This window comes from Ammospiza caudacuta, chromosome 4 (assembly GCF_027887145.1).
Source record: "Ammospiza caudacuta isolate bAmmCau1 chromosome 4, bAmmCau1.pri, whole genome shotgun sequence".
NCBI lineage: Eukaryota > Metazoa > Chordata > Aves > Passeriformes > Passerellidae > Ammospiza > Ammospiza caudacuta.
The window spans coordinates 21,167,085-21,311,263 of NC_080596.1; the positions used below are offsets into that span (position 1 = coordinate 21,167,085).

Sequence of the window (144,179 nt, forward strand, 5' to 3'; positions counted from 1 at the left end):
GATTCGGAAACTCCCGAAATTTTGAAAAATTCGTGCCATTTTATTCTGTCTTTCTAAACCCAACCCCTCCCCTCCCCCATACAAATAATAAAGATGATAATGATAATAAAATAATAAACCCCAAATAAACCAGCAGATAAGCGAAGCAGACGCCGCCCGAGCAGCCGCGGGGCCGTGGCGGAGGGCAGGGGCCGGCTGCCGGGGCAGCCCCGGCCCGTTCCGCCCGGCCCGTGCCCTTTCGGCCCGTTCGCCTCAGGAGGGGTCCGGGCCGGGCCCGGCCCTCCCGCCGCCCGCCGGGCCAGGCCGGGCCGTACCACGAGCGCTCAGCCGGGCAGGGGGAGGCGGGCGCGGGGCGGGCGCGGGGCTCACACTGCCACCGGTCCTGCCGCCCCGGGCACCGCGGCGACGCCGAGCGGGGCCGCGGCCCGAGCGAACGGCGGCACCGGGTCTCGCCGGCTGCGGGCCGGAGCGGGGCCGTCCCCCGGGGCCGGGCGGGCCCCCCTCCCTGGTGGCGGCCGGGGGAGGGCCGGGCGCCCGGATGTCGATCAAAATGAGCGAGCCTCAGCCCTGCGCCGGCCGCCCGGGCGGGGGGAGCCGCGGCGCGGCGGCACCGGGCACCGGCGGGGAGGCGGCCGGCACATGGGACGGCGGGCTTGGGCAGCGGGATAGAGCCTGGACAGCTGCGGACGGAGCTCATGGATAGAGGACGTTTGGCAGGATAACCCCGCGATGGCTGCCCAGTCGAGGTACGGCACTAAATAACTTTGGTGGCGCCCTGTGCATCTGGCTTGGAGCTGGGTTTGTGATGCCCTGGCTCCTGCCCAGGCTCAGCTGGCTGTGGGGCTTTACCCCGAGCCCCGGGTGGGTTTTGTCCTTGCGTTTTGTTCACCGCCGTGCCCTCTCCCTCCTCCCGGCGTAAACTTTCTTCCAGCAGGAAAAGCAAAGTCTTAATTGCTCCCCGTCAAATCTCTCCCGGTTAAAACAAGTTAAAAGCTCCTTGAAACCGATTTCCTTCTCCCCGGTGGATTTGTCTGCTTAAAAGCTCTTTGAAATTGATTCTCTTCTCGCGTGTATTTGTTCCTGTTCGCCCCTAACCAGCCCGGCGTGAGCGGGTCTCTGTCACTGCCTCCAGCACTGGCTCAGAAGGTGGGGAATGGTTCTGCTGGGATGGCGAGTGGGCAGGGGGAAGCGGGTTAGGTCTGCTGGGTAGCTGTGAGCGTAGAAAATGCTAGGTTACATTTTCTAGGTATGGTTACAACAGAGAAGGGTACGGGAATGAGTTACTTAGTTGCTGTCAGGGAGCAAAATTCAAGCGAAAACGCCGATCTTGGGTAAATACTTTTCAGCTGGAGTTTTAAAGAAGCAGCATTTTGCCTGCTCTTGGGGGAGTTGGGGAGTGTCCTGCCTGCAGTTAATTTCACACTCAGCATGGGGGAGGCAGCTTTTCTTAAGCAGTAGTACTTGATAGAGCAGTGCTATTTAAGGTACCTGTTAAATGCCTTTTAGCGTTTACGATGCCTTAATGGGGATTTCAGAAATGCCAAAGAGAGAAATTCATTTTTGCTCTTTAGTCCCACACCAATCAGGCACCCTGCTCCCCTTTCCTGCAGGCAGGAAAAAAGAAATTAAAATGGTGGTGTATCTTACACATAAGTTTGGCACTCACGGTGCATTTTCACAGTGGTGCCTTTCTGCAGGTCTGAAGCCAAGAGCTAGCTTTAAATTACAAACTGGAGAAGGACAGAACCCTGCGGTTTGGGGAAGAAGCAGGGGAAGATTGATTGCTTGGTTAACAGCTGAGCTCTTCTCCAGCTTCCATGGCCTGCTCTCCCAATACTGGGACTATTTTGCATAAAGAGTACTTAACAAAAAGGTAAAGATTGAGTTTCTAGCGTCTTTTTTTTTTCCTTTGTATCATCCCTTTGCATGATTTACTGGCCTGCATTATCAGCGTTGCTGTAATAGGACCGCATGCTGGATGCAGCATAAATCCTAGGGATGCTGGCTGGCCCTGGAGCTTGGCTTGGCTCCAAGGCCAGGGACATGCCTGATGTCTCAGAGGTCGCACAGCCATTCTGCTGGGTGGCAGGAGGCCACGGGGGAGCTGGGTCCCAGCAGTACCCCCAGCTTCAGCCAGCTGGCCAGGAAAGGGCAGAGTGGTGCTGGGGCCAGGGAGCCACATCCCTGACCCCTAAGGTGAATGGTGCAGAGAACCAAGTGCTACAGGCTGAGTGGCTCAGGCTGAAGGCAGGAAAATGGTCCAAGGGCTGGGACTGTGGGGCTGGATTCTGCAGGGCAGGTGGAAGGACCGTGCCCCACACCTGCCATTTGAGACAGACATGGGGACGAGACATGCACCTGCATTCTGTACCCTCCTTCCTTCTCCATCCTGTGTGCTGGCTTTTGCTTCTGTCACAATGCTGTGAGGTGCTCAAGCTGTAAAACTGTGTCAGAGAATTTCAGCACAGTGAGTACAGAGGTTACTCTGTATGCCTGAACATCAGTGTTAAGATCTCTGATTATTGTTTGTTTTAAGGCATTTAAAGAGAGCAGGAGTGCATATGAGCAGCAGAAATGAGTCTGTAGGACAGAGATTGCATTTGCCAGAAGGCCTGTGATGTTTCTGTTTCCGTGGCATAGATCTGCAGGGGTATCCATCCCATTAAAAAAAAAAAAAGTGCTTTGTGGGTATGTAGAAGCTTTTATTCAATAGTAAAGGATGAGTTAATATTCACAATAAATAATTAGAACTCTACTGCATGGGACTGAGAAGCCACATGTCTCCAGAATTCATTTTGCCAAAACATGTCATAGGGTTTACTCTGCAAGGCATCTGACAAAAGAAATGGGTGAGCTTTCTGTGTTTATTTGTGCTTTGCAAAAAATACAGGCAATTTTTGCAAGCTCAGTAAATTACTGATGAGGTGGTGTGATACTGAGCTCAGTAGTGGTTTGTGTATCACTCTGTGCGAGGCCTTCAGGCTCTCCTCCATCTGCTCACGTTTTCTATTTCTCACATGATGTTTGCTTTAGCTAGCGAAAGTGATGGGACACAGGGGAGGATGCTTGTTTGGAAACAAGAAAATCCAGCATCCTTTCCTCAGCTTCAGTGCTGTCATCCTCAGCAGCTCACCTGGCATTTGGGCTTCACAGTTTTGAAGGGTGGAAGGGTAGGGAAAACAAGGTGATGAAACCTACCTGTTGCTGCTCCTTAGTATTTTAAAAGTTGTAGTGGTGATAACTGAGGAACTGATGTGCTAATGGATGCCACAACATTCTTTAAAATCGTGAACTTAAGCTTACATCTGGAGCTATTAGCTGGAGAAACCATCCTCCACTTAGCTTTTTTTTGTGTATAATGTGGGGTTGTGGGGGCTTTTTAAGTTGCTCGCTGAGCTGTAGGTTTGCAGCTGCAGCTTTCTGTGTGCTCCCTTCTGGAGGGCACAGATGATCTGATGCCTGTGGTGTCCCCAGGCAACAGGGCTTGTGTCAGGTTTTTGTGGTGTATTCAGAGGCTTGTGAGCAGAAGCAGAGCTGATCTGAATAAGGACAAATTTAGTTTCTTGTCGACTGTGGTGTGATGTTCATCATGTGCCATTCAGCTGCTCTGGGAATATGGCAGGACCCTTGGGAGGAGTGTGGGACAGACTGACAGAGCCCATAATTTCTGCTTCTTTCTTCATTAAAATACCTGCTCTGCTGCAGCAATTGCAAGCTGAGGATCTTTAGATGAATATCTGCCTCTTTTTTTTTTAAGAGGCAGGCTGCTTATCTCAGGCTGCTTGAGGTCATTTAAAATTGTCTGTAGGTGCTGTCGGTTACATTTATTTACAGTAGGAGGATAAACAAAATACTTTGTTGTTTTGGATGCTAAGCATTTTGGATTGTCTTATCTATAACTTGCTTTTCAGTGTGGTCATGGTTAGCATCATTTCTGGTGTGCAGAACCAATGCAATTTTCAAATCTTTGGACATAGGTGAATACAGTACACAGTCAGAACAACATGAAACCTGAGTGTTGTGCTGTCATCCCTGCTGGGCTCATATTGCTCTTTCTCCTGAGCCAGCCCTGCAGGGAAGGGTAATGATGGGCAGCAACCTGGGAAACCCTCTCTTTCCACCCCCTAAAGCCAAGTTGTACCAGCTAAACACACAAGAGTCTTGAGAGGAGACTGTACTGCCCGTTCTGGTAGAAAAAAGGTGGTGCTTTGCGGAAATAAAATGTGGGTTTATCTGTATTTAAAAGACAGTAAATTCTGAAGAGAGTAAAGCTGAGACTTTTCCCTGAGGAGAAGCTACTTTGAATGATGCAGCTTTAGTTCATTCCGTGTCATTTCACAGCTTTTCAGGCCAGATGTAAGGACACTTTCATAACTTGTTTGTTTCATGGGTCCTGTTGATACAAGCAAATGCCAGTATTGCCTGGCGATGCTGGGTTCCAGTCAGCTGATGAAGGTCAAGAAGGGCTGAAACAATATCTTGTTGGAGTTTACTTGTCTATTGAAAGCTAAAACATCCCATGAAACCTTGTTGGTTTTGCTTGCTACCACCCCTGCCTAGAAATACAGACCTGTTTTCTCCAGAACCAGATGTCTGGATGGTCTATGGCATGTTTTGTGGGCTGCTGGGGATTTGCAGTTTGCAGTTCCTTATTGCCTGGACTTTCTGAGCGTGGAGTTGCTCTGAGGCAGACCTGCAGCTGAAACACTCCCACACAAAAGACAGAGATGCTCACAGGGAAGTGAATTTTTCAGGTTGGTTTGGTTTTATTGGCAGTGGATATTCCAATTTGCAATAGGCCATTGAAAATTTTGAAGTACATTTGTCATGGCATACTTGAGCTGGTATACAAGGGAATGTTTCCTTAGGTCATGTAATTTTCCTGTGTCTGAATCTGTGTTACAAAGAGAGGCCTCTTCTCACAGCTTTTTATGAGAAAATCATTTGCTAGTACAACTGCAAGATGCAGCATGAAGAGCAGGAAACAAGCTTTTAATGAGGTGCATAAATTCTCCTCAGCACTTTTCTTCTGAGAGGAGCCATAGTGAATGATACATGAAGCTTTTAAATGCCTTTAAAATAGAATAGAAAAGGTGTCCCCTCGAAGTTATGTGGGAATGCTACAATGGCATTGTTTTCCGTGAGGTGGAGGGCAGTGAAGTGAGGAAGAGTGCAAGGTGTCATCCTAGGGCCTGGCTTTGGTGCTGGGTGGTTGGGGGTGCAGCGTTTGCTTACCTGGCATGACAAAAGAGTTACTGTAGAGATGCACGAGCCTCGAAAAAATAGAGAAAGTATTTTTCTGTTCAGTCTTGAACACAGCCTGGAGCTTTTTCCCCCCTGTGGTATGTTATAGTGGAAAATGTACTGGCTATTTTATGTTTCGCAGTTTTGGCTGCTGCAGTTCATCTGTGTCCATGATAAAAAAGAGAAGAGTGTGGGACTGGCTGGGGCAATTATCACTCCCAAATGAGGTGTTACCATAGTAGATTAAGATAGAGCTGCCTCTCCAGCAGAATGCTTTTGTGGGGAATAGACAAGAGGTGCTGCTGTGCTAGGAGATTTTCCACAGTGGCCTATTCATAGGCAATTCAGGGAAGTGAAGTTGAATTCTCTATCAGTACAGAATCAAGCAGCTGTGGAAAGTGGTGAGAGGTAGAACTCTTGTAGCCCATCTTCCCTCTCAGCTGTGGTGGCTGCTGTGTGCAGAGCCAGCCCCCAGCTCAGCTCTTTTGCTGCTGAGGTGCAGAAGTTGTTTATCACCCTATTGAACTGCATGGCTTTTTAAAGAGTGCATTTCTTTTGCTGCCTTTTTCTTGTATTGGAAGGAGGAGGTGGCAAACGGGGAGAAAGAGCAGGTGTGTGGGCACAAAACTGCATTTGAGAAGTTGCTCTGCTCCTGTTAATGCTTCAGAATTGTCAAGCTGAGGTATCTAGGCACACTTGATTAGGCAACCTTCGTCACAAATGCTTCAGGAAGATGTTTGACTTCTGGATTAGTTTGGGCTTAGATGTTGTTTGTAGAATTGTCATTTTCTTCAGTTGTTCTGAGTGTTTATTGTACTAGCAACCTAAAGTTTTCCTTTACTGTTGTTCTTGCAATGTTACCATCAGGTTAAGAGAAAATAATGTCCCTGCTGTAATTTTTAGAGAAAGTTCAACAAGCAAATTGTTAATGGTTAACCTCAGAGACAACAGCAAAACTCATTTTCAGAACTGCAAGAACTGTGGGTTTCATTTCTGTACTTGCAAAAAAAAAAAAAAAGCAACAAAAACCAACCCCAAAAACTCATCAAAAAATAACAAACCACAAAAACAAACCACAAAAACCTATATCACCAGTTCAACCAAAACCTGAGTAAGAAGTATTTTAAAAAGAAACAAAAGAGGAAACTCTTGAGCATATGGTAGTATTTTTATTCTGTATATCTTTGCTTCTTAGAATAGTGTATAAGCTGTAAAGGGATGTATTCAGCAGTGATGATCAGCTCCTTCATGGTAGGGTGTTTAGCAGGTGGTGTGTGCATGTGAGGTGTGTGAGAAGCTCCAGTGCACGTGCCTCCTCCCTGAGCTGAGCTGTGGGCACTGCATTTTGAAATACAGCTGTCTGCTTGCATCTGAAATGGAAAGGAATTATTAAAATGTGGAGCAGTAAAGGGATATTTACATCTCTGGAGAATTGGAGACGTGATAAGAAATTGCTTTTGGGTTTTTTGTTCTTCTGCAGTTTGTAAGGTTTTGCTTAAAAAGATATTACTGGCATAATTAATCTTTTCAAGCAGAGCTCAGAAACTCTCCCTTGTAACTGGTATGCAGCTATTTCTCAATACTCCTCTCCCCCCGTAGGCTATTTTGGAAAAATCATCCTAATCTGAAGGCAGGGAATATTCTGGCAGTTTAGAAGTGCTTTGGTGACATTCTTCTCTTTTTCCTGTCCCCAAAGCCCTCGGCAGAACAAGCTGTTCTAGGAAAAGTTGTTTTCCTGATGTCAGTAAACCTGTGGCACTGCTGAGAACAGGCTGTCAGTCTAGAGATCTTTTTCTTCTTAGCTTTACTAAAATAACATGTGCTAACAGAAAGAGAGCCTGGTCTGTCCCTCTGTGCTGCAGAGCAGGGAGCTTTGCTCGGATTTTTAGAAGACTCCCTTAGAATTGCCACTACCTGGAAGCTGCCATGTGTGTCTGTCTGTCTGTCACTGCAGACCTTTACTGTGAAAAGTGCTGGCACAGCTGAAAGGCAGCAAGTGCACTGCAGAGGTGAGATAACTGTGCTGGCCCAAGTGTGAGCTCCATGATACTGGTGAAGGAGGCTGCTTTTTCTGGCTTATGGCTGTGGCATGGTGGGTGCAAGCTGTGCTGGCCAAAGAGCTCTTCTGGACCACTGTGTCTCCCTTCTTTGCTGAGACCCTGCAGCTCCCTTGCAGCAGAGTGCTCAGCTTTATCCAGCAGTTAACTTTTAATTGGTCATTGGTTTGATTTTTGGGTTTCTGATTTAATGCATGACATTCTGTAGCTTTCATTCTGGAAGCAAGATGAACAAGTGCCTTAATATTTAAAGGGAATGTGATCACTTTGCTGAGGTTTTGGAACACTGTAGGTGATCTTTATCTGTTTGCAAACCCCTATCCATTTTACATGGACTGGCTTCAGCAAACTATTAACAGGCTCTCTTTGCTTAGCTGGGTTTGTGGCCCTCTGTAGAGGAAATGCCTAGTTCTGTGTAATGCACTACAGGGGTAAAAAAACTAGTCCTAGAGCATAAGAACATTCTCTGCAATCACCCATACTGGGGAGAGAGAAAAATAGGTAAAATCATGTGCTGTTCTTTGAGAAGGTCTAATCTGCTTTTAGAAACACTGTAATAATGAGATCTATTATTCAGGGACCTGGGATACTTCTGCCATTGCAGAAGTTGACTTGTACAATGAGGAATTGAGAACAATAGACCTAAATTGACTGGGAAAATTCAGTAACTCAGTGTTTTACATATGAAAAAAGGCTTGGTCATTTAGTGAATTAAGTGGCACAAAGCTTTCCCTTGCAGCTCTCTATTTATTTGTAATCAAAATGAAGATGGGAGAAGAAAGCCAAGGATGGGAGAAGAAAAAACATTAGCAGCTTCAGTCTAGAATTTCCCTGTGAAGATGCCTTTAACTATTTGCTGTTGTTCCCTATTCCTTCCAAACCAGTTCCAAGCTCTTAGTGGGTAGATGGGATGACTTCAGCGTTGATTTTGGTTCCAAGTGAGCCAGTCCCAAAGTGGAGTTTCTGTACCTACCTGAGCATGCCACTGATGAGTATTGCTGTTGTTTGGTGCCATGGTGCACTGACAGTGCAGCTCTGCACAAGTGGGACCACAGTGGAGTAAAACAGATGGATGAAATTGTCAGTCTGCAGAAATTGATAACATTAAAACTTGGCTCCCAAGCTGGTTCTTCCATTACTTAAACATGTGAATCGGTCTGGTTCTTAATGATTTGGAAAGGGTGTTTTCTTTTCAAGTCAGTTAAGTAAACTGGATGAACTGACTGACAGTAAATAGGTTTCTTTCATTACACATCCCTTTTTCCTGCATGTTTGGAGGGACAGACAGAATTTATGTGCAGGGAACCTATTGCTGTTTCTTCCTCTTGCAATATAGACAGCTGATGTAGTGTGGCACTGTGTTTCACAGCCAGAACCTCCTTCTGTACTTCTGGAATAAATGAAAGCAGTTTGTAATTATTGCACAATCTGGTAATTGCAACCAAAACCTTCTTGGGATCTGGTTTGGCAACTGTATTGGTGTGTGTTGATGTTGTTTTACTATTTGAACAACTTGTGAGAGAATTGTGAAAACTGAGGAGCTGAACGTATTAAACAAACCCTACCAAAACACCCCAAATCAAAGAAGATATTGACCACACACACACACACACACACACAACCCTTCATCCTGTAATGCTTATAAACTCAGATGCAGTCTGGGTTAATTTTTAAATCTAATGAACATTTAGTTGACATTCTGTCCTTTAGGCTGAACATTGGCCACATACAGTGGTTTCACTTCTTACCTGGAACTGACTTTGGTGTCTGTGCTGTACTTGGTTATAAAGAGACACGTATGGAGCTCACAGTGTCTTAGCCAGGGGTCCTGTGTTCAGTACTGTTTCCACTCAGCTCCCTTAACAGTGCTTATTCCTGTAACTTTCTGATTTGGCTATCATTTGTGCCAGTCAAAACAGTAGAAATAGGAGAAAAGGTCCTATTTTCAACTATAGCAGGAGAAAACTCCTGTTTGAAAATATCCCCCCTGTCCCCATGGAAAAGTCTGATAGAAATGCCATATAAAAGAAGGTGTTGTGAAGAAAACTCTCTTCTGTGTCCCATCCCCATCTTCTGGGCTATTTCTTCTTCACTTCCCTGTTCCTTTGTTCATTGATTAAATATCAAGTTAATGGTTTCCTTTTGTAAAAATGGCTTCCTTGAAAGTGGGCCATCTCCTCCCTGGCAGCCTAATGACGGAAAAGTACAGATGATATTGATATAAGCTGTGTTTACTTTAATGTAACAACTTGAAAGGCTGTTTGTGTACAGTAATCTGCCAAGTGAATAATGGCTTGGTTTTACTTGTTCAATATTTCTTTCTTTCCCCTAGAGAGGGGGAGGTCTGAACAACCAGTAGCAGTTGCTGAGGTTAATAAGATACATTTAAAAGGTCTTTAATTAAGCCATGCAGTTTTCTTGGAAGGCCCTTGAACTATTCTTTCACCCCTTCCTCTTCTGTTTCACGTGGGTGAGTGCAAATGAGATGGGAGTGCAAGGGAGGTGCAGGCACTGCCTAGATACAGATCTAGGATCCTGCTTACACACAGCTGAGTCTCAATGGAAAGTAGAAACCAGAGGAGGATTGAAATGGTTTGTGTGAGTTCAGCTGGCCAAGGGTGTGCTGAAAGCTGAGGCAGTGGTGAGAATTGATGTGCCAGGGCTCAGCAGGGTGAACACACAAGGTGTTGTTACAGCTGCTGCTCCAAATTTTATTGGTTCCTCTGGGTTTCTCTATGCTGTTCTCATCTGGGGCCAAATTGTAGCCTTCAGCTTGTGCACTGGGTTCCAGCTGGTCTACCCCTTCCATATCTTTAGAGACTTAAACTGTGTATTATAAGGCAATGTTGTACTTTAGTGAAAAGAGGAATTTATGCTAGTATCTAATTTTCTAGTTTCCTTTGGCTTTTAAGTTTTCAAGTCCACTTCAAAAGGGTGTTCCTGGTAAAGAGCTCTGCTTGAGCTTGTGCTCAAAAAGAATTCTTGACCTGGAGCTTTTTCACTGAGAATGGGTTTTGCATGTGTAAAAGCAAGTGCTCAAAATGGATTCCTGATTCACAGCTTGAAACTGAGAAGTGACAGAAAAAGAGATGTAGAAAAGGGAGGGATATTAACCTTACAATTTCCTGTGTTCTTTCCCTGTTGTATGCATTACTACAAGCTCCACATTTCTAAGCAGGGCTGTTAAGTGAAAAAATGGGGAGTTAAGGCACCATTTGCTAGTTGGGAAGGATTCTAAGAGCTGTTCTGAGGATTAATGGAAGTTTCAAGAAGAATAGAAAAATGCGTAAATAGTGAGACTCTTTCCTTACTCCCTTTTTTCAAGTGGCTTCCAGAAATACTTATGGCAAGTTTTGCTTTGCAGAATTTTACTCTTTTTCAGCCCGTATTTTTTAGTCACTGTTTAACCAAGAAATTGGGCAAGATGGAAAAGTTACTGAATGTGTTTAAAAGTGTGTGTGGAGAATGTTATCCCGTGGTTCCAAATTACTATGATCAACTTGAATTTTCTTGAAAATACCTAGCTTTCTACAGCTGGCTTGGCTGGATGTTACCTGGGTTATGCGAGGTGTCAGCTGCTGTTGGGGGTGTTGCTCATTCTGTTTGTGGATGTTTCATGAATGAATTTCGGGGCCAGCGAGAGAGTACAGAGAGATGAAGCAGTCCTGAGTCAGCACATCCCTGTGACGCTGCGGGAAGCTGCTGGCACACGGGTTATGGAGGGGCTTTCTGTGCTTGGCACTGAGTGTAGCTCTCGGCAGACACTCGGGGTGAGGAAAAGTCCAGCAGCCTGCATGTTAGAATGGAAAACCTTCTGCAGGAGCTCGGTGCAGTGGTTCCTGTAGAGCATCTGCTCTGTCCCTCGGTGAGCAGAGCACAGACCTCCTGCTTCTTCCTGAGGGCAGGGAGTGGCTGTTGTTGGGGTCAAGTGTGGGAGGGCAGGAATGAGGAACCCCGGGGAGAGGCAGTGCTGATTCATTCTCCTTTCAAGTCTGTTGCCACCATGGTGTTGAGGGCAGGAACTCATTGGCTGCTGCCATGAAAATACTGGTAAGGGCTTGGAAGGGTGTTATCAGAGAAGGTGGTTTATTCCCTGGAAGTGCCCTGAGTCACCACTGAGTGAACAGAATGCTGGATGTGCCTGGTGGAACTCCTCGCGTGTATTTCTGAGGCATTTTGGTGGGATTTTCCAGCATTGATCACAAGCTTGGTGTGAAATCACCACAGTCATTGCCTGGGCACATGTGACTTCCTTTGGCTCTCAGGTTTTGCTCCTTGAAGAGGTGGTCAGTTTTTATGGAAGTAGAACTTCCTTGACATTTTTTGCTCTGCTCCTAGAGGTACAAGAAATGATGCTGTGTCTACAGAGGAATGCACCTACTCCTGGCCAGGTGTCTGGCCAGGGACTCTTCCCCAGTTCCACCCAATCTCTTGGCAGCAGTCACTCCCCCAACTCCTCATGCCACCCGGTGATGCCGCCCATCTGCAGTCATGCTGCCTGTCCTGTCCCTGGTTTGGGGATCCTGCCTAAGAGGAGGGTCTCTGTAGATCCATGAGCCCCTCCTGCCCATCCTGGGCTGCTTCACTGGGTTCTTCCTGGCAGGCATCAGCTCATGAGGCTCCTGCTGTTGCATGAAGTTGTTTTCTCAATTGTTTAACAAAGTGCTTTTAATGGAAACATAAAACCGGATAGAAATACAAAGCCTAATGGAATAATCTCTTAATTGCAGTGCTGTAAATGACTTTTCAGCACATGATTACTGTACTTCTAGGGGAAACAGCAAGGAGGAAAGAAATTGAATATTGAATGAAAGACACTAAACACTTCAGCTGCTAAGAATGATGATTTATTGCCAGTCTGAGCATTGGGCTAAGCATGGCAAATAAACTGACAACAGTAAGTGCTTTTGGAGGTAGGAATTGCCTCATTCAGGGTATTCACTGTGTGCAACATGTAAATTCTACCAGGATAAAAGCACAAAGAGTGATTAATTAATAGTGGCGAGATACTCATGCATGCAGTGTCCTTAGGCAACCCAGAAAAAGTATTAATCAGCACATTGCCCAATTATTGGCAGATAACTCCTGGTCTGTAGTAGTTTGCTATTTCAGCTAGAAAATCCATTGTCCCTCTGCCTCCCTGTAAAAATCATGGGGTTGCTGTGTTACGTGGTTGCCAAAAAATACCTCATGTTTTTAGGCAGCCAAGGAGATGTGGTACATTGACCATGATCATGTCAATGATAATGCCTTTCAAGATACAGTAGTCCTTGGAGAAACTCTGTCCATCCTTCAGATGTCTCACCTAGGTTAGGAGCAGCAGGTGAAACAGCTGTTAGCTGGGTATTGAGCTGGCTGTGGATGTGGTGTACAGCTGTGTGCTTTCCAGAGTAGGGCATGGTTAGCAGGGAGCACGTTCTCCAGGAGCACTCAGGTGCTGCTCAGGGAGGCGAGGTAAGTGCTTTGGAATTGGCCTTGCTGGTTCTCAGCAGCACTCCTCTTTCCCAAGGTGTAGTTCCTTGTACATGCAGTTCCTGGATTCCCGGTGCTGCCTTAGGCAAGGATGCCCGAGCTCACCTGCCTGCAGAAGCCCCTGTGCTGCTCTGGCCTTTCCTAGCACGCCTGGGACCTGCCCGGTGCCCGCTGGGCTCTGTCAGGTGCACACAGAGGCAGACCCAGCACCGGGCTTGCAGCAGGCAGCTCAGGGATTTGCGGTGTTTGCAGTGGCCTCGGCAGTGCCAGAGCCGTGCTGCTGTCCCGTGGGAACGGGAGCTGGCTGTTGGTTTGGTACGAGCCAGAGGGTGATGTTCCCACTGCCTGCATGCAAGTGTGGCTAATGGTGCTGGAGCTGAGCACTTGCCTGCTTCCAGCACCAAGGGAAAACAGGTGCTTTTTAAACAGAGGTGCCCGTGGTGAAAATGTGGCTTGTGTTTGTTTTGGTTTGTTTTTTTTATTAGTTGTTTTGGTTTGTTTTTTGTTTTTTCATTGGAAAAAACAGAAATATGTTGAGTAATTGAGTACAGAATTGCAGTGGGAGAGTATTTGTATCCAGTTTATTATTATTCTTTAAAGGGATAGCTTTTTGTAGTTGCTAAAAGTAACAGCTTATGTAAACGTTCTTAAAAAGCAGGAAAAAGGAGAGATAAGATACTTCAGAGTGTATTTTGGAGGGATATATGCTTTGCAGTGTGCATTAGGCATGCATCAGTACCTGCCTAATGCACCCTGTCATGGATTATTGCTCTTGCTTAGATTGAACACTTGCCAAGTTCTTTCAGAATGACAATGAGCTGCTTTGTTCAGGCTGATGATTCGATTGCAGTTTGAAACTCCAGCACAGAGAGGTAGTCAGCTACAGAGCATGTGCACCTCTTAATAAAATGGAAAAACAGATACAAACCATAGGAAAGTTAGCAGGCCCTTCTGTGTATAGATGAAAAAAATTAGAAAATACTTTTGGAATAATTAGAATCTGGCAGAGAATGCAGGAAAAGTTTTTAAATAGGTTTTTCAGCATATAAACAGATCTTTTCAACAAATATTTCTAATCTCGTTATGCTTCTACGTAGTCCTTGCTATGCAGATAAGACTTGTCCAACCTGTTACTTGGTACATGCTGTTATGTAAGTGAAAAACTCAAAAGGATAGGAAACCTTTCTTTCATGTATGATGCGTTTGCTGCTAATTTCTATGAAAGTATGAAAGAATTTATCTCTTTCATATTTTTAAACTTTTCTTAATCTCAATTTAGCTACAGTACTATCGCATTCTTAGCATGTTAGATTTTATTTACTCACTTATTTGGGAAGGATTTACAGTAAGAATGTTTCACAAGAAGTTGTTCTTGTGTTAAATAGGTTGCAGGGGATTAAAGATTCAGGAGGCAGAGTTGCACATATCCATATTTCTGAGACAGTTTCAAATGCTCATATTTGCAGATTTTGCTTTTGATATGCCTCACAGCAAATTAAACCACTGATAGCATTTGATGTGGAGTTTATTCTTTAAACAGCTTCAGGTTTGCAGTCGGGAAAGGAGCAAGTTCTCAGGCTGATGTTACATTTTACACGCCGGGCTTTGAGCTGTCAGCTCCAGGAGCCTGTGCTGGCCCTCAGCTGGGATGGCCACAGAGGGAAGAAAGGAGGACCCTTTGGACTGTGCAGGAAATCTGAGGTGAAAGGCTTTTGGGCTCTGCAGAGCTCTCACTGCCAGCCCTTTCAAGCTGTCTGACAGCATTTACAACAAGCTGGATGGAGTCAGCTCTTTAAGAAACGGGGGTTTGGGGATGGCTGAAGGGAGCCAAGCTCAGCTGAGCTGTGTGTGAAGCGAGAATGTGGCAGTACGTGTAGGCTGTGGCACCTGTGGGCCACATGGCAGAGTGACTGATGGAATAGGAGCTGCTTGTCAGAGCAGGGACAAGGTCAGCTGATAGCAGGCTCCTGGGGAAAAACCAGTGATATATTCACTTGGCCAGATGTGCAGGGATGGTAGCTGTGTGGGGAGAAGTGTTGTGTGAGAAGGGATTTAAAATGCACACACATTAAGCAGCTGCTCACTAAACATTTCGGGTTTTCTTCTACAAACTGTCTATCTTGTTGAAATTCTTTTTTTACTGTGGTGGAGAACAGTAATGTTGGGGGTTTTTTAGCGGCATTTAGGAAATTCCATAAAATCAATGAACAAAAGGCATGTCCACTTGAATAATTTTAATGTAGTCCTAAAATAGAAAATTTACTGCTTTTGACTTCCTGCACATGCAGTAAGCATTTCAGTATCGTCTCAAAGAACTAAGGCAGTAAAATAGATGGTAAGATTTCAATCTTTGATTTAACTTGAAAAATTATTTAACATAGAAAATTAACCATTCGTTTTCTGAAATTTAACAGCTGCTATCACCTGGATTGTTATTTTTCTTTTTTTTACATTGCTGTAACTTGCTTTTTATCTTAAGGCCTTTTAGCTGAGAGTTCTTTCAAAGCTTTATCATTTTTATGAGGATACTGGAGAAACTGTAACTGGGTTGGAGGGGACCATTGGGCTTTGCTTGACTTGAGTATTTCTGTGCTACATGAGGAATAAAATATTTGAATATCAGGTGGGAAGAAACAGTAGGTCTCAGCGAGCATGGCTTAATTTCCTATAACCACTAAGGTGGAAATATGTGTGAACCAAAATGTTGCGATTGTGTGAAAAAATGAATTAAAATAGGTCTGGGAAATTAATATGAAAGGTAAAAATGCTTTTTGATGATCCCTTAATTATTTGGTTCCTTTTCAGATAGTACTAGTTTGCAACAGCCTTTTTACCTAATCTCTCATGATTTGCCAGTAAAGAACATTGTTTTAGAGCATATTTTAAAGAAATAGAAACCTGATTTCATTTTTGCATTCTGCTTTTTGTGCATTACTACTGCAAACACACAGTTCTCTTGCTGCCTTTAAATCTATTGATTTTATTGAACAACAAGAAAAGCAAAAAAGGAATTTCAAGGCAAAACCAAATTAACAGGTAGGATAGGTTTTATATAAGGTAGAATGTAGGTTGTACCCTATGCATTTTCCCTGGCAAGCCTCCAGCAGTTCATCCCAGGTGCTGGATTCCTGCCATTGAGATGAGGAATTCAGAGGCAGATGGGTACACTGGGAGATTTCATGCACCACTTCACTGAAGAAAGCCTTCAGACTGCTCGGGCAGCAGCTGATAACCACTTCTGACTATTCAAGTGTGCCTTGTCAGCGTTAGAGACACTGATATTTTGCTGCTGGTGGGTGAGTTAATAAAATATCACCATCCTGCCTCTGTCTCCACTGGGGAACACCTTCTCCCCGTGCTGGGCAGTTGTGCACACGTGTACATGCTCTGAAAGGATTGCTGCTCACCATGTGCTGGTTACCCTGCTCCTGTGCTCATGCTGCTGATTTAAAGAGCCCTGCCAGAAAGATTTGGCTTAGAGATAACAGCTGAAGCCGGGCACTGAAGTGCAGAGTGCTGGAGGATCTGGCCAAGCTTAACAAAACTTGAAATTTGGCATTCTTCCACCGATTTTACTTCAATCACATAATTTTCCTGAGCTGGGGTTTGTAAGACAATGAGTTAAATTTGTTTACATGTCTCAGGCTGACTTAAACAATCAGGAGAAATGCATGATGTTTTTTATTGTAAGTGAGATGCAGATAATCAAGAGGAAGAAGCACTGTGGGAGGGATTAATGCTGCAGGGCAGCCCGTTCCCAAGTAGTGAGAGGTGTTCCAGGTGCTGTTGATCCTGGTGGAGAGCAGAATGTGTCAAGCTGAGTCTCTGACGGGTCTACTCACCTTAATTTTTCTTGCTGCCTGCCTACTACCTGAACACTGACTTAACCCAAATCGCCCCCGTGCTGCTCTGACACGGCCACGTTTGAGTTCACGTCTTCATGCTCCGTTCCCGGCGGTTGCCAAGTGCTTTCCCTCCGTTTTCATGAAGGGAGAAGTGCAGCTCGCAGCAAGCTGCAGGTGCTGCAGAGGCAGGGAAGGTGCCTGGAACAGTTGTGCAACAGCGGCTGGGGCACAGGGCTGGTGACTCTGCTGTGCCAGCAGCCCTGCGCTCGCCCTCTGGCAAGTCGGGAATAATGCCAGGTTGCATTTTGTGGATGAGAGACTCCGTGACTGCAGCTGGCTTTTAAATCCATAAAAATGGGAAAAGGTCACTTCTGAGAAAATCAGAGTCAAAGTGGGTGAGTCAAAGTCCTCGCTCGGTTGGAGCAGGATCTGCTCAGCAGGGAATGCCGATTCTCCGTGGAAGCGGATTCTCAGACAAAGGCAGGATGTAGCAGGCTGTCAGAGGGATCTGGGTGTACCAGCTGAGCCTGGCCAGATTGGCCCTGGCTCCTCTGTGCGAGGAGGCACTTGGGGCTGTGTGAAAACGTTTGCTCAGCTGTGCAACAGAGCACTGTAAATGATTTAGAGGCAAACTGATGCTTACCATTTTGATACAGAGAGTGAAGTTTAGAATAACTTATTTTTCGCTGTCACCTCTGCAAAATAAACCCATCGGGGCAGCTGTTTTATCTGTATCCTGACAAAGGTAACTTTCTGATCCTTGCTGATGAGGTGAGAAGGCTCCTCTTGCTTGCAAATGCTGCTCACAGGGAAGTTCAGTCTTGTCACGGTCGGGTCACCGCAATCAAGGCTGCCTGGTGTGCAGCCATGAGAGGGCTCTTAAAATCTGGGGAACTCGTCCTGGACTCGGGTCCCGTCCGAGACTGCGCTTCTAGAGCTGCTCCACCAGCCGCAGCCAAGGCGCCAGCAGCTTGGATTCTTTCTTGCATGCCCGATCCCTGAAATAGCGCCGGAGTTGCGGATATTTACTCACCTCCCCACAAAGACACGCATGCCTTCGGGGCTGAATGGCAGTCAGAGCACTCACGTGGCTGCAGGAAATCCTGGGATGTGTGCCGGAGCCTGCCGCGTACAGAACGCCTTGCACAGGCCAAGTGGTCAGGATTTTTCATTGCACATACCCGGCGATTTAAATTTTTCACATTTCCTGCTTTGCCTGCCACATCCAGAACAAACAAAGCCTTAAATTCATCAACTCCTTGTCTGCTTTCCTTGTAATTACACTTCACACAATCACACCTTCTTAAAAGTCCTTCTAATATATTTGCATTTAAATGGAGAATGACAGCTTTCGTGTTCCCCGTCTAACTTATAATTAACACCTTTTCTGACTGTTCTGTTAACGTCATCTGCATGGGGAGAGGCTGAAAGCCTGGGTTACTTGGGAGACTTCATTTCTGCAGCAAAACAAGTGCAGATGCTGCCTCTTGGTTTGTGTAGGTCTTCGGCTGTGGCACCATAGTTATGTGCTCTATAATTGTCACATTTTTTCAGATTTCCTAAGTTGCTGTTGTACGTGGCAGTTTATGACCAAATAATAGATTTTAAACATTTCAGGCTGTGAGGGAAAGTCCAACTCATAAACTTTTCACTTGTTTGCCTTTCTTGGGTAGGCACAAAAAAGGTTGTTACTGCCAGATATTTGCATCTTTTGACAAATCTGTTTTTTCCTCTTTTGAGACTTCAGTGATTCCTGGACCACGGGCTGAGAAATCTTGGAGTGTGTTTTTAAGTGCATAGCCATTTGAGCTGGGGTTTAAGTTGAGTCTATGAAGGATCTGTCATGTTTGAAGAACATCTGAGAGTTCCCAGTTCCTGCAAAAGTCGCTGGGCGCTGCAGGGGCTCAGTTCTTAGGAAAAGATCAGGCTTACTCCTGGGAACTGCTTGATGATCAAAGGCCTATTGATGCTGAAAGGAAGCAAAAGTCTTTTAATGGCTGAGTAATGAATATAATTTTAAACTTGGCAACAGTGGGAGGAAACAAATAAGTAAGAATTTGAACCCAAAGATTACCATAGGAGAGGCTGAGTGAGAAGATGATTAATGTTACAAAAGTAGAACTTTTTTTTTTCTTCTTGCAAAGGCCAACTTAGCTTCTACTTAAGCAAAGTGGCAGCTCCCTTCTGCCTGTTACAACATCCCAGCCTTCTCTGCTTCATTTTTTTTTTTTTTTTTTTTTTGGTGTAACCTAGGGGGCAATGTGTTTAAAACATAAAAAGAGGTGTATTCAGGGTAATTTTTAAATACGCTTTGAAGGAAAGGTTGCAGCAATGCTGCATTTTATTGGAATGCATTTTTTTGTCCAAAATTTTTTGACAGGAGGTTTCTTACAGTCATTGTAGATAAACAGGTGGGCTGTGAGGCCTTGATCTCTTGCTCAGTGGGTCTGATGCCTCTGTCGTATAGTCAGTAAACAGGGCTGGATAGATGTGATGAGTTGAAGGAGCTAGAGGAAGAAAAATCTTGAAAAGCTAATTCCAATTCATATCACTTCAGTGTGAAGATATGTGTTTTTGGGAAGCATGTACCAAAGCTGATTGATGATGATGATGATGCAGAAAATGATTGACTAACTGTACCATCTGTTGTACTTCTACCCTATGTTTTTCTCTTACCACTTGTGTGTGTTCAAACTGTATATTTTATGAGAAATAGTGTTTGATGTGAAAGAGAACTTAAAAGATTTGGCAAGTCACAACTTGTCGATGTCTCCATAAAGGAAAAGGAGGCAAAGGTTAGGACAGGGAGTTTTGGATGCTGTTTGGTATTAGCTGTAGTGTTGTCCTTCCATCTGCTTGTGTTGCACTCACTGTCAGGCTGTGTAGGTGATACCAGCATGAGAGCTGAGCACAGCTGTGATGCTCAGGAGCTTTCTGTGCCATGACTTTATCCATGCTTCTTTTCAGGCTGATGGGCTGATAAAAGAAACTGCATATTTAATCTTTGCAGATGTATCTTGGCTCTATGAATTGTAGTAATTTTTCTGTGGAGATTTTAATAGGAACTGAGCTGGGGTGCTGCAGGAAGGCTGCTGTGATGCATCCTTGTGATCTGTTTAATTGTTTTCAGGGATGATATGTCTTACCTTAAGCAAAAATATGTCTCTCAATCATGATTAGCATTTTCTCACATTAAAAAAGAGTCAATGTTAATAACAAAACAGTTTAAATAAATTTATATTTTCCTGCAATTGTACTAAAATGAAATGTTGTGTCTCAGTGTTTCAGAGGAAGAGGTTCTGCATGTTGAGAGGGAAGTGTTCTCTGTGTGTTTGCTTTTTAGCCTTTTTCCACGTTCCTTCCTTGCTCCTGGATAAGTCCATTTGGGAGCCAGTACTATATCTTATTACAATTAAAGCAAATTTTTATTTTCATTTCATTTTCACTTGGAGAACACAGGGGACATAAGGGGCACAATTTCTTCCTGCACTAGTCTATTTTTTGAAAATGTTGTCATGGCCTGGATTGTCACATATCAGCATTTGAACCTATGTAGTAAGGGCTGGCATGTCGCTGAGAGCAGCTTCAGAGCATGTCGGCATTGTATGGCTTCTGTTACAGACCCAAGTCTGGGTGATGTTGCGGATCAGGGCGTGTGCTGCTGAACTTCCTGAACCAAATCCCTTATTATGGGAGCCAATGCTGTGCCTTCACCTTGGGCTGCTTTGAGCCTAGCAGAATTCTACAGAATTCTACAGAATTCAGCACTATTTGGGGTTTTTTGGGGGGTGGGGGTGATCTGTGCATGTATCCCCTAACTCCCAGGCTCCCATGTGCTTGGTGTGTTGGTGCCATGCCTCGAGGTTCATTTGCAAACCAGTAAGGAAGAGCTTGGGGGTGGTTTTGAGGTTTTTCTTGAGTTCTCATTCTGGGAAAATCTGAGTGTCAGAGCTGTGACTCTGAAGAGGTTCCTGAGGAGCAGGAGTTGGGGTTCTCCCACAGCTTTGGCAGTGGCAGGGCTGGGGCAGTGCGTGTGTGAGGGACACCTTGCCGGAGCCTGGCAGACGGCGTCTCCGCGTGGGTTTCCTTGCTGGCGCCTGGCAGGACACGGAGCCCTCCTTTCCTCTTGGCACGGGGCCACGCAGGGCCTGAGCTGACTGTGCTTCTCAGAGGCTTTCTGCCTGGCTTCCTGACTCTTGACCTTAGGGAGCTGCCCTGTGAGTTACAGCATAGCCCAGGTTTTCAAAAGGTTTTTGTGACACGTATACAATAAAATAGAATTGGAAGGGGTTTTAGTTGTTGTCTTCAGGCAGTTTAAGGTCTTGTCTGCAGCTTCAAGAGGGGCAGGTTGCTGCTTTCAACTGCATTATTAAATTAATAGCTACTTAGTGTTTTTTCCCCTTATCCGTCTGCTTTTGAAACTGTAGCTCCTTCTGTTAATGAAGCTGGAGGAAGACTCGGAATGAAAAGTACATTGACCCGATTCAGACAGGGGGGCAGAGGGTGGGTGGTGACCCCCAGCAGCAAAGGGGAGGGGAGTGACCCTTGGCCTGGCTGCAGGGGCAGCTGGCTGTGCGTGGCCAGCAGCCTGGGCCATGGTACCCTGTGAGGGTATTGAATACTGAGCAGTGCCCGGTGCTCCCGTGCCTGTGTGAGCCCCCCTGTCTGCTGGGAGGGTCCTGAGCTGAAACCTTTGTCTCCTCTTAAACCTTCAGGAACTGGCACTATGGCAGATAGGCAGTGTCCCTGCCCTTCCCCTCTACCCCCCCTCCACACTCTTTAGAAAGAATTTATTGCTGGGAAGAGAGCTTGGGGTCAAGGAAGGTTCAGGGGAAGAAAAGGCCTTTAGAGGTATTACAGCTGCTGTGTTTGCAGCAAGCAGCACATAAGTTGCTTTACATTCAGTGTCAGGGTACATATAGGAAACATAGCTACTTGTCATCATAAATATTATTGTTGTGAGAGATTCAAGAGGTTTAGGGTTTTCCTTTTGTTTGAATGTAATCAGAACCTCTGAGCAAAACAACTTGATTACTTGAGTTTGGGTGCTTGCCAGCCTAGAAATAGAAGGACATCCGTAATCCTCATGGATGTAAGCACAGTATTTTAGTAAAAAGCAATTTTCAGGGTCATAATATGTGGCCTGCCTTTTTGTGAAATACATTCACTTAAAAAAATCATTTGCAAGCATACCATTTTAGATAGCAAATCTAGCCTATATTAGATAGCAAACCTAGCAAATATTGCTTCAAGTTTGCCTTATAATTTTTCCTAAAATTTTGTATTTTGCAGTTGGTGTTTCCCTCACCTGACTGCACAAAGCTTTTCTGGCACACACAGTGTAACTGCCCAGCTAACTGCTTATAGATAGGAAATTGCTGACATGCAAAATTACATCAGATGTACAGGGGAAATGGTTCTATTATACAGTTTATTACAGAAGGATTGTAGGTATTTACTGAAGCAGTGGTCAGTGATTCCTGCTTTCTTCTTTTTTCTTTTACGAATGTTTAAAATTGTTTGCAGGAGTAGGGTACATAGCTCTTACTGGACACTTCTGTTTTGCTATATTTGGAAACAGTTTGACACTAGCAAAGTTGGAAACTATGCTAAATGTGCACAGTCTAACCCCTGAATATGTTTTTCTGCCTTAGTGGTACAAGTGCATCCTTACTGCAGTTCCGTATATAGAAATTTGCCATCTCTCAGCATCATTTTCCAGAGCTCCCATTGAGTCAGGAAACCCCCTCTGCAGCAGTCAGACCTCTTGGTAAACTGCTAGCAAAGCCAGTCCTCTGCCTCTCCTCTAGGGATGATTGAACTTTCAGAGGGTGGCTATTGGTGTAACATTTGGGAAGATGTCACTGGTGGGGAGGACAAGGCTCTTCCCTTGCAAAGTGGGCACTTGAGAATTGGCGAGTATGAAGAAGAATATAGGAATTGTATGTATACAGTAGACTGTGCAGTAGGGTAGAAATAAGGCAGGAGAGAGATGCCTGCATGCTTTTCCTTCCCCACTGTCTATAAAGATTAGAGCAAGAGATTCCCTTGTTTTGCAGTAGAATTTCAGAGGCAAGGTGTAGTTTAAAGGGTCTGCTTGCCTTGAAGTCCTTCTGCTGTGCATGTGGCACAGGTTTATTGGTGCTTTGGTGTGGGGCTGGTGGAGTTGAGTGCATGCAGATGTGGTTGAGGAGGAACAGGGGGATTTGACCTGGTGTTTTCTGAGTTTCTGAGACCTTTCTAAATATGTTTGTGTAATTGCTTTAAATGCAGCTGCTTGGGTTTCCTGGTGAGCAGCTTTCAAGCCTGTTTATTGCCAAGCAACATTGCCTTGTTTTTTGTCAGATAGACAAAGTTTGTTCTTTGAAAGTGGCAACACCTTCAAAATAATGGATTCTTTTACTCCTCAGTGAAGAGTTGGGGTGGAAGTCTGAACAACAAGAATGTTAGTTTTTCACAGTTATTGTTGCAAATGGATTTGCCAGCTGGTGTGCTTGTCACCCCCATTGACTGCTCCTCAATTTGCTTCACAATGAAATGGATGGATAGCTTTTTCCTTCCCACTGTTCTTGGAGGATGGTATCAGGAATAGAAATCACTGAGAAGGATGCATATACCTTGTGTGCCACATTACTGTGTTGTGCAGGAAATTCTTGATATAACTGATTTGTCAGCTGTAACTATCCCATGGATTTCAAGGTTGCTTTGGATGTAAGCTATTGTCTGAAACCAGGTTTTCTGTACAGAGTAGATACTTGTTGATAACACTGGTGCGCCATGATAATCATCCTTCCTTTCTCTTCTTCCTGAAGCTTGTGCAATGAGGACAGAAACTTGCTGCGGATTCGAGAGAAAGAGAGACGGAGTCAGGAGGTTCTGGAAGACAAAAATCAGTTCTCTGAGAAAACTCCCCTCTTTGCAGAACCCTACAAGGTAATGGTACGGGGAGCTGGGAGGGGAAGAGAGGAGGAGAGAGGGCTGGGGTAGAAGAGGAGAGCTGTGGCTCTGCATAGGATGTTAGCAGACTTGAGCATGGTAAATACAAACACAGCATCTTCCCATCTGCTTAATTTCAATTCCTCAGAGAATGTGCTTGAATCTCAGTTGGTTGTGCAGGAGCAGTATGGACTTTGGGCTGGCCTCCTGTAGTTTGAGGGAGCGTGCTCAGGAGTAGCTTGGCTGCCTGTCTGTCTGCAGCTGTGGGTGTAACAAATGAATCTGATGTTAGCACTCCTGGAGGCTGCAGATGCACCAAGCTTGGCTTGATAGTGGCTCAAGCAGTCCCATCTGCTTTGGAGACATTTGCAGGATCAAGATGAGCTTACCTTACTTCGCTCATGGTGATGTGTGGTGCTTAAGTTAAGATCCTGAAGAATGTCTCTTCCTGAGCTGAATCTCTTGGGGGGCTTTTGAAATGTTCACCTCTTTGTTCTTCTGTTGCAGACTAATAAAGGAGATGAGTTATCAAGCCGAATTCAGAACATGCTGGGCAATTATGAGGAGGTCAAGGAGTTCATGAGCAACAAATCTTGTCAAAACCTTATAGGGATTCCAAAGAGCGTTGTCCCTCAGTTTGCCCCCGGGCCGCCTGAGAAGGCCATCCGTACATTGCCATCTTCATTCCAGCACCTGACCCGCCGTCCACCCGTGGGACCCATGGCTGTACCCCCTCGCCCTCCAAGCCACTCCAGCCACTACCCAAAGGCACAGCCAGGAACAGAGCCAGCTTTGGGTTTGCACAGCAAGAGCCGCAGCTCGGCCAGCGCTCGCAGCCACGGCCCCGAGCACAGCCGTGGGGGCCGGGACGCGCAGGCAGGTTTTCCCCACAGCCACCATGGCAAGCCTGGCAGTGGGGAAGGTCGGGCTCACAGCCTGCAGGCCTCCCCTCTGGCACTTTCCCCCTTCCTGCCATGTTTGTTGTCTTCTCCCGTGGCACCCCTGTCACCTCTACATTCCAGCCAGCATATCAATTCCAGGTCACAGAACAGCAGCAAAAGTCATGGGTCAACCTACAGTCAAACCAAATCATTACAGGATTTGGTGATGGGATCACAGGAGAAGGAAAGTCGGGACAGCCCAGCCGTTACCTTGACCAGCACCACTCAGCCTTCCTCTCAGACTTTTCCCCCTTCTTTGACATCAAAAGCCAGTGCAATGCAGCAGAAACCAACTGCCTATGTGAGACCCATGGATGGCCAAGATCAGGCATCATTTGAATCCCTGGAGCTCAAACCTCTCCTGGAGGAATACCATGAAGGACCCAATGACGATGTCTCGGATTTGAAGGCCAAAGTTAAAGCTGAACTATCCAAGTTGGAAACCATCTCTGAGCCCAAGGAAGAGACTGATGAAGATCTGTCAGATTTGAAGGCAAAAGCCAAAGTAGAGCTATCCAAATTCGAAACCCCTTCTGAGCCCATAGAGGTGAGTGCAATTTTTGGGCATGTCTGTTGGAGCAGGGTAAGTTTGGCTGTGGGAGAACAGGTCATCAAACAGCAGTGACTGCCAGAAGCAGGGATGACTGTGTGTTTGGAAGGTGCATTTCGAGGTTGACCTGGGTGTAAGATACCTGTTTGAATAGTCAAAATGTGACACTTCCTGTGATTTTCCTGTTGTTTTCTCAGTGAGGCTACAGCAGGTTTTATAGCTTGAACTTGCCTCTGCGCCCATAATTTTTGTTTTCCTCTAATGCTTGTTGAAAAGAAGGGGGAGATGATATGGTGAGAAGATCAAGTGTTGATGCAGTGTCAGGACTCAGTGGTGGTGGGTGGAGGCCCCAGATCCTCACTGAATATGAACAGCCAGCAGTGCAGTAGATTCTGTGGTCACCTGGCTTTTGTGACTGGGAACAGCAAAGATTCTCCTCTGTAAGTTTGTAAAATTTCACTGTAGACCCACAGGAAAGTATGACTTGATATTGCAGGTTTCCTTGTTGTACTCCATCTGTTTTTGCTGACCCAATGCCACCTCTCTGGTTTGTCATGTGGGATGGAGGCAGAAAGCTGGTAAAGCCATGGGAGAGGAGGAGCAGCTTTGTACATGTGTTGTTCAGCAAATGCAGCTCCTTTTCCTGTGCCCACTGAAGCCCAGTTTCAGCTGTGCCAAGGGACCAGCACGCTGACTCTGCCAGCCTTGGGACTTGGCCTCCTGTGAGCTCAAAGGCACTTGGTTCCCTGGTACATTTTGGGGATTTACTCTGCTCATCCTTCAGCCCTGATGTTGTTGCTATGCCCTATGGGATGTAGGAACCCATCGTCCTAAAGCAGCTGGGCAAGGAGGGTTTCAGAGATTTTCAATTTGTATTTTGCCACCTCTGTAATGAAAAGAAAGAGTGTGGGTGCAGTCTGTTTTTCATGGAAAAGGGTGTGGATCAGCTGCAAATGGCTGTAGGCAGTATCTTGTGGGAAATGAGAGGAAGCTGTCAAAATGACAGCGCTGAGAAGTTGTGAAAATACTTTCATGCTGAGAGACTTTATTTGCTACCAAGTAGGTTTGCCATTGCACATCACACCTCAAAACAGGAAGTTCACTGAGGTCACATTACCTTATTTGCTTAACCAGATTTTACTCCTGGGAGAGAAAGAAAGCAGTGCAGGGCATCACCTTCTACGTTATCTTATTGTCTCATCTGCATTATTGTCTTATTTGTTTTCACATCCCCATGCTTCTTCTGTCATCTCATGTAACTCTGGTTTAATACGGATTTTGATAGTGCAGCATTATATATGGTGCTGTGTGCTGAATGAGACCTTTTACTCACTTTCTGTTGAGCACATGAGTCTGAGTCCAAATGCCCATGAAAATCCTACAGTTGCCAGTGCAGGAGTAGCATTGCTCATGCTCCTTCTGTTTCATCTGTGGCAAAGTAGGAATGCAGTAAAAAGGGAATTGAAGATAACAAAAAAAATGTTTTTGCACAGGCCAGGACCCTGGTTTTAATTATATGCTTAGGCCATTTTGAAGCTGATAGAGGAATCTTTTTTTGTGAATATGCTGAATGATCCTGCTTTACAGTAGGGATCTTTGGGCTGTGGCCCCTGATTGTTTTCTGTGCATAGGCAGGCAGGAATACAGGCATTTTGGATAATGGCTCTGTAAGCTCTAGTGAAAAATACATTACTTTGATTTCTGCTTTTTTTCAGTCTTGTCATTGTCACATTTGCTTACTTCTGTTGGGTCTCAGTGATGAGCATCTCTTTGGTAATAGAGCCCTCCAGGGCTGAAGCCTGGAGGGAGAAGAGGAAGAACCAGTGAGGTGGCACCCCTGGGTATATGGCCTGTGTGCTGGATGTCCTGTTCAAGAGAGGCTGCTTGGGGGTCTGTTGGCTGGAAGGTTGTCCCCCTCTTTAGTTCCTGGTGAAACAGGAGCTATGGGGAGGCTCCTGCCCTGCAATGACCCTGACAGTGAATAGTTCTAGACTAGCAGAAACTCTGTTGTTCTTCCCTCTTCCCTGAACGGTTTGGCCCCACTTTACTGAACAGCCACATGCCAAATACAGTTTTTCCTGTGATCTCCCTTGACATGACTTAGGAAAGCCATTTCCTCAACATGTGTTCTGGTTAATTGAATTTCTAAGGCATGTTTCGCCTGCAGCTGTGAATTCATTATTGACAGCTCCTACTCCTGGGAACACTGAAAAGTTCAGCCTCCCAGGCCAAATAGACACACAGTTTCACTGCAGAGTGAATGAATCCACAGTGGATAACCGTGCAGTGACTCACTTTGCATTCACAGAGACACTGAGCAGCTCTTTCCCCTCTTCCCCAAATCAAAGCCTTCACTTTCAAATGTCATCACTGTTGCTTTAACATGTCTTCCCAAATTTGCTGTGAGAAGATTTAAAAATATAGCACACATGTAGAAGCTTGGATGTATCCCTTCTCTTCATGTGCCAGGTTTTTCCTCTTCTCCAGCACCTAAACAAAGGTGCTTTTAAAGCCATTCTCTCCCTCTCCATGTCTCTAGGAGGGCTGCAGCACCAACAAAGACCCTTGTATTGCCTCCATTGACACAGACTGTGATGTGTGAAAGGGAATCAGTTTGACAGCAGGGGAAGAAGCAGCCAGGCTGTTTTGAGGGAGAGTGTTTATAAGTCCTCAAGCATTATTAAGGACATAATGTATGGAGGAATGTACAGCCCTTGATGCTCATTGAAGGTTTGGCTTTGTTTTCCCAAAATTTTTGGGGGTATTAGGGCATAGCTCCTTCTACCTGGTGTAATGAGGCCTCATCAGGCTCTCCTGCCTGTGAACTGGGAAGCAAAAAGGGAAGCAGCCAATTTAGAACCCCTCAGCAACAATGAAGCAGCCCAGATGCGTAAAGTCATTTTGGTAACACTGTATTATCCTTGTGTACAAGTTGCTGTCATTGAGCTGTGTTTTCCTCAGTAAGCATTTATCAGTGTTCACCAATTAAAATGTGGTTGTTATATAGTAAATACGAATTACTAAATACCTACGAAGATGTTTGGATGGCAAATATAAAAAGTCTGTTCTAGGTAAATAATATTTCACTGGACTTCTCTTCATGGCGCCTGAGTTTTTCTACTGGCAGAAGCTGTCAGACAGATGAACCCTGTAAAGTAGAAATAAATATGTTGTTTTAATTCTGCATAATTTCCAAATGAAAAATTTTAAAGACACACGTAGCACTGTTGGCCTTATTGAATGAATACACAGTAGTCAGCATTAAGCTACTGTCATCTTCCTCCCAATCTTTTATGTATTTCTCATTTACTGAATAGAAGGAGACTGTGTTTTGTTTGGGGGAGGGGTTTCCCTCACCCCTTGTATTCCTTTTTTGACTATTTTATTTTCCTTGCTTTGCACCAGGACAAGTAACACGGTGTTACTTCTGTGTCACCTCTGCTGCCCTTTTTATAATCTGAAGTGCCTCAGGTGATTGGAGAAGGGTTTCCATGCTTCCCCACAGGCATTGTGCCAATTTGTCTTGCTGCTGGTGTGTGACTGCTAAAGAAGCAGATCAAACATGAATGAGAATTGTTGCTTTTTCTGACTGTTTTGGATACAAAAAGTTGTAAAGGCAAAAAAAGTAAGCTTCAACCTCACCATAAGAGCTGAAAGTGTCATTTTTGGTAGGCTTCCGTAACAACTTGCATGTAAATATATGAAGCTGTGCTGTCCAAGGCCTTTCCCACAAGTCTTGGGCATTGTGGTGTGTGCAGAAATGAATTGCAGCCAGACGAAGGTTTACTGTGGGATTCTCTGCTGCTCATTGTCATACCAAGTGCCCAAAGACAAATTCTTTCACTTGGGTCTTCTCCATGTTCCCTTTTGGCTCTCAGAAGTGAAAGCAGTTGGTACTTTTTATGCTTGTACATTATTTTAATTTCTTGTTCCCTTCATTCACTGGGTTGCAGGTACATCCATAGGCAATGACCTTGGTTGCTGCCTCTTGGGATGGTTGCATGGACCACAGGCAGACTGAGGGTTTGACTACTGGTTATGAGGTCAAGATAGCACACAGCTTTTGCATTTTTAAATGCATAAACACATTTTGGCTTCTCCTCTTTTTCCCTCTGATGATGAGCATGCAATATCTTAGGAGAAGTGACAGTCAATCCCAGTTGACAGGAAAGAATTATATGTCAGTGCTGTGTTTTGGGTTTTTCAGCTAAACCAAGCCAGAGTGTGTGGCTGTAGTTATGTAAACAGAAAAAGCTACTTGTATTTGATTTAATAGGTCAGTCCCACTGGATGCAAAAGAGGATTTTCCCTTGTGTGCATCTTCTTTGGAAGAAGCCACATTTTCTATCCAGGCTTGAAATAAACCAGCAACAAAATGCCAGAGTAGCTCTGATGGCTCGCGCGAATCATCCTCCACCAACCTCTCTGTAGATTTCTGAAACTCTCCGTGCTGTTTCTTGCACAAGTGGAAAGTGCCAAAGGGACAGATGTTGCCAATTTGAACTGTACAGGGGGAAGGCAAATATTGCTAAGCAACCGAGTGCTTGAGAGAATTTTTCGGAGAGGAGCCAAGGGAGTTATGTCTGGGAGCGCCTGCAGCTTCTCGTGGCTCGGTGTGAGGGAAGAGATTAAAAGTTCTTTCCTGTCAGGGCTGATGCCGCCAGCACAAAAGACACCATAACCTATTGACACTGATTAGGGCTGACAAGGCAATGTATGAAAACAGGAAATCTGCCCTGCCATGTGGGAAGGCAGTAAGACATGTTCAGAGAGGTAAGTGCAGCACACAGCTGGTGCCAGGGTGGGGTCAGCAGTTGGCTTCAGCGGGACCAGGTGGAACCCAGGCAGGCACCCAGCCCCGTGAAATCCAGGGGAGGCTGTGTCTGGGTCTGCCTTTCACATCTGACTGGGAGCAGGTCGCTGAAGGACGGGCTGGCAGGGAGAGGGGGGTGTTTCCAGTGAGTCTTGTAATAATTGCAGGCTGCCTCACGTAAATGGAGTTAACTTCTCTAGTTACTGAAGTATGAAAAAAGCTTAGAAACAAGGCAAGTCTTAAAACACCTGTGTGTGGTTGTACTTCTCCCTGGCCAAGCAGTACTTCATAGGTAAGTGCCAGCCTGGAGGTCTTTGCTTTGGTGGTCACAAATGCCACTGGAGATGTTTCATCAGAGAGTGAATCTGCCTGTTTCAAGCTTCTGAATTATTTTGGCTGTAGACTCTTGGTTCAAGAGATGTGTTTCAGGAATGAAACACAAGATTTATCTTCCTACATTGGTCATCACATTAGCACTCTCCTAATGCTACTTTGAGCACCTCCTGGACTTTGATCTGATTATTTGCTTTGTTTGAGTATAGGGAAATATTTAGCTAGCATGTGCTTTGTGTTGTATTTCTTACTTTATGGGATTTTTTTTTTACTGCCTACCAGTGAGCCTCGGTGGAAGTGGCATTTTGCAGCTTAAGGATGCTTCATAGGAATATGGATCAGCACATGATGTGGGTTATGACAAGTCTGGTGGTTCTGCCTTTGCTTCTTGGGCACTGCTCGCAGTGCTCGTGCCCCATGTGGGTGCTGCAGCAGGAGGGTGCCTCACTGAGGTGTTGGTCAGCTCTCTGGTTTTCAGTGAGCACTAGCATCAAGGGGAGAGGAGTTCCCCTGCTTTTGTATGAGCTGGTACATTCCTGCTTGGAGAAGGGCTTCTGATGGCCCTGAGTAGGGCATGAGATTGCCAGAGCTCACCAAAGCTTGACTACAGCAATGGTAATTTTTGAAAAGAAGTCAACAAGTAGTAGTGCTCCTGCCCTGGCACACTACTCAGTGCAGTCTGTTTTTATATGAGTTATGCCTCTCTTATTTGTTTCCTTGTGTTGTTATTCTGTGCTTTGAAGTTTCGGGTCTCATTTTTCATTTTCTCTGATGTCTAACAATGTTGCTGTCTGAATTGTCTTTAACATCCTTCTCTCTCCCAAGCTTTAGATGCCAGTTTTTATCTTCATAATGATGAGCATTTATTTCTTAGACAATAAAATAGTGCTGTATTGTTTTAAGCCAGGAGAATATTTTCATTCCCTGTTGGAAATGGTGATACTCCTAATTGTTTGATCTGCTTTTTGACACACCAATTTCTCCTCCAAACTGCTTTAGCAGTGTTACATTTTCTTGCCAATTTGTTCTGTGAGTCAAATGGTTCATAAATGTCATTAGATATTGAGATGTTCTTTTTGCATGCAATTAGGGGTATCTTGGCAGTCCAGTGTGTACTCCAAGAAAAAGGTCTGGGTGCATTCCCAGAGAGCCTCTGCCATCAGCCCAGCTTTCTTTTCATGTACCCAACCCCAGGGAGACAAATCGCTTTGTGCTCATTTCAAACCCAAAAGGGATGGGTGCCGGAAATGTCCTCTGTCCCCTCCCTTCCCCACACCTCCTCCATCTAATAAAAGACACTCTGGCCTTCTATGACTCCCTCCTTTCCAGGATACTGAATTCAACCACTTTGGCCTTTCTGCCTGTTCTTCAGATGGAGCTTTTCTGGAATCAAAGGAGGGAGGAACAAGGGTGATGTTTGCTTTGGCTGCTGAGGAAATAGAGCTCAATAGTACTTGGCTTGTAGACTAATTTTTAACCAGTTACAAAACTTGACCTAAACTCCCATTACTTACAGAAACTCCAGTTTAGGTGACTTGTTCAAATGTGCACTTTCCTTTGAAGACAAACAGTAATTTTTGCTATTCAAGAGATTGCCAAGTAGCTTAGGTTATGCCACAGTCAGAAATGGTATTTTGGCTGGCTTACTAAGCTTCACTAAGTGAAAAAAAAAAAAATAGACCACTAAAAAACTCAAAAAACCTACTTAAAATTTTCAGATCTTTTTCACTACTCAAAGTTAGAAAGAATAGCAACAACATAGCAATATTTATTTTTTCCTTTTCTTGAGAGATGAGAGAATTCAGTTTCTCTGTTAGCATAATTTTAAGAGCATTTGTCTTGAATTAGGGGCCTAAATGCAAGTATTAATACACTATTGAATTGAAAGCACCCCAAGGGGAGAAGTGAGTGAGCACTTCCCATGCTTTTTAAGGTTAACTGGTGTATGTGTTTACAAGTATGTTTCTGTGTCTGTAGAACGAGCACACTGGCAGAGTGACTGAGCATTTTACAAGTTTGTTGTAAAATAAAGTGTGTGGAATGATTCCCTATTAACTCTGTGGTATCTATTTCTTCTAAAGCTTATATTTTTTTAACTTGGTTTACGAACATTAGTTTTTTTAAACATGACTTATGCATGTTGTATTTTGAATAGCAGTGGCTTGTGAAGAATGCTAGAGGTTTGGGAAGATACAGGGTGAATTTGTGTAACAGGAGACAAAGTTGTGTTAGATTCAACCTATTCCTCCTCAGACAAGGAATACTTTGGTTTCTTTCATCAGCCTGTCAGCTCACTGCTGTTCAGACCAAGTTGTAATTCAGACTTGGCTGGACACCATCTGTTCTCTAGAGGTGAAAAGTATTGGCATATTCAGCCTGAATGTTTTCACTTGAAGTAGGTATTTTACTGAAGGTGCTCTTGGGCTGTCACATTGCTTGTCTCTTTGTATTTTTGCTTTGTTAATCTCTGGCTGTGTGTGCTGAAGGAATGCCATCTGTGCTTTACCAGTGCAAAGGACATGCCTTGCCTCCTTGGTGTAGGTCAGCTCCATTCCTGCCCCTCTTTGCCAACACGGTATTGATGTTACCACAATAATATTGCACATTTTTTCATAATGAAAGCAAGAGGAGAAGCAGTGTGGTATTTATTTTCTGTTTGCTATGGTAGCAGTAACCCCTTGGGTATGTCCTACCCTTCCCTTAGACATTTCCTCAGAGCCCTCTGTGGTGCACACATAGGGAAAAGCTTGTCCAGCTTTCAGGAGTCTAAGGATTGTGTGTGTGAAACTATTACAATGTAGAGACATTGCCTGAGAGGACATAAAAAATTCACAGTACACCAAGGTGGTGAGCTCTATCCATTATGGTGACAAATTATGAACCTGCCTGCTTACATCCCTGAGGTATTTTAAATTATTTGAGTATTTTGCCATTGGTTTGTGGGGACTTTTCACAAACATTGGAATCATTTGAGCAATTATGCATGAAGGAAATTATGGGCAGTGAAACAGTGATACAGAAAATCTGGAAATGTCTGTAGTCTTCTCCAGTTTGCTGTCCCTAGGATGCATCAGGAAAAGATGGAGAAAGCTTTTCCTTAGGCAAAGGTTGGTTGGTGTCTTGGTACTTCTTGTAACCATCTCTCCTTGTTTGGAATTTAATTCCAAGCCATTCAGACAGTATGTTAAATAAGCAAAAAAGCCATTTATTCCCTCCAAATTATACAAACGGGGAGAGAAACAGTGAACTGATCCTCTCCCATCCTCTCAACACTGCTTTGCTTTCTGATAGCTTTTTGAGCCGGGGAGGTTGATGGTCTGTAGCCTTCCTGAGTGACAAGGATCACTTCTCAAATGCCAGCCAGATACCTTAGCTCAGCACCTCCTGCTTTGCTTGGCTTCAGGTAAGAATTGTGTGTGACAGCTCTGCAGAGTGTAAGCCTGGCATAAGGAATTTCTGAGACTTGGGGCACACTGTCTGCAGCCCTTAATGCAGAGTTTAGGGGATGATAAAAATGTCTTTTAAGGAACCTTGCATTTTGAATCATGACAAAGTCAAGTGTCTTCTATATACAGATTTAAAATATTGTGGACTGGTTGTTCTAGGCACAGCATAAGCAAAGAAGGTTCTAGAAGGCTCTGTCCAGCCCTGGCCTCTGTTCCCACCTGGCAAACAAGCTCAGGGTGCTGTGAGCTTTTTGCTGAGTGCACAAAGCTGTTTTCTGAGGAGAGGATGACAGTGTCTGTGTGTGCTCAGCTGAGTAATAACAAACATCTCCTGGGAGCAGACTGTGTCAGCCTTGCATGCTGCTTTTACAGCTGAAAGTGTAAGTTAAGCTGCTTCCAAGTTAGGCTGCTGTCAGTTACCTGGTCACTCTGTTTAGCATACAAAATTGATGAGTGGCCAGGTAACTGGTGGACAGGACTTGCTTTGGTTTCCCATTGTCTTTAGCAAGACAGGGAGCTCCCAAGAGACTTGTCCAATATTTGTCTTGAGGAGGATAACTTTCATCTGTGTAGACATGATAATGGTGATAATACTAAGGCACCTTGCTGTTCCATCCACAAAACATAAAATCTAGAAATAGGTTTTTTTGCATTTAGTTCAGTTGTAAAACAATAGTGATAGTTGCCTTTGCAAGCAAAAGGATATCCTGCTATTTTTTCCCTTGCCAGTTAAGTTCCTTGGTTTGGAAACATTTAAAGATATTTGTTCCATTTCCATTAAAATTTAAAAATAGCATGTAGGCTCTTTCTGAGTTGAGAACTTCATTTTCTTAGAGAGAGAGATACAATTCCTATCCTTTCAACACATGTGTTTTCTTCTTTTTTTCCTTTGGGAATACCATCCTTAGATGTACTAACAAGCATCCCTTTATTCATGTCCCTCCCACTTGCCTTCTCCTTTGATGCTCTGGTCCTGGTGACTGATGCCTTTCAGCTCCCCCAGGCTGTGTGCTCTGTCCCAAGCAGCAGCAGAGATGTGCTGGGTGCTGGCAGAGGACTGATGATGTTGCTCCAGGCTCCAGCCTGCCTCTTCAATTTGTTTTATTTCCCAAACTTTTATTGGCAGTGTTGGTAATGCAGGGAGGAGCTGAGGGTGCTTTCAAACAGCTGGGAGAGGCTGCATCTCCAAGAATGTTTACTGAGTCTTTAAGGGGAGGTGCACCAAGTGCCACCACTGCCATCATAAATCTAACTCTGCTTGTTTTCCAAGGGGAAAGTGGTCTTTGGAAATAGAAAGCATTTCTGAGAGATAGCAGCAGTTAATTATCTGAAGTGATCCTCAGAGCCACAGGATACTTCTCACCACCAAAAGCCCCAATTTCCTTGATGGTCTTAACAAGCATAGTTATTATTTTCTTATCTTTTGTTGTTTCAGCTGCAGGGACCAGCTTTTATCTGGAGTAGGTTAGAGTCAGGCTACTCAAAATACTGTAAAAGTATATCTATGAGCATAAATTGCAATGAGGTGGTACTGGACATTAGAAAATACCTGAAACAGTGGCTTGCTGCTCTCACTCAAATGCTTCCATTGAAAGAAAATTGTGTGTTCATTCTGCAGGGAACAAGGGGACACAACCTCAGCCTTTTATGGACACAATACTTACAGATTCACATTAAGCAGTATTAAAAATTATTTACTAGAGACCTTTAAAGGGAAAGCAGGTAAGAAAATTTTGTGGAATCAAGGGGTCAGAACTAGATTTTTGAGAGCTGCTGTACAGATGGTCATTGCAGTGGAGAGGTGCTCTTGTGTGGAGGCTCTTCATGCAGAGCAGTTTACTAGAGAGAATCAGCCTTGGCTGGAGTCCTGGTCTGCATGGCAATGTACAGGTGATGCTGCACTTAACTTCCATGCTTACATTGCTTGGATTTCACATATATTATTATTAGATAGAGGCTAACACGAGATGCACAAATTTTTGTCAGCAGCTCAGGATTTGTAATGAATCCTTCATTAAAACATACGAACAGTCTGTTCCCCCAGGACACAACCCCCTTGGCTGCTTCAGTCAAAGAAAGACAAAACAGCAATTTGTTTTTCTTACGCTGTTTGAACACAAGGAGGCCCGTGTATTTATTTTTAGATTGAGCAAAATAATCCATCTCGGGATTAGAAAAGCGTGTAAAATCTTTAAAGAATGTTTTATTTCCTGCAGGCACCCACGCAGGAACAGGACAGTACAACCATTGTTTGCTGAGTATTTTGATGTAAAATGCTTAAATTGCCAGGATCATTCAGTGTCAGCTGAAGAAACCTCGTGGGAATGGTTTTGTTTGTTTTCAAACCTGCTAGATGGCAGTGAGAGGCTGGAGCTGCTCTCTTCACTTGGAACTCGGCTGCTGAGTTGAGGTGTGGGCAGAAGCAGAAGAGAAGGTGGTGTGGCATTTTTCTAGTGGAATAACTTTGGTGTTGCTTTGGAAAAGAGAGTTGTGGACTCAAAGGAGTTAAGTGTGCTTGTGGAACTGTCCACAGGGAACTTGGCTACAGGAGAGCTGCTGGTGAAACCCTGGTGCCCACAGAGGACCTGAAATAGAACCCAGAGAGTTTATTTTAGAAGGCTCCTGTGGACTATGAGACTGGTAGATTGGATTTGTAGTCTGCAATGAAGTCATGTGATGTCAAGCAAGCAGCATAGACACAAATGAGAAAACAAATGCTTTTATAGTGCAATTTCAAAGACTTTATCTGGCTGGATAGGACAGAATCCTTCTGTACATTTCTGTAGTGCCTCAGCATTGTTTTAGTGTGCATACAGCAAAAAGCATAAATAGGTTTTGGTTGTCATGAACTACACAAGTGGAACTTAACACTGGAAGCAATGTCAAGCAGATCTACTTCAGCTTTGCTTTGATTTGCTGGAATTATTCCAGTCTCACTCCGTGAGGTTGAAGAACTAAGTTGGGGAGAGGGGAGACCGAGGATGTGGTGCTTGTTGCTGCTCATTGTCCATAGCTTAACCCACCCATCTGGCTACCTGCAGCTGGCGCAAAACACAAACAAGGGCATCCCCAAGCATGTATTTCTTACAGCTGCTGCAGTGGGTGCTACCTTGTTACTGCTTTCCACAAAGAGAATCTGATACAAGGTTTTTATAAAACTTCAGCTAATTCAGCTTTATTGGTGTTTAATTTTTCTCTTTTCGTCCTTTTGTATTCTGCCTTATGTTTGGGGCTTTTTGTTGTTGTTGTGGTTGTCGTTTCTGTTGAAATGGAGTGAGCTTTCTTCTTCTGTGCCAAAAATGATGTGTCTTGCAGTAATTTCTCCTGTGAAAATTAATCCTAGTCTTGGGAAACCTGCTGAGAAAATTGCCTTCCCTTCTCACGGATTTGTTGTTCTGTGACAGCAACTTCCTGAATTTTCTGGAACAGCTCAAGCTGCTGTTAAAGGGACTCTGCTGCCAAATAATACCTCTGTGTTATTTTACAGTAGTAATGAAACCTCAGACAATATTCCCTGTAATAAAATAGCCTTTAAAATCTGTGGCCATAGTTTATGAAGTCAGTCATTAAGTCATACTGAGCTCCATATCATTTGAGATTTTAAACAAATTATGTCTATAAAGGTTTCATTACAGTAATTTAAGTCCCTTCTTGTTATATATTTCTGAAATGTTTTTGAGCTTAATAGAAAAATAGCACTAAGAAAAACCTAAATATATGCAAGTATTCCCACACTTGCATATGAGGGAAGTGTGAAGTCAAGGAAGGGATGGTCTCATCCCTAAAATACAGTTTTGCTTTGAAGTGTTTGCACACACTTTAGCCTGATTTGTTATTGATTTAATCCAAAGCTCACAGGCAACAGTGCAAAGACTTACACTTGTAAGCTTTAGCTCAAACTCCACCTTTTTCCTTTTAAAAGCACTAATACTTTTTGCATGAGCTTTAAAAAGGAAACAAGCAAAACCCCAAATACCTGCAATTTCTTAACATGAAAGAAATCAGAAGAAAATCGTGTGTTGACTATCTGCCTGCATCTTTCTTAGTTGACACAAGTTTGATGGTTTTGTTAGCTTTCCATCCCTGTTTCCCCTGTGTAGTCACTTCTCCAATGGTTTGCAGGGTTTTTCTTAGTTACAGCAGCTGCAGCAGTGATGTTTTCCCAGGTTCACCCAAGTGGCTGTTGATGCCAGAGCTGAGGAAGTTGTGTTTTGTTAGAAGAGCTGCGTGCTGATGGAATCATTGGGCTGGAAGTGAAAGTGTGGTTTTATGCCTCAGGGAGCTGTTGTGGTTACTAAGTTTCACCAGGATGTGCTTCAAAACCAAGTAATTTTCTATTGTTTCCAATCCATTTAGCTACAAGCAATTAAAATATCCCTGATCCATAGCTCAGGGGATACGAGGCCATGGACTGGGTTAGTGCACATGGGAAAATACCAGGGTGGACATGTGTGTTTTCCAGCACACATGCTAAAAGCTACCAGAAAATTTCCTACCAGAAAATTTGCTGGTAGCAAAGCATACACTGATTGCAGGACAGATTTTCTTTGTCTTTTTCTCATAATCTAAAATACCTACTTCATAAAGGTTTATAAATTATTGTTTTCTAGTTATGGGTTATTTAGCAATTATTTTCTAGCAAATATTGGGTACAATATAGGAGGTGTTACAGATTTGTAAAATGAGAATAGTTGTAGGGCTTATGTTCTGTGATGTGGAACACTTAAATAGCCTTGGCAGAGAATCTGCTTGGTGTCTGGTGTTCCTCAAGATAGTGTGTGAAAGCCTTTATGAATTTTCATGTTTATGTATTTGTGTCAATCAACAATATGGTTTGAATTTCAAGCTTTGGCAACCTCTTTCAATACATGGCAGAACATTATTGCATTCATCATCAGGATTAGTAGAGGCTTGGTTAAAATATGCCTTGTCTCTTGTTGGCTGGGTCATTTTGGAAACATGTGTGTGTCCATCTTGCATCTGTCTGTAGCACAGAGAGGATGGATTTTTAACTGCACAGAAATCCAGGTAGGAAGTTGCTTTGGAGAGTAAGTGGCTTGATATCACTAGCGTGACTTGTGTGCGAGGAGGAGAAGGCACCTAATGTGCAACATCTCCTGCTCTGACTGGCTGAGCACAGATGGGTGAAGTGAGGACAGGATGGTAGGTTTCAGTCTGATTTTTGTCCTGCCTGTTGTTTTCAAATTAAACCTTCATGCAGTGATGTATGCAGTTTTGTGGTCTTCACTGCGTTCACGCTGCAATGACTGTGCAGTGTACATGAAAAAATAAATTTAAAATTAGATAATCTCATTCAAATATATTAAAGCATGGTATTAAATGGGAAGCAGCTGAAAATGTGATTGGTTTGTTTGTTTGGGTTTTGAGAGCTGGCAACCTTCTCTGCTGATAGTAGCAGGGGCAAAGCTCTCATTAGGAAACAAAGAAAACCTGACAGCAGAATGAAGGGCATGGAACTCATAATTGGCTTTTCTCATTGTTGCTGCACCACTTGCTTGGGTTTTGTTGCTGCACCACTTTTGTTGGGTTTGGTGCTAATAACTCAGTCTGAGATCAGGCAAAGAGCTGGCATGCTTGAGCTGTACACACACACGTTTCAGTTTTAATTAGGAGGAGATACCAGGAATACTCGTGCTGTAGACCTTCCTCTCCTACGCTGCCTGGGTACCTGCAGCACCAGTTTCACTTAAGATGGAGATGGAGAAACAAGGAGCTTGTTTGTGCACAGGATGTCAGGGGGCAGCTCCAAATGGGCTGTGACAGCAGAGGCTTGCAAATAGCAGGGATGAGCAGTGGGGTGGAAATTACAGAGATGAGAAGGAACAGAAAGGTCTGTGACACCTTAACACTTGCCTGAGAGGCTGCCTGTATCCATTCCAGCTAATGCCTGCTCCAGACCTCCTGTCCCTGTCCTTGCACACTCTGTGTGCTCTGACTGCCCCTGGCCTTGTCTGAGCCCACACATCTCAGCGGTGTCACACGGTGGCTTCTGAAATAATGCATGGCCAGCTCTCTCTGAAAGGTGATTTTTTTTGACATCTTGCTTGAAACTCCTCTGGCACAGCCTCCTCCTGAGGCAAGCTATTTAAAGACCAGGGAGAAAGCCTCAGCCCCCTTCTTGCACACACGAGAGCCATACGGTCCTTCAGCTCCACTTGGCACATGTGACAGAGTGGGATGAAAATGTGTGCTGTTATTTTTAATGGAATATCTTTTAAAAAAGAAATAACCTTAGAAGCTCTCTTACCCCATCTTTATTACAAAAAAAAACCCCAAAAAAACCTCAAATCAACCACTGCGTCTTCTTTTTAGTATCTATGGCCAGTGAAAATATCACGGCCAGTGGGGTATCTCTTTTGTGTGCCTGGTGGTTCCTTAGGCAGTTTAGTTTGGGTTTGATTTTTAGTTTATTATCCTGATTTCCTTATTTATTCCCTAACAGAGCAGAGCAAGGCTCGGGGCATGAGTTCATGACAGTGTGTGGATTTTGGAATTGCTCATGAGGAGAGGACATGGAAGTATTTCTGAGAGTTTCATCACACACTTGCTATGCAGTGTGAATTGAGTGCCTGTGCAGATTTTAAATTGTTTTCTAAATTAAGAGCTCCCTCTCTTCTTTTGTGGGTATGTGCACCTGTGCATTTCTGCATGCCTATTGTAGTAGACAGACTAATTCCTCAAGTAACTTGAAATTGAAACTTGAAAGATGCTTGAAATTATTTAGGCCTGAAGTCCTTTTCAGTTCACAATCAAAGTAGTAATGAATCCTTCAGGGGCTGTTTTCCTTTTTTTACTTTTAAATCAGTATTCTTATTAATATTATTAGTAATTAAATTAGTATTATTGCTGCAGGAACTAGCTGTTATAGAACTACAGCATCAGTTTGGTTGGGAACATTGGCTCTAAAACATCATATCAAACCCAGCAAGCCAAAAATTCTGGATGTCCCATGATTGTGCTTGATCACGGCCATCAAAATATTTTGTAAGCGATGTTTGGAGGGGCCTGTGTCATTCCCAACTGCAAGAGTGTGGATGTGGCATAAGGAAATCCAAGCTGGGGATTGTACAGATGTCAGTGTCAGACACCAAATATGCACCAGGCTTAACTGAAGTTGTCTGTCTGCACGTTACAGTGTTCCCAGGAAAGGCTGTAAAAGAGCTAGCAGGGATAGACAGCAATGTGGAATATTTGGTCTCCCACACCCACAGTCCTCAGTGGAGCTGAGCTCCTTTCAGGGATTTTGTTGGCTTTATGGCTTTGTAGCTCTTCCTGCAGCAGCATTGTATTTCTCCTTTCCCCTGAACCCTTCTCTTAGAGCTGACAAGGACACCCCTTGCTGCTGGGTGGTAATTGTGGTTTAATGGTGGTTTAGTGGTTTAACAAGCTGAAACGCAGCCAAGATGTGACTTGAAGGAAAAAAAGCCCAACAAACAAAAGGGGGAAAAATATTCAGGATGCAGAAAAGGCCAGCTCCTTCAGGCACTGGATAGATTTGTAAAAGATGAAGTGTCCTCAGTCCCTGGAGCTGGGATGGAGGGAAAGGGGGTGTGCCCCACAGGTTTGGGGGACAGGGACAGTCACAGTCCTACCTGAGAGCACAACCCCCGTGCAGTCAGCTGACTCTGACCAGTTTTGGTGTGGTTTTGACCCTGTGCTTGTTCCAAATAATCTGTGACTGAAATCTCTAGAGCAATCATTTCACCATATATTTGATTATGGTGTCCTAAAAAAGCCAACAAAAACAGAGGTCCTTATGCTGCTGATGCAGACTTGTGTGGTGCTTGTTCAGTGGTCTGTGTTTGTTTTCCTTTAAATTTTGAGCCATGAGGAAGAAAGTGGTTTCTGCTGAGCCCCTGGACCTGTGAAGTACCAGTCGCTGAACCCTTGGGGGTTATGATAAATCCTCCTGACAATTGAACTATAAATACTCTGTGTATGTAAACCTGTATCAATGTCAAAGTCTTTTTAGGCTCATCAGAAAGAACTCCAGGAAGGGGGATGTGGGTTGTTTGGCAAGGATAAGAGAGGCCCAGACTGGCTGTTGCAGATATTCTCTTATTCTCAGGTTAATTGCATTCCACTCTGTCATCAATTGTCACCTCATAAAACTTAAGTTTCTGAAATGGGTGAAGTAAACTGACTTTGGTTTGTTGCAATCAATCTGTTATAGAGAGAGTTTTGAAATACTTTGCCCAGGCAGGATCTTTATTTCTTACCAGTTAAATGGGAAGTTTATTTCTATGGTGTTATAATGGGATTTCTCAGGAGTTTCTGAAGCATTTTGCACAGGAGGATGCAAGTGAATGTGTCTGCTGTTCACCACTTACTGAATTAAGAAGTAAACTAGGCTGAGCTACTGGGTTAAGCCTGCTGAGAATAAAAAGAGGAAATGGGGTGCCTTTTTTGGCACCATGAGTTATGAAGCATTGCAGTCTCTTGCCAAGTGGTAGTTCCTTGCAGTTTGCCCTCCCTGTCCCCTCCTCCTGCCTGCTGTGGGACACATCTGCAGGCCTTGCTTTCATTGGTGTGACTAATCTGGCTATGCCTCAGCTTTCATTTGTTTGGGTGTGTAAGGTCAGAAGCAGCTCTCCCTGTGTGATTTTCTGAAGAAATTCAAGGCTTTGTTAAATGAGCACTGCTTCAATGAGAGCTTTATGTAGACTCAGACAAATGAGGTTGCAAGGAAAATGCATTCCTCATCTCCTTTTCTCCTTCCAATGTAAATAGTGCAGCATGTGGGAAACAGATGAGTGGACTTCCTGTGAAAGGGCCAAGGATGACAGTTTTGGACTTTATTGAAGTGTTTGCTTGCATTGCTCTTTACTCTTTTCTAGGGAAGATCCTTCTGGTTGGGCATTGTAGCTCACTGTCCACTTTCTTAAATGTGAATAAATTCTTCCTGGCCTTTCCCTTTCAGCAATTACTCTGATGAATGAACACTTCCATAGAATTTCTTGTTTATAGACAAGAAACTGATCTGGTGTGCATTTTGCTTGTCACAGCTACTCAGCTCTTTGGTTGTTTTCTGTTTCAGCCTCCTTTAATGGTATCACTTAGGAAAGGACATGTAAATGACAGATACTTTAAAAACACATGCCTTGTTAGTAGAAGAGAAGCTGATTGTGTGGAAGGGAAGTGGTGTTCCCATGTCTGGAGCACATCAATGTGAGGAAGCAAACATACACTCTGAGAAAGTGTATCAGAAGACCCTGCCATTAAAATTTGGGACTGGGCTTTTATAGTATCGAGTGATTGATTGTCAGATCTCTTCAGGCCAGCTGTGTCAGCTGAGCAGCGTTAGATAAGTTATTGGTAGTATCAGTAGAATGTTTGTTCCTTTATCAAGTATTTTACCAGGTCTACCACATCTTTATCTCACTATCAGTATGTTTAACTTTGGGATTGATGAGTCAGACTGGTTTCAGCTTTATTCAACGCCAAAAGTCCTGTGATGCTCCCTTTTCCATTTACCAACTGTAGCTTTGCAAATACCATTTGCCATTGGTGGCATTGCTTGAGTCATTTTACCTCATTCCAGGCAGAGTGTCCTGGTGGAATCTGCAGTCACCTCTGGCCAGGACTTGAAAATGAGACATTTTAGAAGTGCATTATTAACTGTCCTTCTGATGGGGATTTTAATCCTTACTAGCATTTTATTACTGATGGGCTTCCATGAAATTTATTGAGCTGTTGGTAAGCAAATATTCACTGAGTGTGTGCCTATCTCATGTCAGTTGGTAAAAAACCCAAGCAAATTCATGCTGCTTCTCTCTTTCTTCTTACAGCAAACCAACCCCATTGATGTGCAGTCCATTGAAGAAATTTTGAGGGTAGGTACTCTTAAATAATAGATCTCTGTCTTTGCTTAGATTTTGCATGCCTTAAGGTAATGGTTGGGGAAAAGATACCTCTCTGCTTCTGTTCACTCAGCAGATGTAGCTGTCACTAGTTTTGGGGTGTGCTGAGGAGAAGTAGAGATAAGAGTTAGCCTTGAATACAGCTGGAGTTGTAAGATCAGTCTTTCTATCAGTACCTTAGTGTAATACAGTGTGGTGCAGTTCAAGACTGACAAGTCATCCGAGACAGCCAGAGCTACTCCTGCATCAAGTCAGTGGTTTGCCATTCCCAGGTGCCCTTCCTCCAAAGGCTCTGGAGAAGCTGCCTCGTGTCTGTGCTGCCAGCCCCAGCAGTGTGGCTCTGAGCAGGAACACCCCTGTGTCCTTTTCACCCGCCTGTGCATGGCACTGCTGCTCCCTCACTGTAATTCTAGTCTGCTCATGCAGAGCAAAGCCAAGTCTGATGCTGTAACCTTGTGTCAGAACTGTCTCTGTGAGCAGCACAGGCTGTGGCTGAATCCCTTCCCTGTGCACAGTGTGAAAATGCCCTGGGATTCCCAAGCCAGTGGTCCTGATCCTGAGGAGAGTGTTCCTTGATGTCAAATTCTGTTCTGAGATGCTGAAGTCCTGAAGGAACAGTTTGGTTTCTGCAATTCACTTCCTGTGCAGTTGCTTGAGGTTGCAAAATCCTGATGCCTTGATAGCTCTCCAGAAGCTGCTGTTGGGGCAGTGTTTGAGTTGGAGGGGAGCTGCATGCAGGTGCCCACTGGCTACTCTGTGCTGGTTGGGGTTGCACCACAAGGACTCCTCCTAGAAGTCTGGCATCTTTTTGTGTTTCACCAGGCATATCCTGTGTTCTGGCCTGCTAGTAATGCATATCACTATTTTTGTAGCAACCATGGGGAAACGTGCCCAAATGCATGAAGAGGTAGATCCAAATCTCTGTGCCTATCAGCAAAACTCCTGATAGCTGCTTCTCTCAATCTCTTTCCAGGAAATGACCCGCTCTTGGCCACCTCCCCTGACAGCTCTTAACACACCTACTAAAGCAGAGCCTTCAAAATTTCCATTCCCTACAAAGGTAAGATACCCTCTTTCTTCCAGGACTTTTGATAAACTAGAAGAGAGCTTTCTGGCTCTTGCATGTGTTTCCATCCAATTTTGTCCCCCTTCTATAAATAAGGGCTGTTAGGGGGCATTACCTTCAGAAGTAGTCAGATAAATTAAAGCCCAATGGGGGTGAATAAAAAGTGCTTCAGCAACTTAGACATTTGTTGTAATTGTGGTCTTCAAATACAACTACTTGTCTGAGACATTTTAAGTATCTCTGCTGAAGCACAAAATATTTTTTATCTTTTTGTCAATCGAAATATTTGCTGACTGTGTTAAACAGATGTGCTTGGCAGATCTTATGAAATTTTAAGATACTTCTTCAAGAATGCACATACCCCTAATGTGCTAAAAACCAGTTTTTGGTGACAATAGCACGTTATCATTTCTGTCCATGCTAAGCTATGTCAGGCCAGCTTAGACTATTGGACACTTTGACAAGCTAGCTAAAATGTTTATTAAAGAGACACATAGAAAACAAATCGTCAGTACACAACTCTTATGAGAGAGCTCATTTATTTTGTTCTCAATTTGCACTTTGTCTTTTGTCCCTAGGAATTGCAACCTGAAGGATCTGTAGCAAAGGATCAGAGTAAGTAGATAGCCAAAGGAAACACACACAATATGTTTATTGACAGGTAGTTTTGTGTGCTCTGTGTTATACATGACACGTCGATTGACGTTGATGAAGAGGTGTGATTTCCCGTGCTGTGTTGAACAGTGATGAATTTAGAAATGGCATAAGAGATTGTGTACATTCATTACCTAGACTTTAAGGCAGCTGTTATTTCATTAGAAAATCCCATTTGGAATGATGAATAATCTGATGACAATTATGTTCTAGAAGAAAGTGATGAGTCTAATCTGGTGCTCAGAGAACATAAGATAAAATAGGCTACAAAGGAGGCAAACAAACCCAACCTATTCATTTTTGATTTCCAGAGCAGTATGGAGCACCTTCAGAAACGTTGCCAGGTTCTCAGCCAAGAACATCGTAAGTAACCAGACCTGCCCACATCTCTACTGTGCAGTTAATTAAAGAACCTGGAAAGAACTAAATTTTGGGTTACTTGATGTTTCTGAAGATTACAGTTTTATCAGTCTGATTTTTCTTAGCAAACTTGCAGTGCAGGGAATTTTCACCAATAGAAACATTATTGTTTCATGATGGAATCATAGAATCATTTAGGTTGGAAAAGACCTTTAAGATCACCCAGTCCAACTCTTAACCTGACGATGCCAAGTGTACTTATCATGATTACAATGACTGTGTAAAAACCAAAACAAAACTGAAGAAAAAGCCCAACTATTAATGCACCAGATTAAAGGTATTTTGTTCTTTTTATCTGTGGCTATTTAACATCACAATTTTGCGCTGTTCAACCTACAATAATGCATCCAACTGACATAAATTACAAAAGGTTCAGACTGAATGCGATTGATCCTGGATATTGTTTTGACAATAGAGAGGGCTAGTAAAGCTACACCTACAAGAACTATAAAAAACAGGGCTGAAGCTTGAGGAAAAAAAAAAGGTAGAGAAATAACTTGGTGCTGTCCTTGTAGATGAAAGTGGTTATCTGTTAATTAGGTTAATTACAGAAGTTGCTTGAAAGCAGTTTTGTGTGGGCTGACATTAATCTTTCAGGATTTACTTGGCCAAATGCAGCATTGCTAGGCTCTGAGCCCTCAGTAACAAACAGAAATCTTTCCATGTCTGGAAGGCTCAGGGGTCTGTGTGCAAGGCACTTGCTGAACTATTAAATATAAGTGTCTGTCAGTTCATTTGATACATAAAGATCTTGTTACTCCATGATATATTTTTCCATGGAAGGCTGCAAAGTACAGACTACAATGCTTACTCCACTTGTTTGCCTTTTCCTTATCATAAATCATTTAATTAAAAACCAAACAAACTGGGCTAGTCAGAAGTAAGAGCAAAACCATGTCTCCATCTTGGCTGAGATTGTAGAATTTTTCGCTTAAGCCCTGTAGGGTCTGTTAAACATCCTTTTCTTACTGTTCTAGCATAATGCAGAGGAGCCCTCACTTGCTGGGAGTATGGGATAGTGTCTTGCTGAGCAGTCACCTACTCCTTTAATCTCTTCCTTACTTTGCTTCACTTTCATCCACCCCAGTTTGTTCCTCCTCAATGATGTCTGAAAATTTTCATTGCACTACTAAAACTAGTAGTTCCAACTGCTCCAGGCTCTGCCTTCCTCCCCAGCTACCCTATGACCATCATCATTATTTCAGTTCACAGCTGCTTGTAAAAATCCCTTTAGCCCTTTAGTCAGTTGTCAAGGCAGCAGAGAGAGAAGAGACTTTTCCTACAGACAGGAATTGGAAGGGACTCCTTCCTTAGCCCACACGGCCAGAATTGTAAATTTAGCATGGTATGGAGCTCTGTCCTTAGCCCTGATCCCTTCTCTACTCAGTGTCCTTGGCACTTCAGAGCCAGTGCTCATCCACAAGGGATGTGTGAGCCCATGGTTGGCAAAGGCAGTGGAAGCAGGAGGAACAGGGTGGCCTGGGTTTGTGTCTGAGTGAAGTTTGCCCGAGGATTTCTTCTACATCTTTCCCTTGAAGTGATCCATCCCTTCTTTTCTGTGTTTGTTTTCTCTGGCACAACAGGCCTGGCTTTCTGTGCTGTTCAAAGCGCACGTGACTGTCTGAAAATTCAGCTGCCTGGAGTAGCTTGTGTTGCAAAGTGTAGCTGCCTGAAAACAAACAGTGATTGTGCTGGTTAATTAGAAGATGAAATCCCAGGGCATCTGTGTGCCCAAATTAAGCATTCAACTTTTCAGAGCATGCAGGGATTTCCCAGATGGATTTCATTCTTGAATGCAGCCCTGAAGTTTGCACCTGGCAGTGCTGGAATGGAAGCAGCCCTTCTTTGAAAAGGAGACATGCCAGCTCATTCTTGGTGATGCAACTTTAACCTGGCTAGCAGGGAGGGACCAGCCTGTGCTTTCAGTGAGGTATTTGGCAAGTGATAATAATTTTAGTGCCGCTTCTCTCACTAAAAGAACTCTTTTTAAATAGCTTTAGGGAGATGAATGGTGTGTACATAAGTTGCAAATGAACAGGTCCTGCAAATGAAACCTTGGCATCTATTATTCTTGAGCTAACTGGAGCATTAAAATTATTAAGGCAGATTTATTTTCTTTAACTAGGCTATTTAACAATTTGTCAAAATCTTGTTTTGTGGAAACTGGCTTTTTCTACCATTGCACAAGTATGACTTGAAGTTTCAGAGTTCTTCCTTGATCCCAAATAGAGCATAAGTAGTCGCAGTGTTCTTTTCTGCTGATGTATTTTATTTACTAGCAGCTCTCATAGAAAAGGTAGAATTTTTTTTACAAACAGTTAAATCAGATTTAAAGAGATCTAGGTAGTGTCTTTGCATGTCCCTGTCCACAGCAGGGGTTTGAAACTAAGTGATCTCTAAGGTCTCTTCCAACCCAAACCATTCTATGATTCTGTGATTATCCTCTTACCTCTAAATTAAATAAGTCTTTAGTCCACAATTCTTAAAGCAGAATAAAATAGAACAAAACTAAAAAAAACAAAGAACACCCCAAAACCAAACTTAAAACCTTTCAGCATGTTTTAGCATCCCTGAAAGTTTCTTCACTACCATCTTTGAAGGACTCCTTTCCCCTAGGAGCTGTAAAAGAAAATAAAAAGGATTCATTGAGATACCAGTAGATGGTTAGCCAAACTGCCCAGAATTTGGAGAGTGTCTGTGCTGTCACTGTTCTTTTTTCATTTCTGTGCCTCATCTGTCTGGCAGTGAGCTCTGGCTCTGGCCCACAGCAGAGCTGGCTCGTGCAGGATTGCTGCAGGCTGTCTGCCTTCTGTAGGAAATTTGGAGCTCTCCTTTTCCAAGGTGGTGTCTCATAGTGCTTCCCTTCAGTGTTTACTCTAAATGAAGAGGCAAGAGGTGATTTCCAGTGAGGAGGTGTGTGAGGAAATGAGGCAGTGGAGGGTAGATCACAGGGGAATGGCAGTCAAAATGAACAAAGAAAGCAACGACTTTTTCCTAATTTCTCCCCCTTTTTCCAGGGTGATGTGGTTCACTGGGGATCATTTATAGTTATTTTCTTGCTATAAAACATGTTGTCATGAGGGGTCAGAGTCCTATTTTTCTTTTTTGGCCGCAAAAAAATTTTTCACAGAAAGCCCTTGGTTTGAAATGAGGTTGAAATAAGCAGAGTCAAGTTTTGTCCTGATTGATTAAAATCTCTATCTCAGCTCCCAAGCTTTTGATCCCATTTTTGGAAGGACACTTGAATAATAATCTGGTTGAGGAGTCAATTGCCAGCTAGTTTCAAGATTTGAATAACTATACTTTTGAATAGCCAGGTTTTACCTGCCTATTTTTCAACTCCTTTGGGATGCCTGCACAATTGCCGGAGAGGGGGATAACAGTCTGGGAGAGCTTTGAATTCCTCTCCTTCCCTTCCAGCATTTTAATTAAAAATTGCAAACGGTAGTTACCACCTGCAGCCACAGGACTAAATGATGCTTTTGGAAATGTTTGTGGGCAGGCTGCTCTCTTCTCTAGAAAAAGAGCTCACGCCTCTCCTCTTGTAAACTGCTCTGAGTACCTGAACTGATTGACAGTACTGCTGAAATGTGCAGGAGAATGGAGTTCCTTGAGTAGAGAGGAGATGGGAGATAGGCCTGACCTTGGCATTGACTTACACATGTGTGATAGGAGACTTGGGCAGTAGAATGAGAACCCCTGGGACAGAAGAAAAATTTGCAGTCCCTGAGAGCAGAGTGTGTGAACTTGCACATTTCCTGGTACTCCTGATGCTTTCTGTCCCTTGGGAACCCAGTGCAGGCTGGCAGCATGACAGTCTCTTACTGTACCAGAAAAAAAAAAAACACCAAACATTTTAACCATTCATTTCAAGTAATGATACGGTTTAGTAGATTGAGCATGCCAAATGTTCAGAAAAGATGGGGGAGGTTGTTTTGCTTTGGCAAGTACAAACCAAATCTTTATCACTTCCTGCTGCTTCAAAATGTGTCTGCCTTGGCTGATATTTATCTTCTGGTTGTCTTTCAGAATGCTCCAGGACGACCTGCAGCTCAGTGATAGTGAAGAGAGTGGTGACGACCAAGTTGGTTTTAGCTGTTTTATACACTAGGCACACAGACTTCCCTTTAAACATCACCACTTGTTGCATTGTTCTGAATTCTGAGCTAACCTTTCCTCCCCCTCTCCTCTTTGTCTTTGTGAACAAAACAGGTTGTTGAAAAGTCACCTTCTTCACTTGCTCCTCCAAGGTACAGGTTTGTTCCCAAACTACTAGCTAGACCACATAAGGAGAAAAACAAAACTCATTTTTATATGTGGGGTGGGAGGGTAAGGGTTTCTGGTTTCTCTTGTAGCTACAGAGAAAGCTGGTTTCTGGCTGCTCTTGAAAGTCAGCTTTAGTTGTGTGGGGTTTTCTGGAAAGCTCCCATTAGAAATGAGTTATTCAGGTATGCTGGATCTTCCCTCTGAACCAGAACTGTATTTCCTCAACTGCTTCTTTCTCCTCTCCTCCTCCCCTCCACCAGTGTGTCCACAGATCACACTGCAGCTAATGGGATTTTCAGCTGTAGTGGCCATGGGTGAGATGTGAGTTCAGTTTTAGCTCAGAAGGAAGCCCAAAACAGCCAAGTGGGTAAAGAACAGGAAAGGGTTAGGAAGAGGCTGTTTCAGCTCCTCTGATAAGGAAGCTGATTGTAAGCTGTTCCTGCCTTGTATTGTTACTCAGAGGCAATATTCAAGGTAGACTGAACAGTCATATGCCAGCATTTGAGGAAGAAAGATGGAAAAGCTCAAAATTTTTCCTGTATGAGAGCACTGACATAGATTTTTTTTGGGGGGGCTTGATATGTATATTCTTCAAGCACAAGAGTGGGCTACATAGTCAGACTTGCAGAGCACACCAATGGCATGATTGCCATGATCTGTGTCTGCAAACTCTTAAAATAGGAATGTTCTCATGATATCAGTCTTGGATCAGCAAGGAGTTTGCCTCCAACTCATACAAATGTGTTGATACTGATGTGGGAAACCAATGTAGAAAAAATAAATTAAAATATCTACATTTTCATTTTGTAAGCCCATTAAAAAAAAGAAAACACTGTGCATAAAAGGGACAGCTCTTCCTTGATTCCATCCACTCTATTGTCAGTGTGGAGAAATCACTTTTGTTAGAGTAGTGTTGCAAGAAATGCTGCTGCCTGATGGGGCTATTAATGAAGTGCTTACAGCAGCATGACCAAGTACCACAGATGAAGTGAAAACTTAAGAGGGAGAACAGAAAAAACAGAAACCATCCTGAAGTATATGTTCCTGCCTTGTTCACTTTTATTGGAAGTTTTTCAGAAAAGCATTGGGCAGTTTCAGTATTTTTTAAACTTTGGTTGGCAAAATGCAGCTCCTCATTGTAGTAGTGGCATCTTGCTACATCTTTGACTGGGTTGGAGTTAAAGGTTTTATTACTTCCAGCAATTTTGTATTCTGGTGCTTTATTTTTTTGAGTATGCTAATGTCTTTCTCTGGCCTTCTCCCCTCTCATCTCAGTGCCAAAATAATGGGATTTGAGTTCTTGTTTTTGAATAAAACTGTCAATATAATAAGTAACCTTCAGCCATGCTGCTTTCTAATTTTATCTCATGGTGGCCTTGCAGTTCCTTACAGTCCCAGCCCAAGAGTGTGGAATCAGCACATTCCAGCAGCTCGGAGTCAGGGAGCACCAGTGACTCAGACAGCTCCTCAGACTCGGAGACAGAGAGCCCCTCGAGTGACAGTGACACGAGCGAGCCCCCGCGAGCGCCGGCGCCCGAGGTGAATGCACACGAGAGGCAGAGGGGCTCACACAGCCCTTGCCCCACTCTGCTGTCAAATGCACTTAGGGCAGGGGACCTGCAGCACTCTCATTGATCAGCTGTCCCCTTGACATCTTTGCTGCATCACTTGACTTTTCTTACCCTGTGCTTCCATTCTAGAGTTTGTCTACCTTAGTTACCCTCACTACCAACATAATGAGACTTTCAGATGCCCAGCCTTTGTTGGGCATTGCATCCCCCATGTCCTTTGGCACAGTTATCTAGCTCTCCTGGGGGAATCAGTGCCTTCACTGGGAACACAAGAGAAGGCACAGAGGGAAAGCACAGCTGGGTTCTGTGGGGCCTACCTCTGCCTGTGCAGGATTTCTGGTTGCCTTTATGGGCAGTGTCAGGGTGAGACCAGTTTCCTGATAATTTAAGAGGAGCTGCTGCCTGCCTGCAGCTCCTGTGCCTGAGTGACAGATTCAGCTTCTCCCAGGTTGCAGCTGAAGGGATCAGACCTGCAGAAAGGGCTGGAATATGCTTAGCCTTGCTGCTGTTGAATTTGGCTTGGATACTGCTGCACTGGCATTTCTGAGGCTTTTATTGGGAAAAGCAGACAAACAGAACTTGGTGCCTGAAACTTTCATAATTGTGAGACCGTGCATTTTTAAAAAAAATCTGCTGCAGAAGTGCTCATGTCCCATGCTTTCAAACAGTTCTTTCAGGTTGCACAACATTCTCAGGGTACTGGGAAGTACATGGCTGTGTCTGCAGACCACAGCTGATGCAAAACAATCCACTGGCAGTTTGAGGTCCCTCTTACAAAGACCCTTGTAATTTATTTTTCCTCCCCTCAGCTCTAGCTCTCTTTCTTTTCACCTTAGAAGTGCATGAACAGGGAGAAGCCAGTAACAAGCTTTGAGACTGCCTATCTTTCCATCTCACTCTAATGCTTTTTCCCTTCAGCAGTTCAGTTACAGACTGTGCCCACTGCAATATGGTGTCTTTGAAGGAAGATGTTATACTTCTCATCTTTTACTAAATTCTGCCTGGTTTGTCCTGAAAATACTAATGAAGTCCTACCTACTTGCCATTGACCTTTTTGTCCTTTTTTCATTCAGCCAACTGTTCATCCATGGTACTCTAGAGTAAGTTAGTGCACATGGCCTGTGTGTTTATAGTGAGTTCTTCACGTGCAAAAGCAAACACTTTGAGACCTCTGGGCAACAGAACCAGGGCTCTGGTAAGCTGTGCTAGGATGGAAACAGCCCGTAAAGGCATCAGGTTTGAATCCTCCCTTTCTCTTTTTGTCTGCAGCCCGAGCCACCAACTTCTAATAAGTGGCAGCTGGACAACTGGCTGACCAAGGTGAACCCAGCAGCAGTGCCAGCAGAGAGCCCCAGGGACACTGCCCGAGGGGATGGGCCTGAGGAGGGCAAGGGGCAGCAGCGGGGCAGCAGCAGCAGCAATTCCTGCCAGCAGCACCCTGAGCTGAGGCAGCCTCCTCACAAGAGCCCAGCAGCCAGGGCTCCTCAGGAGGCTCCTCTCCCGACCAAAGGCAGCTGCCAGAAGGCTCCTGTGCGTGCCCAGGAGCCCTCGGCCAGGCACACCGTGGGGATCAAAGGGCCCAGCAAGCCCCTGGGGCACGAGGGGCCCAGGAGGGGCCTGAAGGTGGAGAGTGAGCCTGGCCCTTTGGAGCTCACAAACCAGTCTTTCAGGGACAAGCCAAAAGTCAAAAAAACAGTGAAGACAAAATCCAATGACAGAAAAGACCCAAAACCAGGACTTCAAGAGCCCTCTGAGAGAAAAAAGGACAAGGGCTCCCACCAGGCCAAAGCCAAACCTTTCTTGGAGCCCAGGCTCATGGGAGATGCCCAGGCACGGGATGCTCTCAGTCCCCTTCCTCAGGGCATAGCCTCCCTCAGGACCAGCAGGCACAAGCCTCAGGATTTGCACAGGGAGAAGTTGCCCTTGTCTCTCGGGGAGAAGTTGCTCTCACCAGTGAGGGATCCCCCAAGCCGTGAGCACCTCGTGGTGAAAATAGATCTCTGCTACCTGGAAAAAGTCCCTCAGCCCCCCAGGAAAAATGGGCACCAGAGGAAAGCAGAGACCAAGGACCTTCCTGATGTGAGGAAGCAGGACTTGAAGAGGAAAGCCACGGACACTCCTGAGGAGTCCCTTGCAAAGAAGAAGGTGAGAGATGGAGTGGGAGCTGGGTTGGTACAAGGACTGATGTGATGTTTGAAAAGCCTAGTGGACTTCCCTCTTCATAGGTTGGGAGTAGAGCCATTATCCTTCTGTAAAGCTATTATTAAGGGGAATGTGAATCAAAACTGTCTGCAGATGTTTCTTGTTGGTCACAAATCCCCTCCTGAGCAAATGAAAAGCCCTGTAAGCTGTCTAACGTGTTTTAGTATTTTAGAATATATTTTTGCTCTGTTTTCTTGAAATCTTGGTTTTCTCAGAGAATAAAACCAGTTGTAACAGTGGCTTTCCCTTGAATTACAAGAGAGCCCTTTATTTAACTGAGGTGATCATTGCTCACAAGTGTTTTTTGAAAAGCTGACTCCCAGAGGAGACTATGAATGTACCTCCAGCCAGCTGGGTCAGCTGCACAAAGAGTTGGCTGCAGACTTGTGGGCAATGGGTATTCCCTCTGGGTATTTCAGTCCCTGAGTCCCTTTTTGGTCCTCACAGAGCAGGTGGCTCAGCATGGGTGGGTGAATAACCTTGGTTTGGGTTTCATTTAGTTTTGCAATTTTATGAATTTCCTGTAGTTGTGAGGGAGAATTGAGAAGAGCAGGAAAATTGTGAAGAAACTTGAGAGACCTCAGAAATTCCTGCTCTTGCAGAGCGATGGGACAAAGGGAAACAGGCAGTCAGTCTGTCTAAGAGACAGAGGAGAGGAGCTATTTGATGTTAGACATGTCTTCTCTTGCAATCTCAGTGCCTGACTGCAGGGAACCCCACTGAGGGCCTCACTGTCAGCTCTGTCAGTGCATCAGTGCCCTCGGGGGCTCAGGTCTCACAGCAGCCTACTGGGTCAGGTAACCTGGAACACAGTGCAGGGATGTGAACCCAGTGCTGGAGCCTTGTCCTGAGCACCCTGCCAGAGACAGACTCTGTGTCACAGCACACCCCTGTGAGTGGCACAAAGCTGGCTGTGTCCCAGGCATGAGGGCAGGCTGGGAGAAGAACTCACTGGGAGCATGCTGGTGGAGAAGGAACAGGAGGTTCCGCTGGATGGGAGGCTGGACACGACCCAGCAGTGTGTGCTTGCAGCCCCGAAAGCCAAACGTGTCCTGGGCTGCAGCCAAACATGTGTGGTCAGGAGGCTGGGGAAGGGGATTGTCCCCTCTACTCCTCTCTGGTGCCACCCCACCTGCAATGCTGCATCAGCTCTGGGGTCCCTAGGTTACTGCTGCTTTAAAATTTCACCTATGTCAGCATCTTGACATAAAAACCAAACCCTCTGCGCATCTGGAGTACCAGTGTGGAGTATCACACATGAAAGTGCTTTGCTTTTGATTATTGTTAGTAGGTTAGCAGGTTATTGTTAACAGGTTTAGCAGTTCCATCCCTGCCACTGCAAGCAATTAATCTATCCAGGCAAAATTAGATAAAATGTCATTTTAGGTTACTTGTCAACGACCTTGCAATCTGTATCTTCTGTGCTGTGGGTCTGCAATTTGTTGGTTCCAGTAAGGTATGTTTTCTTCTTTTTTTAACCAGACTCAATCAAACTTAGCTGTGTTGGTCTATATTTTATGTGAACTTTGAAAACCTAAGTGATTTTATGTTTCCTTTTTTTTCCCTTCCTATTAGAGGGGAGAGAAGGAGGAGACTGATAGGAAGAAAATGAAATCTGAAAAAAACCCCAAATTATTGCAGTCTTCAGCTAACAAAGACTCCAGTAAATTGAAGTGAGTATACAGTGGTGGAATGGCAGAAGGATGTATAAATCCAAGTCTTTCCTAAAGAGCTAAGATCAAGGAACTGTATCCTTATACTCATGAGTTTGCTTCTAACATAATTTTCCTTCTGAAACCTGATCTACAGCAGTATTGCCTTTACATCCTGGAAGCAACCAGTCCAGAAAGCAGCTCTGTAGGTGTGGGTGGGGAAGGGCAGTGAGCATTTCCCTTCTCCACTGAAGTCATCCTCTTGTCTTTGCCTTGTTTTCCTAAGTGACCCAATGGACACAAAACCAATGTGCCTTTTGAGTCCTGACTGTCTGCAATTTCAGGTGGCCTTTGTGACCAGGAATTCCTCTTTTTTCCCAGTGCAGCCTTTGCAGTGCTTCTGGTAGCTCTGCTGGAGCTTCCCCTGTAATTTGCATAGCAGAGCACTGCCAGCATTCTGGCTAGCCCTTTGCTCCAGTGACTGCTTCCAAGAGCATGTTTCCAACTGGGCAGTGTTCCCAAGAGGAGAGACTCATGCCTCAGTCATGGGCTACTGCATTCAATTCCTGCTTGCTTGTGGCTTGAATTTGAGGTGTTGGCTTGGATTGGTATGCAGTATTGAGGTTTGTGTCCTGACAATTGGAGTAAACTGTTTCTCTGAAGAGAAAACACTGACTCACTCTGGAAGCACTAAAGAATTGGGACTGCCATTTAGTTGGGTGAAAGGATATTTGAACTGTGGTAGTCATGCAAGAGCTTTAATTCTGGGGCTTATTCCTCTCTTTTTCTCAGTGAAAATGAGCATCTGTTTTAGTCGTGTTCTGGTTTTTGGACTGGGAACAATAGGATGCATTTTTGGGAAGAGTGTGCACTTGGGTGGGTCAGGTGATGGTTCTGTGCTCTGTGGAGCATCATCTGTGCCAAGGTGGAGAAGCTTGGGAGCAAGTGTGTGATGTGAGTGCAGACCAAACCATGGGAAAAGTGTGTGGTGGAAGAGGGGAGAGGATTGTCCCATGCACAGCAGAATGAGGCAGGATGTGCACCATCACACCTCAGTCTCCTCGCTGGTTAAACTTCATTTCCTCTTCTTCTGATGTTTCAGTCCACAAGCTGGGGTTCCCTGCTCAGTGTTTCCTTGGAAACTTTGAGAAACTGAATAAAAATATGTAAATGAGCAGTGGTGAAACAAAGTTTAGAACTATTTGGTGCTACTTAGGGCTGCTCATCCTAACTTCAGATGATCAGAAATCTAATGTTACTAAATGTGATAATCTCTGCCATTTAAAAGCATAGCATTTTAAGTCTCTCTCAACTTTGTGAGTGTTGTCTAGTTGATCTAGCAAGTCTTAAAGGAGGAACTTAGCTTAATGCTATCAAAGGACATAGAGGATCAAGTGTCAGGGTGAGTATCTCTGACCATAGAAAATACCATCTGCCAAAAGGGGGAGAGGCAGGCAGTGCTGCAGTTCATTTGCCTTGTTGGGTGATTTGTCCCAGGGGTTTTAGTCGCTGTAATCACCTCCCTCACTGAGTGAAAAGGAGCTGTGTTGGAGGCATGCTTTTTTTGCAATGTCCTGATGTTCTGGTTACAAGTGTTTGCTCCAAGGAGAAGTTCTGAGACTTACTCCTACTTGAAAAGCAGCTTGCTTATATGTGGATGGTGGGTGAACATTTGCTGTCTAAAGCACAATGAAGACCCTAAAGTTTTGTTTCACTTTTGTTGAATTCTATGTATTAACAAGTCATCTCCCACTTCCAGAGCAGTTTAACAGAATTGGCACGTGATGTAACTAAGTTTGTAAAAAATCCCTACAATGTATGTACACCATATTAATGAATTTGCTTCCCGTTTCCAGAGCATCAAAAGCTTCTTGTGAAATCCAGAAGAAAGATGCGCTCCTGCCACTGCCATCCATGTCCGCTGCACAACCTGCCACAAAGTCAGCCAAGATGACCCAAAAGAGACCCAGAAATGAGACTGATGAGCTGCCTGCCATGGATAACCCTGCCAAGAACAAGAGCAACCACAAGGATCCTTCGTTTGCCAAGCGCAGGAAAGTGGAGGGAAATCATACGGAACTGTCCAAGGGCATCAAAGTAGGTATCCAGGATAACTGGTGGGATGTTTCCTCCAACATGGGTGCTATGTGATTCTCTTCAGAAAAATACTCTGTAAGGTCCAAAGGCATGGGAGTCATGTTTATGCTAATTACCATTTCAGACTGCAGGCAACTGCTAATACAATACTCATGTATTGATGTAAAAATAAGTGTGCTTACAAAAAGAAAGAGGGGATTGCTTAAAAATAAGAAAACAAGCAACCTATGGCATTGACTACAGCCCAGGTGTAAGCTTTTATAGCTTGTTTACAAAATGGTTCATGATCCTTGCAGCTGATTATTTGCATTTCTGGGTTACAAAATTTGGTTATGTGGCAGTTTACTGGAGGCTCAGGTGTGTGGTCTGGGATGTCACTCTGTGTGCTAAGCCAGACTGTGGACACTGCATTAGCTAGCTCTGTTTGCTTTTTCCTTTTCCCTGTAGTTAGTAATGGGGAACCAGAAATTGTTGTGTGGTTAAGGTGGAAATAAGTGTGAATAGATCTTATCATTCTGCCTTGGCTAGAGGACATGAAAACTGTGCTGCTTGCAGCCTCACTGCTCTCTTAGTCATTGTGCAAGGAAACCTGCTGCTGAATTTCTCTGAGCTTGGGAGAACTTTGAATGGTGTTAGGCATGACAAGCAGTCAGGTGAGAAGCAAGGGGAAGAGAGCCTGGACAACAGACTATGCTTAGGACAGATAAACGTTTTCACTTGAAATTTGGGAAAGCTGGGCTTTGGAATTGGTTTAGGCATATTTCTCTAACCAGATTTATCTCTGTCCTTTACCAGGGATCTGCTGGTGATGTCACAAAGCCTTTCCCAGTGCCTTCTATGCCAAATGGTACCTCTAAGCCAAGGAGACCTCTGCTCAAGTTTGAAAAGTAAGTTTTTGTTTGACACCCCTCCTCTTTACTTCCTGAAGGCATGAGACAAGGCTGGCCATGAGGCCACTCTGGGTTCTGCTTTTTCCTGAGCACTTCTTTGGGAGGAAAGAGAGGCGAGAAGTGTGTGAGATCTGCCCTGTACTACCTTCTCATGCCACCCATGACAAAGTAAAGGTTTACAAGAAAGCAAAGTTTTACAACAGTTTTGATTTGAGGGAAGCTGCTCTGGAAATTAGGGACTTTCTCTCACGTAAGCAAGTAACTTGAATACAAGTTTTGGTCTCAGATAAGTGTGTGGTTGCTGCCAAATTTACTTTGTTTCAATTAAAATTTATTTATGGGTCTATAGTTGAGGAATGATAGATGATATAACTACTGTTTTTCCCCGAAAATGAGGAATTTAACTTGTTCCCATGGAAGCCCTACCTCTGCTAATTTTTTATTTCTAAATGTAAATTTTCAATATTATTCCAACATATATTTTTTAAGAAATCAATCACCCCATAGCATCATCTAGATAGGAAAGTAAAACTGATAATTATCCTACCCTTTTTCATCTGGTTTTCCTCTCTGTCCCCAATTTAGGCAACATTCAAAGGAATACTACATTGAACAGGCCCAGAGGCTGAAGCACAAAGCTGATGCAATGGTAAGTCTTGACCTTGTGCTGGGAATGCTGACCAGCTCCTGCTCTCAGCCCTGGTACCTGTGGGTGGGAATGAGGGTCACTGGCTACCATGAGGTTGACTCCATACTCCACACATGCAGTGGGTTCAGTCATGTCTTGGGAGGCTGTCTTTATTTGCCAGATAGTCAGATGTTTCTCTGGGATGCAAACACATCTAGAAAATGGGATTCAGATCTGGCATTGTAAAGGGCTTTGCTAAGAGCTCTAAAGGCATCCTTGGAAAACAGATGGAACAGTTAGTTTTAAGACAGTTTAAAAAGTCAGAAAAGTCAGGCAGTTATTGATTTGCTGGTGACTGAGACTTGGAAGTGGCCTTGGCAGATCTGATTTTTTCTGCTCTGTGCAGTTTAAGTGTGCACAAGTGAACATATTGCTTTGCTAATTATGGCAGATAATTATCTCAGTCAGATAATGTCCATTTACTACTTTCTGTTTACCTGTGAAAATGAAGTGAGGGAATGCTGCAGTGGGAAACCCCGCTGTGAGGCAAGCCTCCAAGACCAGACAACAGTATCTAAGAAAAAGTGAAGATAATAAATTACTCAAGGAAACCATTGAGCAAATGGAGCCCACAAAGCTGAAGACTGGGATCACATTAAGGGTTCTGCTGAGAACCCTTTAATTTTCACCCAGAGGTCAGACTGAAATCTTTTTCTTTCTTCAAATCCTGCCTAACTAGGAAGAAAAGAGAGTTCAAGTATATTTGAGAGAAGTGTGTTTGGTCTTAGTAAAAAAGTGAGAATTTTCTTCCCAACAGACTGACAAGACTGGAAAGGCCTTTCACTACTTGGAGGCTGCCCTTTTATTCATTGAATATGGGATTGCCTTGGAATCAGATGTGCTGGAACCAAAATCAGCTTACAGCATACTCAGTGACACCATAGTTCTCATCAAGTAAGTGGCTTTCAGAGGGTGACAGCTGGGCATGTTTGGAGGGGAGGGCATTTTGACACACAGCCCTCTGCTCAAGATCTTACAAAGCTCCTTGTGCCAGGACTAAGGACTTGGGGCAGGCTTCCTCTCTTTCCAACTGCTTTAAAGAAAATGGCATGCAGAGTTTTTTCATGAACTGTCGAGCTTCAGAGTGCTCTGGTGCCTGACAAGGTCCTGTTTATTCTGTTTCCCTAGATTCATCATGACTTTGAAACCATTTGCAGACTCCTCAGTCTCTTCACACGGAAAAATCTTTGCTGTGTTACGGTGAGTAACTGTGCTTGCTTCTGCTCCTTTGTGCACTGCTTTGGAACTGAGGGAAAGGTCCCTTGCTTCCAGGGGGGAAGGAATGAGTTAAATGGGAGTTAGAGTTATGTAAGGAAAAAAAAACCAACAATATAAAGGAACAGGAAAAAAAAGCAGTATGAAAACCAGAATGAATTTAAACATCTCTAAAGTAAGCTGGGAGATCACAAGGGACCACATGTAGAAGGCACAGACTTTAAAATTTGATCTCATGGTAACTTGAGAGCACATAAGGGCTTTCACCTAAGGTGAAAGAATGTGATTTGGCTGTCCATGTTTGAGCTGTGTAAGTGAAACTGTAGCTGAACATGGATGAGGCACTTCTGGAAGGGGACTTACTCAGCCTTTGGCACCTTTGAGAGCCTGGGCACCTGTTTGTATGAAAGACCAGAGAAGGCCCTTCCTTGTTTCGTTCTTTCCCTTGAGATTTTTTTTTTTCATCAAGTCTTTTTTTATCATGATCAGAAGGAGGAGAAATTTTGAGCCTTCCTGACCTTGCAGTAGAGCTGAGGTGTGCCTGCCTGCATCCCTCAAGGCTGATGAGGGCTGGGCACAAGCACTGACACTCGGGTGTGTTTCTGTCCACAGCATGCGCTGCCAGTCCATTCTGCACATGGCAATGTTTGGTTACAAAAAGGACACTGCAATGAGGTATTCCAGACTCCTGAATGACCACTTCAAGGTAGGGCACAGGTATCACTAAGCTGCCAGCTGGATGGCTGCGGTGGTTACTGATGTCAGCTGAACAATCCAAAACTAACTAGACTTTTATTCCTTGCTGCAGAGTAATTTCAGAGTAATACAAGCACCTTCTCCAGGTGTTGCAAGGTAAGATTTAAAAATTTGTTGTCATGTGTCTGTTTCAATGACAATGAGTAGGGACTTTTCTGTGTTCTGTGGTCATTTCATGTGGCAGAGAGGAAATGACAGATTTTTTTTTGTCTTTCAAAATCTGTGGTGGAGAGAAGGTTGTTTGGACTTTGACAGTGGTGCTGATTCCAGTTACATTTTTTTGCCCACCTTGCATAGGATAGTTCATTGAGAAGTGAGTGTTCTCTTGAGAGCAGTGGTGGAAGCCCTGTCATACCAGAGGCTAAAATTAGGTTGGTTGAAGTGGTGGGGGTGTGCTGAGCCAGGCTGTGTCTGGAAGGCGGCCGGCTGACCACATTTATCTGCCCTGGGTCTATAAATAAATGTGTGTAGGCTGACCTGGCTGCTCTAAGGAGCTGCCAAAAGCTCCAGCCTCCTCAGGAGGGGAGCTTCAGTGTGCCTAATTTGGAAGGCATTAGGGAAAACACTTGGGTAATCTGGTGAGGACTTTCACAAGCAGGTGTAGATTTTGGAAGATGGATGGGTGGCCCTTTTCAGTGTCTGGTCCCACATTTTCTCTTGTTGAGTAGAGTCCTTCTAAATCACTTCCAAAAACTTGGCCTTGCACAAAGTACAATTGCTTGTGTTGTAGCTGAACACATCTCACTTTTCAGCAGTTCACTCCATGCTGCAGGCTTGGATGACACTGGATAGCTCCTGGCATGAGGCAGCCTTGTGGAAAGATGTTTAGCTCTGAAGCTGAATGTTTATGATGGTGTTTCTTTTCTGCTGCAGAAGCACAGGCTTGCCTTCTCCTCTTTCTCCAATACCCTCTCCTGCTGGATCTGTGAGTTCTCAGTCAGGATCAAATGATAGCAATGGCATTGGCCACAGCAGCATTGGCAACAGCGCTGGCTCTACTGTCACTGTCTCCTGTCATATTTCCAGTGTCACCTCTTCCTATGTCAACATCACCTCCTATATCCTCCATGCATATGAAATTTGGGAAAAGGCTGATGCACTGGCCAGGAAGAATAAAGGTAAGTTTTTGCCCTTCTTTTGTGTCTCATGTGTCATGGTTATGTGTGTATTTGCCTCAATCCTGACACTCAGTGCAGCAAGCACCATTCTTAAAGTTCAAAGCATGAAATATGTTGAATATCTCTGCCAGAGTATATTGGCAGAGATACTTGATGGTGATATATTGATGAGTGTTCCCATTAAAAGGTTTTTTTGGCATCCTCAAATGTCCAAGAGCTCAGGCATGAGGGTGTCGAGTGCAGGAAACCAGCCAACTTGCTTGGTGGTAACACAAGAACTGTAAAGGGTTTGGGTTTTTTCTGTCTTTCTCTTTGGGGCACTGAGCTTTTCTGAGTGGGTTTAAAAGTATCATTTTGGCCTGTAGCCTTGTGTTTTAGTTTTTGTTAAATTTCCAGGTAATTTTGTCTTGAAAATGGTGAAGCTGGCTTTTCTGCCTAACAGAGAAGCTGAGCAGCACTTGAATTTGACTCCCTGCTGGGCAGGTGCCCAGTATTTGCCAGCAGCAATTCCTAGAATTGCTGCAACTTTTTTATTTTACAGTTTTGTTGTTAAAAATGTTGTATTGTCATTTGGTTCAAGCAGTGGTGAATACACAAAAGCCACAGGGTGGGTGCAGTCCAGCCTGTGATCTTGTCATCCCACGTGGCCTCAGCAGTGTCATTTTCCACACAACACAAAGTTTTGTGAGCCAGTGTGGGTGAAGAGATGCATTGCCATGACCTGTTGGCAAACATGCAAAAGAAAATAAGCACAATGTGCCTGGCTGGATTGCTGGAAGGCTGTAAAAATCCTCACACTAATGAGGGCAGTTGCTGAAAATCAAAAGGCTTTCCAAGTCACCTTTGAATAAAAAACTGGTTGTTGGCTGTCCTCTGAGCAAATCTGTGCCTGCAGCAGCAATTCATGTGTGGCATTTTTGGTTCTGTCCTCAAAAGGCTGATAAAAGACTGGCACATAGGAGCAGTGGATGGTGCTAATAAGCCAGAGGAGTGAGTCATGGAGGAAAATGTGTGGGAGGGCAGCCTGAGCACAGCCTTGCATCAGTCAAGACTTAATTCAAAACGTGCTCTGTTGGCTGGTCCTGGCGTAGGGGGATGACGACTGGGGATTAAATACTCTGTAGGGAGAGGATCTGTGCAGAGACCTGTAAATACTCATGTAGGCTTGGTGGTGGTGTCACTGTTCAGGACAGCTGGGAGCATTTCAGACCTGGAACTTTCTGATAATCAGTGTAATATACAAAGAGGTACAGAGAGTGAAAACACAGAATGAGCAAAAAAGGCCACATCCTTGATTCTTTTATGCAATTCATAGGGCATAAGAAGAGGAAGAAAGAGCAGCAGCCTTTAGCTATCCAGATCTTATAAGCAGGGAAGTCCTGAGCTATTGGGAAGCAGTGAGCTGTAACTGCTGTCCAAGTCACTGGTGCAGAGCTGAAGTGCCCTCTGGAGGGTGCCCTGCCAGGTGCCAGCTCCTCACTGTAATTCAGAGCAGCACTGTGGATCACGAGGCTGTACTGTGGATCCCTGCAAGGACAAGATGAGACTGCAGGCATGGATGTGAAGTCCCTCTCCTTTCACATGGTGCTGTGCTGACAGATCAGGTTATCTTCTGTTTGCTCAGACAGGGGCTTTGAATTCCTTCCATTCCCCATGGAAGGCATGGATTCTGTAAACAAAAGCAGGAAAATCTGAGGGAATGGTTTCCCTGCTTCTGCATTGGCAAGTATTAGAAAGGAAGTGTTGTGCACTCTGCTTCTGAAGAGCTCATTGCACAGCCAAGTAGAATTTTTCCACCTCTAGCTTCAATCTTTGGATGTCAGAAAGGAGAGCTGAGAATGGCCAGTTTCTGAAAAGCTGTTTAGCAACGTGGTTGAGCTGAAGAGTGAGGGATACGGTCTGTGTTAGTGGGAGGCAGGTCATGCAGGAATGTCTTGGAAAGGAGACTGCAAAGGAACAGGGGTGGGAATGTCCCACAGCTCATGGTCACCTGCACAATGATTGCCAGCCCAGAGCAGGGCTTGCAGCCTGCCAGCCCTCCCAGCAGGGTGAGCTGTGCTGCCAGAGCCACCTCCTGTGCAGGAGGAGGAGTGGGATGCCTGGAGCTGGCATGGGATGGCAGGAATGCGAGATCTGCCTGACATGCTCAGCTACAAGCAATCCAAACCAGAGCAGTATATAGCCTGGCAAGCTGCACAAATAGAGAAATCCTGATATCTCCAAGGTTTGAGGATGGAAGAAGGAAAGGGAGCACAGCTGTGTGTGCTTCTGGGTGCTGCTCAGGAAGACACTCAGATTTGTCCTGTTTAGAATTTGGGAGAAATTTGAAGCAGGGACTGTGGTGCAAACACTTAAACTTTTGCTGCCCTACCACAGAGTCTCTGTGTCCTTTAAAGTGAGGACATGAGGAGGTGTCTCAGTGTGTGTGTAAATGTTTTCCTGCTGCCTGCACTGCCTGCTGTGCTGGTCACCCTGTCAGCCCTGTGACACTGCTGGGCTCTCTGCACTGCACTGTTTAACAGGACTGGCCAGCTGGCTGTGCTGCTGCTGTCACTCCTCACCTGTCAGGTGTGCCTGGTGTATGAAACCAACCAAATGTTTTCTTTTCTCTCCCTTTCTTCCCAGAGTTTTTTGCTGAACTCAGCAGAGCAACAAGTGCCCTGGCACTGACCAGCAGCCTGACAGACCTGGTACACTACATCAGACAGGGATTACAGTGGCTGAGACTGGAAGCAAATATGCCTTAACTGGTTCTCCAGGTGGTTAAATACCTTGAAGTTTTTTTGCACTTTTGAAGCCTCAGAAACAGTTTAATTTTTGTTTTAATTGTTCAATACAAAGCACCTGCAAGGGAAAATATTTTAAATAAAGTTGGAAGTTATCTGGCTACACTGGAAAACCCTTGAACTGTGTTTTTCTAGGGTAGCACTTTGCTACCTTGAAAAAGAAGAGACAGAGGATGGCACCTTCCTTTAAAACTACGAAGTGCAATGAATTGTCTGAATGGCCCGATGTATTGATGGTCTATAAACATTTCTTTTACAAATAACCAGCAGGACAATAATTGCACATGATGCTGACAAGAAGGAAATCTGCCTCCAGAGGTGGTTATGCAACATCCCACAGTCTGCAGCAGTTGTGTGCCCAGACAACATGCCAGAGGAGTTGCTTTTGCAAGCACAGCTGCAATCTTTGGTGTCTCTGTTCCTCAGAGAGCGAGTAGCAGCCTCATCAAGCACCCAACAGCGTTGTGTTACAGGAAAAGCAGCAACAGGATCTGCTCTGCCTGCTTTCCAGCCTCACCCTCCTGCTTTTGTCAGCCAACTGACAAAACTGAGGAAGCCACTGCCTTCAGTGCTGCAAGTTTTCTTTTCAAGTCATCACTGCTTTGGTCCTCCTTGCTGTGCTGTCATCCATGCCCCAGGCACTCCAGCTGTGTTACTGAGGGCTCAGCTGGAGCCTTGCAAGCCAAACACAGCTGGGGTGGCAAAAGGATGTGGTGTGTTTGGAATAGCTCTGCCTCTTTGCTGTGAGATGTCACCATGAGGATTCTTTGTGGGGCTGATTTTTTGTCATTTCAGTGGGTGGGGGTGGAAAGCTGCACTGGTTCACTGTGATTGCTTGGACATTGTTCTAAGAGCTTCCATGGGAAGGAATTGCTTCTGGTTAAGGAGGGATTAAGTGGCTGAGTGTGGAACATAAGATAAATTTTGCATTTGGATATTTGCCTGAAACCATTGAGTGTCTTGGTGAATATCTAAGAGCAGGATTTGTTCCAAAGTAGGGTCGTCTTTGTGTGGGAGGCAACTCCTGTGTTCTATCAGCCATGCCATAGGATGGGCCCAGTGACTTAGAAACCTGTCAAGGGGACAAGAAAGGGAATAATGAGCTGTTTCCAAGCATTATTTTCCTTGTCACAGTATCAGTGAGGGCAGCAGCCATGGCATTTGTGTATTCAGTGAGATGGCACCCTTCTCTCCCCAAGGATTCCCTGTGGTGTGACAGCAGCATCCTGCCGTCCTCATACACAATAGTGTGCCTTAGCCCGCTGGTCCCCTCTCACATCTCTCGCCCTCTCTCACAGACCCCTGGCACTGGAGAAGAGAAGGATGGTATCCCAAAATAATTGTGTTTGTGAGAAAGAATCAGCTCCCTTTTCCACATAATTTCACAGTTAGGGAGGAACAGCTCTGCAGATGTGCAGAAGTACCCCCTTCGTAAAATACCTGCTCATGGGTGTGAGACTCATGAAAATGGACAGTAATAAATATCAGCAAAAGGTTTGCATTTCCAAAAGTGGGTTCTGTAGTAGTGGTCCCGGCCATGGGGAAGCCTGGGCTCTTTTTTCTGGGAGAGGTGATGGGAGCGTGCTGGTCCCGAGCCCAGGGGAGCTCTCCTGTCACCTTCCCTGGCAGGGCAGGACCACCGGGATCATGGCTGTGCCTTTCTGCACGTTGAAGGGATTGGCCTTTCACGTTCACTTTGTTAAAAGCCTCAGAGCATTTCAGGGATGAGCTGTCCTAACAAGTGGGAGGAAGATCCATGTCCCCCCTCCCCATTTTACCTATCAAGCTTTGCTTGCACTCCTCCTCCCTGGAGCAGCAACTGCTCAGAGTGAGCAGGGTGGGAGAAGGGCTCAGCATTAACTGTTGTGTTCTCAGGAAGTGTGGGGATGGGCAGCCAGCCTGGAGGCTGATGTGCACTTTGGAACTTGATCCCAGGCTGGTGGATCGATGCCACCTTTGGCCTTTGTCTTCAGACAAAGCTATTTCTAGGATCACCAGCTGAGGAGGAGGAGGAAAGATGAAAGCTTTACTGAACTTGGAAACCACTGTGGGGGCCTGCAGGAACCGTAGCAGAGTGTGAGGGGAAAGCATAAGGGGCAGCAGGGGCAGGGGTGTCCTGGTACTTTCCTTCTGTGTGCATCCATGTCCCTCCCTGCTGCCAGCAGAGCTGCTTGCTGCTGTGCAGGAGTGGCTGTGTGAGGGCTGCCCCCGTTCCAGCACCAACCCCCTGGGCTTTGAGGGGAAGAGCATCACAGGCAGTTTGTGTCACAGGCGTGTGGGGGCTCTTTGGGGGCTCTCAGTTCAAAAGCAATCTGTGGGAGCATCACTCCACAGCAGGAAGCTAGGTTTTGTTTCAGGACACAGGGAAAGACTGTTCACATAATAGGAAATTTTAAGAAAAGCCATCATATTTCAACCTTGAGCCAGGTCAGAGGCCTGCAGAGGGTTTGGAAGGAAGCTCATAATTTTCACCTGGGCCTATTCAGGCCTTTAAAAAAAACAAACAAAAATTAAATAGAAACACAAATCAAAATGTAGCAGTGGAGGAAATAGCATTTGCCATTCAGAAGCAAACCATTAATCCAAGGAAAACCAGGGGTGATTGTTTAATCCCAGAAAGAACGGAGGCAGCTATGGTGGCAAAGCAGCATCATTTCCACACAATATTTATTTAAAAGAAATAATAATACATGCGTTGAAATTGTCAAATATTCTATTTTTAAGATGCCATTTATTTAATAGTTGAAAACCCCACTTACATGGGGATAGAGATCTCTTGTGTAACTGAAAGTCAAAGTCTGACTGCAATGTCCTTGGTTTTGGTTTTGTCCTCTCCCCTCCCTCTTGGTTTCCACGATAAATTTGTGCATCTTATTTTGGGGATGTATGTCCCTCTTGTATATAACCTTTTTCTGCCCTGTGTGTGATGGAATTTCTGAGATGGTTGATTCATATGGGGGAAATAAACAATAAATGAATGTTTGTTATGAGGTGTTTCAAGAGTCCTTGTGTTCTCAGCTTCTTGCAGAGAAATTCTAATGTAGCTTTTCTCTGAATGGACTCAGTGTTTCCTCTCTGAATGAGGTTTAGGTATGAATTTCTGTACAAGAAGTTTCTTGTTCCCTTTGCTGCCCCATTTGTCACCCCTTGCCCTTTCCTGAATGACCAAAAGTGGTGCAAATGTAGATGCTCAGACTGGCAGGAGCATCATGGCTTGGGACATGTTCCTCCTGCCCTCCCAAATCCAATGCAGGGAAGGCTGTGCTGGGCCAGCTGCTGCAGCCAGCAGGGCCTGGCTCTGAGCCCTCCCTGGCAGGACCATCCCACAGGTTGGTTTTGGACAGTTCAGGGAGGTAATTAGGAAAGCAGGAGACAAGGCACACAAGTGGTGGCTGAAGGGTCCTGCTCTGTGCGTGCCACAAAGGTGCTGCAGGGCTCAGTTTGTGGGTTGGTTTCTGAAGGGGTATGAGGAGGATTTCCCTCAGGGAATCCCACAGGATTTCATGCCCTGTGGTAGCAATGCTCTCATTGGTTGTGCAAGGGGATCTCTGCCACGGCCTTGTACTTCTCATTGGAGGCTTTTCCCACTTTTTGTTTTCCAAGATGTTCCTTGGAAGAATGGTTTTGGCATCTCTGTGCACTATTGGGATACAATTTGGGATTCAGGTCTGTTCTGCAGCAGGCATTGCCCCCGGGTTGTTTGCTGATCATGGATGTGGTTTTCTCGTGCACCGTGTGAGTTGTAGGGGATGCTGACACCTGGGAATGCCCCTGGAAATGCTGCTGGCTGTTCCAGGTGCTGGGCACAGAAATGCACTCTTGGGTTGTGGTCGGTGCAGGGAGGGTTAATTTTGGGGGTGGGATGGAAATGGGGTGGAACATGCCAGCAGGGAGGGCATCCAGAAGCCAGGCAGGATGTGGGGCTGTGGCAAGTGTTGGCTGCCCAGCTTGGCTTTCTGCCCAGGGCCCTGGCCCCCCTGGGCTAACACAGCCAAAAATATTTTTCCAATAATACTTTGTTGTCATTCCTTTAATTATCGAGTCTTTATTGCCCAAACCTAATTTTGCAATCCTGTTTAATTTATTTTGAGATTTTTTTATTGATTATAGATGAGCTTGCATTCTGCCTTTGGCTTGGCTTATCCTTTTCAAAAAGAAATGTCATTTTTGGCAAAACAGCTGAGTTAAAGTCGATTGCACTTTCTCAGCCCTGTGCTGCTCTCCAAGCACTAAAATAGCCCCTTGGCAGCCTGTGCTTTCCTTACATTAATTGCAGTTTCAGCAACCCCTGTCACAAAAAACCAGCTCTGTTCCTGGGCTATCATCAGCCTTTCCTGAATGTGTTTCCATAACTTTTGTGTTCCTGAGACTTGTGGATGCTGCAGTGTGCACTCACTGCTGCTTTGTGATGTCTTTTGTCAAGGTGTGGGGTTCCCAGAGTTCCTACTGGGTTTTCCTCCTCTCCTGCTCAGTATTGCTGAGGGGTTTTTTGGGTCTAGCCCTTCATGTTGCAGCATTAGGAACTGTGTTTTACACTGTTAGAGGCATCTGCAAAACTTGTAGATTGTTTAGTGAAATCTTGATTTTACTGCTGGCCAGTTCCATATGAAGAAATACTTGTAAATGGAAAAAAATAGTTCAGATTTTTTTTATTTTTCAGTTTCCAAGTAATAAAATGCATCTGTTTTTCACTTGTTCCATGTGAGGTTTTTCCAGATGCCTGCTGTACCTTTTTACTTGGAAATTACAACTGTGGTAAAGTCAAGTCTTTGTTTAAATTTTCATTTGAAAGAATCAGAAAATCCTGTCAGCTTAACAACTTTGAAGGAGTAATTACTTAGACAACGTAGTACCTTGAGAGAAGTCGGAATCTTTTGGTCAGGGAGGTTGTGGGCAAAAGGTAGCTGGGCTCCATCCCAGGACATGGCAGGCAGGTCAGAACATGGGGGGCATTAGGGGTGTAAACCTTGCAGTCAGTGCACAAAATCTTTTCTAAGATTTTTGTCCCACACAGCTGAGAGAAATGAGCCTTTTACCATGATTCTATTGAGTGCCAAGTGGAATAGTAAGCTGAGTGAAGGGAGTAGATGAGAATAAACAGTCTGGCTGAGTTAGAAGGGGAAGAGAAATCTGCAGATCATGGGCACAGCATTTTTTTTTAGCACCCTGAACCTGTCTCTTGACAGCCAGTGGGTTTTCTGTGATAATTATTAAACAAGAGGCAAAGGGTTCATTGAATTTCTGTAGCCAGTGGAGGAGAAGAATCACTAGACAGAGGCATTACTTCCCCCTGCTGTTACTTTGTGTAAGGGCAAGAGTTGTCCTGGAAAACAGAAAATCCCACACTGCAATTTGGTGGCTGACACAGCACAGTTCAGACATCCCTGTGCATCCCTGCTCCTCTCCAGTGATTCCTTGGCACTGTGTGAGTGGGACAGACCATGCACCCCAAGAGTGCAGTGACTGGTGGCAACTGGAAATAGCAAACTTGTTTGCAAGAATATTGGTAAAGAAATAAATGTGGAATTTTTTTTAAAGTATCTTTTTTTTTTAAAGTGCTCCAAGGGCAAATTAATTCTCCCAATAAATCCAGCAGTAAGCATGGGAAAATGGGACATAAAAGCTTACATCTTTTGAAACACAAATGTACATTTAAAGCTGAGGAAGTAGAAAATTCTATCATAAAACTAACAGTATGTGCAATGAAATTAAACTTCTGGTTTTATTTCCAGTGATTGAAGTTCAGGCTTGGGAAACTGGGTTACGTGGAAGGAGGCTGGGCAATAGCTCTTGTGTTTTGGATTAGGGCAGGCAGCAAAATGTGCTGTTACTGTTGTGATTGAGAACTCACCTAAATAGGAATCTAATAAGGGATTCCCTCTTCTCACAGAAAATTTTAGGACATAGAGTTGCAGCATAGCAATCAAATGTGAAAGAAGATTGTGCAGCTGACAGGTGGGCAGAGCAACAGAGCTGCAGGAATCGGCTCTCATGGAAAAAATCATCTGGAGATTATTTTTCATCATGGAGGTGAACAAATCATCTCATTGATTTGTTCACAAATTAGAAATTCTTGGAATTGATGGTTTGTACCTTATCAGGGATGTATTGTTTTGATTTTTTTTTTAAGATTGTGTCTCTTTGCCTGAGGTGATTTCATACCACATTCATTCACCATCTGATGGGCAGGAGCCTTTTCTTACATGAGTTCTTTCAGGAATCAGCTGTACTTTGAAGGAGATGTAAAGAATCTGTGAGTCATAGAGATGAGTTGGGCTGCTACAGCACTCCAATGTCAATTTGCTTTTCTCATCCCATTAACTAATAATTTATGTGTGAAATTCTTGTTGCAGAGGCCCTACTCCAGGAGTTCTCCTGTCTGGACTGGTAAAGAACCTCCCTGAGTTTCCATCACTGCTCAAAGTGCACAAGTCACAGAATTGAATTTCTTGTCACCTTTTTTCATTCAATGCCTGAGCTGGAGCCTTTGGACAGAGCAGCTGCACGGTCTGGGCCTGGTACCTGAGGGAGGGCTTCCTGAGTGGCTCCTTCTCAGGGAACAGGGGTTTGGTGATTTTCCTTGTCAGAGAGCCTGTCTGTGCAAGGAAATTCTCTGCTTGTCTGAAAGGCAGGGAAAGGGCAGGCACTGTCGTCTCCTCTCCCTTCCATCCCTTGTAGGTCAACAGGAACAGCTTCCAATCCCTTCTTACTACTGCCTCTGCAAGCTGTGAGTAAGTCCTCTCTCCAGCGAAATTGCAGGTAAGGCTGGAGCTGCTGGAGAGGCTGAGCTGAGGAGAGCCTTGTCTGCACAGGGGTGTGAGGTGAGAGCTGCTGGGACAGGGAGCTCACCCTCAGTGAGGTAACTCCTGACTCCAGTGACTCTAGGGGAAGATGGCAAAGCCGCCATGGAAAACCCCAAATTTCAGAAGTGAAGCCAAAGCTGTTGATTATTTATTATTGTTATTGTTGTTATTGTTATTAGTTTCAATAATCCAATGTTTTCTGTGACTGTACATTGAGGTATCTCTTCAAATAATTAAATGTATGCAAAGACATCAAGTTCTGCCCACAATAATTTCAGTGTTAGTGCCAGCAGCATTGAAAGGAAGGGAAGCTCATAAAGGAGGGTACCTAAGGTTTAACTTTGCCAAGCAGCTTCCATGTTACATTAGAGCAGCTGTTTGCCTGGGGCTTGGTGAAGAAAGGCAGAAAGAAGGAATCAAATAAATCCAACAAAAGGATAAGTCCAACAGTTTGAGTAAATATAGAACTGTAAAAAAAACAGCTGGGGAGAGTCTTTGGAAGAGAAGCTGCTGGAGTTCCCATGTCTGGTTTTCCTGAGTCTGCACCTTAGGGGTTGGAATTTAAGTAAACACCATCCCCAGCCCCATGGATTAGGAGGCATTGTTGGCTCACCTAGGGTTAGAAGCAGGTGTGGACAGTTTCTTGTAGTGCCAGGTGTCCCCTTCCTCAGCCTTAGGGAATGTCTGGATTAATCTGTGCCCAAGCGTGTCAAACAGGACTTGGCTCACCAGGTACAGTGCAGGTGGATTATCAGCAGCAGCTCGTGGTCAGGAGGGGAGCACTCTCTCCCAGGCAGGCTGGCTTTGTTTCATCCTCCAGGGGTTTATTTATGGTATTTCTGCAAATGCTCTGCTGTGTAGGGCCAATCTTTCCTCTTTCTTTTTTGAGATGCAGTCTTCAGCATTTCAACGGGACTTGATGCTGTGATAATTATTTGTTTTAAAAGCTTAGGAACTACAGAAATTGTCATCTGCCATCTTGTTAAGCAGACAAACCATCTCAGTGCAGGTCCAACAAATGCCAGCTGTTACAGATAAGAAGCAGTGTGGTAGGGCAAAGGCTCAGCTGCCCTTCTGATTAGATTTTGCTTGGCTTAACAGGGAGAGGAAGGTTTTAGTCATCCTCACTAATGGTCTCAGGCTACAGTATAGACGTCCCTCAGTTCTGCACTGTGCTTTGCTAAAATATCACAAATTTCTAGAGAGGAATGAAATGTTCTCCCTGCAGATGCCAGGATGCTTTTTCCAGGTTCTCAGTACATTGCACTTGGAGAGACAAGCCCAAAGCAATTGATACCAAGCTGTTTTCTTCTCACATCAACTCACCTGTTCCTGCAAATGTCATGATCCCACTAAAAAAGCTAGAGATCTTTTTAAAAGAAATATTTTCTATTGGCTTTGAGCTCAGGTTGGTTTGCATAAGAAATTACTTCAAGGCCCTGACTGAACCTAAGGGGTTCCTGTTCTTCAAAAAGGAGTTACATAAATCAAGATTCTGTCTACTCCCATGCTGATTTTCTTCCTCCTCTTCTTGCCTCTGCAAAACATGTGTTCTCCAGTTTATCTAAAGGAGAAAAATTGCATTTTCATTCAGTTCTACAGACCAACGAGGCAGTGCTCTGCATCTTCCCCGACCACCAGGCAAGAAGAAAGATTTCTGGCACCCCATTAGGAACACCCAGAGTTTAGATGTTCCCAGTGGTTCCTGCAGCAGTGCACAGGGCAGGCTTTCATTTGTTGCTTTTCTGGCACACACTCGTTCTCTCTTGGCTGGCTCAGCAGCATTTAGCAATTGTTCCTTGCTTACGTGGAATTAGTTCTTGGATTAGAATTCAGTCTCTCTGTGCAGTTAATTTGTTGAACTATGTGGTAAAAGAAATGTTATTTTGCCCTTAATCATTGTTAACAGAAACATAACCATGACCAAATTCTCTTGGATATACATACATTTTTCAATATAATGTATAACAAAAGGCATTGTATTAAAATTTTCTATTGAGTGTCAATGGTTTTAGTTACAACCTATAAAATTACATTTAATGAATCCCATAATGTTTCACTTACCAGTGTCTCTGTCTATTACAAATGCTGAACTGGGAGCTGCCAAAGGAGTATTGCACTGACTCTCATAATAATAATAATAAAAGGGTTCATTGCAATCGTTCCACATAATCCTCCATAACCTGCTGTTTCCAAGTTTGTGATGCTTTGATGCTTATTTGGCTACAAAATGAAAGCCTTGTCTCCAGATAATGAAGGAAAGGAAGGTTGGCCTGGACCATTTGAAGTCTGAGAGTATTTGATTCTTTCATTGTTTACAGCTAGACTTGAGAAGGATCAAAAAGATTTTTGCAGGACTAGCTTAGTGTAAAGGCTTCTTTCTGACTTGCAGCAGAGGCAGTGACCATAAAGGAGGTATTATCTTTAGGAATAAATTACACAGTAATTAAAGCAAACTCCAGATTGTTTCATACAAGAGGGACAGGGAGTGGAGAGCTTTTTCAATATGGAAACAACTTCTGTAAGTACAAGCCAGAAAGCTTGATTTCATCTAAAAACAAAGTTCTCTCTTTACTGAAAACTTCAGTTTATTCTTACTCTTTTACACCTGTTTTGGAAATCAGCAGACACCCAGATTGCCATTAATGACTGCACCTGATTTCCTTCAGGAAGCTGTACCTAATTATCCAAATGGAGCACTAGGACAAAACAGAGTGAAACAGATTAAAAACGTTTTCAGCTTAGTTCTCCATTTGAATTAACTCCATTGGAATGACATTTCCCTGCTCTTAGGATCTGAAGTGAATGTTTTAGTGTATAGAAATGGAGAAGAATTCCCCTAAAGAGTCTTCTAACAATTCTTACTATATTTTGTTATTTTCAAAGGCACATCAACACAAAGCAGCAGGATATACAAGCAGCTAAGAATGTCCACTGTTGAGAAAATGGCATTTGGATCCCACGTGGAAGAACACAGGAGGGAGTGGCAGACTAGGAATGGTGAGTCCTGTTTCTGATGGATGAGTATCTACTGAGATGAACTAAAGCCAAGACTGAAACAAGGACAAGGTTAAGGCACTTAATAGATAATTAACCTGTTTTAAAGGAATTCAGACCTATTTCGGGACTAATTTAGTGAGAGAAGTTTGTACTTCCTGATCAGACCCCAGGATCAGAGGTGTGTTATTCCTGAGTCAGTGGCCTTGGGAAAGAGATAAGCAAGATGTCGGCAGAGTTGGGGTTACACCAAGACCAAGAGAACTTGTCCCTTCTGCCCCAGGGAAGGGGCAGAGCTTGTGCTGAGATAACACATGTGGGGTCCTCTTGTGAGCACAAGTTTCTTTTGGTAAGGAAATTCACCTTCATTCACAATTCAAAGTGGGCTTTCCAATGGCAAAAGCATCTGAAGAATTAAGATCAGAGAGGAGAGAATCAGAGATCCAGTCCAAGGCTAGGACCAGGGTCTGTGTGAAGGTGATAGAAAAGACTTCCAAATGAGCATAAGCAGCCCTAACCCTAACCTGAAATGTAGTTTAATACATGGAGGACAGAGACCACCTCTTGTAAGTTCAGGGAAGAGAGAATCTCCATTTAAACCAGTGAATAACCTACCAGTGCACTCTGTCCATTCCTGATGGACACAGATCTTTAAGGTCTTACACTACCATGCCCACCAAAAGCAACAAGAACATGGAAACATGAAAGGTAATCTCTTGGGCTCTGTTATATATATAAAAACCTATTTTGAAAGCCTCTTTATCATGATAACTGCTACCAAAACTCCTGTGTATTAACAGAATATAAAGTGCTACCTAGAAAGCCTTCACTGTATTTTTCCATGGCTCATTTGATAGGTCCCAAAACACTCTGACTGGGAAAAGGGTAGAAGAGTCACAATCTCACAAATTATTTCTAAAAAAAACCCTAAACCCCCCTGATTTATAACAAATTCTGCTTGATTCTATTTACAGAGAATCCTGCTGTTAAGGGAAATTGATATTGGCACTGACACCTTCACAAAATGCTACCAAGGATAAAAATGAACCAACAACATCACAGCTGTGGGAAGGTGTAAGTAGAACTGGCTGCCAGGTTGGTATGTAAATATGTATATTCCTGTATCACTGTGATCCCAAATGTTTGAAGGAAAAATTGTTATTGCTACTGAGAATATCATTGTCAACCTCTTTATACAAGTAATAAAAATACTGCAAAAGCTATGCTGGCCCATTTCCTGGAAATGCCAATTTCTGTTTGTTGGTAGAGGCAGCCAAGAGAGCTTCTGACAAATATCTAAGTACAACATGTTCAGCAGAGACTTTCACCTGCCTCTGACTTCCAGGCTGAGAAGTGCAAATCATGTGTGACATGTCTAGGGAGGAGGAAATCAACCACCAGTCATCAGCTGATAAAGCCATAGAACAAGATGTTTACTCCTATTTTGGTTTCTTTGGTTACTGGTTTATTTATTTTTTTTTTTTATTATGAGAGTTACTACTTCTGTAACAGCATTTGCTTAATAAACCAATTTGCTTTTTTGCTGCACATTTTTCTGTAATAAAGACATTTATATTACTGAATTTTTATTTTCTCTTCTAAACACTGACATTGCCCTTTAAACATGAGGTTATATACCAAGATATTTGTCTTCAGCTCTTTTGCAGACATTTGATGTTTAGAAGAACAACTTGTTTCAGCAAGAACAAATAAGGGTTATCCATTTAACCTGGGATTGTGTTGTTACAATGTGTGTTGTTCTTCACCTGTATTAAAGTGCTCCTCCAAATCATTTGCATCTGGCAGCTATTTTTTCCATACATCAGTTGTGTGAAACATAAGTTGAAGTCCATGACTGAAGCTATAAGATAGTGGCTTATGCCACATTTCACAAAAATCTTTCACTGCCATGCTGCCCTGGATAATGACAATACTCGCACCAAAGTTCCTCCTGAAAAGGAAAACAATAAAATTTACATATGATGTCTAAGCATGTGAGGCAGATCCCTCACAGATGCCTTCCTTTAACTTTCCAAAACACAGAAGCCCCTAATGGGACACCCAGCCTCTCCAAACCCCAGGCTGCACAAACCCTTCTGGGTTAACAGGAGCTGACAGTAATTCTGGCAGCCAACACTGCCCTCCAGCGTGGGTTGTGTTAACTTCCTTCTGCAGTGTCTTCCTTCTTCAGGGTTAATAAATGAATTCGGTGTGCATTGCTGAAAGTGCCATCCCCTGACTTCATTTAACTTTGTCTTAAAATAAATATTGATTTTATTTTAATAAAATAATTTTAAAAGCTATTGTTTATCAGCTGCTGCTCTCCTTTCTGTGTACTACTGCAAAAATAAAAAATGAATGTGTAAATACATTATTATTGGATCTATAATTTATATTTGCTTTGTTGTATTTAGTATTTTTCAAAAGTTCTACAGACCCACCAGATCACCTTCACAGATGATGTGTAACACGTTGTAGATTTGCTTTCTGCAGTTATAGCAGACATAGTGGAAGTCAATATTATTTCATATTCTCCCTGCATATTTCTGATAGTTCATGTGGTATATATACATCTATAAAAACAGAATCTACATTTCAAATCAAAAATTCCCTCCAACACTCTCAAAGCATAAGGAACTGTTAATCTCTACAATTCATCTCATAGGCAACACACTGCTTGTATATGCACAAACACCTCAATCTCATTTAGAAACAACTGGTGTCACAGGCATAGCTGATTTTAATTTATCACTGAATTATCTTTTTTTGTATCATTTATCTGAATTTCAATCCCAAATTGCATTAAAAGAAAGTTTCAGTGCTAACACAGAGGATGCTCAATACTCCCAAACACCAAGTTGCAGAAAGGTTTATTTAACCCCAGATTCTCTGTAAATTTATTAACATATTGAACAGCCACTGGCGTTTGCATTTCATAGGAAAAAGAAAGGGTGGGGGGCTGGGGAATGTGTCTGTGTGTCTGTCTTTGTTTTGCACTGTAGAGAATAATTTCTGGTCCAAAATGTGCATGTACAATTCCTGCTCAAAACTGTCCACCTCAGGGACTGCTTTTTGTAGAATTTGGGCAAACGCTTCACTGCACTGTTCTGTGATCATGGTATGTTTTTTTAATATAAAAGAGGATCTATTATCCTTAATTAAGATACTTCCCAGAATTATTCAAAGAAATGGTTAGGTCAAGGTCAAGGTGCTGTAATTCTTTACCCAAACATACTAGAGAAGGTGGCTGGCCCTTCATTCACCAACATTCCAATCTAGAGGACAGGCAGGTAGGCTGGGATTGCACCTGTGATTGTCCTGAGACCAGTGAATGATCCCCTTGGTTCCAAGCACTACAAGCAGCTGGTGTGTGATGCTGTACTTGCCCCTACGAGCAGCCATGGTCTCAAAGAGCCTCCTGTGCTGCAAGAAGTGGTGCAAACTCCTCAGTTCTAGTGCCCACTGCCAGGCTGAGCTCCCTGCTCTGTATCTCATCTGATCTGTGAGTACATAAATTCCAATGGAAATGGCTCGGCTTGGCTTCTCCCCAGACCCCTGCTGGCACCAGCAGTTGTTCCCAGTCTCTCTCTTGCAGCAATAGGGGAGGTTTTGTGCCAGGCAACTGCGACTGCCAGTGTCAGGGGTCAGCTCCACAGCCTCTTGTCTTTGTCACCAGCCCCCACAGCTGGCTGGCATCCATTTATTCTATTCTCTCCATTTACAATCAGCTTGAGACTTTCTGCTGCACAAATGCTCCTTCCCCCTGTGACCCCAGCAACCTTGACTCGATCTGTGCTGGTAAAGCCTGAGGTAGCTTGGCTGTGCCCTGGGCATTGATTCAGTTTCTGTCCCCTTGCACCACCCTTGTGTAAGGACACAGAGTTGTCAGATGCCATCAAGGGGCAGGACACGTCACATTTTCAATTCTGCACTGACACAGCCCCAGAACTGATCCCTGGGGTACCCCCTGGCTTCCAGGCTGGTGCCCCAGCTGGTTCTCAACCCCATTTCTCAGTCTATATTTCATCAGCTCATCCATGAGGATGCTTTGGGAGATAGAGGCAAGAGCCTTGCTATGGTTGAGGTAAACAACATCCACTGCTCTGCTCTCCTCCACCAAGGCAGAGATTACAGGGAAAAGGCTGATGGGTTGGTGAAGGTTGGCTTGTAATAAATCATTGCTGGCTGCCAGTCCTCAGGAATCTACCCCATCACCATGACCACTCAAAGATCACTGAGCAATGGCCCCTAGCCACCCTTCACACAATATTAGGAGCCTTCCTCTTCTGGATTTATAAGCTGTGGGCTCCTCATTCCTCATTTTTAAGGAGGCTATAATAGCACTGTAGAAAGCAATCCCCATTTTTAATTTTTCACCAATAAACCTTTTCACTGGAGCAGCAACAGAATAAATTCTAATTTACAGATTACTAGTCCCAAGGTGGCAATGACAAGCCAGGAAAGAGCATAAGGCAATCACATTTCTATCACTCCATCTGGGAGAGGCAAAAGCTGAGTGTCTGCTTCAACAAAGACCGTGGCACACAAACATGTTGCCATTGTTTTCCATTCACCCTAAGAAAAAGACCTGAAGGAAAAAATACTGGTTTTGTTCTTCACCATTCTCCAGAGACATTTTCTGACTTGAAATCTGAGACAGTTCTCTGATCAGTATCTTCCAACATCATCTCACTGCTCCAAGCCATTTCAGTGGACAGCTAGAAACTTCTGGAAAAATGAACATTCAGGGACGTTCAGGAGTGAGGGTAAAAGTACAGTACAACCTTGTAAGAATTTTAGTGAAATGAGAGTTATACTATTATATAGTTTTGTATCTCTTGCACAAATGAGTATTAAAAAAAAAAATTAATTCATAAGCCTTCTGACCCTCTGTTTTTCCTCAGGAAATTCTAAATCTCCAAGCTGATAAATCACTTCTCCCTTCAGTTCTTTTTAAATAAAAATACTGAAGTCCTATTACACTTTTCTAGACCTCAGGCTATATTAAAAAAAAAAAAGCCTGGGAGTGCAACAAGCCTGCAGTGAGCCTCTGGGGAGGCAGTTTATGGTAAAAGTAGGAGAAACATTGTACTACAGATCCAGTTGGAGAGCCCTGAAGTGGGCTGTTCTCTTTGAAATATTTTTTTCTTTCCTCCCACTCCCACTTTAGTCCATCTTTGCATAATCTCTTTTATTTTGTTCCAAATCTCTTTTATTTTGTTCAAGTGAAGCAGCAGCAAGAAATTCCCCCCGCTCTCTATTTTTTTTTTAATTGAGAAGAACTGCTGGTACTCAGCCTCTGGTGGGAAAAAGCATGGGCCAGGCAGAGTCCTGGCTCCCTTCTCCCACATTATTCACTCTGGTGCAGTTAGAAGCCAATGCACACTAATTGCTGTGATCCCCCCATTTGGCTTTTAACTTAAATAGCCATCTGTAGGAGAATCTCAGCTGCTTTCAGCAGCCAGAAGCACTTGAAAACAGCAGCCACTAACATTGTTTAATTTTTACTTTGAGGTCATGAAAAAGACCACTAACTGTTTCAATGAAACTCCATAGGATGGGCTTTGGCTGGATGATTTGTTTCTGCTTTAGGATTTAATTTGAACAATATGGACTTCTCCCCATTAGCATAAAATAAATCAGCACTTTGCACTAGTTTCCCACGCATCACTTTCCACAGGCTGCCAGCACTAGGGATCATGTGGACAGATGACAAGCACTCAAACTGCTAACATCTATTACAGCCCACTGGTCACATCAGCTCCTGGTTTTGATCATTCTTTACCTTGTATATCACTGTTACTTGCTTCCCACAGACACCAGGTTTAACATACACATGCCTTGTAATTCAGCCACACAGCATATTTGGACAGTCATAAATTGAAATAAGGTAGCAAGAGTTTGAATAATAGAAGATTTTTTTTTTCTCAGTAAGGCAGTTATTTGAAATACACCACAGCTATAGCTGTAGGATTTCAAGGAGATCAAGTATCAGAACTCATATTTTCCTTCCCCAGCTTTCCATATTTGTGTTAGCACATAAAATGCTGCTTTATATAGAAATGATTTTGTTCCACGAGTCTGAGATAACTTTGAGATTTACTGAGCTAGAGTCCAGGTATGGCACTTCATCTTCAAAATCACATGGGATGAAACAAATGATCCAAGTTAATGAGGGGAAGCCATTGAGCTTCATTAGCCGGAAAGAACAGGGTATTTTTCCATGAAAGATTTGCAGGCTTCCCCTTCCCCATTCCACCACTCCTGCCTTGCTGCTCTGCGCCGTAGGGGACACCACCACACTGCTGCCCCATCCAAAGCTGATGGGCATCCAAAGCTGCCCCATCCCTTTTCCTGGCAGCCCTCCAGGCTCTGTGGTGCCCTCCCCCCTTCCCCACAGCCCTGCCCTGCTGGGAGCTTTCCGTGTTTGCCCACACAGCAGCCCCTCGCCCTCAGCAGGACCAGCAGCTGTCTCCAGCTCACACCAAAGGAGACAGCAGAGAAAAGGGATTCCTGCTGAACAGCAGTGATAGACCCACTGCATCCCTGCAGCCAGTGCCGCACTGCTTGCTGCATTTCCTCCTGTGCTAAGCAGAGCTAAGTGGGCACACTTGGGTGTCAGTTGTTGCAACCATGAGTTCTGAGGACCAAGAAACTACTTAAAATTAACTCCATTTGCTGGATTTTTATGTGAGGCAGGTTTGTCCTAAATTACCAATGAGTTAAGACACAGGATACAAAGGTTTGGGGAGATTTACAAGGAAAATAAAAAAAGGTAAAACTAATCAGAAACTAGGGCACAGGCAGGAAAAGCATAGGATTCCTGGCTTTGGGTCCAGCAGACAGGGTTGGTGATCTGGGTGTGTCTGTTGTGGAGAGTTTCTACAAACAGTTTTGCAAAATACAGCAGAAGTCCCAAATATTTATAAAACATTTAGAAACATTCAGCTTTTTGCACCAAATGAAAATATACATACTATCCATGGTCAGGTGGTTTACCTACACATTTCTATGATCATCTCTTCAGATCCAGCTATCTCCAGTCCAGATTAACCTGGAGTGCTTCTTGTCCAGACCAGTCTTGTATATTGTTAACTCAGAGGCCAGTTTTAACCGTGAAAGAAAAATTGGACTTGCTGAGGAAAGAAGTCAAATATGTATCTAAATACCACAACAAAACAAACTGCAGACACTTCTCTGAAAACCATGTCAGACCAGAGATGCACATTTTTTGCTAAACACTTCTTGTTTCAATTGGCAGCTCTAAGCTAAATTGCTCTGCCTAACCCCAAAACAACACATATACAGAAGCATCAAAATTTCATGCAGAAACCTTTTTTGAAAATGAGGGGATTTTTTTCTTAAGACTCTACACCAATAGACTAAACATTTCTAGATTTTTTTAAAATATACGAAAGTCAGATGTTGTCCACCTGTTAATCACTGACGTCAGATAGAAAAAAAACCCCAACTTGCCCCAAGCTCCCATCTGAATTTTTGGTGTATGCATAAAAACTTCATTTTGTACAACTGTTAGAGCAGTTCAGATTCAACCAAACATTGAAAGGAGCGGCTTCATATTTTGTATTAACAAAAGATGATTTTCTCTGTTTTGCTGGACAACTCCAGCACAGCTGCAAGCAGCCTCCTTGGATGCAAAGTCTTCCCTTCTTGCATTCACCTCAGATTCCAGTGCTACAGCAGCTGAAAGATGGGTTTTTAACTTTGGTAGGAGTTCAATAAGCATGTGCATTTGTTTGTATTTGCAGAGTAGATTACAGCTGGAAAAAAAAAAAAAAGGGGTAATTTTTTTGTTTTATGGGAGGAAATGAAAAAGACCAGGGCCATAGACAAGGATTTCATTAAGATGAAGAAATTTCAGTTCTCCAAAGGGAAAAAAATTAAGCTTTGCTTGAAGATCTTTCATGAAACGATTTGTGTGGTCTTTATCATTTCAAACTCTTAAAGTGTGATAGCTGCAGAATTGCATGATTTTCTGAACTTGTCTTGGAATTTGAGTTTTAGCCTGTTTCAGCCCTGAATTCCATTCCAACCAAGTAAAGACAATTTTTGATCAAAAAGCTGTTGCACCAGTCTGTAATCTTCCAATGAAATCTATCAAAACTCTAACAATAGCCTAAAAGGAGACACTAAAACTTGACAACCAAAAAAATGAGCTGCAATTATGTATCATTGTCTCATCCTCAGTGTATCTTCTAAAGCAGGCATCCTCCAGAGCACATATAGAAAATGGTTTTGCATGTCAGCAAGTACTTCCATCACCCTAATGTACGACCAAAAAGTCTCACAGTGATGGTAAAATGCTGGAAGCAGCAGAAGAAAGCAAGACATTTTTCACACTAGAAAGTGAAATAACCTGAATTAATAAAATGTAATTAAGAATCGGTTAAGATGAAGCAAACACAACTTATTCAGATATTATTTTCTATTATTTTAAAACTTCTTTTTATGTAGTTAGTTTACTCTTATTATCCACTATCCTTTCCCAGACCAGAAGTGGGAATGATCAGTTAATAACTTGAGAAATCTTGTCTCACATGGTCAAAGGCTATGGACTGGTATAGAAGAACAGGAGATGCTGTCTCAGAGCACACAGAGTGGGTTATTTTTGAGGAATGAATCTTATAAACAAACCCAGTATTATCTAGTTGTTATTATGTTTTTCACTTGTATGTCAAACCACCCCTAAAGGGAGTCAGGGTCCCTTAGCAGGAGGCATACAGCTCTTTTGGGAATAAGAGAAACTTCATCTGCAGGCAGAGTATTAGTGGGCAAACACCAAAATGGAGGGCAGTTATGAATAAACTGCTGTACTCACCCCACCTTTTAAAACCAAGAGGGGAAACAATTCCAGCAGCTGACTGGAACAACAGTGGAAACACTGAGAGAACTTATTTCATTTTACCGAAGCAGAAACTGGCATCTGACTACATGCCTAGAAAGAAGACCCCCTAAAATAGACTCTCATTTTTTGTTCTCACCCCATTAATTAGATATCACAGATGAGGTAGAATAGACACAAGAGCTTCTTATTCTGGAGTTACAGGAGAGTAGGGGCAAGAGGAAGACTGTTTTTTCCCTGGAAAAAACAAGGAATAATTTTGATATTTATTTCTTTTTATAAAGAGATAGATTATGTATCCCATTGCAAGCAAAAAAGATATACTTCTTAATCTCTGAAAACCCCTGAAAATTTTCAGAGAAGTTCACACCAGGCTGATGGGAAGAATTATTAAAAACAAAGAAAGAGTGTTTTGCCCAAACATCTAGTCAGGTTTTTCTGAATTCTTCCTCAGCATTGTGTCACCTTGATGTCATTCTCACCACTGCCATCACACACCCTATAAATAAATGTATTTCATATACTGGAGTATAAAATTAGATTTCCCTGAAATTTCTGGCTGTCCATTGGTTTCACTGTGGTTTTCTGAAGGGAGATGCTAATTTTCCTGACTGTCATCTGAAGAGACCGACCATGGTGCTTTAATTGCTGCTGGAAATGCACTGTCATAGTGTTCAAGCCCATTTTTCTTTGGGTGCTTCTGTTAAGGAATTCTCAGCAGGTGAAGTGCAAATCTCTATTAAAAGGTTTTTCCAGTTTTTAGAGAATTTATTATTAGCCCTTTGAAGCCCCAAGCATATTGGAATTGTTTCAGACACTGCTTCCCAAAATTCGAGCACATTCTGGAGTTCAACTTTTTTCATTGGGAGGGATTTTTGTTAGGTTACCATAGAAATGAGTGATGAAACAGAAGCTGGCTCCTGGTGAATAAAACCCACAAAAAACCAACAGCAACCAAACCCTCCCCCATTAACCCCCCAAATACAAAGTTTCAGCAAGAATTATCCTGTAAAGGAGAAACAAAAGATTATTACTAACCTTTCCCTTAGGGCTATAGGGTGCATCATTAACTTGCATTGCACTTGGTTTTTGAAACCCATATATGTGTTCACACAACCAGACAGCAGGGCTGTTGAGTAGGAATTAATATAGGAAGGGCTTTTATCACTAGCAGAAAAACAACTCATATTTAGAACCATCCAGTCACTCAGACAAAATTCCTCTTTCCTTGTTTACCCATTATGTAACATTCAGAGACTGCAGGATGTTCTGTTCTATCTTGTGAAGAAACACCTGAAAGGACACAGTTTTACTGAGCTGATTTCAGTCTGAACTGAAAATACCAGTTCATTTGGACTTCTCTGTTAACTAAAAGGTCTTCAAGTAAAAAAAAAATTAATTGGTATCTTCTAACCATCAAGCTGGTACCAATATACTGACTTAAATATAATTAAAGCCTGTGCCCAACAGCTGTGCTGGCAAAGATGCTGAAGGTACAAAATATTGTTTTTTTTTTAAAGAAGAATGCTTACATCATCAATGTTTGGGCCAAAACACTCCGAGTTCAGGATTGCTTCAAGCTGCAGGGGCTTTTTCCCATTATAAGGACAGTCCTTGGTTACAGTACTCAGCTCACACATAAGCTCTTACTCTGAAACATGTTGGTCCTTCCTCACATTTGGACACCTCAATCAATAGTTGTGACTTTGGTTTGTAGTCACCTTTGGTTTCACAAGGCTGAACATTGAATTTCTTGATTTCAGTCTCTAAATCTCAGCACTTACTTTCCACGTCCTTTTATCCAATGTCTTCAGTCTTCCAAGCCACCACCTCCAATTGTCTTCCCTCACTTTAGAGACTTCATCATTGTTGGTTGCTTATTATCTTGGCTGCTTTCAGCCCTCAAATCTCAATTCCCCATCTGTTCTTCCAGTCACTGATCTTTCAAAACTTTTTTTGCTATTTTAGCTTTTACAATCTTCTGGACTTCTTAGACATATTACTTCAATTTATGTAAACTATTTCTATCCCTGATCTCTGTCCTTGCTTCATTCTTGTCCCATGGGTATCTGACATTGTCACTAAAGCCTTATAGTCTTGCTTAATCTCTCAGTTTCAGTTATTCTTCACATGCTCCCAGCTCTCATTCCAAATTGAAAATACAGCTTTTTGCTGCAGCATTTCAGAACTGTACTTCTTCACAAAGGGGGCTCTGTATCTGTATTATTTATATCCAGAAGACATTTTGATCATGCATGTTGTGTGACTACATAAAAATCTCATTGTTCTGTTCCTCTGCACCACCTCTGAGGGTTCTAGGATTCTGTGTGGCGAGAAAGCACAAGGGAATTTTTTTAGAAGATCGTATTTTCCACTGACAGCTCGTTCTGAGCCGAAGTGAGTGCACACAACAGTGACATTTTTAGCTGTGAATCCAAACAAAATTCTTTTTTGTAGTAAAAGCCAACCTAGTATTCAAAGGGCTGCTGCTATATCCACTTTCTTTGGTTAATAATCAGCCCAGCCACATCTACCTCTAACTTCCCATTGAGCTCCAGACTTGTGGTTTCTTTGAATTTGGCATAACCTATGTGGCTGCAAAACGCTGAGAACCAGCCTCCACTAGTCTGGAGTTGTCATTAAGATCTGCCTAATATATCCTACAGACAGGAAGCTGAGGATTCTGTGAAAAGCAGATACATTCTCAGAGAGACAGATCCTGCCACCAGACAGTGCCTTGGAGGAGCCTGGACTGCTTCCTTGTGTTCTCCTCCCATGTGCACCAGTGGGCAGAGAGTGAAGTGCCTTGGTAGGGGAAGAGATAAAGATATATTCATCCTTGATGAATAAGGATGAACTACCTCATGTGAGTTTTATTTTTCTTTGTTGACTGGTTTTGGTCTGAATGGATCAATAAACAGAACTCACTATGTGTAACATTAATGAAGTCCCTGGAGACTGGGATCAAACATCACCTGCTCAGTTGTCAGAATCCCTGAATCCAATGCAAATATTTTGCAGAAGAACAGAGACAGGGATTACAATATTGTCATTGAGCTCACAACTTCCTTTCAAGACCTTCCTGCTAGACTCCTCCACTCATGCTTCCATCTTGGCTCCTGCACTCTCAGTGAATGCCCTTTCTTTGCCCATGACATGAGAGCTGCAGCACAAGACAGGATTTTTGTGCATGTCAAGAGAAGAGCAGACAGCTCAGCATGGCTCGCAAGCTGCAGGTTTGCCATGAGTTCATCATCAGAGAGAAACTGGTGGCTTTAGCTGGCATTGGTATGGAAACAAACTGAGCAGCAGAACCAGTAGGCCATCAAAAGGTGCCAAACCATCTATTGGTGCTCTCAATAACTTTCACCTGAAGTCAAATTTTCAGCTATTTTCCCCACTAACACACAACCCAATTTTGGTCCAGTCATATTTGTAATAAGCACTTGCACACCTGCTTCATTTTCTCAATTGGCTTCCTAGCAAATACCTGCACAGTGGGGAAAAAAACATGGCCTTTATTGGCACTAACCAAAACGCTTGTTAGTAAAATGTGTGAAATAAGATCCACTTTTCCAAAGATACTGCGATTCCTGCCAACATTTCCAGAATCAGTTTAATTTTCCTGATAAATAAGTAGCCTGTGACAAAGGAGTCACATTTCTCTTTTGCTTGGTTAGTATAAAATGTGTAGAACAAAGTCCCTTCATCTCAGCTCCACCAGCACAAGCTGATCAGGAGCTTACTGCAAGGAAAGAATCCATATAGGATTTCTAGGGGAAAATAGCTCTCTGTGATGGCTCATATCAAATACAGCAGACACAAATGCTCTGTTTTACTGCAGCTGGTGGCCACCTTCTCTTTTATGTCATGGTAACACTTCCCTCAGTCTTTGTCTTTTTCCTAATTTGTTGCTTTTTGCCCATAGTGAGTGTTCCTGAAAATACATGTCTGAAAGCAAATCCTTAGAAATTTCAGTCACTACAAACCCCAGAAATGGACTCAGCTTCTTAAACAGAAGTATTACAAATATGTTTGAAACAGAAACTTGAGTGGTTCAATAAAATCTACAAGTAGCAGATATTTTACCTTACCTTGTGAAAGGTAGCTTCCCCTGTCCTCCCCCCAGCTCCAGACCCTTCCTGATGGTACAAAAAACAAATCCTGAATGGAATATATCTTTAGTCTTCTTTGAAAACCTTAAACATGCTATGCCCTAATTCTGGTTGTGTACCTTCCCTGTTTTCCTTTCAGTCCTCTTCCTAAATTAAAGCTGAATATTGGGATATCAGATAGATATCAGGTAAAGGTTTTCCACCCACAGGGTGGCTGGACACTGGAACAGGCTCCCCAGGGAAGCACCAAGCCTCACAGAGCTCAAGAAGCATTTGGACAATGCTCTCAGGCACAGAGTGTGACTCTTGGGGATGGTGCTGTGCAGGGCCAGGAGTTGGACTCAATAATCCTGATGAGTCCCTTCTAACTCAGCACATTCCATGATTCTGTAACCTTCTCCCTCTAATGCCCAATCTATGCACCTTAAAGAAGTTGATACTTCCTTTTTTTGCTTAATTTTTTTTTTTGCAATGACATTATTATAATGGGAATCTTTCTGATGATTACAGAGTATTTTTCTATCATCAGGGCCTATCTTGGAATTCAATATACACTTCGGAAAGAAATTCCCTCCTCCTGAGTCACTAGAATGTCTCAAGATGCTAAGATTCAAAATGCAGAGGTGATAAATAAATTCTTCTAATTGCAGTAAGATCAGAATTTGGGATTTTTAAATCATCCTCATCATAATGCCATTTTAAAATGCACTTATTTAATACTAGGATTATACATCTGGACCAAGGCTTGTTCTGGGGTGACAATGGGGCACAGACAGACTGCCTAGGTGTAATGAGGCTGAGGGAGCAATAACAATGTCCCTATTCATATACCCAGACCCTGCAGCATCCGAGCCATCTGCTGCTGAAACTGCAGATCTGGACTGAAGAATGCCAGATTATTTCCTTCTCCTGTTATTCAGACAGCACTTCTTTTCTGACACAACTTGCAGGCACTAGGTCTGTGCTCATTTGCTCTCTTAAAATCCCAGAGAAACTTTTTACTCTCAGAAGGCACTTAGCAAGCTCAGAATAACACGCACTGGTGGAATTATAGCCAGTAAAGGAATATGCCAAACTGGATGAAACTGTAAAAGGAATTCCTTTGTTTACTCAAAGGGATCTGAATCTAGAGTTTTAGTTATAAAGAAGTGGCATGGTAGAAGAGAATAGCAGCACAGTATCTGTAGCACAGAGCAAGTGAAATGAAGCTCAGTAAATTGCTCCTGTGTGTGGTTTTAATGACTCCTGTCAATTACTGGTGTGAGAAAATTTTGCATAGTCTGGCTCACAGTTACAATAAAAATTAATTTGGTTTAGAGGCGATCAGCAACACTTCTGAAACCTCCTGCATGGTCTGGGCTTGAGCCCCACAAGCACAAAGCATCATGGCCAACTTCTCAAAATGTCACGAAGTTGCTTAACAACAGCCTATATGAACATCAGCATTGCAGAATGTTACAAAACCTGGGCTAGATGAAGAAGGGCTCCTTGAGCAAAGATCAGATTTTTACCAACCATTGAAGCTGATGGAATAAACAACATAAAAATGGTTTTATTTCACCCTAGAAAACAACAGCCTCCTTAGTAGTTACTGAAAGCCTGTTACAGTCACTCACTGGCTAAACAGGCTTGATTCCTCTGAATATTTTTACTCTCTGCTAACAGCAGTGATTCTTCTGCCTTCTGTGGAGAAGAGAGGGAGCTGGCCTTTGTTTTATTGCAGAGTTGATTTTGCTGTCTTTAATAATGAAAAAAGAAAATGTTTGCACAAGGTGGGACTGGACTGTGAACAACCAGGCCTAGTTTGTCTCTACCCTTCAAGGGGTTTGAAATAGATGATCTTCAAGGTTCCTTCCACCTAAAATCAGACTATGATTCTGCATACTCAAGAACTATGTTAACCAGAATATGTGAAACACAATTTTTTCTACATGGCTTATACATCTTTATGTTTACCTGTCCAGCCTGTACTATTGAATTTTCAGAATTTTTGCTGGAGGTTGCTACAAAGTACAAGAGTTAGTCTGATTAAAATTTTCAGTAAATAGTCCTCCAGAAATTTCTTTTTTATTTTTGTTTAAATGGAGGAAGGTATACCTGAAATATGCACAAAGTTGTTCCATTAAAATCAGCCCAGGCATTCCATCTATTAAGGCTACACTACAGCTACAGAAAATGGTCTCTCACTAACTGCAGGAAAAAGTTCTCCTTGTCTGGTGCACTTTAGATGGCACAAACATGGCAAAAGAAATTCTGCTGCTTCTTGTTCAAAACACCTTTTTTATGCAAACAAACAAACCCCAAAGAAATGAAGCTAGGGAGTAGCATGAAGTTAAAAAGAGGGTGTTGCCAGGGAGGGGCACAGGAGAACCTATCTCTGCAGGGGCATTTCACACAAGCTTTATCACTGGCACACATTGGAATACACCCCATTCCCGCTCTTTATGGGGGCTGGAGTCCCCAGATCAGACAGCACAGATGTCCTCCTCTGTCACACATCCATACTGTGCTTGGGCACACACAGGAGGGAACAGAAAGCCATGGCCAATTGTTTGAATACTATTAAAACATGATTCTGAAGTTGTGTCTGACAGCAAGACTTGATGCTTCGAAATCAGCTGGCTGGAAACTCCCTGCCAATGGACTGATGTCTTTCTATCAAAAGTGCTGTCAACAGAAAGCATCCAGTTTGTGTCCAGCACCATTGCTTCCAGCCATTCAGCCTGGCCCAGAGCTCACTAGCAGGAAGGTTTGTGAGACAGAAAGGCATTGCATGTGTTGGTCTGTGTGCCTCTTGTATGCTCTGCTCCTTGGCAAGGACTGCTGAAGAACAGAGCAGTCCTACAGAGTTTTGACAATTCACTGCAAGGTGCTTGGACATTCTTGTTTGAGGTGGTGTGAAATGGCCTGGCAGCAGTGGCTGCACCTACTCTCTGTCTAAATAAAGACACATATTGTTAATAACACCCTTTATCACCCCCTATCATATTTCCCCTTTACAATATTCTATCTGGTTTCTTTTATAAGTTAAACCTGTATAGGCAGGAAAACATGCTGGTTGCTGCTGGGTTTGTTTCTAGCATCTACAGAGGAGGAATAGAAAACAATTGGATACAAATAAAATTTTAAATGCCTGAGGGTTGACTTTGCATAAGAACGTTTTTAAAGGTTAAAGATGTCTAAGTTTTTACAGCCTGGCTTTAATCATACTGAAAATTTTTCTCCTGTTTCTTCTTCTTCTGTTTATGAGACAGAGGTTAATGCAGCTTGTGGTGAACCTTTCCATTTATGTTCATCCTTAGGGTAAGCAAGAGTAAATCTTTTGCTGAGACCAAGATGGCTGATGTGTATAAATCCAGGGATGTACAAAACTAATACCAGTGACTATGTAAAATAGTGACCATCTTTTTTAGCCAGACACATCATTTTGGCTTCAAACTCGTGTATCACACCATAAGTGCAGACACCAGCTTCTAAAAATTTTGTGGAAACTGTAAAAATTGCCATTATTACCCCAGAAAGTACAGTAAGCTTTCCATTTTTAACCTCCAGTTATTAAAAGCAGATGTGTTTTCACATTTTTGAAGTGCTAAACATGAAATCAATGGAGAATAAGTTACACTGTTAGTTTGGAAGACCAAACCAATTGTGCTAGTGGTTCTGTAATATGCATGACAGGGGGAAAGGAAAGAGAACTGTCCACTGGTTTCATAATAAAAAGATGAGGAGGACAATGAACAACATAATAAGATTCTTTTAAAGGGAGGGAGAAGAGATCTTTAGTGGTGTAACTGATGTTTTCAGTACAGGTAAAGTCTGCACTGCTTAGAAAGGCAGTAAATTTGAAAAGGTTTGAATGCAAATTGAGGAAGATCACCCACATCTGCCCTATGCTTATTTTTTTGCTAAGGTACCTGTTCCTAGTGCTGCTGGCTGCACAGCTTTGTGGAAGTTACCCACAAATGACACAAGCTGCTGTACAAACACAGCTATCTAGCTGTGGTAGTTGTTGGGAACTGGAAATTCAGAGCTTGAAGGGACCTGCAGAGACTATTCAATGCAACCTTCTTCACACTGTGTGGTAATAAGGGTAATTTGGGTAATCTGTTTCTAAAAATAATCCCCAGTTGGCAAAGCTCCAACACCACTTTGAGTAGTTTGCTTTTCTCTTCTTGAACTCAAAAAGACTCACCTCTAAATTATACAAAACTAATTTCCTTCAAATCAAGGCAATTCCTACTCATCTTTCCTATAGCGGAAAAGAAATGTGAATAAACTAAAATGTACTTACCTTTCAACTGAGTGTAAGGAAAAACAAATCACAGGTAGGATGTGCTGCTGCTGACTTCCACATCCACAGCTTCTGCTCATCAGGGCTTTCCTGATTTCCACAGAGCTCTCCCTTTTCATTTATTTCCTGTCTCATTTCCAAATCAGTGCCACAGAACAGGTGTCTCTCAAGTTTTGCCATACCATCTCCCCCCTTTCCCAGAAAGCTGGGACTGCCCTCTCCTCCAGGGCTCCATCATTCCCAGGAGCTGCTCCCCTGCTTGGCAGGCAGGGAAATGCAGGGAACTGCAGAGCTGTGGGCCAAAATCCCCCCAATTACTGAACACCTGTGTCAGCCCAGGTGCTGCTCAGGCTTCATTGACAAAAGTAATTTCAAGCCCACAAGTAGTTTGTCTCCTAAGTATTCAGCATCCACTCCTCTGGCACTGGCCACCCAAGGTAGAGGAAAATTTTTTCACCAATCACAAACCTCTTCAACAGTGCAATAACCAACATGAACACCAAATAACAAATATTAAATATAATTTCTAGCACACAAGTTCTGTAAAAGCTCAGAAAAAAAATACAATCACTCTGAAAGTGTTTTTAAAAGCAAAGTTATTCACAAAGAGGCTTGGAAACTTCAATTAAAAAGCACTGTAAACATCGTTTATATGAATTATTCCTCACAAATATTTGTTATCCTTATTTCTTCTGTATTTAACTAATGCTGTTTGTTGCCCAGGGCACTCTTAAGCTAATATCTAAAAAAGCATTTAAACAGTTACAAAATTTCTATTAAGTGAAATAAAAACAGAAGATGCACATTAAAAAAAATATACCATACAAGCAGATTTAGCAAACTCTCCCATCCTAAATAATATTGCAACATATAAAATTAATACAATTACCACATTCTTAAACTCAGAGTAAATGAACAGAAATAAAAAAGATATTGTCAACTATGGAGCTGATGGAAAAAGGGATGAGCTTTCAAATATTCCTTTGCATTTCATTTCACAGAAGTCACCTGAAAATCTCTTGAGTTTCATGAAGAAATTGCCTTTATTTGTAGAAAATGTCAGCTGGCACCTGAATTTGAAAGCTGACATAGAGTTCTTCTCTATTACTGGGTAAATTAATGCTGGTTTGAGATGATTTGCATAAAAACAGAATCTGTGCCTTCCTGCCAATTTAGAGCTCTAGGGTACCTTCATTGCTGTGGGCTCACACACTGCATGCTTTCAAACATATTTATCTTCAGACATAAATATATGCTAAGGACATACTACTGGTCTTGCCCTCCAGACCAGGAGCTCAGTCTCAGGAACAAGGGTCATCACTTGCCAAAGCTCACAGAGGAATATTCTGAGGGAGCCATCTCAGACAACCCCCTTGCCTCTCTGCTCCTCTTGCCTGTACCAAGTTACTGCAGGGCAGCCTTTGGGCCCCACATTACCCAGCTCCTGCTCAGCCAGAGCCCCACAGCACTCACTGGCTGCTGAAGGGACCCGGCACACATTAGTGCCTCTCCCTCAGGGCAAGAAACAGTGGAAGAACGACTCTTAATTATTATTAAATTGATTTTAAATTTAAGAATCAGTTAAGCCCAAAACCCTGAATTTTATGGGATGTTACTGTCACACTTCCACTACTACTTCCACCGAGTGGCACAATGAGCAAGCAAAGGTTTGCAGTGGCCATCTTTGAATAATCCCTGAACAGGAGTGGCTGGCTGTATCAACTGTGTAATTTCAAATAAACTGTAAATGATAACAATATCTAGACTAGCAAATGAAACAATGCCTAGGAAACTCCCAGGCTCTGGAATAGCACTGTTTATGCTGGTAAACTAGTTGTGGCCCAAGCCAGACTTTGGAAGCTAAAACCTTCCAGGAGCCATTTCCAATAGGAAATTCACAGGTATACAAGCACAAACAGTGGCCATTCCAGCTAATCTCAACAGTGGTCATGTTCCTGTGCAGGTTTAATTTATTAGAAAATAGTCAAAGTGTGGCATTTTCCCTAACAAGGACATTTATAACTTCAAGAATGTAACTTTTTTGCACTTTTGAGAGTGCTGTCCAACTATGTACAATGGAGAGGGCTTTCCTTTCCTGCCAGGGGGTGGTGCAGCAGCTGCCCTGCTGTCACTGCCCTGCTCTCTCAAAAGGCCACTCCTGCTGGTTCTCAGGCACCGAAACGCTCCGTAGGGACACTCCAGCCTCGCCGTAGGGGATGGGATTGAGCTCAATTGAACCTTCCTGGGAAAGAAACACAAATGCATCATCATCACTGAGCTGCACAGATGGAAAACCAGTAATGTCAATATAATACTAGTTCTCCTCATGTTTTTCCTTATTATTAAATTGTTTCAGTAACAGACTATTTTAGCATATCTGTTTCTATAGTGTTACTGCATTTATTCTTATTATAAGTTACCTAGTATTTTAATTTTTATCAATATTAACTCATCACAGATAAAACTGTCTGTGATAAGTTATTATAGCATAAATGATAATAAGTAATTATAGGATCTAAAATAATTCAGACAGGTACAATTCACTTGAACACTTAATTATCATTGCTGATGAAGGACCTTCAATGAAAAAAAACCTGCAGACCAGAAACCATTCCTACAAAAATGTGAGCAGGTCCTATCCAGGAAGGGAGGCAGCTGAGGTAAATTAATTTTTGATTATAAGCTGCCTAATTTTAAGAATGCCATCCAGTGGTGACAAAAAACCCTTCCCAGTGGAGAAACAACTACAGTGCAAATGAACATCAGAAACCCGAGTGACAAGTGGGAAGCTGAAATTTCGTGTTCTATTATATATACATATTATACACACAGTGACAAATACCCAAAGAAAAAAAATTGGACTTACCTGTGATTTTTTCCATGCATACCAAAAAATAGCAACTATAAGAATACAAAGCAACACAAGGGCAATGCTGACTCCTGCCACTAGAAGAACAAAAAGAAAGGTAAGCATGACTCTAAGCCATTACAACAGGGAAAAAATTAATACCTACATTTGTGGTGGGTAATTATGCAGCATAAAATAGTTACATGTGGTACTAAAATATAGGTCTTCACTTTTCCTACAAACAAAAATCTCATTCAAGTCTGGGTTTGTACAGAAATAAGCCAATCATGTCACAGATCATTACAGTATTTTTTTTCTGTGCAAATATGCAGTGCAAATATGTGCTATAATTAATCTCCAAATAATTATTCTCCAATTTTTTTTTTTGTAAGCATGTTACTGCTGATCAAAAATTAACATTTGTGTTACAGATTTTATTAAAAGAAAAAGGCCCAAAGTAATAGTAATAGGAAAGCAAATTACTTTGGTTTAGTCTGGTTGAGTGATACTGTCATTACTCAAACCACCAGAGAAATACCATGACTTGCAATTAAGGAGTGTCTTCAATACCATTATATGAAAACAGAGTTTTTCAGGCTAATGACAAGTCCGTACATAGCTTTTGTATTCTATAACCAACTGCAGTAAAAGAAGTTAAAAATTCAAAACTTAAGTAAAGAAAAAATATTTCAGCAAAAGTACAATATGTTGAAATTGTCAACTTACCTACTAGAGTTGGCAGACTTCTTCCTGCCCAAGGGAAAATAATAAAAATTAGAAATTTGAGAAAACTGCACAGCCATGTGTAATGAATAATGTCATTACTTAAATCAGCAGAGAAATACCATGACTTGCCATTAAGGAGTGTCTTCAACACTATTATATGAAACCAGAGTTTTTCAGGCTAATGACAAGTCCGTACATAGCTTTTGTATTCTATAACCAACTGCAGTAAAAGAAGTTAAAAATTCAAAACTTAGGTAAAGAAAAAATATTTAACAAAAGTACAATATGTTGAAGTTGTCAACTTACCTTCTGGAGCTGGTAGACTTATTTCTGCCAAAAGGAAAATAATAAAAATTAGAAATTTGAGAAAACTGCACAGCCATGTGTAATGAATAATGTCATTACTTAAATCAGCAGAGAAATACTGACTTGCCATTAAGGAGTGTCTTCAACACTATTATATGAAAACAGAGTTTTTCAGGCTAATGACAAGTCCGTACATAGCTTTTGTATTCTATAACCAACTGCAGTAAAAGAAGTTAAAAATTCAAAACTTAGGTAAAGAAAAAATATTTAACAAAAGTACAATATGTTGAAGTTGTCAACTTACCGTCTCGACCTGGCTGACTTATTTCTGCCAAAAGGAAAATAAAAAAAATTAGAAATTTGAGAAAACTGCACAGCCACGTGCAATGAAGCTAAAACTGGCTTTCCTACCTCAGTATAAGAAGCAGAGAGACCACAGGAGGAGGAAATAGGGAGAGCAGGTGAAATCCTTGGCACTTCAGCTCCTAACACTACCCCAGCAGCTGCTGTGGAGACCACCACCACCACCCAAAGCCCCACAAAAGTAGGATTTGAGAAAGCATTAGCATTCTGAGCCTGCAGCTAGGAAGTGTCATGCAGGCTGTAGCTGTGGTGTCAAGAGCCCAGGTGGGCTTGAGAAAGCAGTCACTCCAGGAAGCCCAGAGGGAGCAGCGTGGCATTTGAGACACACCCAGAAGCAGGTGCTGCACAGAGAGGTGTCACAGAAAAAATTGAGACACTCCACAGGTTTGGTGGACCTTTTCTGCTGTTATCTTCCTCATTGGTGTTCTTTTCTTGGCACCGAATAGCTAGCCACTGATCATGGAAAATGCCTGACATTTTATATTAAATGATACATTTCCTGTCCCTTGACAGACAATTATTTAGGCTGTGCTATTTGAGATGTCTGAAATATTCTTTGTCCTTCAGCTTCCACTTCTGTAGAAAAAGGTGGAAACTTGTTTAAAACAATCACAGGCTTATATTGCTGTTAAACTGGTTTGTGCTCACAATTTTTCTAGGGAGAGTCTTTGGCTGGAAAACAACAGCACAAAAGTAGAATAATATATTCCCAAGACTCAGATGTGCACACCTGAGGCAAGAGCTGACTCAGGATTTGAAGGAAGCAACAACTTAAAAAACAGACCTGGATCATGATAACTCCTCAGTGAGTCTGTTGTAGGACTTGATGTACCAAGTTCCGTAACAGTTGAAGGATATGATGTTGTGTGGTCATCCTGAGCATTACAAAGATATCCTAAAATTAAAACATTTCAATTAATTATTGCTGAAGTATGCCATACCTTTTATTAATAAGTTTGTTTAATAATTTCAGTTATAAGATTCAAATGCTCGTAACTTGGACAATCTTGCTTGCTGTTTTACATTTGGAATTTTTCTCTCCCTCCCTTTATTTTGTGTGAACATTTCAGTTGAAATTGTTAAGATATTTCTCCAAAAAAGCTTAGAAAAACCCCCCTCACTGCCATTTACTCAGCTTAAAAAAAAAACAACAAACAAATCACAGATATTCTTTTCAGCTATTATTTCCTTGCTCTAGAGTAAAAAATTGAAATCCATAAGGGAACAGTAGCAGAGCCTTTACTAGATTTGGGCACTCTGTGAAAATTACCAAATCCATTTTCATTTGCTTTGATGGAGGTTGATAGGATATAGCAGCTCAGCCCACCTGGGATGTTTATTGGTATGTTCATCCTTGTTCTCACTTTTCCTCTTTCCCTTCATGCTTCTCAAATGGGAAGCAACCACATTGATGGAGATGATAACACTCATTTGCTTGCATTAATTAACAAATTTAATTAACATCCCTTCTTTCACATTATTCGCCCCTTCAACTGCAAATTAATGAAAAAGAATTGGGGACGGGTAAAAGATACTTTTCCTGAACTTTTGTTAGTGATAGGAAGAGAGGAAAACTATATTCTTTTATAAGTTATTGGAACATTAAGGAGATGCTTTTCACAGCCACAGTTATGACATAAAAAACAAACCAAAACAAAACCTCTCCTATTGAAGCAGAAGTTCCAGGAGATTCCACATGGACTCTGAAACATCACAGGGGGGCAAAGCTCTGCCCTGTGAGATTCTTGAGCACACAAGTTTAAAAAAATAAGAATCATCAAACCTCTCATTTAATTCTGGTCTCCCCTGAATTTGCTATCTACAAAGTCTTTCCTAGAAGGATAGCATCCCCTCCAGACATAACATGCATCCACAGCTCCTCTGCAAGAGAGCAAACCTGTGCCCCCAGCAGTACCATTGGGCAGATGCTGCCTCTCTCTGAGAACGTGCAGCACCTGTTAGCAATGCACTGAAGTTACTCCAGGGTTAGGAGAGAAACTTGCTTTGTCACTTTGAAGCTTTCCCAGGACTCTGCCAAGCAGGGCACAGCTCAGCAGAGAGGGGTGATGTATGTATTTCCATGGACTCCTTAGAAGAGGGACAGAAATTCTCAGCCAGCCTTGTTTCAGAACACGTGTGCCCTCGTGATAAGAAGGTCCATCAGCCAACCCCCTCCACCTCTTTGCACTTTCTTAAATTCTCCCTCTATTTCTGCCTTTCAAGGTGTAAAGAAGAAAGTCTTTGCACCAGACTGAGCCTATTCTTTTTCTTTCTCACAAGGAAACAGTGTTCTGGTGGAAATTTATGAAACTGATACTAATAGTCACAAATTCCAACAGAGAAACATATAACCCGTTCATTACTGTCTAGTAAGGTCTCTATAATACAACATTCAGTCACAAATTCTGAGTATCAAACAAAAACATTTTCATTAGACAGAACTGATACAAGGGGTCCTGAGTAGTGCAAATGGTGCAGTTGGGAAGTTCATGACACTTGCAGAGAAAGATCCCAGCCACTCTCACTTCTACTCAGTAAATTTACAAAGTCTTTGTGGGGCAGGTGGGAAAGCCTGGTGCTTATTGTTAAAAGGTCTGAAATAATTAAATTTTTTTGTTTCATTTCAGCATCACTGAGATACTGCCACTGTACCTTGTAACCAGTAGTGCAGACACGTAAAAAGGGATGAGCTGTAGGTGTTGTCATTTCTCTAGTTTTATTATTGATTGTTAGAATATTGATCATAACTGATATTAACATTTATTTTTGTTATTCATTATTGAGTCTAAGATGACTAATGTTGCAACAAGTCTTACCTTTTACACTGACACTTGTCTTATTCTGTACCTGCAGAGGATTTCTTTAAAATACAACCTAAATTATTTTTGAGGTTTTATTATTAGAAGTGCCTATATTACATGGCAAAATAATTGTGTGCTTTTTAAGCATCAGCTTACTGATTAAGCTTAATTTGCTGTTAGAGATATAACTAAAGTAATCATTCATGTGGTACAATATAATAATACACAGACAAAACGCTTTCTATTATTGTACTTATAGATCTAGCCATATGAATTAACATTTAGAATGTACCTAGGGATATTTTCAAAAAGTAATTGCAAGTATTAAAGAGGAAGCATTAGCTGAGGAAAAGTTATAAAGAAATGTTCACTCACCTGTAAACAACAGAATGAACACAGGTATCTTAAACATCTTCATTTTTTCTTTTTGTGCCTGCAAGAGGGCAAAAGCACCAGGGAAAAATCCCTGGGTCACTGTCACCACAGCAAAGGAGTACCACTAAAAGCCACAGACCTCAAAAGCCTGCCCCTGCTGTGCTTATCATTCTGCTGTGCTGCCTATTGGCTCAATCAGACTGGCTCCTGAAACAGCTGTTGTAAGGGCTGGGATGCCAAATGGGCTCTGTGACTCCAGCAGTTTTGGATCTGCTGAAAAGAATTTTCCCACTTCACCAAGTGTGCAGCGAGCACAAGAATTACAAGACCAACAGGTGAACAGCAAGTCCTATTCATATGTACGACAAGTTCTGAACTGCTCATTTCCCAAAACACTCCAGTTTTGATGAGGATATTCTTGTATCTCACACCTGCAAAGAGACTGTGTAGATCTCAAAGCTCTTGGTAAGTATGGAAAATGCATCCAGATGGAAAAGCCTGGACACATGGAAGTGAAATGCCCGTTGACCACAAAAGCCACACATTTTCTTTGGCACTGATCACAGATCATGATATGTTCGCAAATATTTAGTGCACCATAAAATTAAGTATTCAAAGCAAAAGCAGTGCCAGCTGTAAAGTGTAATGACTATTCCCATACCTAGATACTTAGGATCATTTAAAGAAATGATACTATGCTTTCCATAGCTGCTTCCCAAGTCCATCTCAAAACTGATGGTCAGTGCTCCAAATGGGTTGACATCAACTTCATCAGAGGATATACTATAGAACATGCTGAGTTAACCACTGATAATTTGAATTTAAAAGAAATAAATTTGTCAAGAAAAAGGAATTTGCTTGGCAAACTATCATCCTGCTGTCAAAATTTCACCCTCTTTCTTTGCTGAGATGATTTCTTTTGAGATATTCAGCAGTACAACAGGGAGTACTTGTGTTCCCCTGGACCCATGAAAAGATACCATCTGGACTTTAAGGAGTGACAAGCAAGCAGGAATAACAAGCATCTGGGCAAATATCTCCATTCCACAGGACAGCATAATGCTTGCAACCATGTGTCATTAACAGCTTTTTTTCAGTGCACACCCTTATCTTTTATTCAGAACATTTATCAGGCTGCAGCAGACTTTTGCAGTGAGAAATGCTGGTACAATGTTTTCTGCCTTCCAAGTCCATTGCTAACCAGCATAAGAAACCACTTTAATTATGCATCCTTTTTCTTTCAAAGGCTTTCTCCCAAAGACTGCTTGTGTAACAGACATTTTCATCTCAGACTTTGTTTGAAGACTATCTCCAGTAACAATTACATTTTTTCTCTGTCTTCTTACAAGCATTTTCACTAGAGTAAGGAATTAATATCATCACGAATCTCCTGTGTACACAGAAAAAGTATTCATGCAAGAGACAAGTATGAGGAGCCCATATTCTCAATGGAATACTCTGGAATTCCCTCCCCTGGTTGCCATATTTTGCATTTCTGAAATCTGCTGCCATTGCCATTGCTAGCAAGAATGCCAGAGTGAATCCAGTCTTCTAATTTCACAAAGTGCCACAACAGCAATAGGTGCACTGTACAACAAAAAATAGTGTTTATTAAAAAAAGTGGAAGTAGAAGAGAAAATTTAGAAAGACACCTATAAACAGGTTTGCTGAAACTGCAAAATTCAGAAGGATTTTGTCAGCCCAATTCTCCCCAGGGAAATTACAAATATCTGGAATCCCTTGACAATCTCTCTCAACTCCATATTCTCATTTGCAGTCCTATTCTTGTCCTCACATATCCAAACAGAGGCACCTCAGGGTTGCTGCAGTGACAGCAAATAGACTAAAAATACTTGATAAGTTTTTTCAGACCCTCTGAAATTTGTTGTTCCTTTTCCACCACTGGCATCTGGGAACGTTGGGTGATCCCTTCCTTTTAGGAGTGGGACGTGACGGTCACACACACTAATTTTTAAGTCTACACTGTTGTATTGGTCAGGAGCTGTGGTATGAACAGAGAACTATGACTGATTAATTAATGATTAATAATAATCATTACATTAAAATTCCATTATGTTTCATTATCTCCTTGCAAGACAGATTCTATTTGCTTATGAAAGAGTAAGTGACATCTCCTAAGCCAAAAGGTCATTGTAACAAGATATTTACTCTAAGGGGACTCAAAATCATTGCTCCTGCAGATTCAGTCATACGCACTGCAGCCTACCACTTGTTTTTTGGCCCTTATACCTATATAAATGCACACCCACACTTACAGCTCTTTCTCTAGGCAAGGAGGTGCTCCAGGAATATCCCTGCTGAATTTTCCTTGGAAAAGCGGGGCTTATCCCTCTGAGGATCGAGCTGCCAGGATCCCTCTCTGGCAGGTTTTCCCAGCCCAGCTGCCTTTTGTGCACGGCTCCTGTTACACAAAGCCATCACCCACAACTGAGATAACTGAGCAGGGCAGATTTCATGGATCTCTGTGGTTAATGAGCAATGTGGCTGTAACATATGGAAGAAATTTTGTCTAGCCTGATCTGCAGCCACTCACTGGTAGGGTCTCTCTGAAATTTTTGCAGTGCCTAGCAGATATAGGAAGTGGAGGTAAGTAGTTCATTCCTCCTCCTGCTTACCTTGGCAGAACTACTGACACCACACAAGAAGTTCCAGTATTGTGGACAGCAAGCAATCACTGCTGTCTTCCACCTCATATTTGGAGAATTTCAAAATTAATCTTATTATCTGTGCCTTTTGCATTAAAAGTAAGACATTGGCCTTTTATGTTAACTCATTACCACAGCAGCCTGTATGGGATGTTGTTTAATTTGAACAAACTGTCCTCTTTGTACTGGGAGCTGCAGACATGTATAACACAAAACTCCTGTCTCAAGCAGCTTTAGCTTCATTTAGGTCTCTCCTGCTTTTCCTACTCACCAAAACTATGGATTACCCCTAATGCCTACAGGAGTAAAGGAGATAGAGCTGCACGTTGACTTGAATTATCTCAAAGTTACTGCACAGAATGATCCCATGTATTGAGGAAGGACCTTTCACAGACCTGGTTTCACCCCAGTCCAGGTGAAAAGTTTGCCCCCTGTAGCAACAGCTCTCATTTTTGTGCTCCCATGTTTGTGCTGAAGTGGCAAAGTCCTTCCTTCACAGACTGCAGGTAGTAGTTTGCCTTCAGCACCACATACAAGTTGCTGAAGTGAGAGACTGTCAGCTATTTATTTTTTCCCATATGAGCATTTCACTCAACAACTATAAAATGCTCCATCCTCTCTACGTTTTGTAACAGAGAATAACATTGTGCCCCCTGTGTTTTAGTTCCCTTGATCTATTGACCACACATTTTAAGGACAGGCTGACAGCTAGCATGTCAGTTATTTTCAGATATCTGTCTCTGTCAAATTCAGAAATCCCAAGAAAATAAACAAAGTGCAGGATTATAAATACATGTGAAATCAGAGCTGTCATCACTCTCAAGGATTTTCCATTGTGCCTGCTGCACTGTTTTTAAGCTAAGATTTCCCAGATGTTTAGTAGAAATGTTTAGAGAGTAAAGCATTTCATTTTTCTGATGGGTGCAAGATTCTTAAATTTAACCTATTCACAATTGAAGGGTTGTACCTTTTTTTTTTTTTCTCCAATTGTATCAGTGGAATAGAATAATAAAACCAAAGTTTAACAAGTCTAGTTAACAGTTAAAGTTTAACAGTCATAGCTCCTGATGGCCTGAAAGTTGTTGTTTCAAATTATTTGGTACCCTTATTATTCAGATGAATAAAAAAGGACAGAGACCCCCTGAAAGGGCTCTGCTCATGTGTGCTCACCCCAGTGCTCAGAAGCCTGGGGTGCAATACTGGGTCTGTATTGCTCTGAGCCTTAGGGGAGGAGAGCAGGAACTACACCTTGATTTAAACTAAAAATTTTAACTGTGATTAAAAATTTCAAGCAGTAAAATTTATCTGAAATGTTTATCTTACCTTGCTAATTGTAACTGAATACTTCCAACTTTCTGGTCAAGTAGGAGGATAGTTATACATTTTAATAGAAGTAAATATAGTTTGAATATACTTAGAAACAGTTTTTATGCTAGTTGAAAATGTTGACTGACCCATTTTCTATGCCATTTGAAGTTGGTTTTTTTTATTTGTTTTTTTCTTTTCTCAAACTGCACTTGAAAGAAAATTAGATTCCAGCTGAAAACATATAAAGGTTCTAGAACTAGTAGATCTTACACTCATAATGAGTCATCTTATCTTTTTTACTCTCTTTCTGGCTCAGATTATGGATGATTCAGCCACAAAAACAATCTTAAAGGCAGGAAATACCTCCTCTGAATCCTCTGAACAGGCTGCAGTTGTCAGAAAGGTACTCAGAGCCTCCAGGTGCTTGAGCAGTGATGCCTCCAGCAGAGCAGTGCTTTGGCTTTCTTTAAAACACCAGCACTACACTTTCACTGAGTACCAATGCTGCTTGCATTCCTCAGGCAGTGTGTGCAGCACTTTGGATCATTAACACCTCACAGATCCTGGCCAGAGGACTGCTGCTGGACAGCTAATGTGGTAACAGGGTAGAATTGTTTACCTTAAGAGTATTCTGCTCATGTTTGAATTAAGATGTCAGCTGTTTCCCATGCCTTTATTAAAATACAAAAATTCTCCCCATTCTGAAGCATTGCTGTACTTTGCATGCAGTCAGCTACTGCAATTTACTGTCCTGTTCAGTTCTCATATAAGCTGCAGAAAGCTTACAAGGTTGCAGCTAGGGGGGGCTTGTGCTCCCTGCCCACAGCCATCAAATGACATCAGGAATGAAGTCGTGTATTCGGCTTTGCCACCCAAAACACAGGTTTTAAGATTGCACTCACATCTCTCTATGTGTAAGAGGATTTGTCATGGTTTATATTACAGGGAAGACCAGCTTCTGTACACACCTCCTCTCCTTCCCATTCCCACACTCTCTCCTGTCTCTTACACATCCATACACATGCTTTTACTCAGGAGATGTTCAATAACTACAAGGCTGAATTCTTCCACCCTAGGCCATTAGCCCTCTCAGGACAGACCTAATAAACAACTGAAACAGCAAAGGGCTTCAGGCATTTGATCTCTGGAGGAAACATCAGAACTCTGCAGAAGATGTCCTTGCAGTGATGACTGAGATGAAGGCAGGTCAGAGTGGCAACCAGCAGAGCCTGCCTGCAGGCTGAGCTGTGTGCCACCACATCACAGCAAAGGTTTGTTCTGCAACAGCAACAGCACTACAATGCTGAGCTCCCTGTGACACAGACCCCTGGCACAGAGCTGCAGGATAATGCCTTCATTCATCCAGGACTTTCAATTTAGAATCCATTGCAGCATCCTTCTGTTTTACAACTCAATCAGAGAAGAGGACAACTGCCCATCTCTCCTGTAAGAGATTACATTTCAGAGCACCCAGAGATACAATTCCTTCATCAATATGATAAATATTGAGGAATATAAAAGCCCAGGGATTCCTTTGTGTAGGGTCCCTCCTTGGAGGTGCCAGCTTGAGCTGTTATTTTGTTGTTGCACTACGATTAAATTGCTTTAAGGATCCAAATGTGATCCTTAAAGCAATTTAAGGATCTGAGACTCTGCTATGGGAAGCCTGGGGGTGCGGAGGAACCTGTCTCTGTGAGTCTGGGGAGTGTCACTATGAAGAGGCCTTGGTAGAGGCACAGCTAAGGCTGTGCAAGTGTGAATGCCAGAGTGGCTCAAGTTCACATTCCCAATGTTCTTTACCACTAACTGGGAGACTACTGGGAGTCTTTTAAAACTCAATTACAGTGTAGCAAAATACTTAGGAGTGGTGGGCAGGACGCGAGAGCAAAATTCCTCAGGGGAAGTTGAAGTTGGACATTAGAAAAAGGTTCTTTCCCCAGAGGGTGGTTGGGCACTGGAACAGGCTCCCCAGGGAAGTGGTCACAGCACCAAGCCTGACAGAGTTCAAGAAGCATTTGGACAATGCTCTCAGGCCCATGGTGTGACTCTTGGGGTGTCCTGTGCAGGGCCAGGAGTTGGACTGGATGGTCCCTTCCAACTCAGCATATTCTGTGGTTCTGTGATTCCTGCTATTGGTTAGGGGACAGTCTTGGAAGGAGAGATCTGAGATTCCAGCCTTGCTGTAAGCATGACTGCTGTGTTTTATCTTGTTTCTATTAAAAAATATATCTGCAAAGTGTTAAAGCATGCATTCAGTTATTAGCTCCTTCATACACAATTTTCTAGCACTTCTCTCCAGCATGCTTCTCTCAGAGCACAGTTTAATCTACTCCTGTTAACACTGTTAAACATGAGCTATCTGCTATTTGCACATCAGTGAGCTAACATTAGCCAAAGAAAGGTTCTCATTACCTAAAGTCTGAGTCACAGGCAGAGATGGACTTCATGGAAGTCAGATCTACCAAAGCATTCTGCCCAAGAAACATGGAATGCCTGGATCTTTGTAACTGCCCATCACTTCCAGAGCTGACATGAGAGCAGTGAAGTTCAGAGCTGCTTTTCTCTTCAATCTCCATTCAACAATATTGCTCTGAAGGAAATACCCAAAATACATTTTCCTAAATGTATGCCTTCCCATAGAAAACAGCCTGGTCTCATGTCAGAGTGTGCTACATTAAAAAAAATACCATAATAATGAAAAAATCAAGATCTGAACCATTGTGGTCTTTGAGTGGGTACCTAGGCATCCCATTTTCTCAGCTAAATTCCAGTTGGTTGATAATGTTACCTATTTAGGCCTTATGCTTGAAGGTCCTCTGCTCAGTAGTATGTGCTGGTTGAAGCACAACATTTCCGATGTAGGTTAAGTTCCTTTTCACAGCCTGAAGAAAATACAAATGCCTGAAACAGATGGTCCAAATGTGAATAATCTTGCACAATATCCATTTTTACAAATAAGAAGCTTTCTAGTATTATAATTAGCATAAATATTTTGTTTCCTCTAATACACTAAGTTAATATATTATTATTTTGCACTTAAAATACCGTGAATTGAAAGCCCAGGTCAGAATTTTTAACACTGAAAAAAAAGGTCACTGCTTTATTGCCCGCTCTCCCAAAGCAGTGCTCCGGAGAAACTTTGAATACCTGTTCTTGTCCTTGGGCACTAGAGGTCACCAGTGGAACAGACACGAGGAAAGGGATTGGTTTTTATAGTCCCCAGTAGTACTGCGGCCTCAATCCCTCTCCTGAGATTTTCATTTAAGTTGTTACTGGAAGTCCTTTGGCAACTCGAATTTTGGAAGAGTGAGATAAAAATACTTCTTTCAAGAAAGTTATGTCTCAGATGTATAGCTGTGTATCTATTTGAAAGGGATGGGTGTTTCTTGAAAATATGATTTATTCATCCCTCTGATACTTGAGAGTTCCTTGGCTGATACCTGCTGTATTTGAGCTCTGAGTAATGCTGTTGAGACAGAACCACAGACGACCCAGCATCAACACATGTTGTTTCAAACGAAACAGCATGGCCCATTTCAAGGAAGAAACAGTGCTCCTTTACTGGTTCCATGTGTGGTGTGTGAGGGGTGCACTGAAGCAGAACGTTCAAGAACATCAGTTGCATTTTTTGACCAAGAGACCACACCATCTTTTAATACATTCAAGGCCTTCCATTTCTATGAGTGACACTTATGACCAAAAAACCCCAAAGTCCTCTTTGCATATGAAGAGGGTTGGAAATGCTTAGAAATCCATGCTTGAACACAGACATTCCTTTAGAGAAAATACATCCAGATTTTAACCTCTAAAAGACAAAAATTTACTTAAAATATTTTTATCAGATCAGTAGCTAAATTTAATAACCAGGTTTATATACTTACCAGTTATTTATATAATGCATAATACTAATATAATCCTAAATAAGAAGCAGGTTCTTTTAGAAATGATTCATTTTATAAAAGTGTTGGATTGGTACAGTGCAATAAACATATAATGTGTAATAAAATTACTGCTGCAGTTATGGAAACTGATTATAATCAAGAAATTCTGCCAACAGAAAGACTTCTTGGTTCATTGAAAGTTATTATCGTGTCAAATATCAACTCAAGGATTGTTTTGTCAAAAGATTTTGTGAGATTTTGGATATCAAACCTATCACAGATTGAAATTTTGGTGAAAAAGTCTATCAGAACTCTATAAATTCTAAAACTTAAAATAAGTAGCAATAACACACAGGCTTTTTGCACACTTGCTTTCTTCACCCAAGTTTCATTTGACTTTGAATTCCATTTATTTTGAGGTGCAGCACATAGAGAAGTCTTGAACCATGCAAAGTTAAAAATTATGCAGGCAGGAAGAATCTTAGCCTTGAAAGAAATAAAAATAACTAGACACTATATGCTACATATTTTCACTACTTTGTTTAAAACAGCATATTGATGTACTTAAAACACTTCAGATCTGCGTGTTATTTATGATGCTGTAAACATACAGAAAAGCATGAAAGTCACATTTTCCACTGCATCCAAGGAGAGAAATTTAAAATTACAGCTATTGGAAATCTGGTTTATGAGCTGTGTGAAAGGTGCAATTAAATGCAGTGTTATAAACTTTGCCCTACAATACCCTACGTGTAGTAACTCCTAGATAGTGCTAAAGAAGAGAAAAATCAAACTAGATGGAGACTTCTGGCTACATTCTGATTTTTCTACATTCTTCTGGAAGGAATGTGAGAGCACATGTGAGTCTAGCCCACATCTTAGAGATTCTTGTATGAGCAAGACACAAACCCAGAAAACTGCAATATAAAGTTAATGCAGTACTTATGATCAAAGGTAAGCAGGGAAGACAGCTCAGCTCAGCAGGGAGAAGTATCAAGGGGTTTTGTGAAGCTTTGTGAGTCAGGCATCAGATCTGGGACACAGAACTTTGCGGAGGGTCTTTTCTTGTGAGCCCCTGCAGCTTCTGCTCATGGGCTTTTTTTCCCTTCTCTCCTCCTCCCCCTTCTCTCAGGAGCCCACAGCAAATCTGAGCTGAGCATCAGCAGAGCACAACTTGGCACGCCTACAGTACCGCCATGCCTGTGCCCAGCCCAGGATATCCCTTACTCCAACACACACTGGAAGAACAAAGCACCAGCAATAGCTGAGAACTGGGGGAATTCTTTTGGCTTTTGGCTTCTTTTGGGCACCCCATCTGTGCACAGCATCAATACATGTCAGATAAGGTCTTCACTGCCCAGAGGACTTACCCAGTAACTCTGAACTGGACTCACCTAAACAAAAGTTGTTTTTTTTTTTCACTTAGTGCACTCATGAAAAGGCTGGTAACAGTGAAAAAATTTAGATACTGGATTATGAGATACAGCTCTGCAGAGATGTAGCTTTCACCTGGCTCAGTTCTCTGTTGCCTGCACCCTGTATTTGGGGAAGTGTGTGTTCTACAGACACAAATGCTGGTGCTGGCATGAGACAGCAAACACAGGAAGGGGCAGGTGTGACAAACCTTTTCAGCAAAAATCTGAACTAGCTTGACTGAAAAGTCAACCACTGAACTGCAGCATGTATTTTATGAATATGCACATAAAAGACAGAAATTGGCATGAGAGTGAGCCTTCAATTTCCCCTTAAATGTAAAACATCCAGAGGTGTTGATATTCAGGGTACGCTGCTAAGCTCATCTCATGCCTCTGTGGATGTGGGTAAGGGTAGTAGCACACGAGACTGGCTGTGTAGCTGGGTTTGAAGAATCAAGGAATTTTTCTTGCTGATCTCAGGGAAGCTTCTGACGTTTTTACTGTAATAATTTATTACCATTTTCATATTTGGTGGATATATGTAGGTCCTGGTAAAGCTCTCCTGTATTTACATAAATCTACTATAAACAAGTCACATTTACCTTCATCCACCCATCATAGAGTTCTGTAACTAGAGGAAATAAATATTGCAACTGGCAAATATAATAGTTTATCCCTCTGGTCCCTTCCCATTTTCTTTCATCATCTTCCAAAATTATGTTTCTATTTCAATTATTCAGTTGTTTTGTTGTTTTGCACTTTGTTTTCTCCCCCTCTAAAAATGTCTTGTTGGTGAGAAAGCTCTGCTCAGCTGGAAAACAGCATTCCCATCAGTAGGATACACATTCAGGTTGGTGAACCCACCAGACAGGCCAAGCATAGATAGGATCCTTTTCTCTAAGCAGCTGAAACCCTCATTGGTTTGACAGGATCACTGTGTTTCTCAAGTCCTTACAGCTCTGCTCTACCTGCTTTGGGGTGACCTTGCAGGACAAGGTAGTTCACTTGGGCATTTGGGGTCTCTCTGTAGCTGTGAGTGGCTTCCCTCACCCAGGCCCAGGTCTGTGCCCAAAGAGAAGAGGCTGCACCCATTGCCACGCTGGCTCAGAGGAACCTGGCTGCTCGTGTTTCTCAAGAGCTCTGGCTTGCTGCATAACTCAGACTCAATCCTGGCACAGATAAATTGCTTAATCTTGAGATCTGAGCCCACAGCGGTGTCAGCGAGGTGGCACAGGCGGTTTAGAATTCCCTGTGTGCTTTGTTCTTGAAGCCCAGCGTGCAATTCCAAAGCTGTCAGGGTTTTCCTCCAGGCCTGTGCCATACCAGGAGTGAAGTTAACCATCACGGTTACCTTTGCTGTCAGAGCCCCTGCAGTCCAGGCAGGAATGCAAGCACAGGCTGGTAGCCAGCTACCCTGGGACTGTGGAGCTGCTGGACTTCAACAGAAATCAACTTGTAACACACAGACTATGTTGGTGGGGGAAGGGACAGCACTCTATCCATGGCCACCCACTGCCTAGGAAAAGTCTGGCAACAGGGGTGTTATTCTTGTTCCATTGGCAATCGTGGGACTTTTGCTAGACTTGATCCTAAATGAATGCATTTTTCTGACCCAGAGTCCTTTTATGTGGTTCGGTATGGAAAAGTGCCATGGCATTTGTCACAAAAAGTCCTCGCTGGCTAATCTGTTTTTAGGATTGTTGATGGTTTATAAATTAGAATTATTAGTCAAACATTGCTCTGTGTGTGCAAACTCCTACAGACTGGGCTATAGGGCCAGCATGGAACCACCTTTCTAACTATGGCAAGTTGTTTTGACAGAAGGGAGAAGTAGTCAGAGCAAAACCAGAAGGGTATGTAAGCGATTTACCCCTGATGTGCACTCTAACATATCTTATTGTGTTGTCCACAGAACACTTACAAATCTCCAATAAAACTTCTTACATCTCAAGGCTTGGGCAAGTTCCATTTAAATGTGTCGTATCTCTGTGGCAAATGCCTTGTGTTTTCTCTCTGTGTAAAGTAGAACTGGGACACATCAACAAATTAAAGGTTAAAGAGGTAAAATTAGGTGAACATGCTGGTTCTCCTTAATCAAAGCACGAGTCCTCCAGTAGTGCTGCAGCCTGCCCTTCCCAGGCATTCAGGGTGCCCACCCTAGGGGTGAGCTGAAAGCAGCATTTAGAGGTGGAGAGCCCTTCATGGGTGCATGGCCATAAATCCAGAGTCAGGAAAGTTCTGTTACTGACAATAGCCTGAAATGATCAGAAAATGAAAGCTGGCAGGCACTTATGTACATCCATGTGCGGCTGTGCTAACCCGACTCAGATGTCGCAGATTCCCTCACTCCCTTTGTCTTACAAATTCCTTGTTCATCCAATTAGCATGAGTAAAATGACATAAAAATATATATAGTGCTAAATTCTATGACAGGTGTAGGTCTGAGTCTTGAACTGCAGAACATTCAAAACAGCAGAAATGGCTCAAATATTTTCAATCCTGTATTTTTTTTGTCATTCCACACCTGGCTGAGTTTCAGAGCCCCTTTGCCCACTCTTTGAATGCATTTTCATGCATAAGAATGTTTCTGGGGATATGCAGAATGGATGACTAATGTAAACCCAATTTGGATTAAGTTTTGTAAAAATTGGGAATTTTTAGCCAGTGTTCCTCTCTACCTCCAAAATTCAAAGTTTGAAACACAGAATGAGCAATGCCATCAAATGTGAAAGAAAAAGACTATGTTAGCTGCTCTTGATGCCCTGAAATGAGGCCACTTTCAGTTGAATGATGTTTCAACTGGAAAATGTATCTTTTGTACTAGTGCCATGTGGAAATCTGTTCCTGTAGCATCAGACTGGTTCTGAAAAACTTTTTTTTTTTTTTTTTTTTTTTTGTCTTATCCACATAAACTTAAATTTCCAGCTTTGGGAGAATGACTTCCTTGACCCATAGTTTTTAGGGAATGCTAATTACAAAATTAATACAATGTGCAAATCAACAGAAAAATCTAAAGATCAAATGGGGGGGGAGAAACTAAAGCCAAACTCCTGTTTACTCTAGCACTGAGTGTAACACCACAGAGAACTATAATTGCCATCCCCCAAACTAAATTTTATTTAAGAACCAACTAAATATATTTGCTTTGATATGTCTTTCAGCCAAAGGACTTCACTCTCTTTTACATAGCAACCTGAATATGTTGTTTGTTGTGTGTTTGGCAAAAGATATTAGAAAGATTAGAAATGTTTATGCTGTTCACAGTCACATTAGAATGAGAGTGTGTGACAGCTGCTAACTGCCTGGAATTTATGCAAAAGTTCTCCATTTAGCTTTCTATATACATATGTAGGTGTCTGTGTATTTAAAAAAAAGTATACAAGGTCAGTTTACAGCTCTTCTGGAGCATTTGCTAGAGCAGCTGATAGAAACAAGGCTAAAAGGCAATTTGAACAAATGGTAAATCTTTAGTGGCAACTTTTCCTTGCCAAAATTTGTTGGGCAACTTCTCACATAGAGTAGGGTGCTAAAGCAATGACTTGAACCTTCTCCTTGTTATATAACCAGAACCCCACACCACTTTTAATTCTTTTCACCTCTCAGGAGAGAAAGAATGGTCAGAACTGTGTTACCTCTCTAAAAGATGCACATATGTCTGAGTGGAGATCTGCTTTCCTTGGATTCCTGGGCAATGGCAGTGTGAAAGAAGGAAACACAGTCTCTCCCTACTCATACTCAATGTTTTTTTCATCTAGCACTATCAAAAGGCAAGTTATGACACACAACTAAGAGAATTAATTTTGTGTGATGGCAGACAGTGGAGATGTATTCAGCTTCTCAAACATAACCCCTGCCCCCAGAAGTATGATTGGCAACAGAGCCACTTCATATCTTCTAATTAACATTCTTGTTTCCTTGCTATCAAACATTCTGAAGGACACATCTGTGCAGACTAGAATAAAACCTATCAACAGGGGACAAACGTGTGCACTTGAGCCTGTGCTCTACATGTGCAGAGTAAGACAATGGGCACAGAGTACCAACCTAGCACACATCCTACCATGCAAGTGAACTTGTCTGCAGCTACAACTTAACTGAGGCTAAGCAGCCACTCATTTGCATCTTTCAGAGGTACACATTGTGAATATCACGTGATTTCCAAAGTGTTAACAATGTGCAATCTAAAGACATTTGCAGTCACAAAGCATTATTTTGTATTTTTCAAAAAAAGTGATAATAAAAAAAGAAAAACCTAAATTGCTGAAAAATGCAAACTCAATGACTTCAGAGTTTGGACCATAAGACACACTGCCAAAAACTGTCTATAAAGTGATCAGGGCTGAACTTGAGCTGCTCATTTGGTTTAAATATTTCCCTGCTTTGTTTGGTCTTTTTTGGTTGATTTTTTTTGTTATTTTCACAGTTTTGTTCAGCTCAGTCAGTCAGCCCAAGTTAAGACTGTTTCTCTGCAGTATGGGTTCAGCTCAAGTCAAAGGTAGAGGTGATTAATGCACATTTTTCCATGTCTGGCAAAGCCTATATGATCCTTATTTTCTTTCTTTTCTGTCAACCTCTCTCATCTTTTCACTTAGAACATGCTCAAATCCTCAAGTTAGATCCTTAAAAAGGGAATTCCATGACTGGACAGAGGCACACAGGGTCTAAAATACAAAAATTCCTAAATTTGACATTAGCAGCCGTTGCTTACAAGCCACTGCCTTCCTCCTGGTTTAATACTGTTTACAAGAAAAGGAAAGGAATGGTCAGCATATGTTATGGAAAGAATGAGTGACCCTGGTGGAATGGGTACCAGAGATCCTGTACATTGCTCACTGGCAAGACATCTGTTTTCAACTATGGGGCTTTTATTCAAGAACTGATGAATAAAGGCTCCTGATATCTAAGTACCACTGCTAACTCTGGCGACAAGAATTTCTCTGCATGTCACCTCTTATCACCCTGCACTCATGATGTTGCCCAAGGCAGCCTGTTTGCAAACTACACTGTGCATTCAGGATATGCAAATGTTTGATTGACTTCTAACTTGGAGTTACCACTACCACATTTCAGTCATCCATGGCTAGGCCATCATTTAAACACTGAAGTTAGAATGTGACATACAAATAGCATTACACCTCTGAAAGAAATAAGCCTGTTGAAGTACCTTCTCCATATTACTAAAAACTTTCCTTCAGAAATACTTCAAAGTCTGAAATTAACCAGCATATTGTCACTGAACTGGAAACATCATCATCACAACACAGAAAAATCAGTTAAATACCCGTGGAAAGGACATTCAGATAGATGTAATGCAGACAAATGCAAATAAGCTCCAAGAGCCAGATTTTTAAAACTATAATTCACTGTAATTGGGAGGGAGGAGATGTTTATGGTCGTCTTATCCTAAAGGCCACCATATATACAATATTCCCACTGACTTTAATAGTTATAGGAGGTGCAGATTTATAGTTGGGTATAAGGATGTCTCAGTCTTCACCTCTTCACCTCTTATTAGCACTTGTCTTCTGCTTCCTTGCCACATTTTAAATAGTCCCAGATGCTGTGCAGTTCCAAAGCTCCCCTCTAGCTCCCATAAAACCAGAAAAATAGGATCTTATGGAGTACACTGTGAGTGGTAGAGCTGGGGCAGGAGGGCAAAGGGGAAGGATTCTCTGTAGAATATTGATGAGCAAAGGATGGTTGCAACTCCCTGCTAGTTAAAGTTAAAACCAATGTTGCCCTGAATATTACACACATTTTGAAGCTTTATGCATTTAAAGTATAAGTATGTTCAGCAAACTCAATCCATTTAACTTAAATTCTTAGTAGGAAAACTTAGCAGTGAGGGGTTATTGCATGTTAGTCAGAAATGTGAAAAAAACAAATCCATATAAATTTAAAACAAGTATACATTTTTCACTGCCTTTGTGAATGAATCTGCTTAGGCATTTCAAAATTACAGTAATTTTGCCAGTTATAATTTCAGTGATTAGGATGAATGAAACTATGAAATCTGTATTTAGAATAAAATAATTGAGGCTAATACTGTTTTATTTGAATAAGAATGTATGGAACTGACTTTATCCTAACACTGCTATTTAAAAATATCACTTACATTGCCTAAATCTGGAAGAGGTTTCTAAAAAATGTCTTGGGCTGTAGGGTAATGTGGAGAAATGGATATAATTATCTCTGGAGAGGAATATATTCTTCTCAGAGTATTACAAGTCCTGCAGCTTATGAATAATACTTTCTACAGTGCTGTGGCAAACAGGAATTTTCACTTACCATATTCTAGCTGTAATTAAGAAAGATGGCTTAGTCACTTTGTCTCTTCCTACCTCTGCCAGAAGGTCAAGATTCACATAAAGATACACAACTGCCTCTCCAGTATTCTTTCTCTTTGTAGCCAAATGCCTCTCCCTTTTCTGGCAACCGCACTCAGACCTCGTTATTGTGTAGTCAGAGATTGTGCCTGTAATATTGTCAATAAAGTGGCACGCAGGGGGCAATTTAGCAAGATACACACATGCATCAAATGCCACCAGCATTCAGTTTTGAAACTCCCTCAGTTTTTTTCTAAGCCGTTCCTTCCATCAATAAGTAAAACCCACAACAACAAAAAGAAATACCTTCTTGCTATTAGACTGCCAGAGATCCCAAAATCTAGTTGATATCTGGTTCCAATTTGTCTTTGTGAAAGGGAAGCCAAAGCCTTGCCTTTCCTCCTCGCTGCAGAATGCAGCCAAAATGTAGCCTAACCTGGGTGCACCCACCCACACTCACCCGTGTTCGCATTCTGGTCATGGCTCGAGTTAATAAATTTGATTAGCTCCTACAGTTCTCCAAGCCAGCAGCCCACAAGGCAGGTTCAACCAATACCTTTGCTCCACTCACTGCTCTCAGCAGACCACCAAGGCTCTAGTTTGTATTTTTAAACCTGGGTTAAATTGTGGCATAACCACAAACCATTGTATGCGATTAACAGTGGGGTTCCAATGACTGACTGACAAACAAAATCTTAGCACACTGAGCCTGCTTCTCCCAGTAGTAAACACATGTTATTAATGAAATGATTCTAACAGGCTACACAATTGGAAGCTTTTTTCTTGATTGACAGAATATGCTTTTCTCAACAGGCAAAATAAAGGGGGCATGAAGAGTACACTTGTATTTTTTATTTTGTGAAGTAAAGACATAAAACTATTGCAATAGTATCTCCATTCAGTCATAGCCCAATGGGACGTTTCTCTGGCCAGCCACTGAGTGATGCATCACCTTGATACACAAGCTCTGTTTCTACGAACAGAAGGGACTGAAATTTAAAATAGTGCTGCCCTCCAACTCTTATTGCTCCCTTTCCACTGTGGACCCACACCTCTGTCATCTCTGACATAGCTGAACAGGAGAACAGATGATCAAGGGACAAAAGGAACATATTAACATGCATGTGGCAGGAGATCATGACACCATCCCTCAAAATCTCAGACTGGTACAGTTTAATCACCAGCTGCTAGAAACAAGGCTTGCTAAGCTAGACTGGTATTAAGCAGCAGGGTGGAACAGATGGTCTTGCTCATTCCTAGGCACTGGAAGTTCATCCTCTCCAGAAGAAACAGCAAAGGCCAAAAAACAGGATGGGAAGGATTACACAATTTCACCGTGCCTTTTTTGTTTCCACAAGGAGCGGATGAAACACATCTTTCATGAAACAATTCATACCAAGGTTGTCATCACAACTGTCATGGCCCCTAAATTGGACCTACCATATTCAGGCATGGGATTTAGTTACACATTCAGTAGCTGTGTTCCTCAGGCTATGAAGCAGCCCTCCCTACTTCTGTCTCTCCCTGGACAGTTCATATATGCTGCTATGGTGTCATTTGCCAGGCTGGAGGGCAGAGAGAGGAAACAGAGGGCTCTGTCAGTGCTGCTGCCAAAATAGAAAACTGGAAGTGTTTAGCCTCACTCTGATGAAATGGCCCCAACTTATGGGCAGCTCACCCACCTGGATTATCATTACAGCAAACAATGCCATTATAGCCAGTAAACAGTGACACACACAAGTTACCCTCATGGTAAACTTACTCCCGTGCTCAAAAAGGTTTGGAATATTTGTCTTACACTGCCCATCATGGCAGTCTGCACAGCAAAACTGCTATCATTACACCACATGCCTGGCCTCGAGTGCTGCAAAGAGAGAATGAGATGAAATACTAGACTTTCAGGGAAGGTTCTTACTAGGGAGCAGAAAAGCAGTATTTTATACAGAGCACACCACTACCATCACTTTCTCATGCCTTTTTTTTCATATCAAACACACTGAAAGAAAAGATTAATATTAATTATGCTATTTTGAGGTTATTCCAAGCAATTGTTGCATCACCTACATGTGAATAGCAATTTTGTTGGAGTAAACAGTCAATGTCTATGGAATTCACTGTTTCATTTCAAAGAAACAAGCTGTGAATGCTGAAAGGAGATTTCTTCCATGCAAAAGGTCAGAGTTCATGTTAGAGCAATCTGTCACAGTTGAGTCAGTGATATTTCCATGCTGCCCTGTTCCCCCTGTATGTGGCATACAGCATGCTGAACTGGGTTTGCTTGGTCACTTTTTATAATTTATTATTGACCTCCCTCTGGGAGACAGATCTCACATCTCAGAAGTTTGCAGCTTTCTTGGGCAGAAGAGTAAATTTATGGGTGGGAGGGAACAGAAAACTAGAAAAGGAAGGACTGGAGGGACTAAAGCAGTGCTGGTGCAGTCAGGCAGGATTATGTGTCAGACTGTGATGCTGCCTTCCAAAGGCCCATAAGGGATGGTGTGGGTTTCCTCCAAACAACTAATGCAGATTTTCCTGGATGTCTCTTGCAGTCTGATATCTACTGCATGTCTGTGCACCCACTCTTGCCCTTTTCTGTTCATATGGGAATAAAATGCTGCTTCCTCTGCAGAAGTGACCCAAACAAGAAAGTCAGTTGTTATTGCTCCTTTTTGCGGCTAGGTAATAGCCACAGGCTTAAACTAGACATTCTTTTTAGATTCTGCTCCTGAGGATCATTCTTCCCAAAAAGATAAAAAATTTTTCTTTAAATAGAACTTCAGGGAAAGAGCTCAACAGCTTTTGCCTGCCTAGATAGTGTTCATTATCTTCTGGTTCCCTCATTAACAACAGAGTGGCAAACAAGACTCCCCTCACCTTCCACAGAGAAGAGGAGAAATGGCAAGAACAATAGAAAAAAATTCAGCTATAAATTGCTTTAAACACTAGACTTAAGCAAGGATTTCATTCAAGGCACTTTGGAATCACTCGCAGCATGCAATATTTCAAAATAAGGTGACACCCTTTCATTAAACCTTAGAAATTAACAAGTAACCTTAAACTTGTTGAAAATAGTTTCAAGGGGATCAGTGACGTTAATGAACACATATAAATGCTGACACTAATTTGCATTATTATACAATAAGAATCATGCTAGAGGTAATCTGACATATTGCCAACCAGGGATTTCTGCTTCTCAAGAACCAAGGAGTGGGAGAATATGAAGTCTGGGTTTTATAGCTCCAGCTTGGCTGGCTGTGCTGAGGGCTTGGTTCTCCTGCCATAAAGCACAGGCACATCCTGTTGTCAATTAGACTCACCGGTATTCCGGGGCAGCAGCATTGGGCCCCTGGGATGTTGTAGAGTTTGCTTTGCTATGTAAACACCATGAAGCAATCAAGGCAGTGAAGGACACAGATGAGCAGGCAATTTGCAGCATGCTAAGCAAAAGAATAAAAGGTCTGTGAGTGAGAGTCAGAGAATAAATAGTAACAACATCCCTGGGATATAATATCCACTGGTCTGGAGTCATTAAAAATATATACAAAAGAAAGTTAAGGGACTTATTAAAATAAAATACATCTGTGTTTTGCTTCTGTGGATAAACTGAGAGAAGGACACACTGCATGGGGAAAATTTTGTTTTAGTTATTCACTTGGATTTTAGCACATATGAAATATAGCATCAAGGTGGAATTTTTTTCATATAGCACCTATGCTGAGACCTTTCAAGTAGGCTTTGAATCAAGTTTTAAAACCAAACATTCATTCTGTACCTATTTATTTATCTCTTTTGGGAAAGTAAAATGTAAAAAAGTGTCCTTAGACACATTTTAATTGGAGCAACTCAGGTCCCCTTTGTTTGAAAAGGCAGTTCCACATTGTCCTTGAAAAATCTGTTTATTTAATACCAGCATAAACTTGTACAAAAATGGGACTGCAACAGATTTAAGCATGTGCTCCCAAGTCTTTTTTCCTCTCCTTTTGGACACACAGAAATGAGATATTCAGGATGTTTAAAATATATCAGACTACATTGATCAAAGAAAATACATAAATCCATGTTTATTAACAATGTTTGTGCTTAAATAAAGCTAACCACAGCACACCAACATAAAAATATTCTCCTTAGTCCCTTGGTGCTCTTTGTTTATGGCATTCAGCATAGAGAACTCCTTCCCACCCTCCCATTTATAAATAGAGCTTCGCTGATGGTAGTCTTCTATTATCAGTTTTACAACAGCACGTCATTCTGTCTTTGAAATTTCTAGATAACACTGTGGAAAAATTGCATGGTTTACTGTTTTGAACACAGGCTTGAGAACCAGCATTCCTGGTTTCTATTCCTCTCTCTGTCAGCACTTGGCTGTGTGACTGTGGCCAAGTTACTCATCTTTTCTCCTCTTTGTTCTGCTACATCTGTCATTTTCCAGATCCTTCATCCATCCTAATTTTGAATAGGTGCAAGCAGTTTTCTGGAGTTTTGTCTTGCAATTCACAGCAGAATAGAAACTACTGAAGGGCAAGGGAACAGAAACTACTGAAGGCCAGGGATAGAAAAGACAATCTCTGTCCCAAAGGATTTTGCTTGTAGTGAAAAGACCAGAGATTTCACAGGAAATAAAACCCAGGCAGCAATGTGACCAGCCCTGTGCACTGTTCAGAATACCAGGAAGGAGCAGCTGAGCACTCATGGAAAAACAAAAACTGTGGGAAGAGAGGATGTGGAGATGCATGGCAAAGAAATAAGTTCAGAAGAAGAAAAAGAGAGGAAAATTTTAAAACCAAAAAAGGTAAAGTAGAATTATCTATTCAAAAGCTCAAGCACATCTTCCACACCAGACCGTGTTGACTGACCAGCCACAACTGGATAGTCCTGGGCAGCTGGTTATTGACTTCCCTGGCTATGGCAGGAAGCATCACAGCAGGAGCCAGCAGGGCCAGCCTGGACATCCTCTTACAGACAGCATTACAATTTCTTGTTAGGAATTATCATCAGGGTTTAAGTTTTCTCACCCCCTCCTCATTCCCTCCTACCAGAATGAAAATGTCAGTTCCTCGTTTGAGAGGGCCAAGGCAAAAGCAGTTGGCACAGAGCAGGCACCTTTCAAGGGCTTTTTGTTGTCTTTGAGTAGGGAAACTTCTGAGGCCTCAATCAGCAATAACACTGGAAAATAACTAAAATCTCCTCTTTTGCTAGAAACATCCCACATTATATATAGAAATAAGAGTACAGCCTGCTAGAAAAGACTGAAAGGCAGGTCACTGTTCTAGAGACACTGAGTTAATGGGGAGGTAAAGCACACACAGATTCAAACTTAACATTTTTTTTTTAGTTCACACAATGACAGAATAAAAATAGATTGGTTTATGACAGTGTGAGCAATGGATCTGCCAAGCTGAATTTAAACTTAGCTCCACAACAGAATTATATCCCATCAAGTGGCATGACATGCAATATTTCATTTGCTGGCTCACTACTACACTGTCTGTGAGAAAACATAAAACCAATATCATTGCAGACTCTATTATTCATATTTTCTGAAACTGTGTGGTATTAATTAATCAGAAAGGAAGGCAGAATTCTTATATGAAATATTTTTTCCATTTTGAGTCTAATTAAAACAAGCTGAGCACAAAAATTGTAAGAATTGATCATGATCACTAATTGTAAACAACTAAACGGGAAATATACTTACTCAAAAGATTTCCATTGATTCACTTTTAATATTACTTTTTTTTTTTCCCCCTGAATGAATTATGGAAAGGCGACTATTTTTCCCCAAATAATTAATCTTCTATTCATAAAATTGAAAAATTCAGAGTTTGTAATCATCTCCATTTACTATTTGCACTGGAAAATATGTTTCAGAACACGGCAGTTAGTTTATAGTTAGATAAATTACTGCACTACTTCAAAGCTAGCCAAAACCCACCTTCCTATGCTGGCACTTGACAGCCCTTAGGATTTCTAAAAGAGAAGTCATGGCAGCAAAGATGTCATGAATTCCATAATTTTCATGAATGTATGCATAAATTTATATGCCTCAGCTGGTGAATTCTGATAAGATAATTGTTCATATTGATCAACTCTTTGAATAGGTGATTTAAATCATACAATCACAGAATCATAGAAAGGCTTGGATTTAAAAAAACTTAAAGATCCTCCAGTTAAAACCTCCCTGCCATGGGCGGGGATACCTTTCACTAGACCAGGTTGCTCAGACCCCATCCAACCCGGCTTTGAGCTCTTCCAGTGATGGGGCAACCACAGCTTCTCTGAAAGAACCATCTTGATTCATAAGGTGTATTGGAACAGAAAATAAGAATGACATTCTCAGTTCTGAAGATGGCCAGTGTCAGGTCTACAGTGATTTGTAGCTTACTGTATTACAGCAACGTCCAAAATTGAAAGTTTTCACCAAGAAACCTATTTGTGAGGTATAAAATGGCAAACCCCATTTGCTGAGCAAGACCTGTGTTTGTGAAACTTGAGCCAAGTAAAAGCATAGAAGCAGAGCAACACAGCACCTGAGAAATTTTTTCATTAATTTTTTTTTCTATTAGCACAGGAAATCTAAACTGATGACAAGTCTATTGGCCAGCTCATTTTAGATCTCCAGTAAACAACAGTGGTCATAAGCAGGGGAGGATGAATTTCTTTGGAAACACATTATACCTATTTTAATTTCTATTAAAATTGGCTGTGGGCCCAAAATTCTTGACAAACCAGAGATTTGCTTGGTGGTAGAGACAGAGAAGTGCTGTTTATCCCATTCTTCTGCTGCTGCTCTCCTACACTCCTTCACATCTCTAACTCTTCCTAAATAAGCTCTCCAGCTCCCTGCTGAGGACATTTCACATGACAGGCTCCCAACTGAATAACATCCCAGCACTTCTTCCAGCTCTTTCACAGATGACCCAGTGATTAGGACAGAGAGGACAGCAAAGGAGAAACAATCCAGGAATATCTGGGGGAGGACATGAGAACGGAGAGAGAAAAAACGTCAGTCACTGCATTCCCTGTGCCATCTGGCAAAACTCCTCTGGGTAGTCCCTAGCTGGGACTTGGTGAAGACCCATTTGCAGATGAGCTCTGGGAAATAACAGCTTTTCCTTAATTTCCTTTCAGTGTTGAGTTTCTTCATTCCCTCCTAGGCTGGATTTTAGCCCACCAGACAAAACAGTTCCACCAGAGCTCTCTGTGTCTGTGTCTCTGTGCTCCTCTCGGGCTCAGGGGATGCCCCTAGAGGCTGTCTGTCTGTCATTTCCAACCTACTCCAGGGGAATCCAACTGTACAGAGAGATGCTTGGGTAGCTTTGCCTTCTCCAGAGCATTTCTCCAAGAATTAAAGCCTTAGGGGACTTCTGTTCATTTCTACAGGAAACAAATATTTCTAGATTTTCGTTGTTGCTTTCCTCTTTCATTTATATGATAATATCATATTTGGACATTAATATATATTTGATTTGCTGCTCATATGGCATCAAGGACTCCTCAAAATACAATATGCTAGATGAGGCATTTGTTTCAGACAAAATCTGCAGCAATTAAGACTTTAAGAGTGACAGTAAAGCCACTGAACTTAGCCAATGACCACAGCGGAATATAAAACCAAAGGTGTTGAAAGACTATTATTTTCCTTCTGAATCTATCAAAATACTAAGCATGTTTCCACTAAAAAGAGAACACAGAAAACTGAAAGATACTAAGTTGTTTGAAGCCTTAAAGACAAAAGAAAAATCACTTGGCCAATTTTTTTTTTATCTCTGAAAAACCTTGCAGAAAACATTTCTCATCATTTGCCACTTCAAGACGATTCTAAAGAGGTTACAAGCTGTCACAGATACTGTACTAGTTTTGAACAAAATAAAGACAGAAAACCAGATATATCTCCTGTAGCAATGTGCCCAAAACCTGAAAATAATTGTGGATCCTCAGTGGCCCACCCACAGACTCAAAAGTAGAGCAAGTAAAAATATTTCTTCCTAGACTACAGCAACTTTTGCACATCTTTAATGAAATAAAGATCAGCGTCGTATCCTGCTAATGTAATACAGTCTGTTCACTCCAACAAAATTCCCACAAGAGTTCACTGAGTACTGCACTGGACCTAGGGTGACTCTGCTGCTGGATACCCAATGGTCATCTATGATCTTAGAAAACTACCCCAATTTGTACCTCATAGGAGGAATTTGCAAAAGTACTTTCATGCCTTTTCAGAGTATTTAGTGACCTGCACATGAAAATGTATTCTTCTTTCCATGTATTTCATGGTACACACATTTTATAAAACAAATTATAGAATTTGGTAGATTTTTGTACACTAATAAAAATCTGCATTTCTTTCTCTGCCAATATTCAAACCTGACAATTACAACACAAACATTTTTGTTGTTCCACTGCCTTTCTCTCTATGATTAGAATCATAAGAAGTACATGTGAATAAAAGAAGTACACTGAATAAAATGCCAGTATTTCCTACTAATTTAATGTGTTCCTAGTATCTCTCAGGGATAAAAGTTTCTTTCTTAAAATTTACTTTGGACACCAATGCTTTAAAAATACGCACTGGAAGCACATTAAACTAAAGCTTAGTTATTACAACAAGTAAAAGATTTAAGGAATGTCTTTTTACCCTACCAGTTTTTAAAACAGAAAGTCTTTTCCTATGCAAAACATCAAGAACCAGAGCTGTGACCAATTTTTGAAGAGCTATATATGAAGAGCCATTTTGTTGTTTGGAATCCTGTGTTCCGCAACAAGGATTATACACTTGTAGAACTGAGAATCAAGACAATGAACTGACACTAGTAAAACTTCAGCTCTTCATGCAGTTGAAATCGCATCAAGTATCTCTTCCCTTTGTTGCTCACTTTTAAATACCAAGGAGTGGTTTTTGGCACTTCTTCTGACGGGAAGAGGTTGCTCCAGTCTCCAAATTTTTTCTCCACTGTTGCCTTGCCAGTTGTGCTCATTGTGCTACATGGTGTAATAGAGAAAACAGAGCCAGTCCAGCCTGCTAAACTCATTTTCACTTTTCAGTGAAATAAGTTTTAACCAAATTTTTAAAAGGTGAAAAGCCAGTGCATTAACACAGTAATAGAGACTGAAGGTTTGAAGTCTAGAAGTTAAAGTCTTCCATTGTAAACCCAAGTAATATATTACATGCCATACGGATTATGATCCTCCATAACACACATTTGTGCCAGAGACGGTTACCCTCCATGGAATTTAATTCTCAAATCTCTGTGGGGAAAGGTTCTTTTAGCAGAGGAAGAAAATATTCCCTCATGAGAGAATTTACTGGAAATACTGTAAATTCATGCCACATAAAGATGACTGGTAACTCCTTCAGCATCTTCAGGAAGGACAAAAGCCAAAGCCAAAGGGTGTCAAATTACTTCAAGGCTTTCCTTTGCCTGACCTACATGAGAACCTGAAGCTTTATCATACAGGGAGAAAACTGGAAACTGAAGTGACTGGCCTGCAGCTCCTGAGAAAAGGCATCAACATCTGTTTCTGGTCTTTTGCTGAAGAATCCCTCCAGCTGATCATTTGGATTGGTTTGTTTCCATAGGCCCATTTCTTCCAAGTTCGGATAAAACAAACCTCTCCTGTGGGCCGGATGGTTTGTGTTCTGAATTCCTGGTTCATGTGGCAGAGATCCTCTGTATTATATTGCTAACATATTATCCCTCTTGAAGAGCATGAAGCCAGCTATGCCTTGGCATGTTTCTGTAGGTTTCCTTGTCTAGTTTTAAAAGATCTAGTGAAAGCATGGAAATGGGATCCTGATAAATTCCCGTCTGTCAAGGAAAGTTATGTGAGTGGGCATGTATTTCTGTATCTGCAAAATGACATTTGTCACAAATGTCAGTTACAGCATTCTAGAAGGAAATCTCCAGTCATTCTTTACTAGCAAATTCTGTTCCTAGATATAACAAATAATGCAGAGTTCACTTTGCTGCTCTGCCTTAAGCATGATTTCAAGGTTTGGCTTTGATTCTTATGTGTAACAAGAATTATGTTCAAGTCCCATCTTCAATGAATAGGAATTAAAAATCACCTGTATTTTTTAGTATTATCCCCTTTAGATAGGTTTTCTGAAACTTTCCTGAAAGCCTGAATAGGGGAATAGAAGAGTTCTGGGCCCCTTACTTCAAGAAAGACATTGAGGTGCTAGAGTGCGTCTACAGAAGGGCAACAGAGCTGGTGAGGGGTCTAAAGACAAAGTCACATCAGGAGCAGCTGAGGGAGCTGAGGGTGTTTAGTCTGGAGAAAAGGAAGCTCAGGAGAGCCATTATCATTCCTAAAACTATCTGAAAGCAGGTAGTGGCAAAGTGGTCAGTCTCTTCCTTCAGGCAACCAGCAACAGGACAAGTGAAAATGGCCTGAAGCCAAGGGAGACTCAGGTTGGACATCAGAAAGAGTTTTTTCACTGCAAGGATGGTTAAGCACTGGCTGCCCATGGAGGTGGTGGAGTCACCATCCCTGGATGTGTTCAAGAAATGACTGGACATGGCACTTATTGCTGTGGTTTAGTTGCTGTGGTGGTCTTCAGTGGAAGATTGCACTCGATGACTTTGGAAGTCTTTTCCAACCTAAATTATTCCATGATTCTGTGAAAATGACAGTTTAAAAAGTTTGTCCTCAAGGAAGGTTTCAAGCTCTTGACCAAAAGTAAAATGAAACCATCAAACATGAATCTCACTGTGAGATTTACATCCTGCAGATTCTCCCGATGGGACAAAGTACTTTCTTAAGAGCAGAAAAATGTAAAGTCGTAAGAAGTTTAATTGGGGAGACAAAATTAAAAATATAGTGACATTCTAAAGTTGTGATTTGTTGTGAAACGTTTTACTTGAGCACTGTAATATAGGAAGAGTAAGTTTTCAATTTCTTTACATTTCAGAGGAAATAACACAAGAAGAAACAGGAAATTACTGAGTCTAGCTTAAGAGAAATATATTATGGGTACCATAATCCATAAACAGGAGCAATTCTATCAAAGATGCTCTCCCTGACCACTCATATAATTTTCCAGGACATGAATTATACAGGGCAACTATACTCAGGAAGCCAGTCAGAGGAAAAGCAGTATTTTAATACAGTTAAACTTGTTAATATAGAATGAATGAAAATTCTTCCTCATTTTTATCTCCAGAGTGAGGATATTTACATATTTACAGTGGGATTTTTACAGTTTCATCATCTTATTTCCCACAAAAGAAGAGCAAGCATCTTCTTTCTTTTCATTACAGCATCAAACCCCCAGAGGACCAATGGAGGGCGTAAACAGTGCTCACAGTGCCTTCTGCTCAGACTGACTGGGCTCTGTGCCTGCCATGGAAGGGCACAGTGACAGCTGAGGGAGTGCCACTGCAGCCTGCAGGAGTTAGAAAAGGTTGCCATGGACCGCCTAGTTCCCACTTGGACTTGCACGTTTTGGAGAAGGAGATTCTCTGGAGCACTGTTTTTAAACAGATATCAAAAGCCCTGCTTTTCCAGTATCCATAGCATTAGGGAATGCAACCAAATTCTGAGTGCTGTGAGCAATAGAGGTACAATAAACCACAAAAATATATTAAAAATACTTTCAATTTCTTATTTAATTTCAGCTGTACACAGTCTTTCAAGTGCCAGTTGAAGAAGACTCAAAGCTTTAGTCTGATTTCCAGTCAAGTTACAAATACAGACTTCTCTGTATATAATGATCACAGTTTTATTTCTGTTGAGTAAAACAGTTTTGTCTGGAATCTAATCTTAATTTCATTGCACCAAATATAAAAAACAGTTACAACTTACTGAGGGGTGGTCCCTTCCTTTGCCAGGGAGCAGAACAAGTAAAAGGACTTCATTTGATTAGTTTAAAAATGCTTACAGACATTCCCAAAGACTCAGTGAAATCTGCTCTGAGAACATTTTCTGATATGCAGAAAAACCTCTAAGAGTGGCATGTTCATGTAACAAAAGTTATTTACAGTGGGAAACAAAATCTGGACAATCTGAGGGGTGACACAGTTATCCAAGGTTCTTGGGTAGTCTGGAAGTCAAAAGTTTGGAAGTCAAAAAGGAAGAGAAAGTGTCAACAAACAGGCAAAATAGCTATGCAGGTTAAAACCAGCAGTGAATTAGGGTACGGGGAAAAATCTCACAGAAGACCTCAGATTTTCTGAGTGAGCTGTTCTCCTGAAGTTATTGGTGAAATATTAAAAACTGAAACATAGCCTTCAAAAAGCTTTTTGTAAAACTCTTCATATTTCACTGAAAACGCAATTTTTACTTTAGAAAATAGTAATTCTCAGAAAATTAACTTATTCTTAAATATTATAAGAATTCTGAGGCCAATGCTCTCACTTAAGAAACATTAGCACCTAGCTAAACTACCTACCTTACAGATGCTACATATGGAAATCTAAATGAAATTAGTGTATTTTGCAGTGTTTAACAAAACCTGTTTTAAAATATTTTGATAAAAGATTATTTTTTTCTTTTAATGATTGTAAATGACTTTGTCATCCAAATTTCTATACATGGTCCAACATCTTCCATCAAGAAAATTTCATTTTGTTGGCAATTTTCATTTTATGAGTATACTTATTAAAATAAGACACAAGCTACCTTTCAGTGTGAGCATTTGAAACACAAAAATAATCTGAAACTGAGTAAAATGAAAATATGCTACAGATATATTAGATCACTCAAGAGCTACAATTAGAAATCTTCATTTTTGATTCTATATAGCTCTCTGACAAATTATGATCCTTCAGCTGCTAGAAGTTGAGGAACCAAAATTTCCACTGAGTTTTCTATTAGACCTATGATTGGTGTTTTCTTTAGGGTTGCCAGAATTTCTCATGAAAGTAGCTGAAATTTCCACGTTTCTTCAGTGAAGAGTGCTAGTTCTGCTCCCCCATATCAAATCTTCCCTAAATATCACCACTTTTTTTTCACAAATATTATCAAACATCACAGCTGTCAATATTCTAGCTTCATATTTCACTTTTATATTGCTGAGTTAATTTAGCAAAACCCATGAAGTAATTCAGACACAGCAAGTTCTGCTCAGATTGTGTGTTTTGGGTAATTTTGCCATTCCTGAACTAATGACAGCTTCTTTCAGCACTGCTCATGAAACAACAAAGTACATCTCTTTGGTCTTGTCATCTGACTTATATCATAACATTATTGGGGAATTGAGTCTTGCTTCAAAGTACTTCAAAGTTTTGATCATTAAGAATCCTCCAACTTGCATCACCATTCCAGTAAATTTTTGAGTCTCTGCTGGCTTGCTTTTGAGCACATTACCTCCAAAAAGAAACAGTACAAATCCTACTATTTGGACAAAAAATGCCTTCTAGTTGATCAGGCAAAAATCTTCATCTATTTAACTAGAAGCATATCAATATCTGATATAATAAATATCTGAATATACAAAACAATATATTTATTTATATATCTGTCAAAATGCACAATATCACAATGCTAGGCTATTTATTTTTTACACTGAATGACACAGGGCATGGAGTACTTAGGGTGGAAAAGAATAAAAATTCAAAATGTCACTAAATATTTGAGAATATTAGAACATTAGGAAAAAAATCATTCCAGCAGTACTGTTAAAATTCAAATTGCTTCACTGTTGCTGATCATCACCACTATAACAGTAATAATTTCAAGGCAAAACTGAGAAAAAGTCAACTATTGGGCTGCTGAATCTGAGAGTATTGAAAGACAGACAGCAGATGAGTGGGACTTAAGACTGTCACGTGTGAGACAGTTCAAGAATCCCTTCTAAGCCTGGGGAGAAAAATTAGGACTATTAAGGCATGAGACATCACATTCCAAGGCTACATGGGCTTGATGAATCAGGGTTACAAAATGCCCTATTTTTTTTTTATAACTGATTTCAGGAAGTTTAATGACTAGTTATTATATTGGTCTTATACTGCTGATGTCCAGTTAACCAAGGTGAAACCTACACAGGATACCAGAGTTGGAGCTACAGGGGGACAGAAAGGAACACAATGATTTAAGCCTCTAGCACTTGGCGAAGAAGTAGGAACAGAGCCTCAATTTGAGAAGTTTTGTGAACATGCTTGAATTTCTTAGCGCTTAAATGAACCAAACCACAGAAATTTGAGGCTTGCCCTTCATGAGCTGGCAGATTACTATTTTTGGCACTCCGTTTTTGTGATGATGTCAGAATGATTATTTTATTGTAATCAAAATTTGAATGTATATGACATTTTGTTTATGCCAGTCCTCTTTTTGTTCTCCATGTGTATAAACAGATATACCAGCACTAAACAACTACAATTTTGTGTCCCAGACACAGATGTGGAGCAATATGGAGGCTTTCAAAAAGTTGAGGGTTGCCAAAAATAATGTTCCACCTATCATCCTGCACACCAGTGTTTTAGAAGACTTGTGTACCATATGCACAGCAACTTTCTCCTTGTGTAGTAGAAGAAAAATCCAGATTTTGCAGGATTTGACTGCTCAAGAAAGATGGCACACTTACAAGTTCTACAGTGAACATGTGCCTAATGGTATTTTAAGAGTTTCAGAACAATTCTAAACATCTGCATTTTATCAGAATTTCAGGGCCATCATTTGAACAAGGTCAGAGCTGTCCATACTGTAGGACCAAACTGCATCTGAATGTGTTTAGCACTGCTACAGTACCTGCTCTTTGCAACAAAGCACTTACTGGCGGTGGTTTCCCACAAGTACACAGGCTATTTAAAGCTACTTACTTCATAAACAACTTTTAAAAAACCCAAACAAACAACCTAGAGCTCGCAGCCTAAGAAGAAAGCACTCAGTGAAAAAATTCCCTCCATCAACCAGGACAGCAGCTTCCCTCCCCATGGGTTCTTTGGGGTGTCTGTAAGGGCAGCTGAGCCCATGCTGCAGCCAGAGGTTGTTAGGCACTGCTGAGCTGGAGCCCCCACCTTGAGAGCAGCCAGGACTGCAGCACAGGGCTCCTCTGTAACCCCGTGGGGCGGTGGCTATGACTCCTTCTGCCGCAGGCACACTTCTGCTTGCTCTGCAGACATAAGTCACCCTCCTTGATTTTGTGTATCTGCGGCTGAGTCAAACTTTCCTCGTGCCACCAAGCCCCACACTGGCAAACTTTCCTTCTGTGTACAGTGAGTCAATATACTCTGACTCTGTTTTCAAGATTCTAGAAAGACAAGGCTGGAAAAGCAGTATAAATCATTCCATGTTGGAAATAATTACTTACATTTGAATTCTGTAATCCTTATTTGAACAAAATTCACATAGACCTTAGTGGGAGTTCAGCTCAGTTAATGACTGAAGCACTTGGCCCTTAATTCCTTTTTCTGCCCTGCTATCAGATGTATTATTATTATGAGAAACATCTGTAATAATACTTTACACTTCCATAGCCCCTGACATCTGGGGGCTTCAACAAACTCTCTCTGAAATTACTATTAGCTATTCTTATGTTACTAAGGATGTCAAGTAATTTGCCCAAGCCAGAGATATTATGTTTATGCTTTATGCAGCTCTTAAAAAATTAAATGAGATTGCCTTAATAAATACCATCCATTATACAGTTGATGTATTTATTAACTAAGTGGAGAGAAAGACAACTAAAAAAATGACTGATGCTAAAGATTAAAAGAACCATAGACGCCTAATATCAAATAAAGTCAAATTCAGCTCTCTGTACTTGAGAATTTTTGGTTTGCTTTTCAGACTCTAGAGATCACTTCACAAACATGAGGCCAGAAGTCTAAGTGGGACAATAATGTGGTTTCTGTTGATGCTTGCAAGCTTGTCTGTCTGTGTTTATCTGAGGGCTGCAGCTAACTGATCATATACCGTACCTGTTCCACTGTGGCAAACCAGCATTATTTGCTTTGTTTTTCTTCCTCAAGGTACTTAAAAAAGTTATTCCAAATATCAAGCAGTCAGTTATTTTAAGGGATCTCAGACCTGATCATGTTCTATTGCACAAAATGTGGCACATTAAGCAAACACTCAAAAATGCACCTGAAATGAGGGGTATGATGTGCATGTTGTCCTTTGAAAAGAAAATCCAACAAATCTATGTACTGTAAAGAAAGAAATTACAGTCTCATCTCGTTATATGAGAGCAAAAAAAACAAAACAGAAGAGATTTAATGTCATGAAGAAAGTGTCTGCCAAACTGATCATAAACAGCAACATGCTCATGACAATGAAAGGGAAAGGTCTATTTTCAGTTCACAGCTAGTTACAATTCATCCCTCATTGTAAGGCACTCAGTTATCAAGACCCAAGAATAACAGTTCATTGTTCTGTTAGCTCTTTCAGACACTCAGAACCACACGATTGCACTTCTCCTCTGAGTATCCCTGTCACCATAAAAATATAGACTGCTTTACAGCTATGTATATCAGCTGTTATATCCCCTTGTACCTTCTTTATGTGGGCTCTCAGGATGATAAGGCAGTACAGTACCTCACTTTCTGCACACTTCAAGCTGTAATTTGTTCTTTATCAGATGAAGAAATACTGAATAGAGGCTGAGATAGTTCCCATGCTGAAGCCTAAATAGGCACAGAGCCAAAACTGGTACTTCTGTTTAAAATATCACATATGATTTATCTCTATTAACTTCATCATGTAACAATCTACAGAGAGAGAAAGAGATTCTGTTTCAGTCCCGAAAATCTGCTAGGATGCAGTGCCCTGCTGAAGCATTAGAATGGCTTAGAAGTGTAAAATGCACAGCTCACAACACTAAGTCTTCACATGCATGCTCTTTTAAGGGTAAAGGGCTGACTGAGAGCATTGCCCTAGAGGAGGGGGAGTGAAAGAAAGTGAGACCAAGTGTTCTGCCTAGCTGCATACAACTTTTGGCAGCGGATCAGACAAACAAGTTCAGCAGAAAGTCGATGTAATTTTATTGGACCACACTGTCTCAAGCAATTAGAAAAATATTTGTAAAACATCAGATGAGAAGGGGAAATGTGGAGCCCAATAATGCAAAACAATGTTTATAAGACAGAAATTGTGAAACTGGAAGAATAAACATAATTACTCTATCAGCACCTCCAGTTCTGAAGATTACTTAGCTTAAAAGCAAAATGTTTTCTTGTTTCATTTAAAAGAATTCATAGTTTAAAAAGCTTTACAAATGCACATGTATATTAAAAAAATTTGCATATATGGATTTTTACTGTGGAGTCGTCACTGCTCATCAACAGAAAATTACATGCTACATGAATGCACTTTAGGTTCTGACATTCACATGCATATTTGGGCAAGGAATTCAAATCCATGGTTGAGCAAGAAGGATCATATTTAGAATCACAGATTCTTTTTAGAAGAACAACAGATCATCCAATGCATGTGTAAGCTGCTCAGATAAATTAATACTGTGTGAGGCAAAATCTTTCTTGGTAATTATTATTTCCCCTCTTTTAAAAACCATGCTGAGAAAAACAGTTTTGACAACTCACACAGTGCAAGCTTAGACACACACAACAGTAAAGATGACCATATGCATTTCTTTTTAAGTTGCTGGCAAGTTCAGAAATCTGTCTGCATCTTAAATTGGGATATTTGTTCTTTTCTACCACGTAGAAATATTTCATTTTCTGCCCCAATTAACATCATAAGACTTGTCACATTAACTGTTCTGTTAAAACTCCAGCTACTTCGGCATTAGCGCATGGAGAAGATTTATCTGTTAATTCTGGGATAACACAGTACTGTCCGACTGTAGGCAGCTATCTGAGTAATAGGATTGGACAAAATTCAAGTATTACTATGTCCATTAGGGGTTTTATCCAGATTAATGATGGTTGTTAATCAATCAGAAGATTCTGAGCTCCCTGGAATACAAGTATATTCGGCATATCAAACCAAAACTATGCTGTCTCTGTTTACCCTTTCTGCAAAAAGTCAAAGAATTCAAGCTGTTGAAATGATTGTTTTTACCTGAGTCTCAATGAAAACCACAGCATGATAAACTAGAGAGAAATTTAGGTCAGAGAAGGGCATTCTGAGCAAAGATTGGTGATGCTGTGTGACAGAGGCAGGACTTCCACAAGTCCAGGTGGCTTCAAGCTAGCAACATGGCAGCCCAGGCTCTGGAAGAATGCTGCTCTTCCTATGCTGGGAAGAACTTTTTGGGCAGCAAACCCAGGGATCCAGGAGTTGTAACTGCTAAAACTTTCAATAGTTTGTAGACTACTACAGTTACTCAGCTGCAACCTCAGCAAAAGCAGGAACAGGCCTTTATAACACCAACCATCAAGTTTACCTTCCAGGCTCCATTCCAGAGCCAACATATTCAAATAAAATCCAGAGAGAACAGCCTGTGTTGCCCAAACAGCCTTCTCGTACCAAGCTGTACAGCAGTGATTTCTGGGCAGCCGTGCAAATTATCTACAGTATAACAGACTTTTCCCACAAGCACACTCACAATGAAAACAAGCTGCGAATTTCAGGATAAACCTAAGTCTAGAGAAAGCAGCTCTGTTTGAAGTTGTGTTTACAGTGAAACTTTGGCAGTCCCAAAAAACAGCTAAGCTCCGATTTCCGTACATCTATATACTCTGCAATATATCTTGTGTGGACTAGAAATGAATCCTTTGCATTCCAGACCCATCAGAGGACGACTGCTGAAGAAGACTAAAACTTCTGTGAGTGATTGCTGGCCGTGTGTGAGTGTGTCTGTGTGTGTGACAGAGCTGTAGCCAGACAGGCCATTAAATGTCCCAGCAGAGCTGTTGCTTACACACATCCTTTAGTATACTGTCAACATTGGAAAAGAATCTGCGCAGGAAAATACTAGGAAAATACGTTTTTCGATGCATGTTACATAGTGCTGAGCTAGGGCACAGCAACTGCACATGAATTAGCTGATATCCTGTGTTCAACCAGCAGCATGGAAAAAAACATGAAGGCAAAAATGGGCAGAGAAAACAAACTAGGCAGATAAATAAGAGCATGGAAGATAGCAGAGAAGTTGTATGAATAAATTACATATGAGGTTTGCATGATTTTAAGAAAAAAGAGTTTAAAGAAGCATGTCATATAAGCAAATTTCATTCTGAGAGAAGTACTTCAGCAGATCAATTTTCTACTGAATGTCTTCATTGACCACACAAATTTTTTTTTTCAAGGATTAATGCTGAGCAAATACAGGGTAAAGAAACCCTTTGCAAGAAGTATTTACAAACAGCCATTTGAATAAAACCACAAAGTGCTTTAGGTGGTATTTGGTTTACCTCACCATTCACACTCTAAATAATGAAAATTACTTGCATTTGCAGAGAGAAGAAAATTTCTCCATTAACATTTTTGAGACTATTACATAGAATGAAACACACAATAATACCTTTGAAGTTTGTGATTGGAAGTTACAGTTATATAACAGGTAAGATGCAATAACTATGTTTATAAAGCATGTCAGGAAAGACTGTAAGTTTGTGAATATTGATGACTTTTTCACCTTCCACACTTGCAGGCTTACTACTTGTTGGGAGAGCATTGTAGCCTCACTGGAGCATTCAAAGCACAATAATGGGTATCCAGTGCTTTATTGGCTTGGCAAGGTCTTCCTCATTGCCAAAATCAAGGTCAAAGGCATTAACAGAGCCATTGAAACACATCTGACAAGGAATACTGTGGCTATGGGACCCTGAACCTTATGGGCCTGATTCCTTGAACTGTGGGGTCCTTAAATATACCTTTTCTATGCAGATATATTTTGAAATTAAGGATTCACAGGTCTGGTATTTTTAACACTTCCTACACTGACTGTCCCATCCCAAGTTTAAAGAAAAAGAGCTTGCTGGAGTTTTTCAAGATGTCCTCCTTCTTAAAAAGCAACATTCCTAATTAGAAATAACCACATTCTCAGGGAATTCAAGAAAGGGAAGGATTTGGCAAGTCCGTGGATAACGAATATATCAAAAGTTATATTAAATCTTACTTTTTAAAAGAACAGTATAAACTCATGTACTTCATGAAATATGCTAGCACCTAAATATTTGAGGGTAGAAAGTTGCTTCTCAAACACATTAGATCTACTCATGTGCAAGTCTTCCTGTGTCCTGAATCAAATACTTGCCACATATACTTTACCAATGCTTGGTATTGCATGGAAAACTCCAGTAGAGGTGAATGCTGGGAGCCCTATGAATCAGATGACTGAGCAGTAAGTATTAGAACTTCATCCCAAGATGAATTCAAGGAGCTCACCTCTCTGAAACATGTAGGTTAAGCTCAGAAAATGTGTTCAACATGGCAATGAACTGCAAGACAAAATGTCCAAACTTAGTCCAAATTTTAAGTATCCTTTTCCCACTGTCACATTACTCTGTTTTCTACTCATGGTAAAAAAAAGTGAGAACTATCAGAAATAACACTTTGATTGGGATGTTCCCTAAATTATTCAAAAATTAGGGCATTCCACATGGAGTTCTAACATAGTCTTTGATTCAATTGCTTCATTTGTCTTTAAACACAAATCAGCACTTTTCAACAGTTTTCCCTGTATCTCAAAAGATACCATGTACACCTACTCCAAGGTAGAGCATAAAAAGGGATAAGAGAGGGTCATCTTCCTCCTGATGTGGTCACTTAATGTGGCAGAACATGCACCATGGCACGACTGCAAACATCCTGAACTACAAGTTACTCAAGCACGAGATGAAAATACCATTTCTGAAAACATTTCAAACAAATCCAGGACACATTTGTGAGAAATGTACTGAAGCCTGGACTTTTTCCCCCTTTCCCATTTAATTGCCTTTGCAAAAGCATAAACTACAATTGGCAATAGATGATAAGTAGGAATCTACAATACAGTCAAAAACTGAACTAGAAAAATGCCGTTTCAAAGGAAACTCATCAAAATTACTGTAAAGACTTGTAGGTTAACTTCACCTAGAATAAGTTACTAACCCTGAATGCCAGTTCATTCTAGTTGTTTAGGTATGAGGCAGTGAAACAACCCATGAACAAGAAAAATACACACAGTGGTTCTGCAGTGTGCACTACATAATCTGAAGCAGTAGGCAGCAATAGCAGCTTTATCTTCCAAGTTCCCACAGTCATTCCTTTAAGATGGTAGGATAGAAGAGAAAATGTACAGATCATACTTTCACATTGAGAAAAGTAAATGGAGGAGGTTTTCAGTTGGCCACATACAGACACATTAGCTTAAACTTCTCACAGAAAAAAAAGAAAACTGGACAAAGCCATCTTTGTCTTGCTTCCTTGCATCAGTTGACAATCATGGTCCATCACAATCAGCTTACACTCAGGTATAATAAACAGTACTGAGGAGGTATTATTCTAATGTGAGAGATGTAATTTGCTGCTGGTGACAGGTTCAAACCATGCCTGTAAACCCATCATATAACACATCCTCTTTTAGTCCTACTTAGATTTAAAATAATAATACTGAAGGATAGGTTTTGGCTTTGGTACTCCCTGCAGGCACTTCAAAAGGACATACAGGGAAATAGGATGAATTTGATTGACTCATCCAGAAGGCTTTCTGGGTGCGTCCTAAAACCCAACTTAAAGAAAAGCATGCCCTTGCTCCCATCACATATTGGTCCTCCATTATATTAGTGCATATGTGGACATGCATGGCTGTGTAGGAGACAGGGAAAAAGACACAGGAGGAGGAAACTTCTCACCCCATTAGGCACTGAGTGCTTCCAGAAGCTCTGCAGACCATAACAGCAATTTCCCTCCCTGCCCTGCCCCCAGGGTTCATCCAGTCCTTGCACCATCGTGAAAGCAGGAAAGCTGTAGAATCACACAACCCTTTGCATCTTCTGTTGACATCTTGGGTTAAATAGACCTCTGGAGTGCTCCAATACAAGCATTTCCACATTTTGATTTTATGTTCTTCTCTTTCCCTTTCTGGAGGAAAAAACCCTGCTGCATCAAGTGAAGAAATTCCCGCTTTGATGTATTCTCTTACAGTAAAGGACATAGCATCAGGAATTAACTGTCCCAAAACAATAAACTTAAAAGATTTAGTGACTCTGAATAGTAATTTATCTCATGTAAGTCAGGGGAAACTAGTTTGATTCCAAATATTTGCCCCAAAACCAAAACAAGCAAAGTCTTTGTAAAAATTTAGTTGGTTTATTCCATAATTATTTTTCATTTTCTTAACCCTTGCAATGATCAGACCAGATCTGAAAGGCCAGAACTTTTGCAAGACTGCCTTCTCAGATGGCCTAGTCCACCACCTTAGATTCTGAATGTCAGGGAAGTTTAAATAAATGTTCCTGATTTTAAGCACCTATCCAGGACAGTTGTTTGTGTTATTGGGGTGTAAGAAGTTAATTGGAGGGACACACTTTTCCTCAGTGGTAGAAGCAACTGATTGATTACATTATGTGCAATCTCCTATTCATGGAAACAGCAGAACACAGCATACTACAGGCTTGAGATAAAGAGTGTTTGTGTGTGTGTGGCTGAGGGGGAAGGGGCACAGCAGGGGAGTTAAATACTAAGAATATCGGTGCACCAGATGAGATGTCAGTGGAATAGAAAGTCATCACAGGATAATGGTCTCCTGCTGCTAAATGAAGGCCAAGGCAAAACAGATGTTGACTCAGAGCAAAGAAGTTTATTTTTAAAGCACAAGACACTGATCCTGTCCTAGCAGTTACTCATCTAAACTGCCAGTAAAGTATCACTCATTTCACTTGACAGAGGTATTGAAGAAAAGCATTACTTATTCCATGATATTATTGACCTGATATATTTTTTACATTAAAAAACCCCAAAAAACTGCCCCCATGCCCTAGATTTACTGTTGTGTTCCACCAAGCAGAAAATAAACTACTGGTGAAAGTATAACCTTACTGGAAAGTTGCACTGATCCTTCATGATTCTGCAACTTTCTGACTGAGGTTAGGTTACCAAGAGCTTCAGGCCATTAAAAACTGAGTTACCGATCAGTGCAACTGGCTGGTTGCAGTTACCCCTTCTGTAAAAATCAATCAGTTGTCCTAATGTGCAGGAAGGAATGAAGAATGTTTGAGTAAGGAACCCAATTTTTTGTTAAAGCAGACACTACTGTTTTTAAAGCTGGGACAAGACTAACAGTTCTAGATAGAAATCTTGGTTCCACTTAAATCAGTGGCAGCATACCCATTGGTCCACAGGGAGTAATGATTTCATCATGTGTTAGTCTGAAAAACGGACGCAGATGAAAAATGTCCAGTTTTAGAAATTCCTCTGTTGGCTGCCCAGTGATGCACTTAAACTTTGCTGTTGGAAAATCACCTCTGTGAAGGACAGAATACCTTCCCTCACTTGTTTATGGCCTTTGGAAAATCCTTTGATCCCCAATTCCTCCTCTGTACATTATAAGATCCCCTTTTTTGTTACAGGATCTTCAGGGTAAGGACTGTTCTGAAGAGAAAATGCATGGGGAGATGGAAAAATTCTCAGGCACTGATCTCAGCTATTGTCACTGAAACTGCTGCGCTAGAAGATAATAAAACCAGATCTGAAACCTCACCAAGGATACTTCTCTGTTCACCGGCTTTCTGTTGAATACAGACAAATGAAAGGCCTTGAGAGTCACATCCAAAATCCTTCACACTATTTGAAGAGTTATTTCAACTTGAGTTAAGACTTTTCATCAAAACCACATTTGGAAGAAGACAACACCTTAACCCAGAGGACAAGAAACTTTCCCAGCAAGTTGTGAACAGCTATGTGTCAGAGAATTTTAAACTGGAAAAAAACAACACAACTGCAACTTAGTGTCTTCTTCTTCCTCTTCTGGAAGCCATTAGTAAATCCTTCTTTAAAAGGAATTTTTAACACCTCTATTTAAAAAAGGGCATTTATGGCCAGAGGACTCCTTAAAAACCAACAGAAACCAGATTCACAAGTCTTTCTGTTGCACTAAAGAACCAGAGTTACACATGATTTTTTTTTTTTAAGTCACTCAGGTGCTTCAGAATTTTTTAACTGTTCATCTCTCAATAACCTCTTGATTATAATAGATAACATTCCTAAATAATTAGTGTATCTGCTAAACTCCTCTAATCACTGCAATAAAAGTATCAGGAAAATCCATTTAATTTGGAATTCCAAAAGCATTTAATGGTTTTCTTGATGTATATTGATCATCTCTTTACTAAATTAAACATACTGTACTGAACTGAGCAGCTGTGCTATAATTTTCACAGTTTTTCTAGCATATTCCTGTTGGTCAAAGGATTGTAGTTCAAATATAGACATAGAATACGTACTCTTACAAAAATCTCAGCTGCAAAAACCAGTATTACATATAATTAATAATACAGAAAAATATGTCAGTACTAGCTGAAAACACCCATATAGTGCAATGATAGCAAACTGTAGCTCTAAGAAAAATAGAGCTTCTCACAAAATAGTGACTATATCACAGACCACAGCCTGTTTTTAAATATTAGTCTGTTTGCACATTCTGGTCAGCAAAAGATGACTAAAACCAGATTTTATTAAAATTTGCTAGCTAATGAATATCTCATTCTAGACAGTGCTTTCACATGTTTGAATTCAGGTTTGCCCAACTGCAAAATGGGGATAATGATACTTTCTCTGCTCTTTATAGCTTGTCTATATAGATTGATAACTCTTTTGGGCAGGAATAATCTCACTGGGCAGTTTATACCACACAGCAGGAATGAAAAAGTACTTTAAAATGCAATTGATTTTTTTAAAGACATTAAATTAAGTAATAGTTAACATAAATGAAGAATTTTAAATTAATTTTGTTACTGGTAATAGACTTCAGATGGTATTTAAAACATACTATTAAATGCTACTTCATTTAGTTTCTAATTAAACATCATTTTCTAATGTAGTCAAGTTTCAGAACATAGTTAAAAGGTGGAACATCCTTTTTAGAAGTGAATCCAAATCCCATTTGCTCTCTCCATGTCTGTCATATTTCCCTGTCCTTATGGATTTTTGGGGCTGTGCCAAAGAAGAGCAAAGCCATAATCCACTATTGCTGTCCTCCCCAGTTATTCTGTATGTTGCTGTGCAGGTAACCACTGCAGATGTTTAAGAATTAATGACTAGAAAAAGCAGGAGGAACAAAGTGATTTTGGGGTTAGAAATGACTCCTAGAATTAGATGTCACTGTCTGAGCTGCACAACAGAGCTAACTGGCCAGGCCGTAATTCCTCCTGTGCAGAATATCACAGGTAAAACATGAGACAAGATGACAGCCAATGAGTTCACACATTGAGTATGGCTGACTGCAAGCAAGACTTTCTTTGAACAGACACAGAAGGGAAGGGGGGATGTGTGCAGGAGCAGGAAAGCCACAAGAGTGAGCACACAGAGCCTCATTCGGGTGAATCTAAGAGCTTGGTGGAAAGCCTGGTGCACATGGATTTCACCATCTGGAAATGAAGCTGCTATGTGTTTACTAGAGTTCTCACAAAGAAGATTGATCATTTCCAGATTTCCCATTTTGTTGGGATGGACTAACATCTGGAGAAAAGAAATGCTGTGTTTGCTGTTGCAGAAATTTATACTATTTGTAGGCATTTATTGAAGCCTGCAAAGTCCTGGGATAGAGATTCCAACTGCTGACCAAATCCTTACACTTCCTAGACAGTGGAATTAAGCTCAGAAGATTTTGCCTGTTCTTGGTAAAATAGTTACTGCTGCTATTTAGAAAGACAGGATGTAACTTACTCAGAGAAGTTTCTGTTAGACTTGACTGTCTCCCTTATAAAATTTCCCACCTTTGCTTTCACAAAACAGGTTTCTGACAATAGCAAAGATCTTACAAGATTTTTTATTGAGCAAGAACCCTACTGCCATCAGTCTGCCAGGTACTGCTGTTATCTCTTCTGCCCAGAGTTCTGCATGACAACTATTCATGAAATACAAATATTTAAAGAATTGAGTACATGCTGGATTAATGATTCATGCCTCAAAGTCTTCCTGGATAGAAGAGCAGGAGCTAACAAAAATTACAGAGTTGCATTTTTATTTAATCATTGATCAGATTACTTATTTTGCAGAATATCTTACTTAAATGCCAATCTCTCTGAGTATGAATCACAAAAAGGCGCTTTTCGGACAATCTCCCTTTGATATTTTTTTTTTAGTATGACCTGAAAGACTTTCTTGCACACAAATGAGAATATGTGATGGTTTTGGACAAGCTTTATGACTCACTCTATTGCTTTTCAAATAGTTATGATTTTTTTTTAATAGATGGAAGAAATTTCCTATGAGAAAACATGGGCATTAAAGTTAGTATATTGATCAAAATAATCAAAAGCTACTTTGAAAAGAAAATGGAACACAACTTCTGAAAAAGAGAGAGCTTTTTATCTTCAGTCTGATTAGAAACTGCTCTGTAGAACTCGGGGGAAAAGAAATAGCTTTTATAAGCTCTAAATTTCAGTTTGTTTGTACTCAGAAAAGTGATTTAGTACAGGTTTAACTTTAGGCACATGGTTGAATTCCATTGATTCCTATGGAAGTAAAGCAGATGTGCTTGGAGCTGGTCATATGCTTAAATAGTGCTATATTAGGGCCTTTATACTTTAAAAGTTCAATATACCAAATGGTAATTAATGCTCATTGCACTTCTCAAGAAATATCTCATTATTAAATGCAACCAGTGGGACTGGAGATTGCCTAATAACTTATGTATTTAATTTGTGCTACAAAATGTAGGTGCAGACTTCCTAAGCTGTCTCATTTTTCCAGCACGGCAGAATTGCAGATAGGAAAGAGGTGCTAGAAATTTAAAAAAAAAATAAAGTTTCTTGTCAATAAAAGAACTTCAGTGCATGTTTCTATGCTTTTGTGTGCAGCCCATATTTCAATCATTGATGGTGGTATACTGAGAAAGAGAAAATAAATACATGCAATATGTAGGCAGAATTTATTCTTAGTGGTCAAAACACGAGTGAGGAAGAATGACAGTGAAGAGAAGCAAATTCGATAACACGCTATAAAAACTAAAGCCTTACCACTGTGGAAATGACTAAAGCAACCAGACTCTGGAAAGGAAAACCTTTCAAACCTTTTAAACCAAGTAATTATGAATAACAGCTTGCGAAGGATTTAAATGAATCTTGCCATTACTCCTTGCAATATAGGAGAGTAGGAGGGCACTTCCGTCATGTCACCCTGCCAAACAGTCCATATTTTTTAACATCAGAAAAGGCCTGAGTAAAAAGGAGGCTCTTTATATTTTAGGTAGCTTGTGGTAAGCATGGTTAAAAGGTCCAAACCAAAGACAACCAGGCTTTCACCAATCCCACAACAAGTTTTCAGGGTTGACTTCAATAACAAATATACATATGCCTCCAACTAGATATTTCAGTTGACTTAATCAAGAACAGATTAAGCTTTATAATTCTAGTGCAAGACATATCCAGACTTAAACCAATTCCATAAAAACATTTTCTACAACACTTTAATAACACACCATTTCATTACTAGCCCTACATAATTTACCTCCACCTACTCCTTCCTTTACATCAGAATTTTGTCAGTCATCAATATTGCATCAGTACATCAATAGGCAACAGCCTTTCATCATTCATCAATACCAGGGGGACATATATTCTTTGTAAAGAGAAGAATCTGCCTGAAATTGCTGGGACATCTGACTTTCCTCTCTCTCCCCAGTTATTTTACGAATGGATTTGAAAAAAATTAATGGAGAATATTTTAAAATTAATAATTCAGTTCCATTAAAAGTTTTGTTCCCATTCCCTCCTCCCCAAAGAGCATTAACAAACATGAGGTTTCTGAAGAAAATTCCAGCATCCAGCCTTGTTTACTTTGAGAAGCAAGAATCTGATTTGGAACAAAGCATTCATTAGAAACAGGACATCATGGGGAGCTGGACTGTTTTCACCTCACACTCTAGAAGTTTCTTTAAAGATGTGCTGCCTAAATTTATTTTTTGCACACTGGTGCTGTCCTATATGCCTTTGACAAAACACCCTCCATGGTATTTGCCCTTAACAGGTAGCACATGAGGGGAAAATAAAAAGTTTTTTTAAAAAGCCTTCCCTAGGAATCTCCAGTGTCAATATTGGAAAATGTGACTATAGACAAGAAATGTGTTGTCTTCTTTTTATGTCGTGGTGTAAACTGGGGTAAAAGATTTCCCAGTGCCAGCGGGCTGGCTCACTGGAATAAACACAGTGGTCAGTGGCTTGAACCTCCTGTGGCCAAGTGTGTCATTAAAACCTGGTGGTCCCTGTGTAAGGTGAAACCACGGCCATATAAACACACACGCCATTTCCCACACATCCCAAGGAATGTTAGAACCTCCTACTTCCCCACGGAGTGATGCTGTTTTGTGGGCAGTGGAACCTGGGAAGCAAACGTAACAGGCTGCCTTTTGCTCCCCTTTAAAATTCAACTGCTCCCCAGGAATACTTCTGTGGTAGCGTAAATAACCAAATAAAGCATCAAAGATCACCTCCCCAACAAAAATGACTGATCAACTGAATCATACTGAATACAAAATTTCTCTCCAAAGTGTCTTTCTGGATAAACACTTTTCCATCAAAGAAACAGAACATTCAATATGAGACTTGTACCATTAACCCACAGAAACTCTTTATGCTCCTAATGTTAATTGTTACTTGGGATCAAGGCCAGAACACATTGTCACAGGATCAAGGTTTAATCCAAGAATAATGCACATCCTCATAAAACACTTTCTTAAACACAGAAATAGCAATGTACTACACAACAAAACAGAAAGCTGATGCAGCACTAAGTAATCATTTCTAAAGGAAACCTAAGCTGAATTTTTAAACTGGCGTGGTTATCACTGCCTTCAACTCTAAGATGTCACTCAACAGGCATTATCAAATCAAGTATCATAGTCAAGAACCTTTATGTGGGTAGGGGCAAAGCTGAAGTCTAGAAAAAGGAGTTCAGTCCTGCCAGGAATGGACAGAATACTAAAAAAGGCAAGAAATAATCAAGAAAAGGAAAGAAAACTACATAAGAAACTACAAAGAGAAAGAGTAGCATGGAAGTAAAGACAGCTACATTGGCAGAGCTGTAGGGAGAGTTCAGCACACACTTTATCAGTTCTTGGTACATGCAGACACGGTCCCAACAGATCCAGGGAAATCTGTTTTCAGATTTAGAGCGAAAAAAGATTGGGCAACATCCCCAATGGTGGCAACT

The 144,179-nt window shown here is 41.9% G+C and overlaps 1 protein-coding gene across 3 annotated transcripts; it reads left to right on the forward strand.

Annotated features, from left to right (window-relative positions):
- The first annotated feature begins 511 nt into the window (after nucleotides 1-511).
- Nucleotides 512-67,899, forward strand: AFF1 (ALF transcription elongation factor 1). Of its 3 annotated transcripts, XM_058803506.1 has the most exons (22): nucleotides 512-746; nucleotides 23,431-23,551; nucleotides 24,062-25,042; nucleotides 43,447-43,491; nucleotides 44,492-44,578; nucleotides 45,163-45,199; nucleotides 45,550-45,601; nucleotides 49,688-49,742; nucleotides 49,871-49,908; nucleotides 51,307-51,463; nucleotides 52,765-53,640; nucleotides 55,273-55,370; nucleotides 57,206-57,446; nucleotides 58,242-58,333; nucleotides 58,922-58,985; nucleotides 59,782-59,918; nucleotides 60,153-60,224; nucleotides 60,852-60,945; nucleotides 61,048-61,091; nucleotides 61,869-62,113; nucleotides 64,739-64,872; nucleotides 65,167-67,899. In XM_058803506.1, exons 1-21 carry the CDS (start codon nucleotides 730-732, stop codon nucleotides 64,858-64,860), a joined length of 3,675 nt encoding a protein of 1,224 aa, XP_058659489.1. In that variant the 5' UTR covers nucleotides 512-729; the 3' UTR covers nucleotides 64,861-64,872; nucleotides 65,167-67,899. The 3 variants fall into 3 exon arrangements, with proteins under 3 accessions (XP_058659489.1, XP_058659488.1, XP_058659490.1); XM_058803505.1 differs by having other exon boundaries at nucleotides 64,739-67,899; XM_058803507.1 differs by having other exon boundaries at nucleotides 61,872-62,113; nucleotides 64,739-67,899.
- Nucleotides 67,900-144,179: the final 76,280 nt, after the last annotated feature.

Excerpts from the sequence above, each read along its gene's own strand:
- AFF1 (XM_058803505.1), top strand. Across the intron at positions 49,909-51,306 it reads TCTTCACTTGCTCCTCCAAG|TTCCTTACAGTCCCAGCCCA; the intron begins GTACAGGTTTGT and ends GTGGCCTTGCAG. Across the intron at positions 57,447-58,241 it reads AACTGTCCAAGGGCATCAAA|GGATCTGCTGGTGATGTCAC; the intron begins GTAGGTATCCAG and ends GTCCTTTACCAG.